At 43.0% G+C, this 144,179-nt stretch overlaps 2 protein-coding genes across 3 annotated transcripts; both read right to left on the minus strand.

The window, feature by feature from the left end:
• Positions 1 to 427: 427 nt before the first annotated feature.
• LOC124797898 lies at positions 428 to 70,871 on the minus strand. 2 transcript variants are annotated; one of them, XM_047261018.1, is made up of 2 exons: positions 70,753 to 70,871; positions 428 to 2,841 (listed from the first exon to the last, which is right to left on the minus strand). In XM_047261018.1, the coding sequence occupies exons 1-2, from the start codon at positions 70,817 to 70,819 to the stop codon at positions 2,204 to 2,206; spliced, it is 705 nt and encodes a 234-aa protein (XP_047116974.1). In that variant the 5' UTR covers positions 70,820 to 70,871; the 3' UTR covers positions 428 to 2,203. The 2 variants fall into 2 exon arrangements, with proteins under 2 accessions (XP_047116974.1, XP_047116983.1); XM_047261027.1 differs by lacking the exon at positions 70,753 to 70,871 and adding an exon at positions 4,318 to 4,366.
• Positions 70,872 to 107,877: 37,006 nt separating this feature from the next.
• Positions 107,878 to 120,049, minus strand: LOC124777717 (fibroin heavy chain-like). Its single transcript, XM_047253217.1, has 2 exons — positions 120,004 to 120,049; positions 107,878 to 111,374 (listed from the first exon to the last, which is right to left on the minus strand). Exons 1-2 carry the CDS (start codon positions 120,047 to 120,049, stop codon positions 107,878 to 107,880), a joined length of 3,543 nt encoding a protein of 1,180 aa, XP_047109173.1.
• Positions 120,050 to 144,179: the final 24,130 nt, after the last annotated feature.

Below are 144,179 nucleotides of genomic sequence, written 5' to 3' on the forward strand. Positions count from 1 at the left end.
CCTTGCAAAGCTAACAGATACCGCCGCAAAACTAAGGTTCAGCAATGTCAACACACTGGGACCTGTGTTTTGATGATGTTGATGTAGCTATCCACAGATGGCAGCACTCTGTAGCTTATAGCCCTTCCCCGTCTTACCCACCTCCCCGTCTTGCCCCACCTTCCTCTAAATAGACTGATATACTATAAGTCAATTACTATAAATCATGTTGTTTACAAAGCTGCTGGTAACAGCTGCTACACTGTACTCACATATTTTTTCTGATTCACTGCACCTTCTTGCACATTTTACTCAAACTTTTCTAGTTTCATGGGATTAATTTGCAAAACTACAATGGCTGTTGTAATAAAAAAAGAATTGTACTCTTCCATTTAGCAAAAGCCATTGGCTGGTTATGGACTATCATAAGGACAGGAGTATACAATCATGACACAGATAAATTACCTTTTATTAATCATAAATAAATAAATAAATAAATATACATCAACCTACTACTTGCAATGAAATTGGCTTGGATTACTACGTAAAAAAGCAACATAAATGGCAAGGATTAGGCACATAATTTGTCATATCTTCATAGCTTACAGTACATGCCTACATTCATTGAATGAAAGGAGGAAGACTGCTCAGAAAGAATTAGCGTTTTATTCTTTTTAAAATAAATTTATAATGGATTTGAGCACATTACATTAAACAAATTCACATCTATTGAACTAGGCAACACCGTGTGAGCAAGAAGTGCTGTAACATTTTGTCAATGGATCAGAATATTGTGTTCCTCAGTATCAAAGGAGGAAACCAATTTAATTTGGAATCCACATTCTTAAAATCAGCGTTCTTTTTTCTATCTCAGACTCTTGCAGAATGGATCCATTCAGCTCAGTTATTAACTGCAGATTTTTATAAGAAACATTTTTCCTTGATACACTAAATTTTGCCTGCAGTGAGCTTATTACAGATTTTCGTCTGAATTTAAACGTACATCAGTTTACTTATGTTGTCTTAGATATAATGTTTTGAAGGTACAAATGTGTTGTTTGTGATGTCTAAAGAGTACATAATGAAGAAATTGTCAACAATGCCGTCATGGGCTAAATGCAGTCATCTAAAATATTCATATGAATGAATAAAGCACTATATTGTTTATTGGGGTCTGACAGACACAGTACTAAAGGATCCACAGTTCATCTCCCCGATCTGAGCAGATTACATTCCTATATAATCTGAAAAACTACTCAAATGTCTCCAAAAATAAGAAATAATAAATTCACTAAGAAACTTACTGCTTAATCAGTAAGAATTAAATTCATCATTGGGTGGTGCTCTTCTTTAGCATTTAAATGTTAAAATCAAATAAATACATTATGTGCTTGACAAAGAATCTATTTACATAGTCATCACTTCCTTTTTAAGTGTAGTCAATGGAGTTGGCACAAAGGCACTTCGATTGGCAATATTACAATTCTGACAGGGTCTCTTAATGTCACATCCTGTCCAGGCACATAAGGCTTAAAACATATTGTTGCTCTTCTCATTGTAAAAGAAAGCAGCCATAAACCACTTTAATTAATAATATGGTTATGTATATTGGGACTGATTTCCTCAGATGTTAAGTCCCTTAGTGCTTAGAGCCATTTTTGTTATGTATATTTCTCTGGAATTATGCATTTACCAAATAAATTGGTGTGGTGGTTAAGAAGTTGATTTCTATAGTATCGATGTTGGCTTGAAATTCTGATCTCTAGTTGTTCAGACACAATTTTCCCTTCATACTCTGGCTAACGTTAGCAAAAAAAAAAAAAAAAAAAAAAAACCTTTGACAAAGTATGTTTGACTCACTCTATCATTTACAACTGGTCTCTCACAGTAGTGAATTCTCAGTCGAAAGACAATTAAATGAGGATTTGAGACATTGTGTAGCAAAAATATATCAAAAGATTCAGGCCAGTTATGAATTTCAATCACAGTGCCTACATCTGATAGATATCTTCTTGCATATTATAGAGACATAGAAAATATGTTGGATATATCTGTTACTTGTGTGGGACCTCTACCAATTGTTTGGTTTGTGACTTTATGAAAGTTCCAGCTCTTGTGAGTCCTAGTCGAGATGCAGTAATATTGACATATGTTTTGAAACCATGGTTTCAGTGTTAAAGCCTTCAATTATGACATTGCACCCATGAAAAATGAAAGGAATAATTCATTTGGCAGACATTGTCGCTTCAGTAGTGGGCATTTCAGCATCTGCTGATCCCTCAAATGCAGGCGAGGTCTGCTCTGCATTATTGCTCTGGCTCTCCTCAGCATCCATCTTGGAAGCATCAAGCATCTCTATTAGTTTATCTGCTCCTATCTCAACCTTGTCAGGGAATGGTTCGAGATTAATGATCTCATGCACTTCTGAATTATCTTCCCCTGCAGGATCACCGACTGCATTATCTGCTTCACTCTGGGCCGATCCATTTATTGATGCAATGGGTGTCCCATGTTCACTGTTTGCTGGTTCTTGTTTACTTGGTTTGTCCTCAGAAGATGGCTGTTTGGTATCTTGTACAGCAGCTGGTACTGTACTTGCTGACTGGCTACTCGTGTTTTCACTTGCAGAGGTGGATCCAGCTTCTGTGCTGCCATTGCTGGTGTTAGGCGACAGAACAGTGGGAGCACCAAATAGTGCATCAGACACTACATCAGCAGGTGGCAAGTTGTCACCAGCAACACGGAAGAGGTCAGCCAGCTCAACTGTGTCCTCTGGAGCAACATCACCATGCTGGATGTACACCGGGATGTACCCAGGAACTGGTGGCAATACCTGGCGTCGAACTGGTGTTGGCGGCAGCCCTGCAACAGTTAAGACATAGCTCAGTATAATGAGTGTGTGACTGCTGCAGGAAAGATGCAAAGACATAGTTAATTTAATATCTGTCAGTCATGTTGAATGTCGTGAAATTACATGTCAAATGTCGTGAATGCCTCCTTTATTTACAGTAGATGCTACATATGTTATCTTTTACTTCTCCTTAACGAAATTAGAACACAAAGTCATGCACAATAAATTAATTTCATAATTTAACAAAAAGTTACAAAGACAAATCATTTGAAAATTGAGTATGTAGTTAGCATAGCAGTGCTGAACAAAACCTACCACTTGCAAATCGGAGACACGGCATTATCTGTGCGTAGCAAAATGTTTTTATGTTTGAAACTGGGATGTGAGTTGCTCATACAAGAAAGAGACCACAGAGTTAGTTTGTCAATTAACCTCGAGTCATTATATAGCGGACAAATTATGATAAGGGGTGATTGACAGAATGGAGGCAGGTCAAATAGGACAGAAAGTGGCAGGTGATTAAATGTTCATTCTGCTATTGTTCGTAGTTCATGCTAAAATTTTGTAACCAGATTCCGCATTGAGTTGGCCATTGATGGGAAGGACTTATTATACAGCAACGACCATATTGCCCTAAGGAACTTGACGCAGTCTGACTGCAGGCCTATTCCATTTACCGTATGTACATTTCCTACTCTGCTTTGAATCGTGTTCTACATTCATACCCTGAAAAACACTGTGAAGTGAACGGCAGACAGTATTTCCTACAGTACCAGTCATGAGGGCTGCTTCCCACTCCATTCACGTATGGAGCATAGGAAGAATGACTGTTAAATGCTTTTGTGTGGGATGTAATTAATCTAATCTTGTCCTCACGATCCCATGGGAGAGAGACAGTGTTGTAGTATAGTCTTAGAACAATCATTTAAGGCTGGTTGTTGAAACTTTGTAAGTAGGCTTTCTCGGGATAATTTGCGTCTGCCTTAAAATGTCAGCCAGTTCAGTTTCTTCAGCATCTCTGTGACTTTCTCCCATGGGTCGAAAAAACCTGTCACAACTCGGGGAGACCTTCTCTGCATATGTTCAATATCCCATCTTATTCTAATGTGGCACGGGATCAACAAACTTAAGCAGTAACCTAGGGCGAGTCGCACGAATGATTTGCAAGCACTCTCATTTGTAGACTAATTGAATTTCCCTAGTATTTTATCCTTACCACGTTTTTGTGTCCTTTAGATGGCAAATTTTGTAAAAAATGCAAACAGTTGAAGCATCCCGCTGCAAATTTGGCATGAACGAAATAAACTGCTAGCTCGGTAGCATGCATTATCACTACTGGCTAATCTGTGTGTTAAAAATAATTAACCTAATTCATAGAGACGATACGATACTCTCCAATGAAATAAAGGACGGAAAAAGATGACAGTTTAAATGAAGCATGAAAACTGTTTCACAAATTCTTTCAAATTTTATTAAAAAAACTGTACCGTATGTGCACAGTATGTTCTGGGGTGGCAACATCCGATAAAATTGAAAGGACGATGATCACATGGTACTGAGAACTACAAGTCCACAAGTGTTCAATACAAAAATAAGACCCAGTATCAAATTCACATTTTCTGGGGTATAGACGGTTGACCTCTCTCGATTCAGTCACGTTAAATTTCCAATTTGGGTTTATGTAAAGCAGTTCAATGGCAACACACCGGCACACACAAAAAAAAAAAAAAACACACATTTAAAAAACCTCTGGTCGCAGTGATATGACCTGTGCAGTATTCAAATGTTTTCGTGTAACGATTAACAACAACGTCCTTCGGATCGCAAAAAAAACCATACCAAATAATCGGTAAGTTAAATTTAGTATTATTGTTTGGTATCAGCACCAGAAAAAAATATTCCTTGAAAACTACGTTTTTTGGCCGCACAAACAGAACATTAGCATTCGTTGATGTGGAATTGCTAATTAGCGGCTCCCAGAAAAATCATACGCTTGCGCGACACTTCGTCTGCCGTAACTTTTATGTTTAGTGAAGTTTTTATTGCTTCAAATAGTTGATGTAACACTGAAATTCCTACAAACTTCCAAGTGTTGCACACACTCACACAGAGAGAGAGAGAGAGAGAGAGAGAGAGAGAGAGAGAGAGAGAGAGAGAGAGAGAGAGAGAGGGAGGGGGGGGGGGGAGGCAATTATCTTTTATTTGTTCCGCCATTTAAAATGTCAGACCGTGTTGGAGCCGTTGCCAGTATTACACTAAAGTACTATACAAACCCAATATAAGACATGTGAAGTGTTACCTTGTAGACCTAACACATTCCCTTCCTACGAAACTTTTGAGTGCCATGTATATGCACAAGTATGAATGACAGTATCTGACTAATACTTTCTGCATACTGTAGCCGTTCGGAAGAACCCATATCTGCGTCAAGTACTTCCAACACTTGATTAGATTAGATTAATACTAGTTCCATGGATCATGAATACGATATTTCGTAATGATGTGGAACGAGTCGAATTTTCTAATACATGACATAATTAGATTAATTTAACAACATACTTAAGTTAATATAACAACTTTATTTTTTTGTGTTTTTTGTTTTTCTTTATTTTTTATTTTATTTTTTAAATATTTTTTTCTTTTTTGTCTTAATTTATATCTAAAAATTCCTCTATGGAGTAGAAGGAGTTGTCATTCAGAAATTCTTTTAATTTCTTCTTAAATACTTGTTGGTTATCTGTCAGACTTTTGATACTATTTGGTAAGTGACCAAAGACTTTAGTGCCAGTATAATTCACCCCTTTCTGTGCCAAAGTTAGATTTAATCTTGAATAGTGAAGATCATCCTTTCTCCTAGTATTGTAGTTATGCACACTGCTATTACTTTTGAATTGGGTTTGGTTGTTAATAACGAATTTCATAAGAGAGTATATATACTGAGAAGCTACTGTGAATATCCCTAGATCCTTAAATAAACGTCTGCAGGATGATCGTGGGTGGACTCCAGCTATTATTCTGATTACACGCTTTTGTGCAATAAATACTTTATTCCTCAGTGATGAATTCCCCCAAAATATGATGCCATATGAAAGCAATGAGTGAAAATAGGCGCAGTAAGCTAATTTACTAAGATGTTTATCACCAAAATTTGCAATGACCCTTATTGCATAAGTAGCTGAACTCAAACGTTTCAGCAGATCATCAATGTGTTTCTTCCAATTTAATCTCTCATCAATGGACACACCTAAAAATTTGGAATATTCTACCTTAGCTATATGCTTCTGATTAAGGTCTATGTTTATTAATGGCGTCATACCATTCCCTGTACGGAACTGTATGTACTGTGTCTTATCAAAATTCAGTGAGAGTCCGTTTACAAGGAACCACTTAGTAATTTTCTGAAAGACAGTATTGATATTGACAATTTCATCAGTTAATTCTTGTTTGTCAGGTGTGATTACTATACTTGTATCATCAGCAAAGAGAACTAACTTTGCCTCTTCATGAATATAGAATGGCAAGTCATTAATATATAATAAGAACAACAAAGGACCCAAGACTGACCCTTGTGGAACCCCATTCTTGATAGTTCCCCAGTTTGAGAAATGTGCTGATCTTTGCATGTTACGAGAACTACTTATTTCAACTTTCTGCACTCTTCCAGTTAGGTATGAATTAAACCATTTCTGCACTGTCCCACTCATGCCACAATACTTGAGCTTGTCTAGCAGAATTTCATGATTTACACAATCAAAAGCCTTTGAGAGATCACAAAAAATCCCAATGGGTGGTGTTCGGTTATTCAGATCATTCAAAATCTGACTGGTGAAAGCATATATGGCATTTTCTGTTGAAAAACCTTTCTGGAAACCAAACTGACATTTTGTTAGTACTTCATTTTTACAGATATGTGAAGCTACTCTTGAATACATTACTTTCTCAAAAATTTTGGATAAAGCTGTTAGAAGGGAGATTGGACGGTAATTGTTGACATCAGATCTATCCCCCTTTTTATGCAAAGGTATAACAATAGCATATTTCAGTCTATCAGGGAAAATGCCCTGTTCCAGAGAGCTATTACACAGGTGGCTGAGAATCTTACTTATCTGTTGAGAACAAGCTTTTAGTATTTTGCTGGAAATGCCATCAATTCCATGTGAGTTTTTGCTTTTAAGCAAGTTTATTATTTTCCTAATTTCAGAGGGAGAAGTGGGTGAGATTTCAGTTGTATCAAATTGCATAGGTATGGCTTCTTCCATTAACAGCCTAGCATCTTCTAATGAACACCTGGATCCTACTATATACACAACATTTAGAAAATGATTATTAAAAATATTTTCAACTTCTGACTTTTTGTTCGTAAAGTTTTCATTCAATTTGATGGTAATACTGTCTTCCTCTGCTCTTGGTTGACCTGTTTCTCTTTTAATAATATTCCAAATTGTTTTAATTTTGTTATCAGAGTTGCTAATTTCAGACATGATACACATACTCCTGGATTTTTAATAACTTTTCTTAATATAACACAGTAGTTTTTATAATTTTTGATAGTTTCTGGGTCACTACTCTTTCTTGCTGTCAGATACATTTCCCTTTTCCGGTTACAAGATATTTTTATACCCTTAGTAAGCCATGGTTTGTTACAAGGTTTCTTACGAGTATATTTAGCTATTTTCTTGGGGAAGCAGTTTTCAAATGGATTTACAAAAATGTCATGAAATAAATTATATTTTAAATTGGCATCAGGTTCACGGTACACCTCATCCCAGTCTAACTGCTGTAGGCTTTCCCTGAAATTTGCAATTGTTAAATCATTGACTGAACGTACTACTTTGGAGGACTGTTTAGTATTGTTGAAAGGAGCTATGTCATATATTGTAACTAGCTGTGCACCATGATCAGAAAGACCATTCTCAACAGGCTGAGCATTTATCTGGTTAAACTTATCTTGGTCTATAAAGAAGTTATCTATCAGTGAGCTGCTATCCTTTACCACCCGAGTAGGAAAATCAATAACGGGTGTCAAATTGAAAGAACCGAGTAATACTTCAAGGTCATTTTTCCTATTACCCTCTTTCAGAGAATCTACATTGAAGTCCCCACAAATAATAATTTGCTTCCCCCTGTCTGACAGATAGCACAACAAGGAGTCCAAATTTTTCAGGAATAGATGAAAATTTCCCGATGGGGACCTATATACAGTTACAATTATAAATGTGTCTTTATTTAATTTAAGCTCACAGGCACATGCTTCTATATGTTTCTCTACACAAAACTTTTTTGTTTCTATACTTTTTGCACAATGATAACTTTTGACATATATGGCAACTCCTCCTTTCTCCATATTTTCTCTCATTACATGTGCTGCCAAACAGGGCTTTAAAGCAGTAGCAGCCATAGTTGTGGCAACAGTTATAATTTACTTTTGTGTAAACTGATATTTATGTTGTAGCAATGTTAACAAATATTGGCATTTGTTATTGTAAAAGGCTATTTCCGATACTATAACAACTTCTGTAGTAAGCAAAATATGTACAGTGTGTCAACTAACGACCATCAGCTTCGGCTGCAGTCCCAGTGACACTGTCAATAGTAGAGGAAGTGGTGGTAATATGGCCCCTACAACAAATATGGCCCCCTTATTAAACATTTAACTGAACTCTAGTGGTGATAGCTGGAACTAGTCTACTAGTATCCTCACTGGCCTATAGGAGCGTTGGAAGCAGGTCAGGACAGTGGTTGAGTGACAGTGAGGTTATATTTTTCAAGCTCCTGTTCAAAACTTTGAGAGATATGTGAATTTCACTTTATTAACCTACAATTATTGGTTAATACTTAGATGTAAGCATCATGTACAACCTAGAAAGTATTGGCAACAGTTTCAAATAGATTAAAAGGTGTGGTATTATTTCGTTTTTAAGTTGTTTACACGAGTTTACAAAGTGTACGTGATTGTAATATGGCCCCCATTGGTGCTTGTAATGAGGACCAGGTGCCTAGGACTAATCTGGCACCTAAACCAACCCCTAAAAGGCAGGTGTGGGATAAAAACAAAATGTGAGAAGCAGTGTCTACTGTTGTAGGCAATATGGTGGGAGTTAAAAAAGCAGTGAAACATTTTGCTGTCCCAAAAACAACTCTACACTGGTATATGTTTTGTTGTTGTTGTGGTCTTCAGTCCTGAGACTGGTTTGATGCAGCTCTCCATGCCACTCTATCCTGTGCAAGCTGCTTCATCTAGTACGTACTGCAGCCTACATCCTTCTGAATCATCTCTAGGTCTCCCTCTACGATTTTTACCCTCCACACTGCCCTCCAATACTAAATTGGTGATTACTTGATGCCTCAGAACATATCCTATCAACCCATCCCTTCTTCTAGTCAAGTTGTGCCACAAACTCCTCTTATCCCCAATTCTATTCAATACCTCCTCATTAGTTACGTGATCTACCCATCTAATCTTCAGCATTCTTCTGTAGCACCACATTTCGAAAGCTTCTATTCTCTTCTTCTCCAAACTATTTATTGTACATGTTTCACTTCCATACGTGGGTACACCCCATACAAATACTTTCAGAAACGACTTCCTGACACTTAAAATCTATACTCGATGTTAACAAATTTCTCTTCTTCAGAAACGCTTTCCTTGCCATTGCCAGTCTACATTTTATATCCTCTCTACTTCGACCATCATCAGTTATTTTGCTCCCCAAATAGCAAAACTCCTTTACAACTTTAAGTGTCTCATTTCCTAATCTAATTCCCTCACCATCACCCGACTTAATTCGACTACATTCCATTATCCTCGTTTTGATTTTGTTGATGTTCATCTTATACCCTCCTTTCAAGACACTGTCCATTCCGTTTAACTGCTCTTCCAAGTCCTTTGCTGTCTCTGACAGAATTACAATTACTTCGGCGAACCTCAAAGTTTTTATTTCTTCTCCATGGATTTTAATACCTACTCCAAATTTTTCCTTTTGTTTCCTTTACTGCTTGCTCAATATACAGATTGAATAACATTGGGGAGAGGCTACAACCCTGTCTCATTCCCTTCCCAACCACTGCTTCCCTTTCATGCCCCTCGACTCTTATAACTGCCATCTGGTTTCTGCACAAATTGTAAATAGCCTTTCGCTCCCTGTATTTTACTCCTGCCACCTTCAGAATTTGAAAGAGAGTATTCCAGTCAACATTGTCAAAACTTTCTCCAAGTCTACAAATGCTATAAACGCAGGTTTGCCTTTTCTTAATCTAGCTTCTTAGATAAGTCGTAAGGTCAGTATTGCCTCACGTGTTCCAATATTTCTACGGAATCCAAACTGATCTTCCCTGAGGTCGGCTTCTACCAGTTTTTCCATTCGTCTTTCCATTCGTCTGTAAAGAATTCGCGTTAGTATTTTGCAGCCTTGACTTATTAAAGTGATAGTTCGGTAATTTTCACATCTGTGAACACCTGCTTTCTTTGGGATTGGAATTATTATATTCTTCTTGAAGTCTGAGGGTATTTCGCCAGTACCATACATTTTGCTCACCAGATGGTAGAGTTTTGTCAGGACAGGCTCTCCCAAGGCTGTCAGTAGTTCTAATGGAATGTTGTCTACTCCCGGGGCCTTGGTATATGTATGAGGCTAATACTTCACAGATGGCAAACGTTGAAACTAAAAAGCTTGGAAGAAAACCAGCTCTGCTAGCGGCCCTAGAAAGTGAACTAGTGGATTACTTACAGTAAATGGAGGCCAAATTCTATGGTTTTACTCCTATGGATGTTCGGAAAATGGCCTACCAACTTGCAGTTAGGAATGGAATTGCAACAAACTTCAGAAATGAAATTGCTGGAAGGGCTTGGCTTGACCATTTTCTTCGACGTCAGCAGGATAAGTTTTCAATTAGAAAGCTAACCGGAATGTCGTATGCTCGAGCAAAAGGCTTTACCCGTGAGAGAGTTAACTCATTCTACGACCTGCTGCGAGCTGCATACCAGAAACATAAATATCGAGAAGATCGTGTATAGAACGTCGATGAAACAGACCTTGGTGTAGTTCAGACTAAGATACAGCAAGTAACTGCAAGCAGAGGAAAACGCCAAATTTGTTCTCTGACGACTGCAGAACGTGGGTCTCTAGTAACGGTCATCTGTTCGATGAGTGCGGGAGATTGTTATGTTCCCTCGATGTTCATATTCCCGAGAACGAATATGGCAGACGTTCTTATGAAAGGTGCTCCTTCAGGGTCAATTGGGAGAGCCCACCCATCTGGTTGGGTTCAAGCAAACCTATTCACAGCCTGTCTGAAACATTTTATTGAAAAAACAAATCCAACAGAGACTTTGCTATTCTACTCGTCCTTGATGGTCACTTCTCCCATCTAAGGAATACTGATGTGATTGATGTGGTAAGAAAAAACGTCACCATTCTGTCACTGCCTTCACACACAACACGCGAACTGCAACCCCCGGATCTTACTTTTATGTGTGCACTTAAGACTCACTACAGTGAGAATAATCGTCAGCAGATGCTCCATTAAAGCAAACCTGTTAGACCCTATGATACACCTCCGGTGTACAACCGGCATTAATGCAGTAAATGGGTTTAGGGTAACAGGAATTTATCCCTTAGAAAGAAATATATTTCAAGATGATGAATTCATCGCTGGGGATGAAGCCCCAATTCCAGCGCCTGCAGACCAACTAAAACAACAGGAACCCGAAAAGAAGTTCAGACTGAAGAGGACCTTGATGCTATTGAAATTTATGTCCATGAGCCTATTAAAATTGCATTTGCTGTGTGTCCGAGGTATATCCTTTCCATACTTGAGAAGATGAAAACATTGTCTGGGGGACGAAAACCATGTGTTGCTAGTCTTGTGACAGGATCTCCATATAAAAACGAATTAGAAGCTTACATGGAAGAGAAAAAAGCTGCAGCTAATCTTCGAGACTGTGGACGCGGACGAGGGAAATTAACAGCTATCAAAAGGAACTTGACTATGAAATATCACAGCCATCTTGTTCTGGAACCCGAACCCAAACTCGTAGAGGGCGTGGTGCATATAGTCGTGGAAGAGGCGTTAGTAAGAATAGTCAACAGTTAAAGAAAATATTGATTAAGCAAGAAGAAGTGGACAGTGATGACTCAGATTGCGTTGATGATGACGTCATGGGCCTCTCAACTGGTTCTGGTGATTCTCCATGTGACCTTTCGGTTGGTGAATTCCAGCCAGATAAAGACGATGCTCTGTGCATATTCTGTGATGGGAAGTTTTCAGATGATGTTCGTGGCAAATTATGGGTGCAATGCCTAATGTGCTCTTTATGGGCTCACAACGAATGTGCGGGGGCTGAGAAAGAGGACTATTTTTGTGACTTCTGTCGCTAGTTCAGTGCTACTTTGTACTTTTATGGTTTTGTATTTCAAAATAAATACGTATTTTAATTAAAAAGCAATTCTTCGTTTTTCTTGCAGCAAAAAATCCTAAAAATATACTGGGGGTCCATATTACAAACACCATGAGGGCCATATTGCCTGCACAACTTGTTCGCAGTCAAATTTATCATCTTTGGGAAACAAAATAATAATAAATATATTCTGACATTTTAAGAAATTTAATCAATACAATGTCTTAGTTAACTCTCAGTATAGTATAACTATATCAATTAAGATACTATTATTCTATTAGTGTACAATATTTTATTGAAAAACAAACTGGGGGTCCATATTACCACCACATCCTCTACTGAATCGGCAGAAGTCAGAGACTTCAACCAGAAATATTTTGTATTTTGTTGCAGCCAAGCTCTCAAGTATGAGCTATCTGTCGCATGGACATGAGACAGCTTCGCACACCGCACGTCTGTGGGCAAATCGCAGCAATCAGTCGCTGATCGCATAGAAACCTCAGGAAATCGGATGAACCGTATGCGATGCTTGGCACAGTGGCCACTTGGCAGCGACTTGTTTGTTTAGTAATTAAGCATGGTTTTTCAGTTTTGTTTCGTTTCACTTTGCCTATGTTGAGTAAGAACTTTACGTTAGAATTTATAATTGTTGAGGGACCACGAACCACTCGGAGAACGGAAGTTGAAACCACAGTTGTTGTTTTTATTAAGAAGCAATTCAAGGTACCCTCTCCAATTTTGCAGTGATTATCATTTTGAAGCCTGTGCTGTAGAATTAGAATTTAATAGCAATAGTCACGATACAATGGACTCCGTCTGACGATTTTGAGTTATTTTTGAAACAACGACATACATTATTAAAGTTTTTAACTTATAAACAGAATGACGTACCGTACCGTAATATTAGGGGGACATTTTAATTCAAATGTTTAGGACAGATCTGTTATATTGCTTTACTCAAAAAGTCCCTTGCCGTTTCACATAATGTAAATCTCCCACAAACGTGACAAAAGTTATGGTAATGAGCAGTGTTGCTTTCGACGTTTCTATAGCCACATCGAGATTTTTTAAGGAAGTGTAAATGTTGCAGTTAAACTATAAGGCTAATAAGTGCAAAAGGAATTGAGCACTAATAGACAAAAAACAGATTGTGTTAGCACATTAGAAAGATGTACACAATCCACGTGGCGTCAGTGAAAAATGCAATATATTCTGTGACGTATCCCACAGTTCCTAAGAAATGCATTTCAAAACAAGTTTAATAAATTACAATCCCTCTTGTTGTAATTTATTTTTTGCAAGCATTCTTGTGTATACGGGGATCAGTTACCGCTCTTACTAAATATTGCATTTCATTTTCAATAGGAGAACTTATAGGCCCGTCCACACGTTACGATCTGTCTGCGCAAATGTCTGCGCACATCACATCTGCGCAGACAGATCGTTGCGTGTGGACAGAAGATTTGCACCAACCTGAGGTGTGTGCAAACCTGGAAGTTGGAGTTGGAGGTTTGAGCGAAACCTCTCAAATCTGTGGGTTCAAACCACATCTGCGCAGACAAGTTGGAGCGTGTGGACAGGAGATCGCCGCAAATCTGGCGCGAAACAGCTGTTTGCTCAGTCTAGTGTTTGCGTGCACAGGGCATTAAATTGTCTGATACTCGTCAGTGTTCTCAAGAGCTTGGAAGTGAATTCATTGAAATATGTAGAAACCACCCATGTTTGTGGAAGATTAAAAGTAAAGAATATAGTGACCGAGACAAAAAGACTGCAGCATACAATGCTCTAATTGAGTTATCCAAAGTTCAGAAATCTAGATCTGGTGTAGGAGTAGATCAAGTATACCAGCCAACGTTATGGTATTTTGATCTGCTTGGCTTTCTTAGTTATCAAGAAACGTCAAGACCAAGCAGGAGTACAATTGAAGATGAAATTGGAGTGTCAATGTTACCGCCAGCCGTTCATGAGGAGAAATTTCCCTTCTCATACAAGTATTTTTTCTCATAATATGAAGGGTTACAAGCTTTAAGAGATAATTATAAGTTTCGACATCCATCCGCAAATAATTTCGCCAGTCGTTAGGTTCGTCCTGCAACTCTCTCAGTAAATTTACGTGAGAAAACTGCTTTCGATTTAGCAGCCACTGTCTACACCATTTTGCCCGCTTTCTCTGTTTACTGCGCTTGGTCTGAATGTTTTTTGCAACACAAGTTGCGAACACAGACCACAACAGAACTTCCTCCATTTCTATATTTCAAAATAACTGAATTAAATGTTTGACGTTTGCGGGGAGCGTAGTCGCTTGCCACTGATATTTCTTTTCTACACCGACAGATGGCGGGCGAGTAGTAGATTGGGGTTTGTGTCGTGTGAACACACCACATTTGCAGCGATCTTCTGCATGTACAGACATCTGCACCGATGTCTGCGCAGACAGATCGTTGCGTGTGGACCGGGCTTATCGACAGAGTGACGCTCGTAATACTGGTTGAAATCGCGAGCATATCGCTCGTGTCGAAGCGAGCGAGCGAGCGAGCGAGCGATCGATCCGTCTCTCGTGTGTGGGGTCATTCAGGAGTAACAGCTGACATCTGACGGTAATGTGTTAGGTTGCCATTGTTGTCTGCTATGTCGTTTTGTTGTATTTCACACTATTTCGTACTGTTTCCTTGCCTTGTGATACGTATACGTAATTGTTACTGTTCAGACCTTTATTAAATATGGTAATACACACCGTCTCCTTCTGCCCTTCCTCGACGTCCGTTACGTGATGGGTGTGCTGCGTCCGTTAACTCCCCCCGTCCCCCTCCCCCTGAAAATAATCCAGTTCGTTAACTATATGTATCCCTTTTGTTTTGTCTTTTAAATCTCTTCCTTAAGTCGCATTTATTATCATTATAGCGGCTTACAATGTTAACTTCGATGATACGCCGGAAATTTGTAGTCGATCCCCGTATATAATTAATTGAGGAGACTATGAAGGCGTCTTCAGTTTGTATTGTTTTGTATTTTTGTTGGTTCTTTAGAATTTAAGTTCTATATTGTATAAGAAATAGTACAGGATGATACAGGACAAGTTAGTGTGGGTAATTTATCGTACTGTAGATAATGGGGAGTGCTATGATGGTTACCTTTAAGAAGTTCCGCACGTTCCTTCACATAATGGGCAATTGGGTATTAAACTAAGAAAAATCCATACTACATAATTCGGAGAATACATAACTAACAGATATTTAAAACAGAAAAATAGTTTAAAGGTACGTTGCTTCCGACAGGAGAAGCCTATTGAAGAGTTCAGAAAATAAACAACTAATTGATATTTTAAAAAAAGAAACACACATAACAGTAACTCGCTAAAGAATATTTGAACTCTGCAGACAGTACCATTATCACATTATTCAGGTAGGTTAAAGGCGCTATGGTTTCCAACCATAAAATATATACTTATTTACCCATTTACAGACATTCACATAGGTAACAGATCAGGAATTATTCCGGTATGCTGTAAAAGCAGCCCTTTATTAGGTGGGGCTCTTAGATTTATTCTAAAATCTCTTAGTTTTAGCCGTATGGTCTAGGGCGTCTTGCCGGCCGCGGTGGCCGTGCGGTTCTGGCGCTGCAGTCCGGAACCGTGCGACTGCTACGGTCGCAGGTTCGAATCCTGCCTCGGGCATGGGTGTGTGTGATGTCCGTAGGTTAGTTAGGTTTAAGAAGTTCTAAGTTCTAGGGAACTTATGACCTAAGATGTTGAGTCCCATAGTGCTCAGAGCCATTTGAACCATTTGCCACGGTTCGTGCGGCTGTCCCCGTCGGAGGTTCGAATCCTCCCTCGGACATGGGTGTGCGTGTGTTGCCTTAGCGTAAGTTAGTTTAACTTAGATTAAGTAGTGTGTAACCGTAGGAACCGATGACCTCAGCAGTTTGGTCCCATAGTAACTTACCACAAATTTTCAAAATTTCTTAGTTTTATTCTCATATATTTAATATCTTTGCGTACAGGTTTTTGAGTGGAGAACCAACCGTAGTGAGTTTTGATCTTGCGTCATGGTAGTGCGAATCTGACTTCCTGTCCTGTTTCATGAAGTTTACCTTTTTACAATTTGGTAGGTTTACATAGTACGTATTGGTAGGGGAAGGGCAATACACTGTTTCTTAAACAATGTTTTACGCGTTTTTTTTCCCTGTTTGGACAGTATTGTTCGACTGCTTTCTCTTGAAGTTTCAACTTCACTGATTGCACTTTGGTCCCAAAAAATAATTCCCTAGCCAAGTATCGAATTGTAGAGAGCATAGGTCATCGATGTCAGGCTAGCGATGTTTTCTACACTTCTTATTGATCTGACCATAAAACATACATTACTGTTTTGCATTGGTTACGTCAATGTAGCGTTTCCATGTGAGTGTGTTAGTGATGGAACCTCTGAGGAATTCGTTTTCATTAACAAATTCTACACGGCTATCATTCATTCAGTCATACGGCAATGGAGTTCTGTTTTAACAGTATGAAAAGCAAGTCCAACTGTTTTTATTTGCATTAAGGAGTAATCCATTTGATTTAAGTCGTCTTGAGACATCGTGTACTATTCACAATTTCCCATTCCCAGTAGTACGCTCAGGATCGCTGTAGTGCTGTAGGATCCTTTTTTAACTTAGTTTTTTTCGTGCCTCAGTCTGTTTATCTCCAGCACATTTAATCTTTTCCATAATTACATCAGTGAAATGCAGGTTTCCGAGTATGGCTGAACCTATGCATCCTGAACAAGACCTCGTTCATCTCTATGTTGAAATGAGGTGTTTGAGATGCAACTCTGTGTTATTCTTGTGCCAGATACAAGTATGTTTATCGCACAAAATAACCTTTTTACGTAGGTACAGTGTGATATCGGTATTGGGTGTAAAACAGCACATCTTGCGGAAGCTTTCTTTAAGGTTCTTAGAATTTTTACAGTTTCCAATACCTTTAACCCTTAATGATTGTTGTTGGTGTTAATAACAATTAATTTCAGCTGATCTGTGATCTACACAGTTACGATATAAGACACGAAAGTAGACTTTGCCTCCTATTCTAAGGTTCAAATGGAGTTATGTACTGTCGTGGGAACAAATCCAACAGGCTCCCGTCTAATACGTATAAATTAAGAAGCTGATAATAACTACAAATTCTAAGGAAAACTGAAAACATCTCTCATCAGGCTCTTTTTCTACAAATTAACTGAACATGGATTCAAATATTGAAACGTTGTGTTACCAGTAGAGCAAGTAGCAGTGTTCTCCTGAAAAGAAGTAATGTGCTGTAAACAGAACTCGGTATCTGCAGATATAGACAACTGTTGTCTTTGAAAAATGCTAATATGCTTGAGTAAATATTAAGCTATTAATAGGAGGTAAACAATAGCTGTTTTCAAAGTAGCAACTTTCTTTTCAGTTCAAAAATGGCTCTGAGCACTATGGGACTTAACATCTGTGGTCATCAGTCCCCTAGAACTTAGAACTACTTAAACCTAACTAACCTAAGGACATCACACACATCCATGCCCGAGGCAGGATTCGAACCTGCGACCGTAGCAGTCGCGCGGTTCCGGACTGAGCGCCTAGAACCGCTAGACTCTTTACAGTTCACTTGATTAAACTTAGCTGGCATGCGCATGACTAGCATTAAGTAGTATAGTATAGTGATAGTTTATTGTTAATGCAAAATACATATTAAGTCTCTATGATTTCTTTGTTAAAGTCTATCTTGACTCGTTCCATATTCCTGAAGATTCTCCCTGTTGAGGGGATCTACGGGACATGATGAGTGAAAGATGCTTCTTTCGATTTGCTTTCCTAATCCGTGCTTTCGTCCTGGCTACCAGCTTGTGTCTTTCGATTAGCTGCGTTTCTTACTTTGCTTACTAATAGCTTTATTTCTTTCCAGATAGTTCTTTAGATAATTATAGACCTTTCATTGTTGCCTTCTTTTTGATTAGCTGCAGAAGAGACCAGTTGTTTCCATTCGTGGGAGACGGCGACTGTTATTTCTTGGATTGTTTGTGTGTCTGAAAAGCGATACTTTGTATCGTACTTAGTAGAGTGGGGTCTTCCGCCAACCTGTGATATTTTTCTAATGGACATGATTAATTACGGGGGTTATTCGGAAGGTAAGGTCCTATCGATCGCGAAATGGAAACTAAGTTGAAAATCCGATAAAACTTTGCATAGATGCGTTGAACCGTGTCTCTATTATTCCCGTCGCTCGTGTCACGCCGTTCTTTTCATTTCTGAGCGCATAGTGAGTAAGTAAAGATGCCCAGAGAATAGTGTCTCCCGCCAAGTATGGATGCCTGTGAGAGATTTCGCCAGATTTCATACAGCCCAGCCAACGTAACTGTCATGCATTTCCACCTTCATGACAATTCTCGACCGCACACTGCAGGGGCAATGATGACGCTCCCGCAACGTTTTCGATGGGAAGTGTTTGGTAACCCACCTTACAACCCGGACGTGGCTCCTGATTTTCAACTCTGCTTACATGAACCGCTGGCTATGAAGACAACATTTTGGCACAGACAAGAAACTGCAGATCAGCGTAGAGAATTGGCAGAAAGCACAGGCGGCTGCCTTCTATGACGAGGGTATTGGATAGCTGGTAGAACGCTACGACAAATGTCTCCGTCGGAGCGGCGATTATGTAGAGAAATATTGGAAGGTGTTGCTAACTGTTGCAAATAAAAACATTTTTTATTTTCGCTGTAGTTTCCATTATGCGGCCGATCAGACCTTACTTTCAGAACAGCCATCGTATGAAGGTGCATGATTATTTTCTTCTTCGGTCTAGTTGTCGCCAAATTCTTAGGACTCCTTTTGTGGCTCAGTTTAACGGGTCCTTCCAGGGATACAGCTCCCGCCGCCATGTCTACCAATTTGTGAATATTTGCTGTGTGAATAGTGTTGGGCATTTGAAACAAACAGTTCCCCGTGACTGCGATTTGTGTGAGGCACTGAATTATCTGTTTTAGCTTTCTGTGACTATTATTGTATTTGAATGTTCAGCCATCGCCGCACGTTGGTAATGGCAGAGCTCTTCATCGTCGAACAAGCTTTGTTGTGGTACACTTTCCATAAATTCACAGGGACAGAGATGCAATGTTTGGAGACCTTATCAAGTAGTCAGGACAACAGATATCTACGTGGACATTCATACTCTGCAAACCACAGTGAAGTGCACGGTAGAGAACACTTTCTACAACACCAGTTACTGGGGCTTCTTCCCGTTCACGTACGGAGAGCAGAAAGAAGGACTGTTTAAATGCCATCACCCGCTGTAATTACACTAATCTTGTCCTCACGATTCCTATAGGAGCGATATGTAGGAGGATCTCGTTTATTCTTAGAACCGTCATTTAAAGCTGTTTCTTGAATTTTGTAAGCAGGCTTGCTTGGGATAGTTCGCGTCTGTCTTCAAGTCTCAGCTGGTTCCCTTCTTCGGCATCTCTGTGATACTCTCCCATGTGCAACACAAACCTGTTACCACTTGTACTGCCATCCTCTGTAGACGTTCAGTATCCCCTGTTCATCTTATTTGTCACCCCACACACTTGAGCAACGTTCTAGGATGGCTCGCACGGGTGATTTGCAAGCAGTCTGTTTTGCAGACTGATTGCGTATCCCTAGTATTCTACCAATTCACCGAAATGTGCTACCTGCTTCACCTACGACTGAGCCAGTGTGGTGGTTCCATTTCATATCTCTGCGAAAGTTACATCCAGGTATTTGTATGAATTGACTTGTTCCATTTGTGACTCGTTGATACTGAAGTCATGAGATACTATCTTTTTTCGTATTGTGAAATGTGCAGTTCTACTGCCTGAATATATACGCAAGTTGCTAGTCTTTACACCAATTTGAAATCTTATCAAGATCCGACAGAATATTCGTGCAACTTGTTTCATACAGTTCTTCATTCTAGAGAACAGCATATATGCGGAAAGTCTGAGGTTACTACACACATCAAAAAAAGTTTTGCTTCACACCAGTTCCCAGAACTCCTGAAGATAGATGTTGACTATGGATATTGTATCACAGACACAGTCCCTCTGACTGTTCAGAGATGTCACTAAACCAGTCCAAAGATGTAAACAAACATGCATGAGCAGTGCCTATTAGACGGAGGGGCCCCGACAGCCGATCAGTTCCAGTCATTCCACCAGGAAGGAGGTACACAGCTCGTGTTGTCTGTAGTTCAACCATGCCTAGAGGGTCAATACCGCGGTTCGATCCCGTCCGCATTGTTACTTTGTGCCAGGAAGGGCTCTCAACAAGGAAGTGTCCAGGCGTCTCGGTGTGAACCAAAGCGATGTTGTTTGGACAGGGAGGAGATACAGAGAGATAGGAAATGTCGATGACATGCCTCGCTCAGGCCGCCCATAGGCTACTACTGCAGTGGGTGACCGCTATCTCCGGATTATGGCTCGGAGGAACCCTGACAGCAACGCCACCATGTTGAATAATGCTTTTCGTGCAGCCACAGGACGTCGTGTTACGACTCAAACTGTGTGCAATAGTCTGCATGATGCTCAACTTCACTTCCGACGTCCATGACGAGGTCCATCTTTGCAACCACGACACCATGCAGCGCGGTACAGATGGGCCCAACAACATGCCAAATGGACCGCTCAGGATTGGCATCACAGTCTCTTCACCGATGAGTGTCGCATATGCCTTCAACCAGACAATAGTCGGAGACGTGTTTGGAAGCCGACGTACGCCGCTAGTGGTCATGGAAGGCGTCGTAACGGCTGTACGATACGTGAATGCCATCCTCCGACCGATAATGCAACCATATCGGCAGCATATTGGCGAGGCATTCGTCTTCATGGGCGACAATTCGCGCCCCCATCATGCACACCTTGTGAATGACTTCCTTCAGGATAACGACATCACTCGACTAGAGTGGCCAGCATGTTCTCCAGACACGAACCCTATCGAACATGCATGGGATAGACTGAAAAGGGCTATTTATGGACGACGTGACCCACCAGTCACTCTGAGGGATCCACGCCGAAACGCCGTTGAAAAATGGGACAATATGGACCAACAGTGCCTTGATGAACTTGTGGATAGCATGCCACGACGAATACAGCATGCATCAATGCAAGAGGACTTACTACTATTAGAGGTACCGGTGTGTGCAGCAATCTGGACCACCACCTCTGAAGATCTCTCTGTATGGTGGTACAACATGCAATGTGTGATTTTCATGAGCAATAAAAAGGTCGGAAATGATGTTTATGTTGATTCTATTCCAATTTTCTGTAAAGGTTCCGGAACTCTCGGAACTGAGGTGATGCAAAACTTTTTTTGATGTGTGTATTAGTATTGTCTGCAAAGTCATTAATGTATAACATGAATGAGAAGGGTTCCAACACACTTCCTCGGGGCACACCGGAAGTGACTTCTACATCTGTCTATATGACATACATCCAGAATAACCTGATGCATTCTCCCTACCAAGAAATCGTCGGTCCACTCACAAATTTCGCTGGGTACTCCATACGATCGTATGGAGTGAAATGCTTTTCGGAAATCTAGTAATACTGTACATTCCTCGTTCTTGTATGTGCAAAATGGTCCATTCCTTCTGAACAATCAAACTTTGGTGCTCTTTTAGTTTGTTGTAGGTTTATACATCTTCGCCTATACTCTGTGAATCACTGTAAATACTGTGGAAGAAGACACTTCTTATTAAACCGTACATTAAACTCTGTTCCCTTTCCATTCGCGGATGGAACGTGTGCACAATGAGTGCTTCTACGTCTCTGTGCGAGCTTTAAATTCTACAATTTTGTCTGCACGATCTATGCGAGGAAGGTACGTTGGGGGCTGAAGAAGATTCGTGGTCTCTATACTGAAATACGGGTCTTGGAGTTTTCCAAGAACCTTCTTGAGAGCTCTATGGCGTACTGCTTCGAGCTGTGCCAGTTAAGGATTTTCAACATTTCTGTTACACTCTCTCGCCAATCAAACAGATCTGTGACCATTCACGTCACCTTTCTCCTATTGACAGTATTGCGAAAACAAATAACCATTTGTTGACACATTGTAGCACTTAAGTTTTTTTAAATACTCTTAAATCTATCAGCTTTCTCAACAGTGGTAAGTTCTGTTAGAGATATCAGAATGACTATCAGTACAGTTCCTAGTAGCGTTAGCTGTGATGGAAACAGAAATATCACTGAAAAACTTAAGTGCTTCATTTTTAAGCTCCTCGTCACAGGCGGTTGATATGAAAAACAGTTTTTAATAGTGAGATGTCGTTCTGTCGGAGTGATTACCAAAACTATCATTGTTTATTTTAACATAGTGGAAGACTTCGCGTGACTGACATTACTGATTTTTTTCCACTTTTTCTTCCCATTTTAATTAGTCATTATTTTTTCTCCTTCCGGGGGCACCTTATCCTAAGAGACTTTGCCACCGTAGTCCTAGCCTAGTACCACTCCTATTACTGCTGGATAGTTTTCTTAAATGTGTTGTGATTACTTTCCTCATGTCCTGTTAGAGTAAACAATATATCGCGGCGTGACGCAGTTCTCATCAATACAGGGGTCTCTGCAGATGCCCATCCCATTGGTTACCATCAGTTTGAGACGAAGCGGGTGGCGAGAAACAGGAATGTATCCGTCTGCAGTCAGCAAATTCTTAGGTAAACTGAGAAATACAGTAAGAGTACGGAGCACTGAGAGCAATCGGAAGGTAAGTTATCAACGAACATCTAATTTCCGCCATTGGGTCGCACCCAAAACATATGCATAAAATGTTTTACGTCTTTCTGCAGATGTATAACATAAATTCTCACAGGCATCTACAGTTCATAAATAAGGAACTCTTCGACAATGCAGTTATATTCATTGTAATTTGATTTTGTAATTCAGACTGTTTATCAATGTTTGTCTGAAGCAGTTTGTGCAGGAGAAGCATTAATTTTATTAATTTTGTAATTACAGGAAAATCGGAGCACAGCAAATTATAAATTATCCTGCAAAATTTCCGTTCCAAGTGAAAAGAATTAATAATGATGGTTCAAATGGCTCTGAGCACTATGGGACTTAACATCTGTGGTCATCAGTCCCCTAGAACTTAGAAGTACTTAAACCTAACTAACCTAAGGACATCACACAACACCCAGTCATCACGAGGCAGAGAAAATCCCTGACCCCGCCGGGAATCGAACCCGGGAACCCGGGCGTGGGAAGCGAGAACGCTACCGCACGACCATGAGTGCGGACAATTAGTAATGACCTTTCAGGTCTAGATCAATAAATATTAACATGATAAGAACCAAGGGAGTGTCAAGCAACTCCTATCGGAGAAGTGCTTCTCAAAACATATACTAGTCATTTTCCATGTACAAATAAAATATTTTTATTAGAATATCTAAGGATTAAGACGAATTTCATAGATTAAGCTATATTTTATATCAGAAAACTTGTTTCTAATTTGCATTATAAACGGAATGAAATGCGATTTCAAATTGTTGTTTCTGCATATGCGTAATACATAAGAAGGGCGAACCTTCGCCATTGTGCCATTGGAGTTCGCATCCTCAGTCCCAGTACAGTGAGCCCAACTTTTCTTGGTTTCTCGTCTCTCTAGTACTGAATTGGTAGAGATCGCTGGAATTCAAGCTGCTAATAATAAGCTGGTTCTTCTCGCTGCCAACTCTGGCGATCAAAAGACACTATGCGCGGTAGGCCTGAGACTGTAGTCATCATTATTTAACGCTTTTTAACAGTAATACTTGTACATGATATGTTACGCCATTGTCTACTCCCTGATCTGGCACAACAGGTGTTAATCGTTCACTCTACGAAGACTCTTGAAGAACAGGCTGGTGGGAGTAGCTGTTTCGACAGAAGTCTAAAGACTGTATACGACTTGGTACTGTTATCGATTTGTCTCCAGGCTCTACTAATCTTAACTGTCAACATTGTTTGCGAAGAGTATTATCACTGAACGTAATACTAAATTTAAACCACTTCAAACTTAAGTCAATACAGCGTTTCTGTGACCTGTAACTTTGCGTGGTATGTCTGTTTTCCTTTACGAGTTCATTGACGCGCTGAACATAGCGTCTTGTTCTTGCTAAAGTCGACTAAATGACACGCATTTCTTTTCGTCAGAATGCCGAAAAAGAGATTTGATTATTTTAATATAGGATGAGGTTTCACTCCACTGATCGACTTTACTAAGTTTTCCATTTTTATTTTTCCTTCTTTTTCGGGTGCAAGGGCCCCCTTACCTCGGGGGCACCGGGTCAATGGCCTGGTTATCCCAGCCTTGTAACGCCCTCGCGTGAAACAGCTTGACAAACATCAGACGCAGGTTTATGAACAAGATGTTTTAAGTGAACTGAGATACCATCGTACATTCACAGCTTGTCTGAAGTATAAGCCATCTGCAGTGTGTTAGTAAAGTTTTTTGCCGCCGCCTCGTAGACTGGTCGAATTTACCCACATTATACGAGGGGGCGTTTTAAAAGTCAGTGCAAAGTCCGAGAGACAGCATCACCGGCGCGTATCGAGGTCATGTTTAGTTAGTAGCATCTTTGGAAAGAATGTACACCAAGTTTCAGCCATATTGGTCTATTTCTTTGTGTTTAGCATTCGTGTAAATCAAGGAAGTCGAGTGATTGTCAAAAAATGGACGAAGAAGAATTCGTGTGGTGATTAAACATTACTTTATGATAGACAAAACGCCTCAGGAGACTGAAGAGAAGCTTGATAAATATTACGGTGACTCTGCACCTTCGATTAAAACAGTTTATAGGTGGTTTCAAAATTTTCGGAGTGGCCATATCGGCAAAAGTGATGCTGAACGTTCTGGACGCGCTGTGGAAGTTACGACTCCAGAAATCATTGATAAAATCAATGATATGGTGATGGATGACGGAAGAGCTAAGGTGCATGAGATTGCTAGTGCTGTGGGCATCTCGAATGAACGGGTACATAATATTTTCCTCAAACATTTGGACATGAGAAAGCTATCCGCAAGATGGGTACCGCGATTGCTCATGCTTGACCAAAAACGGAATCGTGTGAAGTGTTGCAAGGATGGTTTGCAGCTGTACAGGGCGAATCAGCAGGACTTTAAGCGTCGTTTCGTCACTGTGGATGAAACATGGATACATTACTATACTCCTGAGACCCAAGAACAATCTAAACAATGGATTACCAAAGGAGAATCTGCACCAAAAAAGGCGAAAACCAGTCCTTCGGCCGGAAAGGTTATGGCGACTGTCTTTGGAATTCGCAAGTGATAATCCTCATCGACTGTCTGGAAAAGGGTAAAACTATTACAGGTGTATATTATTCATCGTTATTGGACCGTTTGAAAACCGAACTGCAAGAAGAACGCCGGCGATTGGACAGCAAAAAAGTCCTTTTCCATCACGACAATGCACCAGCACACACCTCAGCAGTTGTGGTCGCAAAATTAATGGAAATAGGATTCCAACTCGTTTCAAATCCCTCCTATTCTCCAGACTTGGCTCCCTCGGACTACTATTTGTTCCCCAATTTGAAGAAATGGCTGGCGGAACGAAGATTTTATTCAAACGAGGAGGTGATTGCAGCAACTAATAACTATTTTGCAGACTTGGGACAATTCCTATTTTTCGGAAGAGATCAACACATTAGAACAGCGTTGGACGAAGTGAGCCTAAAAGGAAACTATGTCGAAAAATAAAAAAAAAATTGCCCCAAACACGTAAGTAGTTTTTATTTTTGCACGGACTTTCCAAGCGTCCCTCGTAATGTTAGCAACTTAGGACATAATATATCATTTGATAATAGCATACAAGCTAGATTAATAGCGGAACTTCTGCCAGGTTAAAGCCGTATACCGGCTCGGGATTCGAAACCAGGAGATTTGCCTTTTGCGGGCAAGTGCTCCATCAACAGAGCTATCCAAGCACTACTCACGACCTGTCCTCACATATTTATTTAGGCCAGTACGTCATCATCAACATTCCAAACTTCACAGAAGGTCTGCGAAACTTGCGGGACCTGCACTCTCGGAAGATTGGACATTGTCAGGACATGGCTTAGCCACAACTTTTTTTTTTTTTTCAGAATGAATTTTTCACTTTGCAATGGAGCTTGCGCTGATAGGAAACTTCCTGGCAGATTAAAACTGTGCGCTGGACTGAGACTGGAACCCGGTACCTTTGTCTTTCGTGGGCAAATGTTCTACCAGTTGAGCTGCCCAAGCAGTGAGGTACCTGCGAAAATAAAGCTGTGAGGGCTGGTTGTGAGTCGTGCTTGGGCAGCTCAGTAGGTAGAGCATTTCTCCACGAAAGATAAAGATACCGGGTTCGAGTCCTGTCCAGCACACAGTTTTAATATGTCAGCAAGTTCCACATCAGCGTACACTCCGCTGCAGAGTGAAAAATTCATTCTGGGAGATTAATAGTTTCATAGTATTCCAGTAACAAAATTATTCCACGACAAATCTGGGTGCGGACGTAACTTTCGACACAGTCGTTTCTGGATCAGGGTTCCTTATCTCAAACGGAGGCTGGTGGCGCAATGCCAAGACAATGGTGGGATGCGGTTCGGATCATCGTCCGGCCATCAAGCTGTAAGATTTCTGTGATTTCCCTTAGTCGCTTTGGGCGAATACAGGTGTAGCTCCTTTGAATGGAAACGGGTGATTTCCTTCCTTACCCTTCCGCAGTTCTTGCTTGTGCTCCGTCTCTAATGAACTCTTCGTCGACGGGACGTTAAACTCTTCTTCTTCTTCTTAACTGATACTGCTGTTCCCTATGATCGCTGAAATTTTGTTGTAATCAGTACCATGGAAACATCCTGTCTAGAACAATACGGCACGAGAATACCGCAGTACTTTCATGATGGATGGTCCTTCTAGGCTCCCACTAAATTTCGTAGTTGACTCTTATACAACCTACTGTGTACGTTACGCTGGCAACAGAGAATGTGCCGGCCGTGGTGACCGAGCGGTTCTAGGCGCTTCAGTCTGGAACCGCGCTACTGCTACGGTCGCAGGTTCGAATCCTGCCTCGGGCATGGATGTGTATGATGTCCTTAGATTAGTTAGGTTTAAGTAGTTCTAAGTTCTACGGGACTGATGACCTCAGATGTTAAGTCCCATAGTGCTCAGAGCCGTTTGAAACATTTGAACAGAGATATGTAAATATCTTGCGCTGACACAAAATGAGAAGCATCGGGCATAGTTGCACCTACATAATTTAATTATATGTTTGGCTGGAACGCAAATATGTTATTAATTGTGGTTCTTGAAGTTTCTCCGGCGCAATGAATATTCTGTGAGGTTTCAGGATTGCTGCCGGATCTTGTTGAATTCTTGCCACAATATTTCGACTGGCAACCGTTTAGCCATCTTCAGGTGAGTGTTCGCCACTTAAGACTTCTAGTTTATGGTGTCGACTTTATAGTAAAAACTGGCGCGGAGACGAATGCTCATTGGCGGCCGTCACAGGAACGTCCTCACGCTTTTCGGCCAATAACCATTTTCAGAAAGACGTGAAAGAGATTGACACGAAGTACCTCGTCACTGTTATTGGTACAGATTATAAGTGCAAACTGATCAGTGTATGTTTTGAGAAGCACTTGTCGGAAAAGAGTTACCTGACACTTTCTAGGTTCTTGCCATGTTAATATCTATTGCTCTTGATCTGGTAGGTCATTACTAATATTTTTCACTGTTTGCCCCTCATCTAGCGAAAAGACTATACAGGGTGGTCCATTGATCGTGACCGAGCCAAATATCTCACGAAATAAGCGTCAAACGAAAAAACTACAAAGAACGAAACTTGTCTTGCTTGAAGGGGGAAACCAGATGGCGCTATGGTTGGCCCGCTAGATGGCGCTGCCGTAGCTCAAACGGATATCAACTGCTTTTTTTTTAAAAATAGGAACCCCCATTTTTTATAACATGCTTTTTTTTAAAAATAGGAACCCCCATTTTTTATAACATATTCGTGTAGTACGTAAAGAAATATGAATGTTTTAGTTGAACCACTTTTTTTCGCTTTGTTTTAGATGGCGCTGTAATAGTCACAAACACATGGCTCACAATTTTAGACGAACAGTTGGTAACAGGTAGGTTTTTAAAATTAAGATATAGAACGTAGGTACGTTTGAACATTTTATTTCGGGTGTTCCAATGTGATACAAGTACCGTTGTGAACTTATCATTTCTGAGAACGCATGTTGTTACAGCGTGATTACCTGTAAATACCACATTAATGCAATAAATGCTCAAAATGATGTCCGTCAATCTCAATGCATTTGGCAAAACGTGTAACGACGTTCCTCTCAACAGGAATTATCCTTCCTCCCATAATGCCGCACCATACATTAACCCGCCAAGGTCGCTGATGTTCCACTTGTCGCAACCATCGTGGACTTTCCGTTGCCCAATAGTGCATATTATGCCGATTTACGTTACCGGTGTTGGTGAATGACGCTTCGTCGCTGAACGGAACGCGTGCAAGAAATCTGTCATCGTCCCGTAATTTCTCTTGTGCCCAGTGGCGGAACTGTACGCGACGTTCAAAGTCGTCGCCAAGCAATTCCTGGTGCATAGAAATATGGTACGGGTGCAATCGATGTTGATGTAGCATTCTCAACACCGACGTTTTTGAGATTCCCGATTCTCGCGCAATTTGTCTGCTACTGATGTGCGGATTAGCCGCGACAGCAGCTAAAACACCTACTTGGGCATCATCATTTGTTGCAGGTCGTGGCTGACGTTTCACATGTGGCTGAACACTTCCTGTTTCCTTAAATAACGTAACTACCCGGCGAACGGTCCGGACAATTGGGTGATGTCGTCCAGGATACCGAGCAGCATACATAGCACACGCCCGTTGAACATTTTGATCACGATAGCTATACATCAACACGATATCGACCTTTTCTGCAATTGGTAAACGGTCCATTTTAATACGGGTAATGTATCACGAAGCAAATACCGTCCGCACTGGCGGAATGTTAACGTGATACCAGCTACTTACACGTTTGTGACTATTACAGCGCCATCTATCACAAAGCGAAAAAAGTGGTCCAACTAAAACATTCATATTTCTTTACGTACTACACGAATATGTAATAAAAATGGGGGTTCCTATTAAAAACAAAAAAAAATTGCAGTTGATATCCGTTTGACCTACGGCAGCGTCATCTACCGGGCCACCCATAGCGCCATCTGGTTTCCTCCTTCAAGCTAGATGACTTTCGTTCTTTGTAGTTTTTTCGTTTGATGCTTATTTCGTGAGATATTTGGCCCGGTCACTATCAATTGACCACCCTGTAGAAACATTATTTAGGGCTTTGCCAGCATTTCCTAGCATCGTGATTGGCAAATACGATGACTGTATTAAAATGTAAGAATCAGGTAGACACATTAACATTTTTTCCCCTCGAAGGAAAAAAAAATCCAAACTGAAATTCACACATATCGGAGTGAATCATAAACGTCTGGCCGTATCAGATGAGATATACCCCTCTAAAAGGACGCCTTATAATTTTTTTCTCTGTGTAAGCCAAGAATGTGTGCATCTGGGATCTTACGGCCCAGCGAGCTCAGCGGAAGGCGAAAAAGTGGAGTGGATGAGGAACACAGTGGCGAGGCCGCCCTGTTTCGGTACGCGGCAGTGTTTTTCTAAGCACGACGAGGGCGCCGACCTCGGCTGAGCTCGAAGCCTCGACCTTGGGCCGGACAGACTGGCGCATTGAACCGTTGCGACAGTCGTAGCGGACAGCGGCTGGGCACTCAATGCGCTTTACGTTATTCCCTGGCTCAAGTTTCATAACGGCACGTCCGTCTTGAGCTGTGTAACGTATGTCTGAGTAGATTTTCTCAGTCTTGTGTGTCCACCAGCGTCGATGGAGAACGATTATTGGCAGTTCATTTTATATGTCTTTATCTACATATATGTTGTTGTTGTTGTTGTTGTTGTGGTCTTCAGTCCCGAGACTGGTCTGATGCAGCTCTCCACGCTACTCTATCCTGTGCAAGCTTCTTCATCTCCTAGTACGTACTGGAGCCTACATCCTTCTTAATCTGTTTAGTGTATTCATCTCTTGGTCTCCCTCTACGATTTTTGCCATCCACGCTCCCCTCCAATACTAAATTGGTGATCCCTTGATGCCTCAGAACATGTCCTACCAACCGACCCCTTCTTCTAGTCAAGTTGTGCCACAAACTCCTCTTCTCCCCAATCCTATTCAATACCTCCTCATTAGTTATGTGATCTACTCATCTAATCTTCAGCATTCTTCTGTAGCACCACATTTCGAAAGCTTCTATTCTCTTCTTGTCCAAACTATTTATCGTCCATGTTTCACTTCCATACATGGCTACACTCCATACAAATACTTTCAGAAACGACTTCCTGACACTTAAATCAATACTCGATGTTAACAGAAACGCTTTCCTTGCCCTTGCCAGTCTACATTTTATATCCTCTCTACTTCGACCATCATCAGTTATTTTGCTCCCCAAATAGCAAAACTCATTTACTACTTTAAGTGTCTCATTTCCTAATCTAATTCCCTCAGCGTCAACCGACTTAATTCGACTACATTCCATTATCGTCGTTTTGCTTTTGTTGATGTTCATCTTATATCCTCCTTTAAAGACACTGTCCATTCCGTTCAGCTGCTCTTTCAGGTCCTTTGCTGTTATCGGCGAACCTTAAAGTTTTTATTTCTTCTCCATGGATTTTAATACCTACTCCAAATTTTTCTTTTGTTTCCTTTACTGTTTGCTCAATATACAAATTGAATAACACCGGGGAGAGGCTACAACCCTGTCTCACTCCCTTCCCAACCAATGCTTCCATTTCATGTCCCTCGACTCTTATAACTGCCATTTGCTTTCTGTACAAATTGTAAATAGCCTAGCCGACCTCGGGGAAGATCAGTTTGGATTCCGTAGAAATATGGGAACACGTGAGGCAATACTGACCCTACGACTTATCTTAGAAGCTAGATTGAGAAAAGGCAAACCTACGTTCTAGCATTTGTAGATTTGGAGAAAGCTTTTGACAATGTTGACTGGAATACTCTCTTTCATCTACATATATCGGGTGAATCATAATTAACAGAAATACTGAACGGGTCAAAATATGTGATGATAAATGCAAAAACGCAAAAACATTCGAGCAAGCATGGCCCGCAAACGAGCAGTTTTTCAGATAACTGACTTCTGTATGAGATGTTATCCTATTTAGTACGAATGTATTTGAAATGAAAACTTTCCGATTGAGTCCTCATCCGACTGGACTTTAATTTCACCCATGGAACACGGTTGAGGAATGTGGTATATGGATGGTGGGGCACGAGCAGTTTTTGCTGCTGTGTATAGCATTTGACAATGTGGTTTGGGACAAGCTAGCGACTATAATGAGGGAAAAGAGAGTGGACTGGAAAACCAGAAGACTTATAAATTCATTATATCTTAATCAAAAAGTTTCAGTTAAAGTGAGAGGAGAAAGTACAAACTGGATCAGACTAGGAAAAGGAGTAAGACAAGGATGCTGTTTATCACCTACTCTTTTCAACCTCTACTTGGAAAATATGATTGACCAATGCTCATTAGATGACAAAGGAGTAGAAATTGGAGGAAGAAGAGTAGGGTGTTTGAGATTTGCTGACGACATGGTCCTTCTAGCCACTGGGGAAAAAGAATTACGGGATTTGGTGGACACCATTGCAACTAACGGAAAAAAAATGGAATGAAAATTAACACAAATAAAACAAAAGTATTGGCACTAGGAGGAAATAAGGAAATAAAAATTGTGCTGAACGGAGAAACACTAGAACAGGTGCAAAATTTTAAGTTTCTTGGAAGCAGGATAGACACCGACTGGAAGTGCACCACAGAAATTAAAACAAGGATAGCAATGGCAAAAGAGGCGTTTTATAAGAAAAGGAGAATCTTCTACAGCGGTCTGGACAGAGAACTCAGCATGAGACTCATAAAATGTCTTGTATGGAGTGTTCTTCTATATGGCGCTGAAACATGGACTATGAGGAAAAAAGACAGAGAAAGGCTGGAGGCTTTTGAGATCTGGACATGGCGGAAGATGGAAAGAATAAGTTGGATGGACAAAGTAAAAAATGAAGAGGTACTGAGAAGAGTGGGAGAGAAAAGACAGTTACTAGATGTAATAAAGAAAAGAAAAAGAAATTGGATTGGGCATATATTAAGAAAGAATGACGGACTGATAAAAACAGTTTTAGTAGGTTATGTAGAAGGGAAAAGGAAGCGAGGAAGGAAGAGATTCCAGATACTGGAGGACATGATGGGCGGTACAACATACAGCAGCCCTAAGAAGGAAGCAATGGATCGCAGAAAATGGAGAGGCAAAGGACCTGCTAATATAGCAGATAACTGATGATGATGATGAAGATAGCATCTGAGGCGCTAATACGATCCCATAGGCATAAGTCGTGCCTCCAAGGTCATCCAACGTCAGTCCTCTGGACTTTTCATATTTGGGGTCATATTCAAAGTGAAGTGCGCAGCATTCCCTTTGATACGGTGGAAGAATTGTACTGTCATGTCAAGCTTCACGAGTTGATCCAGAGGTGTCTGAAAGATTCGTAATTCACTGCAGAGACGGAGTGCTGTATTGCATGACACTTTGCAACATCTTTAACAGGTGCCATTGTGTAGTAAATTGTAAAATATGACATACTGAAATTATATTATATCTCTTGTTACACTAGACCATAGATGAAATGTCAACCCAGTTAGATGAGGACGTGATCAAAAATTTTACATTTCAAATACATTTGTACTGACTTCATACGGCGCTACAGTCTGGAACCGCGCGACCACTACGGTCGCAGGTTCGAATCCTGCCTCGGGCATGGATGTGTGTGTTGTCCTTAGGTTAGTTAGGTTTAAGTAGTTCTAAGTTACAGGGGACTTATGACCTCAGCAGTTAAGTCCCATAGTGCTCAGAGCCAGCCACTTCATACGGAAGTCACTGATGGCTCTTAACCATACCTTCGCAGTTACCTCAGAAACGGCTCGTCTGCGGACTCATGTTTCCTAGATCGTTTTTGTTATTGTGCACCCATGTCAGCTTGTTTATTTATTACCAGATAATTCCCTGTATGGGATGCAAAGCCTCATTCAACTGTTTTGTAATTTATTGCAAGTAGATACACATAAATGAAGCAGACCCTTGTATACCATGCGTATTCAGATACAGAGATACGTAAACAGGCAGAATACGGCGCTACGGTCGGCAACGACTGTATAACAACTGACTTGCGCAGTTGTTAAGATTGGTTACTGCTGCTACAATGGCAGCTTATCGAGATTTAAGTGAGTTTGAACGTGGTGCTATAGTCGGCGCACGTGCATTGGGACACATCTCCGAGGTAGCGATGAAGTGGTAATTTTCCGGAACGACCATTTCACGAGTGTACAGGGAATATCGGGTATCCGGTAAAATATCAAATCTCCGACATCGCTGCTGCCGGAAAAAGATCCTGCAAGAACGGGACCAACGACGACTGAAGAGAATCGTTCAACGTGACAGAAGTGCAACCCTTCCGCAAATTTCTGCAGATTTCAGTGCTGGGCCATCAAAAAGTGTCAGCGTGCGAACCATTCAACGAAACATCATCGGTATGAGTTTCGAAGCCGAAGGCCCACTCCTCGATGACTGCACGACACAAAGCTTTACGCCTCGCCTGGGCCCGTCAGCACCGGCACTGGACTGTTGATGACTGTAAACATGTTGCCTGGTCGGACGGGACTCGTTTCAAATTTTATCGAGCGAATGGGCGTGTATGGGCATGGAGACAACGTCATGAATCCATGGACCCTGCATGTCAGCAGGGGACTGTTCAAGCTGGTAGAGACTGTGTAATGCTGTGGGGCGTGTGCAAATGGAGTGATATGGGCCCCCTAATACATCTAGATACGAGTATGACAGGTGACACGTACGTAAGCATCCTGTCTGATCACCTGCATCGATTCATGTCCATTGTGAATTCCGACGGACTTGGGCAATTACAGCAGGGCAATGCGACACCTCACACATCCAGAATTGCTACAGATTGGCTCCAGGGACACTCTTCTGAGTTTAAACACTTCCCCTGGCCACCAAACTCCCCAGGCGTGAACATTCTTGAACATGTGATGTTTAAAGCTTTCCCGGCGTACTGATTGTTCGCCGGCCGGAGTGGCCGAGCGGTTCTAGGCGCTACAGTCTGGAACCGCGCGACCGCTACGGTCGCAGGTTCGAATCCTGCCTCGGGTATGGATGTGTGTGATGCCCTTAGGTTAGTTAGGTTTAAGTAGTTCTAAGTTCTAGGGGACTGATGACCTCAGAAGTTAAGTCCCATAGTGCTCGGAGCCATTTGACCCATTTGTACTGATTATTCCATAAAAACACGGGAGAACTGCCGGATGTCAGTAAAGTCCTGCGACGATATTTCGGCGCAGAGTCTTCTGGCCATCTTCAGGTGAGTGCCACTGCTGTATACTGGGGAGTACGCGCTGAGCTCTGTTATTTAAAGCCATACTGAGGTGACATTGCGCATGCGCTGCTCAGCGTGCGCGTTCATAACAACTCTGTGCGCTGCGCCTCGCGCCCTCCACGGTGAAAGCTTGTCGTATCGATATCAGGTCGATTTTATCTTTATGCATATAACTACGTCGACTACGAAGTTTCTCTATAACAGGACTCCAAGCAGAGTTTATCTGATAACCGCTATCTCGATTGATGAGAGTCTCGTTGTCAGACAATCTTATTTCCACAGATTCATTGATAATCGAGCTCCAAAATTTGATGTATGGGCCAAGATTTTTGTGTCGTTGTAATTCATGGAATGGTTTGTGGAAATACAATGTTCGGCGATTGCGGACTTTGTGGGTTGGAGAAGGCAAGTATGCCATTGGTGTTCCACAATACATTCCTGCACAGTTCGTATTGTTTGCCCTATATATGATTTGAAGCATTCACACGGAATTTTGTAAACACCTGATTTACGGAGGCCCAGGTCGTCTTTAACGGATCCCACCAGTGATGAAATTTTGGAAGGAGGGCGAAAGATGACTCTCACTTGATACTTTCTCAGTATTCTGCCTATTTGTGAAGAAATATTCCCAATAAATGGTAGATAAGCAGTCGACCTGAAGGCCTCTTCCTCTTCCTTGTTCCGTCGTTTGAAGAATGGCTTCTCAACTAGGCAAGTGAACAAAGTGATGCAGACCATTTATCGGGAATATTTAAAAAGCTTCTATTCTCTTCTTGCCTGAACTGTTTAACGTCTTGATTTCCATTCTGTACAAGTATGCAACCAAGACACGTAACTCAACTTCGTCCGAACGGGCCTTGGTAGGCCCAACGGTACCGACCGGCCGCCGTGTCATCCTCAGCCCACAGGCGTCACAGGATGCAAATATGGAGGAGCATGTGGTCAGCACACCACTCTCCCGTCCGTATGTCAGTTTACGATACAGGAAACCAAGACACATACCATTAGAAAATAAATTTGTATTAGGTGTTAACAAATTTCTCTGTTTCAGAAACGTTTTCCTCGCAGTTGCCAGTCTGATTTGCATATCCTCCTTAGTTCACCCACTGTCAGTTACGCGGTTGCACAGATTCAGCGATACCACGACAAATGCATGCTTGAACATAAATGTATATTCCAGCCGTGCTGTTGTATTAGACGAGTAACGGCACCTGTGTAATGTTCTCAATACATTGCAAGTGTCAGTCGTGGTCCGAACAATGTTCTGTGTAGGTGTGAGTGCATTACGTCGTAGCTGAGTGACTTCGGACGTGGGTAAATTGTTGGTGCTCTTATTGTGGGCGCTTCCGTAACCAATGCAGCCAAAATGCCTGGTGTTTCAAGAGGCACCAAATCGAAGATTTATACCGCATACAGGTGGAAAAACATGCGTTAGTTCACGAAGCCGACTACAGTGTGTGTTGAGTATCGTTACAAGCGGTCATAAATAAGGATTGTGTCGGAAAAATAAAGAGGACAACAGCTACAAAAATCTTGCAGAACTGAACGTCACACTTCCGAACCCTCTCAGCACTAAAATAAAATGTTCAGATGTGTGTGAATTTCTAAGGGACCAAACTGCTTACATCATAGGTCCCTAGACTTACACACTACTTAAACTAACTTATAACAATACACACAACCATCGTACAATATGCGTTAGATGAGTATGTGCCAAGCAAGATCGTAAGAGATGGAAAAGAGCCACCGTGGTACAACAACCGAGTTATAAAACTGCTGCGGAAGCAAAGGGAACTTCACAGCAAACATAAACATAGCCAAAGCCTTGCAGACAAACAAAAATTACGCGAAGCGAAATGTAGTGTGAGGAGGGCTACGCGAGAGGCGTTCAGTGAATTCGAAAGTAAAGTTCTGTGTACTGACTTGGCAGAAAATCCTAAGAAATTTTGGTCTTATGTCAAAGCGGTAGGGGGATCAAAACAAAATGTCCAGACACTCTGTGACCAAAATGGTACTGAAACAGAGGACGACAGACTAAAGGCTGAAATACTAAATGTCTTTTTCCAAAGCTGTTTCGCAGAGGAAGGCTGCACTGTAGTTCCTTCTCTAAATTGTCGCACAGATGACAAAATGATAGATATCGAAATAGACGGCAGAGGGATAGAGAAACAATTAAAATCGCTCAAAAGAGGAAAGGCCGCTGGACCTGATGGGATACCAGTTCGATTTTACACAGAGTACTTGAAGGAACTTGGCCCTCTTCTTGCAACGGTGTACCGTAGGTCTCTAGAAGAGCGTAGCGTTCTAAAGGATTGGAAAAGGACACAGGTCATCCCCGTTTTCAAGAAGGGACGTCGAACAGATGTGCATAACTATAGACCTATATCTCTAACGTCGATCGGTTGTAGAATTTTGGAACACGTATTATGTTCAAGTATAATGACTTTTCTGGAGACTAGAAATCTACTCTGTAGGAATCAGCATGGGTTTCGGAAAAGACGGTCGTGTGAAACCCAGCTCGCGCTATTCGTCCACGAGACTCATAGGGCCATAGACACGGGTTCCCAGGTAGATGCCGTGTTTCTTGACTTCCGCAAGGCGTTCGATACAATTCCCCACAGTCGTTTAATGAACAATGTAAGAGCATATGGACTATCAGACCAATTGTGCGATTGGATTGAAGAGTGTCTAGATAACAGAACACAGCATGTCATTCTCAATGGAGAGAACTCTTCCGAAGTAAGAGTGATTTCAGGTGTGCCGCAGGGGAGTGACGTAGGACCGTTGCTATTCACAATATACATAAATGACCTTGTGGATGACATCGGAAGTTCACTGAGGCTTTTTGCGGATGATGCTGTGGTATATCGAGAGGTTGTAACAATGGAAAATTGTACTGAAATGCAGGAGGATCTGCAGCGAATTGACGCATGGTGCAGGGAATGGCAATTGAATCTCAATGTAGACAAGTGTAATGTGCTGCGAATACATAGAAAGATAGATCCTTTGTCATTTAGATACAAAATAGCAGGTCAGCAACTGGAAGCAGTTAATTCCATAAATTATCTGGGAGTAGGCATTAGGAGTGATTGAAAATGGAATGAACACATAAAGTTGATCGTTGGTAAAGCAGATGCCAGACTGAGATTCATTGGAAGAATCCTAAGGAAATGCAATCCGAAAACAAAGGAAATAGGTTACAGTACGCTTGTTCGCCCACTGCTTGAATACTGCTTAGCAGTGTGGGATCCGTACCAGATAGGGTTGATAGAAGAGATAGAGAAGATCCAACGGAGAGCAGCGCGCTTCGTTACAGAATCATTTAGTAATCGCGAAAGCGTTACGGAGATGATAGATAAACTCCAGTGGAAGACTCTGCAGGAGAGACGCTCAGTAGCTCGGTAAGGGCTTTTGTTGAAGTTTCGAGAACATACCTTCACCGAAGAGTCAAGCAGTACATTGCTCCCTCCTACGTATATCTCGCGAAGAGACCATGAGGATAAAATCAGAGAGATTAGAGCCCACACAGAAGCATACCGACAATCCTTCTTTCCACGAACAATACGAGACTGGAATAGAAGGGAGAACCGATAGAGGTACTCAAGGTACGCTCCGCCACACACCGTCAGGTGGCTTGCGGAGTATGGATGTAGATATAGATGTAGACAAGCCCGAGGGAGGACTCGAACCTCCGGCGGGAGGCGCCGCACGGTTTCAGGTGACATGACTCCCCAAACCGCGCGGCCGCTCCGCGCGGCACCATAATAACACGAAGGGAGCTCCATAAACGCTTTATTGCAGGACCAGCTGGAATTCCAACACCAATCATCAGAGATGCAGACGCCCGTAACAAAAACCTGAAATCGAACCCATAAAACCAGAATCCTGTGGCAATGGAAGAACTCATTTGGTCTGGTGAGTCTTGTTGCAAATTGTTTCCAACTTCTGGCCGAGTTTTCGTCCCAAGAATGAAACATGGTGGCTTTTCGGCGATACTTCGGGCGGCCGTATAATGGTCTTTCATGGGAAGCAAGGTTACTCTGCAGAGTGCATTACTGCCAAGGATTACGTGACCATTTCGGCTGATCAGGTCCATTCCATGGGACACTGTTTGTTCTCCAGTGGTGATGCTATGTTCCAAGACGAGAGGACCCCTGTTCACGCCGCTCGGATCGCCCAGTACTAATTTTGTGAGCACGAGAATGATTTGTTGCATCTCTGCAAGCTATCATAGTCACCAGATCTTAATATTATTGAGCTCTTTGTAGTCTACTTTGAAGAGAAGGGTGTGTGATCGCTGTCCACCTCCATCATCATTAGCTGAACTTGCCGCTATTGTTCAGGGAGGATGGTATATGATTCCCTTGAAAACTCTACAGGACCTTTATTTACCCATTCCGAGAAGGCTGGAAGCTTTTTGGGATGCCAATGGTTTTCCTATATCGTATTGGGAATGGTAATTTTTGGTATATCCAAATTTTTGTTCTACCGTTGTACACTGACGGAAAAAATCTCAACACCAAGAAGTAATTGTGTGACATAAACGAAAGTTGGTAGGTGTGTTTCTACATCTGAGAGATGATGTCTATTCCAATTTCGCGTCGATCGCGTAAGAGCGGCACCAGTAGCACTACTACCAAGGATGAGAATCAGGTTTGCTTCAAAAACAGGCTGTGACGGTCGTGAGCGTAATTATCTTTAGGACTGGACTTGGCGCGATGATGATAGTCAAGAATACCTTTGAGGCGGCAAAGACGCTATTATTAACACCTTACTGAGTTTGAACGAGGAAATGTAATAGGACTACGAGAAACTGGAAGTTCCTTCTGCGATATTTCCGAAAGACTGTGCAGGAATATAGCCACTGTAATTGATTGCTGGCAGCGGTGGTCACGAAAATGTACTATCACAAGAAGACTGGGCTCCGGACAGCTACGTGGCACTATCCAGAGGGAAGAACATCGTGTTCGGAGTACCGCTCTTACACATCGTACTGCATCTGCAGCAGCAATTTGAGCAACAGTTGGCATCACAGTGACATAACGAACTGTTACTAATCGTATACTTCAAGGACAGTTCCACTGACCCCAAACCACTGCCAGCGACTTCAGTGGTGTCAAGCGAAGCCGGCCACTGTGGCCGAGCGGTTCTAGGCGCTTCAGTCCGGAACCGCACTGCTGCTACGGTCACAGGATCGAATCCTGCCTCGGGCATGGACGTGTGTGATGTCCTTAGGTTAGTTAGGTTTAAGTAGTTCTAAGTCTAGGGGACTGATGACCTCAGATGTTAAGTCCCATAGTGCTTAGAGCCATTTGAACCAATTGGGGTCAAGCGAGAACTCATTGCAAGGCAGGATGGAGGTCTGTTGTGTTTTCTGATGAAAGCAGTTTCTGCCTTGGTGCCATTGATGGCCATGTGTTGGTTAGAATGAGACCAGTTGAGGGTCCGCAACCAATCTGTCTGCGTGCTAGGCACACTGAACCTACACCTGGAGTTATGGTCTGAGGTGCAATTTCGTATGATGTCAATCAATTTATTCGACCTGCTGTGCTGCCATTCATGAACTGGATTCCAGGGGATGTTTTCCAACAGAATAACGCTCGCCCATATACCGCTGTTGTAGCCCAACAGGCTCTACAGAGTGTCGTCATTTTGCCTTGACCTGCTCGATCACCATATCTTTCTCCAATCGAGCACATATGGAACATCATCGGACGACAACTACAGCGTTATCCACAAACAGCACTAACCACCCCTCTGTTGACCGACCAAGTGCAATAAGCATAGAACTATATCTCACAAACTGACATCAGGCACCTTTACAACACAATGAATGCATGTCTGCATGCTTGTTTGCAACATTCTGGCGGTTACATCCGTTGTTAATCCAGCATTTCACAATAGCGATGACTTAACCTCGCGCTTACATTAACCTGTGAGCTTTCAATGTTAATCACTTAAATATGTTACTTAGACGAATGTCTTCTCAGAATTTCATTACGCTACATTAATTATTTTTTGGTGTTGCAACTTTTTTTCGTCAGTGAATTTTGCCGCTCAAATAGCGAAACTCATTTACTACTTTTATTACCTAATTTTCTAATCTGATTCCCTCCGCATCGCCTCTTTTAATTCTACATTAGATTGTTCATATTGTACTATTGTCAGCTGATCTTCCAAGACGCGACACCTTCTACATCTACATCTACATGGTTACTCTGCAATTCACATTTAAGTGCTTGGCAGAGGGTTCATCGAACCACAATCGTACAATCTCCTTACCATTCCACTACCGAACAGCGCGCGGGAAAAACGAACACCTAAACCTTTCTGTTCGAGCTCTGATTCCTCTTATTTTATTTTGATGATCATTCCTACCTATGTAGGTTGGGCTCAACAAAATATTTTCGCATTCGGAAGAGAAAGTTGGTGACTGAAATTTCGTAGATAGATCTCGCCGCGACGAAAAACGTCTTTGCTTTAATGACTTCCACCCCAATTCGCGTATCATATCTGCCATACTCTCTCCCCTATTACGTGATAATACAAAACGAGCTGCCCTTTTTTGCACCCTTTCGATGTCCTCCGTCAATCCCACCTGGTAAGGATCCCACACCGCGTAGCAATATTCCAACAGAGGACGGACGAGTGTAGTGTAAGCTGTCTCTTTAGTGAACTTGTTGCATCTTCTAAGTATCCTGCCAATGAAACGCAACCTTTGGCTCGCCTTCCCCACAATATTATCTATGTGGTCTTTCCAACTGAAGTTGTTCGTAATTTTAACACCCAGGTACTTAGTTGAACTGACAGTCTTGAGAATTGTACTGTTTATCGAGTAATCGAATTCCAACGGATTTCTTTTGGCACTCATGTGGATCACCTTACACTTTTCGTTATTTAGCGTCAACTGCCACCTGCCACACCATACGGCAATCTTTTCTAAATCGCTTTGCAACTGATAATGGTCTTCAGATGACCTTACTAGACGATAAATTACAGGATCATCTGCGAAAAACATAAGAGAACTGCTCAGATAGTCACCCAGGTCATGTATATAGATCAGGAACAGCAGAGGTCCCAGGACGCTTCCCTGGGGAACACCTGATATCATTTCAGTTTTAGTCGATGATTTGCCGTCTATTACTACGAACTGCGACCTTCCTGACAGGAAATCACGAATCCAGTCGCACAACTGAGACGATACCCCATAGGCCCGCAGCTTGATTAGAAGTCGCTTGTGAGGAACGGTGTGAAAAGTTTTCCAGAAATCTAGAAATACGGAATCAACTTTAGATCCCCTGTCGATAGCGGCCATTACTTCGTGCGAATAAAGAGCTAGGCTGCGTTGCACAAGAACGATGTTTTCTGAAACCATGCTGATTACGTATCAATAGATTGTTCCCTTCGAGGTGATTCATAATGTTTGAGTAAAGTATATGCTCCAAAACCCTACTGCAAACCGGCGTCAATGATATAGGTCTGTAGTTCGATGGATTACTCCTACTACCCTTCTTAAACACTGGTGCGACCTGCCACAGTGCCATGGGCGGAGTAGAGACTTGTTAATACTCCGCAGTAGTCACAGGCTACTGGGCGAAGTGCAGGTTTGGGGAGCGGAACCTCGGAATGCGTGGGCGTCGTTGCTGGCAGGTCGTGCGGCTGCTGGCTGGTCTAACGGGCGGGGCCGGCCGGAGACGACGAGGCGGCGCCAGTAACGGGCCACGGCTCCGCGAAACGGGAAACGGGAAGCGGCCGCGCCGGCCTCAGCTGTGTGGTGGCCGCGTCGAGACCGCTGGCACGAGCGGCAAGGAGCGGACCTGTATCGCTGTAATGGATGAGAGGGGCGTGGTGGCACATCTCGATTCATAGTTCCCTTTTGCCTCTTCCTGAGCGAGGTGGCGGAATGGGCAGGACTCAAGACTCTTCAGGTCTATATCGGTAACATCCTAGTGTTGCAGGATTGTGTAATATTTTTTGTGCTAACACATTAGGGTTATCTGTGAGAGCGATAATCAATAGGCAGTCCGCAGACAGAGATCTGCAGAAACTCAGGTCACTCTGTTCCATCGAGAGGCCCAAAGCGCCGTGGGCAGCGACGCCCACGTTGACGTTGTGTTCCCTGACTTGTTGCTTATTGACCAAAATACGAACTTGCTGAGTGTCGGACCAGTACTTCCTGGCAGCTAGAAGTCAACAAGCCGGTCCAAGATCGACATATGTGATTTCAGGGGAACGACAAAGGACTGTTACCCTGAGGAGACAAAAGTCGTAGGATACCTTCTTATTCGTGTCGGACCTCCTTTTGCCCGGCGTGGTACAGTACCTCGGCGTGCCATGGACTCCACAAGTCATTGGAGGCCCCCTTCAGAAATATTTAGCCATGCCACCTCTGTAGCCATCCATAACTGCGAAAGTGTTGCTGCTGACGGATTTTGTGGACGAACTAACCTCTCGATTATGTCCCACAAACGTTAAAAATGGTTCAAATGGCTCTAAGTACTATGAGACTTAACTTCTGAGGTCATCAGTCCCCTAGAACCTAGAACTACTTAAACCTAACTAACCTAAGGACATCACACACATCCATGTCCGAGGCAGGATTCGAACCTACGACTGTAGCAGCAGCGCGGTTCCGGACTGAAGCGCCTAGAACCGCTCGGCCACAGCGGCCGGCCCATAAACGTTCGATGGGATTTATGTTGGGCAACCTGGGTGGCCAAGTAATTTCCTCGAATCGTCCAGAATGTTCTTCAAACAGTTTGCAAACAATTGTGGCCCAGTGAGAGGGCGCGTTGTCATCCATGAAAATTCCATCGTTGTTTGGGATGGCTGTAGATGGTCTGCAAGTAGCCGAACACAACCATTTCCAGTCAATTATCGATTCAGTTGGACCAGAGGGTCGAGTCCACTCTATGTAAACTTAGCCCACATCATCAGCTTGCATAGTGCCTTGTTGACAAGTTGGGCCCTACTATCTGCTCTTACCAAGTGATTCGGGACTCATCTGACAAGGCCACTGTTTTTCAGTCGTCTCGGGTCCAACCAATATCGTCACGAGCCCAGGACCGGCCGCTGTGATCCAGCGGTTCTAGGCGCTTCAATCCGGAACCACGCGGCTGATATGGTCGCAGTGTGGAGTCCTGCCTCGGGCATGGATGTGTGTGCTGTCCTTAGATTAGTTAGCTTTATGTAGTTCTAAGCCTAGGGGATTGATGACCTTAGGTATTAAGTCCCATAGTGCTTAGATTCATTTGAACCATTTTTGAACGAGCCCACGAAAGAAGCTGCAGGCGACGTCGGGCTGTTACCCTGGGTACTCACGTCGATCTTTTGCTACTATAGCCCATCAACGCCAAATTTCGCCGCCCTTTCGTAACGGATACGTTCGTCGTACGTCGCACATTGATTCTGCAGTATTTCACACATTGTTGTTTGCCTGTTAGCGCTGACAACTCTATGGAAAGGCCGCTGCCCTCGATTGTTAAGTGAAGGCCTTCGCCCACAGCGTTGGCCATGGAAAGAGGTAATGCCCGACATTTGGTATTCTCGGCACAATCTTGACACTGTGGATCTCAGAATATTGAATTCCCTAACGATTCCGAAACGGAGTGTTCCATGCGTGTAGCTCCAACTACCATTCCGCATCCAGAGTCTATAAATTCCCGTCGTGCGGCCCTAGCAACGTCGGACACCTTTTCACATGAATCACATCTACATATACATCTACATCTACATGTATACTCCGCAAGCCACACAACGGTGTGTGGCGGAGGGCACTTTACGTGCCACTGTCATTACCTCCCTTTCCCGTTCCAGTCGCGTATGGTTCGCGGGAAGAACGACTGTCTGAAAGCCTCCGTGCGCGCTCTGATCTCTCTAATTTTACATTCGTGATCTCCTCGGGAGGTATAAGTAGGGGGAAGCAATATATTCGATACCTCATCCAGAAACGCACTCTCTCGAAAAATGGCGAGCAAGCTACACCGCGATGCAGAGCGCCTCTCTTGCAGAGTCTGCCACTTGAGTTTATTAAACATCTCTGTAACACTATCACGGTTACCAAATAACCCTGTGACGAAACGCGCCGCTCCTCTTTGGATCCTCTCTATCTCCTCCGTCAGACCGATCTGGTACGGATCCCACACTGATGAGCAATACTCAAGTATAGGTCGAACGAGTGTTTTGCAAGCCACCTCCTTTGTTGATGGGCTACATCTTCTAAGCACTCTCCCAATGAATCTCAACCTGGTACCCGCCTTACCAACAATTAATTTTATATGATCATTCCACTTCAAATCGTTCCGCACGCATACTCCCAGATATTTTACAGAAGTAACTGCTACCAGTGTTTGTTCCGCTATCATATAATCATACAATAAAGGATCCTTCTTTCTATGTATTCGCAATACATTACATTTGTCTATGTTAAGGGTCAGTTGCCACTCCCTGCACCAAGTGCCTATCCGCTGCAGATCTTCCTGCATTTCGCTACAATTTTCTAATGCTGCAACTTCTCTGTATACTACAGCATCATCCGCGAAAAGCCGCATGGAACTTCCGACACTATCTACTAGGTCATTTATATATATTGTGAAAAGCAATAGTCCCATAACACTCCCCTGTGGCACGCCAGAGGTTACTTTAACGTCTGTAGACGTCTCTCCATTGATAACAACATGCTGTGTTCTGTTTGCTAAAAACTCTTCAATCCAGCCACACAGCTGGTCTGATATTCCGTAGGCTCTTACTTTGTTTATCAGGCGACAGTGCGGAACTGTATCGAACGCCTTCCGGAAGTCACGAAAAATAGCATCTACCTGGGAGCCTGTATCTGATATTTTCTGGGTCTCATGAACAAATAAAGCGAGTTGGGTCTCACACGATCGCTGTTTCCGGAATCCATGTTGATTCCTACATAGTAGATTCTGGGTTTCCAAAAACGACATGATACTCGAGCAAAAAACATGTTCTAAAATTCTACAACAGATCGACGTCAGAGATATAGGTCTATAGTTTCGCGCATCTGCTCGACGACCCTTCTTGAAGACTGGGACTATCTGTGCTCTTTTCCAATCATTTGGAACCCTCCGTTCCTCTAGAGACTTGCGGTACACGGCTGTTAGAAGGGGGGCAAGTTCTTTCGCGTACTCTGTGTAGAATCGAATTGGTATCCCGTCAGGTCCAGTGGACTTTTCTCTATTGAGTGATTCCAGTTGCTTTTCTATTTCTTGGACACTTATTTCGATGTCAGCCATTTTTTCGTTTGTGCGAGGATTTAGAGAAGGAACTGCAGTGCGGTCTTCCTCTGTGAAACAGCTTTGGAAAAAGGTGTTTAGTATTTCAGCTTTACGCGTGTCATCCTCTGTTTCAATGCCATCATCATCCCGTAGTGTCTGGATATGCTGTTTCGAGCCACTTACTGATTTAACGTAAGACCAGAACTTCCTAGGATTTTCTGTCAAGTCGGTACATAGAATTTTACTTTCGAATTCACTGAACGCTTCACGCATAGCCCTCCTTACGCTAACTTTGACATCGTTTAGCTTCTGTTTGTCTGAGAGGTTTTGGCTGCGTTTAAACTTGGAGTGGAGCTCTCTTTGCTTTCGCAGTAGTTTCCTAACTTTGTTGTTGTACCACTGTGGGTTTTTCCCGTCCCTCACAGTTTTACTCGGCACGTACCTGTCTAAAACGCATTTTGCGATTGCCTTGAACTTTTTCCATAAACACTCAACATTGTCAGTGTCGGAACAGAAATTTTCGTTTTGATCTGTTAGGTAGTCTGAAATCTGCCTTCTATTACTCTTGCTAAACAGATAAACCTTCCTCCCTTTTTTTATATTCCTATTAACTTCCATATTCAGGGATGCTGCAACGGCCTTATGATCATTGATTCCCTGTTCTGTACATACGGAGTCGAAAAGTTCGGGTCTGTTTGTTATCAGTAGGTCCAAGATGTTATCTCCACGAGTCGGTTCTCTGTTTAATTGCTCGAGGTAATTTTCGGATAGTGCACGCAGTATAATGTCACTCGATGCTCTGTCCCTACCACCCGTCCTAAACATCTGAGTGTCCCAGTCTATATCTGGTAAATTGAAATCTCCACCTAAGACTATAACATGCTGAGAAAATTTATGTGAAATGTATTCCAAATTTTCTCTCAGTTGTTCTGCCACTAATGCTGCTGAGTCGGGAGGTCGGTAAAAGGAGCCAATTATTAACCTAGTTCGGTTGTTGAGTGTAACCTCCACCCATAATAATTCACAGGAACTATCCACTTCTACTTCACTACAGGATAAACTACTACTAACAGCGACGAACACTCCACCACCGGTTGCATGCAATCTATCCTTTCTAAACACCGTCTGTACCTTTGTAAAAATTTCAGCAGAATTTATCTCTGGCTTAAGCCAGCTTTCTGTGCCTATAACGATTTCAGCTTCGGTGCTTTCTATCAGCGCTTGAAGTTCTGGTACTTTACCAACGCAGCTTCGACAGTTGACAATTACAATACCGATTGCTGCTTGGTCCCCGCATGTCCTGACTTTGCCCCGCACCCGTTGAGGCTGTTGCCCTTTCTGTACTTGCCCAAGGCCATCTAACCTAAAAAACCGCCCAGCCCACGCCACACAACCCCTGCTACCCGTGTAGCCGCTTGTTGCGTGTAGTGGACTCCTTACCTATCCAGCGGAACCCGAAACCCCACCACCCTATGGCGCAAGTCGAGGAATCTGCAGCCCACACGGTCGCAGAAACGTCTCAGCCTCTGATTCAGACCCTCCACTCGGCTCTGTACCAAAGGTCCGCAGTCAGTCCTGTCGACGATGCTGCAGATGGTGAGCTCTGCTTTCATCCCGCTAGCGAGACTGGCGGTCTTCACCAAATCAGATAGCCGCCGGAAGCCAGAGAGGATTTCCTCCGATCCATAGCGACACACATCATTGGTGCCGACATGAGCGACCACCTGCAGATGGGTGCACCCTGTACCCTTCATTGCATCCGGAAGGACACTTTCCACATCTGGAATGACTCCCCCCGGTATGCACACGGAGTGCACATTGGTTTTCTTCCCCTCTCTTGCTGCCATTTCCCTAAGGGGCCCCATTACGCGCCTGAAGTTGGAGCTCCCAACTACCAGTAAGCCCACCCTCTGCGACTGCCCGGATCTTGCACACTGAGGGGCAACCTCTGGAACAGGACAAGCAGCCATGTCAGGCCGAAGATCAGTATCAGCCTGAGACAGAGCCTGAAACCGGTTCATCAGACAAACTGGAGAGGCTTTCCGTTCAGCCCTCCGGAATGTCTTTCGCCCCCTGCCACACCTTGAGACGACCTCCCACTCTACCACAGGTGAGGGATCAGCCTCAATGCGGGCAGTATCCCGGGCAACCACAGTCGTAGTCCGATCAGGGGATGCGTGGGACGAGCTGGCCGTCCCCGACAAACCCCCATCCGGACCCCCACAGTGATGCCCATTGGCAACAGCCTCAAGCTGTGTGACCGAAGCCAACACTGCCTGATGCTGGGAGCGAAGGGATGCCAGCTCAGCCTGCATCCGAACACAGCAGTTGCAGTCCCTATCCATGCTAAAAACTGTTTTGCAAAGAACGTCTGAACTAATCTACAGAGAGCGCAAACAAATCAACAAAATTTAAACGGTTATTAAAATACAAGATTGCCTAGTAAATGCAGTAATGCTGCTACTTGCGCACTGCTGACACTGCTCGGCGGCGGAAGGAGACTACGCGAATTTACACTATTCAGGTACTAAAACGCGATGCTACACTCTCAAATACTATAATACGCCCGAAATTTATGAATTAAACAATGCAAGTACCAAAAACACGCAAAGAAATTAAGACTTAAACTATGTAACAAATGAGTGAGCTAGGAGTATACGACTTGCTGCTCAGCTGCTTATCCAACGGCGGCAGGGAGCACACACCTGAGTATAAATGACAGCTCCGCCAATGCACTGCCCCTTTATACCTCGTGTACGCGATACTACCGCCATCTGTGTATGTGCGTATCACTACCGCATGTCTTTTGTCACCTCAGAGCATAGCGCCGTGACTGTTTACTGTATTCATAAATCAGTGACTCTGTGGGCATGTGCCAAACTATGAAGTTCTGGGGTTCGACTCCTGGTCAGTCCTATTGCTTTTATCAGTCATTTATGACTTTTTTCAGCTCTGGAACTGTGTATTAATGTGAAAAGTGCTGAATTGCATCGTGATTTGGAGTCCACGTTACACTGTAGGTTCCTCTACAAATTTACGTATGATTTGACGATCAACATTTTAAATCGTTTGCCGAATGTGAATTTCATGACATCAGCTTCACCACGAACAGATGTATTACCAATAGTGACATATGAAAATTTCTGCTGGACAGTGTCTGTAACCCACATGTCCTGCTTATCGCGAGTGATAGCCTTAACCACTTAGTTTATCCGTGCACTCTTTCCGGCACGATCCAAACTTTGATATGTCACCGCCCACTTCCTTATATCGTAGTCTTACGTTCGTCTCCCTTTAAGCTCGCAACATTGCTTAATTCCCAGACAGGGAGAATGGCACTACGACAAGGAAACTCTGCTACGGCGGTAATGGTTACCTGGTAGTACTAGGTCTCGCTCCTTGTCATGGAAGTCAGTCAGTCAGTCACAGTCACTCATGTTACTTTCCGAATGTCAGGTGGCACGGATAAGTGATCCCCAGTTCCTTGAGTATTAATCTCAAGGCAATCAACGATTTTGGGCCTACATCTCTCCTGGGCTCGTGACCACGTCGGTTGAACCCTAGACCACTGGAAAACCGTGGCCTGGTGAGATGAGCCCCAATTTCGGTTGGTTAGAGCTGATGATAGGAATCAAATGTGGCGCAGACCCCACGAAGCCATGGACCCAAGTTGTTAACAAGGCACTGTGCAAGCTGGTGGGGGCTACATAATGGCGTGGGCTGTGTTTACATGGAATGCACTGCGTCCTGTGATCCAACTGAAATAATCATTGACTGGCAGTGGTTATGTTCGGCTACTTGGAGAACATTTGTAGCCATCCATGGACTTCATGTTCCCAAACAACGATGTCATCTCACTGCGCAACTGGTTTGAAGCATGTTCTGGAGAAGTCAATCGAATGATTGAGCCACCCAGATCGCCCGACTTGAATCCCATCGAACGTTTATGGGATATAATCGAGAGGTCAGTTCATGCACAACATCCTGCACCGGCAACAATTTCGCATTTATGGACGGCTATAGAGGCAGCATGGCTCAATATTTCTGCAGGGGACTTGCAACGACTTGTTGAGTCCACAGCATTTGAAACTGCTGCACTACGCCAGGAAAAAGGAAGTCCGACACGATATCAGGAGGTGTCCCATAACATTTGTCACCTCAGTGTAAGTGGTCCCATAATGCCAAGTTCTTTGTATTTTTTATTCGATTTTGTAATCACTGATATCAAAACACATACCATCTCAACCCGTGAAGTTCCGTTCTCTTTGTTCCTCCACGTCTAGTTGCTTCAATTTTTTTGTCAACAACTGTAGCATAGTAAGTGATGGTCGCCCCATGATCCCAGAAATAATAGTCCTTCGGCGTTGTATCTAGCGATCGAGGTGGTCATACTACCAACGAATCATTTCCCAAACTGTTTATCAAGTAGTCCCTGACGTAGCGTGTGAAACGTGCTTCGACGCGTCGTCTGGAAACCACGCATATATACGAATTAATAGGAAGCACGGGATGGCATTGAAGTAACGATATATTTATATAGCAACTTGAGGAGCACGGAAGGAAGGTTGGAGTTTATCGTCCCCTCTATATCAGACCATTAGCTTTGATTACACGGGAACGTGTCACGAAACGGGTCATAAACTTGTTCAAGGAAAGCTTCCGAGATCCATCTGAAGTGGGTACAGGAAACCTAAATACGGATAACCCCTCTTAAAAATGCGAATTTTTTGTTTTAACTTACCTCGATACTTAACTGTTCGATTACAAATGGTTCAAATGGCTCTAAGCACTATGAGACTTAACATCTGAGGTCATCTGCCCCCTAGACTTAGAACTACTTAAACCTAACTAACCTAAGGACATCACACACATCCATGCCCGAGGCAGGATTCGAACCTGCGACCGTAGCAGCCGCGTGGTTCCGGACTGAAGCACCTAGCGCCGCTGGACCACAGCGGCCGGCTGTTCGATTACATTTTAGGCATTGCACCCACCTGCTTCTGTGGGCGTGTCACACTTGGAAAACTACAATAATATCCAAAACAATGCCTCTTGCAGTTCTTTTATTGTTACTGATCGATTTTCAGTCGTCAAGGAGGTCATTAGAACAGGAACTGTAGCTCGTTTGGAAATGAAATGGCTCAAGTAAAGTGATGCATGGAAATTATAAATAGCAAGTCCAGATGGAATTTGTTCGTGGATCATCCGAAACGAGAGTTGATGAGTCTTAAGCGCCTAACTTCGCCGCGTAAAAGCAGCTGCGTTCCCTAAGAAAAGTTCATATGGAAGAATGTCACCAATTAAATTTTCGGTTGCTATAGCGAAGATAACTGACAAGAAACCATAGCGCGAGTCCGAACTCCATCCGTGAGAATATCATTTTCTTTCTGCGACTGTGGAGACCGTGTAGCCTTACATTTTTGTTGAACTTGCCGCTTTGCAAGTTTTTACATGGTTAGTGACGCTGAACGATGCAGAGAAACTGGGTAACAGCCACCTGCTGGCACACTTGGGAGAACGCAAGCCTTTCACTCAGGCCCACCTGTTGTTGATGTGTGGTGCGGTGGACCGCTGGTGCCGTCGAAATCGCCGTGCACCAACCCCCCCTCCCCCCCTCCCTCCCACAGATAAATATTTTACGTGACAATTATTAACGCTGATGAACTTTAGCTCAGTCTCTTGAGTTGAATATTAATTTTTTTTCCATTGTTTTCTCATAGTCCGTATGTGACGTCTGCTGCCATAAAGTATATTCTCTAGGTTTATTTATATTTCTTGCTTTCGGTAATGTAGCAGGTTTCATTAATTTGCTGTAGTACTGCGCGCAAGAATTTTTGTTCGGTGGCTGTAGCTACCTTTCCCATGCCCTGTAGCCCATACCCAGTGTCGCAGTGGGCACTTGAAACGATTTCTTCAGTAGCGCTGGCGCACCCCGTTGTAAGTAAAGCATGGAAATGTATCAGAAATTGGGCACTAGAAATATTTTTGCCAACATTAAGTTTCTAATGGGGACGTCCTTGAAACGGACATTTGAGACAGTCTCTGAATGCTATACCTAAAATTTAACAACTTTTGTGTAACAATATGATCTGTGTGACTCTTCAGGCTTCCCCGGCGGATATGTTGTAAATAGTCTTCACGGGTGTGCCGCCGGATGACGTTGTGCAAATCCCACAATATTTCTTCGGAGCAACTGTCCGACATCGTCAGGTGGTTGAACCTCGCTGGTGGCTAGGTACGATTGACAAGATCCGCATGTCGACGCCGCTGTATGCGGATCTTGTCAATCGTACCTAGCCACCAGCGAGGTTCAACCACCTGACGATGTCGGACAGTTGCTCCGAAGAAATATTGTGGGATATGCACAACGTCATCCGGCGGCACACCCGTGAAGACTATTTACAATTTGATCTGTAATTGAGGAACAACAGAAAAATTGTATTGGATTCGAAGACGGCCAAGTGGAGTCGAATGAGTAAAACATACTAGCTATAGAGACTGGCGTACTGAATTTAGTCAATCTGTGTTATGTTTTCAATGATTCCATTTCTCTGTAGCGGTAACTTTTGTTTAGTTTTCTGTTAGTAATGAACTGTAGTTATAAATTTTGTAATTTGTGTAGTACAAGGTAACCTGACAATGCTTCGCAATTGCTAAATACGTATGGGAATCGGATATACTCGTACGTCCAACCTCCTTCTGGCTCTTCTCCCTGCCCATTTTCTGTTTCCCCCTTTCTTTGTCCATCTCCTCTTCATTCTCCCCTCTCTCCCTCCCCATCTCCTCGTCCCTCCTCTCTCCCTCCCCATTTCTGCTACAGTCGCAGGTTCGAATCCTGCCTCGGGCATGGATGTGTGTGATGTCCTTAGGTTAGTTAGGTTTAAGTAGTTCTACGTCTAGGGGACTGATGACCTCAGATGTTAAGTCCCATAGTGCTTAGAGCCATTTGAACCATTTGAACCTCCCCATTTCCTCCTCCCTCCCTGTCTATCTCTTCCTTTCCCCTTTCTGTGCCCATTTATCTCTACCACCCGCCCATGTACACGCCTCTTCCACCCACTCTGAACTTGAGTATTGTTTACCGTTACTGCAAATGAAACCTTGACTGGAAACTGAAGTCGTTTAAAGTGAATGGTTAAATCGCTTGGTATAAGAGAGAGACTTCTCCAGGTGCTGGATCTGTGAGGATAGTAGCTTCAGTAATAGTATTTCACATAGTTTTCATCTACTGACGGGTAGGATTATTAAGTTCGGACGATTCAGATTCCCTAGTAGTATTTTAATCACAGGCCCATAAGGCATGCATACAATTTTGCTGTTAAAAACAACAACATACACTCCTGGAAATGGAAAAAAGAACACATTGACACCGGTGTGTCAGACCCACCATACTTGCTCCAGACACTGCGAGAGGGCTGTACAAGCAATGATTACACGCACGGTACAGCGGACACACCAGGAACCGCGGTGTTGGCCGTCGAATGGCGCTAGCTGCGCAGCATTTGTGCACCGCCGCCGTCAGTGTCAGCCAGTTTGCCGTGGCATACGGAGCTCCATCGCAGTCTTTAACACTGGTAGCATGCCGCGACAGCGTGGACGTGAACCGTATGTGCAGTTGACGGACTTTGAGCGAGGGCGTATAGTGGGTATGCGGGAGGCCGGGTGGACGTACCGCCGAATTGCTCAACACGTGGGGCGTGAGGTCTCCACAGTACATCGATGTTGTCGCCAGTGGTCGGCGGAATGTGCACGTGCCCGTCGACCTGGGACCGGACCGCAGCGACGCACGGATGCACGCCAAGACCGTAGGATCCTACGCAGTGCCGTAGGGGACCGCACCGCCACTTCCCAGCAAATTAGGGACACTGTTGCTCCTGGGGTATCGGCGACGACCATTCGCAACTGTCTCCATGAAGCTGGGCTACGGTCCCGCACACCGTTAGGCCGTCTTCCGCTCACGCCCCAACATCGTGCAGCCCGCCTCCAGTGGTGTCGCGACAGGCGTGAATGGAGGGACGAATGGAGACGTGTCGTCTTCAGCGATGAGAGTCGCTTCTGCCTTGGTGCCAATGATGGTCGTATGCGTGTTTGGCGCCGTGCAGGTGAGCGCCACAATCAGGACTGCATACGACCGAGGCACACAGGGCCAACACCCAGCATCATGGTGTGGGGAGCGATCTCCTACACTGGCCGTACACCACTGGTGATCGTCGAGGGGACACTGAATAGTGCACGGTACATCCAAACCGCCATCGAACCCATCGTTCTACCATTCCTAGACCGGCAAGGGAACTTGCTGTTCCAACAGGACAATGCACGTCCGCATGTATCCCGTGCCACCCAACGTGCTCTAGAAGGTGTAAGTCAACTACCCTGGCCAGCAAGATCTCCGGATCTGTCCCCCATTGAGCATGTTTGGGACTGGATGAAGCGTCGTCTCACGCGGTCTGCACGTCCAGCACGAACGCTGGTCCAACTGAGGCGCCAGGTGGAAATGGCATGGCAAGCCGTTCCACAGGACTACATCCAGCATCTCTACGATCGTCTCCATGGGAGAATAGCAGCCTGCATTGCTGCGAAAGGTGGATATACACTGTACTAGTGCCGACATTGTGCATGCTCTGTTGCCTGTGTCTATGTGCCTGTGGTTCTGTCAGTGTGATCATGTGATGTATCTGACCCCAGGAATGTGTCAATAAAGTTTCCCCTTCCTGGGACAATGAATTCACAGTGTTCTTATTTCAATTTCCAGGAGTGTATTATTGTATATAAGAAGAAAGAATATATATATATATATATATATATATATATATATATATATATATGTGAGAAACAATTTGTCTGATGGTTTAAATGACTTGCTGTTATAGTTAAAACTGACTGCCAGAAAGAAAAACAAATCGCACAGTTGCACAGCACAGCATTTTCTTTATCGCAGTCGATTTTAACGGAAGACCTCTACTTTCTTGTTTATCCGTCAGAATGTTGAACGGAGTATGGTGTAAATCGGCTGAAAATTTTGGGACACTTTCGCTAACAACGTTTCCCATTTATATGTTACATATGAATATATATTATATTTATTAAAAACACATGGCACGTATCTGTCCAAATTGTTATTGTAGCTCCTGAAAAGATTTGGAGTAAAACGTTTCAAGATTTTTGGTAACAACCTTAAACAACTTGTTGTGTTTGTATAGCAATATAGATTCTGCAGTGTAACTTAAGAGTTCAAAATTTTTGAGCCACTGTGCACAGTCCTTCTCAGAAAGCCAAGTTTATGCAGGCAGGCTACACATTCTGTCGGGATTAAGTAAGGGAGAAGTAGTCAGAAAGGTGTTACATTGAGAGTGATACTGATTCCCCGTATTACTCCGTGATGTATGGCTCCGTGATGTGTGTCGCAGTGACATGCATTCACAACCGTAATTTCCATTCAAGGATTGGACTAAGCGGCTTGTACCGTTGTCCATCGTTTTTTGATCTTCCTGGGTCTGTCCTATCGATCGGCTGATATATTTCCCAGCTTTCAAAAAGAGCCGCCTCGGTGATATAGCGTCGAGAAGGTTGCACCAACGCTTCGTGTACTCATTTCCTTCATACATTCCACTGTATATGTTTAATTCTGTCGGTATGTCTTTTATCCTAACTTCGCTACCTCCAAGACATTTCACTCCTGAAGCTCTTTTTTCCTGTCTAAGTTGTTTCACTACCGTACTACGGAGTTAGGTCGACCATTGTTTTGTAGAAATTTATCTTGGTTTCGACTCTCTTTCTCTTCAGAGATATTTATATTGTTTTATGTATTTGATAGGATTTTTTCGCGGGTGTCGCCACTGACTCCTAAACTGCATTTAACATTTTTGGCGCTTGAGACTTGTTCGGGGGGTGGGGATACCTTCGAGCATCGTTTTGCAACGTACTTCGGTTGTAACCTGCAGGACAATTAACTTTTCTCTTGAGGCAATACTAACACATATTATCTACACATTAGGCATAATTTGAATATTTCTTTTTGTATTTTAAATTCTGTGTTGTGATAAAGAACTCTTAACTAAAAGAAACTGCTAATGAAAGGCGTGTGATTGTCCTGGACTTGCCTCGTTCATTAGACGAGGGTTTCCCAAACTGTGTTCCACGGAGCACTGGTGTTCCGCAGTAAGTGCATAAGTGCTCCACGAAAAACGGATAATACTGCAGCGTTTCTCTCGATATTTTGAAGGTACTAGTTATTTTTTATCATTTTATTATGATTTATCTGTTATTAGTTACGATTTAAAATTGGAGTAATCACTGAATAAAACCAGTTTTAAAATTTTGTTAACCTTCAAAATAAAAAAGATGTAACATCAAAGTACCAGGATTCTCAAAGTGTTACGTCAGAGGAAAAGTAATGTGCAAAAGGTGGTGGGTAGGAATTATTGACTCATATCTGTATACCTCTTTCCTTTTTGTAGTAAAAAAAAATCACTTACAAATGTTCAGAACATAACCATATATACAAAATATGAATGTAAAATGACTCGTTGCACATCATTACGATATAGCATGGAACCATCGAACATGTAACTAACTAACTAACCTTGCACTATACATAGTAAAAAAGTCATTTTTTGACCTTAGGCATAGGTGCAATTCTATTAATTTGAAACGACAGTAATTTGAAATATTATTTTCATTAGCTATTCCAAAAAGATCTCATTACCAAGTACTATATTCTGAATCCATGTGCACTTAAGTTGAAGAGACGTCACAATATAGAGTATTACGAAGTGGTGAAATATCGGTCAAGTTTTCTTTTTTGAGCCTCACAAATAATGTATTTTTGAACAGGTTCAAAAATGGTTCAAATGGCTCTGAGCACTATGGGACTTAACTGCTGTGGTCATCAGTCCCCTAGAACTTAGAACTACTTAAACCTAACTAACCTAAGGACATCACACACATCCATGCCCGAGGCGCGGTTCCAGACTGTAGCGCCTAGAACCGCTCGGTCACTCCGGCCGGCTTTTGAACAGGAAGTTAGAGTAATCGACATGTAGCTATGTGTCTCACTTATGTTGGAAAATAGAATGTATTTATCTACTGATGGATAAAACTGCCCGAAACGTTAAGCGTAAATAAAACGGTTTGTCATAAGAATTTTCGGCAAGAAATTATTTAAACATTCGTTAACACCACATAAGGTCTCGGATTCTATGAGTAAGGACGCCGAAAGGAACTTCTTTATTGGTCTTTGTTTCTTCTAAATCATTTTTGTATTAACTTCGTGAGCTATGACGCTATTTATTATCGCTTTGCGATTTATTTAGTCTTTAATCCATATCTTTCGATTCCAAACTTTATAGCCTCTTGCTAACGTTTAATTAATAGTTCACGTAACAAGCAGCGACTGGAGCACGCGGTGGCTGTTGCACACTGAAACTTGTATGCATTGCAGCTTTTGTCTCGGATGCAGTATCGATTTTGCAGCAGTATGGAGATCGTGATGACATTGTACTCCTCTCTCATTATCGAACATATTTTACTGTTTCACTTGACAATAATCTCACGAAGTCGTGACTTCCGCTGCCAAGGACAGGCATTGCGTTTCTGCTTCGTGAGACATGTGCCAGCAGTCGTACATGCTCATGACGTTGTTCCTATTTATAGTAATTAAGTAAAGAGACGAGCTTAAAAGATACCGTACTCTTTAACAAAAAAATAACAGAATTCTATGAAACTAATGCATCGAAACTAAATGGACATCTTATCTGGTACGTGTCCGCCTCCGTAGCGCAGCGGTAGCGTTACCGCGTACCACGCAAGGGGGCCCGGGTTCGAGTCCCTGCAGGGGACTGGGTGTTTTGTGTTTGTCCTTCATCATCATTTCATCATCATTGTCATGCAAGTCGCTGAAGTGGCGTCTACTAAAAAGACTTGCACTAAGGCGGCCGAACCCTGAAAGCGGATACCCCGGCCAGTAAATGCTATTCGATCATTTCATCTGGTACGTGTGTCACTGCATAGGCCAAACTGGAATTTTGTAACCGTGCATATTGTATCTATAAAACTGAATGCGCGATATAATGGCCCTGGCGGATAATTTCAAATCTATCTCTATGGAAAATCTCTGACGAGATTTCAGGAGGATTTATAGGCGCCGGCCGGAGTGGCCGAGCGGTTATAGGCGCTACAGTCTGGATCCGCGCGACCGCTACGGTCGCAGGTTCGAATCCTGCCTCGGGCATGGCTGTGGGTGATGTCCTTAGGTTAGTTAGGTTTAAGTAGTTCTAAGTTCTAGGGGACTGATGACCACTGCAGTTAAGTCCCATAGTGCTCAGAGCCATTTGAACCATTTATAGGCAAGCATGGCTCAAATGGCTCTAAGATCTATGGGACTTAACATCTGAGGTCATTAGTCCCCTAGAACTTAGAACTACTTAAACCTAACTAAACTAAGGACAGCACACACATCCATGCCCGAGGCAGGATTGGAACCTGCGACCGTAGCAGTCGCGCGGTTCCGGACTGAAGCGCCTAGAACTGCTCGGCCATCGCGGCCGGCAGGCATGCATGGTTTTCGGAAAAAGTCAATTCTGTTATCATTATTATTATTATAATCATTATTGCTATTAATAGTAATAGCAGTAGTACGACTTTATTTTCAAATCTGAAGAATGTTGTTTCATAAAATTTCAGGAAAAGTGATAGATGTCCATTAATTGATGATCTTCACTTAGCCCCAAGTGCAGTCGATAGACTGTTCTAGTTCTCAGTGCCCTTTGTGGTGAAGACTCACCATTTCAGTATCAGATCGATCATTCTTTTCCTTTGAGATAGCAGCATCCCTGTTGTATCCTACTAAAAACAGAGAGATCTTGTTAACTGAATACAAATTAAATTTTGTTAGATTTTGGGCTGTTTATCACGTTGTAGATAATACTTTTCCAGGCTATATTTTTGCAAAGGTCAAATTAAATTTATTATTATAAAGAATGCATTCTCTGACTCTCTGTGGAGAATACGCTGCGTTGATCTTAGTAACAAGTTAATCTGAGGTGACAGAAGTCATGGGATATTGACATACCAATATACAGATGACATCAGTATGGCGTACACAAGGTATAAAAGGACAATGCATTGGCGCAGCTATCATTTGTAATCAAGTGATTTGTGTGAAAAGCTGTCCGATGTGATTATGGCCGAACGACGGGAATTAACAGACTTTGAACGTGGATTGGTAGTTGGAGCTAAACGCATGGCACATTCCATTTCGGAAATAGTTAGGGAAGTCAATAGTTCCAGATCCACAGTGCCAAGAGTGCGCTGAGAATACCAGATTGCAGGCATTACCTCTCACCTAGGACAATCCGTTGGCCGACAGCCTTCACTTAACGACCGAGAATTGTCAGTGCTAACAGACAACCAACAAGAAATACCAGCAGAACTCAACGTTGGACGTGCGACGAATGTGTTCATTAGGACAGTACTGCGAAATTTGGCGTTAATGGTGGTATGGCTACAAACGACATACGCGAGTGCCTTTGCTAACAGCACGAAATCGCCTGCGGCGCCTCTCCTGGGCCGGCAAGAGTGGCCGAGCGGTTCTAGGCGCTATAGTCTGGGACCGCTCGACCGCTACGGTCGCAGGTTCGAATCCTACCTCGGGCATGGATGTGTGTGATGTCCTTAGGTTAGTTAGGTTTAAGTAGTTCTAAGTTCTAGGGGGCTTATTACCTCAGCAGTTGACTCCCATAGTGCTCAAAGCCATTTGAACCATTTTTGAGCCTCTCCTGGATTCGTGTTCATACCGTTGGATCCTAGACGACTGGAAAACCGTGGCCTGGTCAGTTGAGTCCCAATTTCAGTTGGTAAGAGCTGATAGTGGGGTTCGAGTGTGGCGCAGACGCCATGGACCCAAGTTGTCAACGAGGCACTTTGCAAGTTGGTGGTGGCCCCGATAATTAACGGGAAATGGTTATGTTCGGCTACTTGTAGACCATCTGCAGCCACTCATGGACGTCGTGATCCTAAACTACAATACATTTTTTGTGGATGACAGTGCGCCACGTCACCGGGCTACATGTATTCTGGACAGTCTGAACGAATGATTTGGCCACCCAGATCGCTTGAACATTTACAGGACGTAATCGAGAGGCCACTTCGTGCACAAAATCACAAAATACTGCATCGGAAACACTTTCGCAATTATGGACAGCTATAGAGGGAACGTGGCTCAATATTTCTGCAGGGGACTTCCAACATGTTGAGTCCATGCCACATCGAGTTGCTGCACTCTGCCGGGCAAAGGATGTCCGATAGGATAATCAGGAGTTATCCCACGAGTTCTACCACCACAGTGTATAACTAAGGTTCAAAAAATGGCTCTGAGCACTATGGGACTTAACATCTGAGGTCATCAGTACCATAGAACTTAGAACTACGGAAACCTAACTAACCTAAGGACATCACACACATCCATGCCCGAGGCAGGATTAGAACTTGCGGCCGTAGCAGTCTCGCGGTTCCGGACTGAAGCGCCTAGAACCGCGCGGCCGGCTATAACTAAGGACTGCATGGGAATGGGAATCTGGATCTCTGCCTTTCGAAGGCAGCCTGGTAACACTTTCGCCATCAGCCCAAGCCTCTCAGATGGACTCAAAAGTTTCAGTGTATAAAGGCCCTCCTAAATTACCTCCGAGGGGAAGTGTGGGGAGGGGAGGGGTAGGGGGGGCGGAGTTGACGTACCTGCAGCCTCAAGATTATTGCTAAAAATGGTCTCAGGCACTGCAGTCATGGACTGTGCGGCTGGTCCCGGCGGAGGTTCGAATCCTCCCTCGGGCATGGGTGTGTGTGTTTGTCCTTAGGATAATTTAGGTTAAGTAGTGTGTAAGCTCAGGGACTGATGACCTTAGCAGTTAAGTCACATAAGATAAAAAAAATTGCTAAAAATGAGTTGTCTTACTCTTTGCACTGTATACGTTGCGATAAGGAGTTTCTTGCCACACATAATGGAGGGAAAGCCTGTAAGAAGTTTAGAAGGAGCCCGTTATAAAGTGGAAGCTTTGAATTTGATCGGTAGGCGTTCTCTGGCAGTAGCGCACTGCCTGCCAGACAAGGACCCTTGTTCGAGTCATGGTGCAACACGTATGCAGTTAGTTTTATTATTGTTTTTTGCTTTTATTGCACTGTCGATTCATACACACTGCTCTCATTAGTCGGTTAATGACGTCTCCACAAAAAATCTCAGTAAACTGATGTACTACACAGCCGAGATTTCTTGCAGATATGATTGAACTTTATTTAATGCCAAGTTCCTAACCTGATCAGTTAATTCTAGTGTCTAATTTGAGTACTGGAAAAAAACTAGGCAACGCTTAGAAACAAAAGCATTATTGCAATATACAAAGAGGTTCGGAGGAAATAACTATAAGTGAATAAGGGACAGAACGTAGGAGTATGAAGGGAAAACGTAATATGGACGTAATATGCTGTTTTATTTCGTGTTCCCAAGACAGAGTGATTCCAAATTTTCATAAACAGTAAGTCAATAGGTGTTAGCAAATTGCCAGATCTCAATTTATAGTGTTTTGTTGCTAGTTTCACATATGAAGCGTTTTTTGAAGTGCCGCCGCCAACTCGATGCATTTTTACAGCTCATGTATATAGATGTTGAGCTGCTAATCAGAACTGGTGTCAAGACTTTAACGCTAATACCTGTTGCATATCTCCACAATCTTTTGAATATCGTATCTCACATTACTCCTGCAACATCATAGTCATAGATGATGTAGTATATTATGGCATTTCTTCAGCATTTAATTGTTGTTTACCTGCGACTGTCGACTGTGTGGGGAGAGGAATGTCTGGGGCGCCTTCCGACGCTACGTACGTGTTAAATCAGATAAAAAATTTTCTCAGATAGTCCACACGGAAAAAAGATAATGATGGCCTTGTGTGTTACGACGAACGTTTTATATCAGATTAGATTCAAAATTTCAGTATGGATGTCACTATTATGCAAATTCTGTGCAGTAGAGCGTTCCGTCGGAAATTGGTGAGCAACTATTTTAACTGTCTTAAACTTAGTCCTTACGATATTTAATCAAAATCGATTTGCTTTTTGTCAGTGGAATGAAAGTTTATTTACAGATGTGTTCTAGCGCTCAGTCTTTAAAGGAAAAGCAGCGTATCTCCTATGGAGCCACGCGGAAAACGACATACGCAAACGTTTTTTGCAGTACTACGAGTGTAAATTCAAATGGTTCCTATTGGGACTGTTGACGTTTTTAAAAATGTCGGTAATTCGATGTATCGATATTTAAAGATATTGCATTACAGACCATCACATATCAGTGTAAGGTATCGATATATCAAAGAAAGAAACACCGAAGTATCGGCCTATGAAAAGATCGGCTGCACATTGTAAATATGCTGCCAGTTTTAGAGTTGTATGTGTAAGTATTGATTTATTATTAGATATTATGTACATCAACAAGCTATTAGCTTGACAACTCCCTTAGAGCAGGAATTAAAAGAAAAACACTTAATTTGCAAATTTGTAAGTTAATAATGGACGTAGTGCAGATGAAAAACTTGTATTACGATACTTTTTTGGTGGACTGTTGTGTTGTTAATTAACAACTGGGTACATGTTGCATTTTTATGTAATATTTCATTCCAGTTAAACCTCACAGCTTATTTTCTCAATTTGTCAGTGACTACATGTCGAAATAAATCCTTTGCCACGCTGATGTAGGAAAATTGCTGATGAAGCTAAGGGCTGCAGTTTCTGTTGGCAGCGCGGATTACGGCAGTATTTCCCCTCATACGTCTCCACCCACCGTAAAGACCAATCTTATCATTTAGATTTTTTTTGTCATTTACAGCTACTGTTTTTGAAGAATGCCGATATGAAGAAATGGCACACTTGTTGCGTTAACTTTTCTTAACGCAGCTCGTGTTCCATTTCTTCACACTGGAAATCTTGTTACTTTGTTCGCACCATCATCCCCCAGTGCAATCGGACTTTGTCTTTTGTGCCACCAATACTTGCTTAACACGGGCAAAGAGAAAGGCTGAACGCGATGAAAGCTCAAAAAGTAGTAAGGCTCCTTCACAAAGTGAAAGTAAAGTTATATTCTACTACAGTTTCTAAAGAAAAATTTGAAATATTTCTGAAAGCTGCGAAAAAAATGCAATATAAAATAAAAATATCGGCACTCGGTGTTGCCCTTTCTATATCGACATATCGATATATCGTGAAGAAACCTTCGTGACACATATCGATACAGTCTGGGAGAAATCTCGATATTTTATCAACGGCCCTAGTTCATGCTCTGAAGGCGACCGCCGCAAAATGGAACGTATTTGTGAAGTTCACAGATTTGCAGCCGGCCCGAGTGGACGAGCGGTTCTAGGCGCTACAGTCTGGAACCGCGCGACCGCTACGGTCGCAGGCTCGAATCCTGCTTCGGGCATGGATGTGTGTGATGTCCTTAGGTTAGTTAGGTTTAAGTAGTTCTAAGTTCTAGGGGACTGATGACCTTAGCAGTTAAGTCCCATAGTGCTCAGAGCCATTTGAACCATTTTGAACAGATTTGCAACATTAGTCTCGTTTCATCTGTGTCAGAGTGTTTGTACGGTATTTTCATTAGGAGCTGAAGAACACGCCAGTAGTAAATCGCACGTCCACTGTTACTGATCGATTTTTCTGAAACTTGTCACAGAGTAAAATACTATTACAAATGAAAAATGCGAGCAGTCTCGTTTCTCTTGTGTCACCGTGGAATACCGTTTCTGTGGTTTCTTTCTTGTTTAACACTTGCGTCGTATCAGTCACAAAAGCAGTGATCAAGAATAAGTAATAGGAAGAAAGGTTACGGTTTGTTTCATCTTCGTTTAGATCCTTAGGGATGGAGCTCTAATTTAGTTGGAGCAGAGTGGGACAAGGAAGTGGCACTGACTTTTATCGAAGCATCCATTCCGACATTAGTTGGAAGTAAGTGAGGAAATACGCGTGAGAACTACATCAGCAGGATCGGACGGGGATTTAAGCAACACTTCTCCCAGCGTCTTCATACTGCACTATCTCGTTTGGTTTTTTTGAAGTAACGGTACAGAACACAAAACTGGACAGCAGCTGGAACTAGCTAACATCGAAGTTATAAGCCAAAATCTAAAATCCTATCCGCAGACATTCAGTTAATTTGCCTCCATATTGGAGAGGTCGACGTTACTACAGAAAGAGTGGAAAGAAAATTGCAATTTAAAGTCGATGTTGAGGTCTTTAGATGTTTGAGTACTAACTCTGTCAGCTACGATATAACAGTAAAGGAGGGGTGATCGTATTGAAGGAATCATCCATACATTGGATAAACTGGTGCTGGAAAAGGAGTCAGTTCTTTCGTATATTCGATGAAAAACTGAACAGCTATCTCATCAAGTCCAGTTGCCACACCTGTGTCGAGACCTGATTTGCTTGTAGATATTTACTGGTCTGATATATCCGTGCCATGCGTCACGTAACTACTTCATTGCGACTGCGGAAGACAAGTGCAAACCGAATCAGCAGACAACCTGACCTCAGGAGGACAACGAGAGCCTACTGGGTGGGTGCCTGGGTGTTTGGCCCAAATGCCGGCCGATATTCCGCGTCTCTCCCATGGACCGCCGACGTTGCCTGTGGTACAGTTTCTGGCATTAGCACCTTGCCTCCTGCTGCCTTGGCTTTGAAAACAGTCTTGAAATATTGTACGATAACATCTGTTCAATCTGAGACTCCTGCCTGCAGCACACGGACGCAGCAGTTTGTAAAAATCTGCACAGATATCACTCAGATCTCGATGATATTTAAAAATGGTGGAAAGATTAGAATCTTGTTTTATATGTACAGAAACGTAAAACTTCGCACTTTACAAAACGAGAAAATGTACGTAGTATCGTATGGCTACAGTATCAATGAGCCACAACCAGAATCAGTCAACTCTGACAAACACTTGGTTGTAACAGGCTTACTAGTGGAAACATTTTGCTACATCTTCATAAAATTTCTTCAACACACAGTATCAAAACATCCCTTAGATTGCTGGTTCCTTCCACAATGTTGAACAAATTTGGACGCTCGAGCCTGTTTGTTGCCAGGACATCTAAGATATTGCCATTAAGGGTAGCTTTTGGTCCCCGGCACGAATCCGCCCGGCGGACTTGTGACGAGGTCCGGTGAGCCGGCCAGTCTGTAGATGGTTTTTAGGAGCTTTCCATCTGCCTCGGCGACTGCGAGCTGGTTCCCCTCATTCCGCCTCAGCTACACTATGTCGGCGATTGCTGCGCAAACAAATTCTCCACGTATGCGTACACCACCATTACTCTACCACGCAAACATAGGGGTTACACATTTCTGGTGTGAGACGTTTCCTGGGGGGTCCACCGGGGACCGAACCGCACCATAACCCTGAAAGAGTTGTTCGATGTAGGGCGGCGGAGGGGCGAAGTGGACTGCGGTAGTCGTCGTGGGGTTCTGGACCACTGCGGCTGCGGCGGTGCGGAGCCTCTCCGCCGTTTATAGGCCCCCAGTTAACATACAATACAATACATGGGTAGCTTTTCTAACCAACTGCGTAGTGTAGTCATAGGAAAATCCGTATGTTGCTGTCCACACTTAAAGCGGTCATCTTCCAGTAATCCTTCCATACTGCCATAGCACAATCGGGATATTACGGTCGGCAGTGTCCATGCTTTCTCGGACACATTCGACTACTTAGATACTAGACACAAGTGGCCAATAGAAGCTCTCAGCTACAATATTTCTGTCGCCATTCACTCCTGCCTTCACCCAAATTATTTCCCATTTGGAATCTGTATTTATTTCATTACTCATGACTGCGTGTTTCACGGTAAAAAAAAAAAAAAAAAAAGTTTCCCCCATTGGCCTCCAACCTATCTTAGCTGTACAGGATAATTCCCTAACGATGTTATGCCTCGGACATGGATGTGTGTGATGTCCTTGGGTTAGTTAGATTTAAGTAGTTCTAAGTTCTAGGGGACTGATGACTTCAGAAGTTAAGTCCCATAGTGCTCAGAGCCATTTGAACCATTTTGAACCTGACGATGTTACAAACTTTCAGGAATGATGGATAAGGGTAAATGTGTCAATCTGAGGTAAGAGACACTGGAAACAACAAAGCCGAAAGTTAAAGCGAAAACTGTTCTGGTACTTCTGACAGAGAACCTTTTCTACTGCAAGCTCTGTGCTTTCCCTATTTTGGGAGGAGGTAGTATGGACCAAAACAAGAAAAAAATTCTAGTAAACATAGTCTCCAAAATGCGTATCTTAAGAGCTATGAACAGTTGTTCATCTTTGTTACTGCGAAACACATCTCTGGTACTGCACGAGTGCTCATAGCTCTTAAGGTACGCATTTTAGAGTCCGTTTTTCCAGTAAACTTTTTTCTCGTTCTGGTCCATATTACCTCCCTCCAAAATACGGAAAGCAAAGAGCTTGCAGTAGAAGGAGTCCACTGCCAGAGGTAACAGAGTGGTTTTCGCTTGTAACTTTCGACTCGGTCGTTTGTGGACCACAGTCCCTTATCTCAAATTGCTACAGTTACCTCCATCGTCGCTGAAAGTTTGTAACATCATCACGGAATCACCGTGTATATTCAGAAATGAAGATTTGGCTGCTACCCATTTCTGGCTCGAACTAGTTTTCCGCCACGTGTATTACATGGAGCCAACGGCCTTACCACAGTGGTAACACCGTTACCATCACTGCACCGAAGATAAGCGCTGTCAGGGCTGTCTAACACTTGTACGGGTCACTGTCCGGGTCTGCCGAGTGCTGTTGGCAAGTGGGTTGCACTCAGCCCTTGTGTGGCCAATTGAGGAGATACTCGATTGAGAACTGGCGGATCCGATCTGGCCTGTCTACGTTATTAATAACATCTGTTTGACTTATAGCCGTCCGCTATGGCCGAACGGTTCTAGGCGCTTCAGTCCGGAACCTCACTGCTGCTACGGTCGCAGGTTCGAATGCTGCCTCGGTCATGGACGTGTGTGATGTCCTTGGGTTAGCTAAGTTTAAGTAGTTCTAAGTCTAGGGGACTGATGACCTCAGATGTTAAGTCCCGTAGTGCTCAGAGCCATTTGAACCATTTGTTTGACTTATAGCGACAAAACGGCTCTGAGCACTATGGGACTTAACATCTGAGGTCATCAGTCCCATAGAACTTAGAACAACTTAAACCTAACTAACCTAAGTACATCACGCACATCCATGCCCGAGGCAGCATTCGAACCGGCGACCGTAGCAGTCGCGCGGTTCCGGACTGAAGCGTCTAGAACCGCTTGGTCACAGCGGCCGGCCTTATAGCGACAATAGTCGGAAGCAGCGTGGAGTACTGTCTGACAGTATCATACCCGACACCATTCTAATCGTATCAATGAACGACTGCAAGACTGTTTTGTTGCGAAAGCATGCTATACCAAAATTCTTTTCCGAAGCAATGTGCCCATTAAGTGAATGACTATGTGTTTATTGTCGACGAAAGCACAACACAGTGGTACTATTCGGTATCAGTTGTAATACCAACTACGTCCAGCATGTTTGACATCACCTTCTGAATTATTGTAGGTGAACCACATCGACACGATCGTCTCCTTGCATCACACTTAAACCACAAACAACATTTAACTGAATTTGAGGTTATCGATTTCTTTACGAAATGAAATTAGATCAGAGCTGTAACAATAACATCTTTCAACAATAGCGCAGTAATTAGAACAAATAATAAAGAATTGCTGCTGGAAACACGTGTCATCGGGGCAAATCTGTACTGAACCACGGTTTTCAGTAAGTGAGTGGTGAAATGTTTCCTAGTCACTGTTTCTCAAAACGATACATAGATCTATGGTGAACATGTCATCAGTACGAAAGTTGTTTTGAACATAACAGAGCTTTAGAACGTTCAAATGGTTCAAATGGCTCTGACCACTATGGGACTTAACTCCTGAGGTCATCAGTCCCCTAGAACTTAGAACTACTTAAGCCTAACTAACCTAAGGACATCGCACACATCCATGCCTGAGGTAGGATTCGAACCTGCAACTGTAACGGTCGCGCGGTTATAGAGTGTAGCGCCCAGAACCGCTCGGCCACTTCGGCCGGCAGCTTTAGAAGGCAAAGTGCGATTGTGGGTGGTGGCGTTCCTTTTATATATATCCTGAGAAATTGCTCACCCATTCATCTACAACGAGATCTATAGTTAAACGCGGAATAAGAATGATTGACGAGCTTTTAATATAACCCCGAACGAAGCGGTTAAGCACTTAGAATTTGGTGTTTAGCCAGCCAGCTGCGCTAGGTGCTCCACAGCGTAAGATTACAGACGCTATTTCTGATGAAAGATGTTCCGGACAAGTGCCCCGGCGAGAGGTAAATGGTGTCGGATAGAGCATAGGGATGGCGGCTACCGCTGTAACAACCGCCTTTCAGTTATATTGGGTCTTTTTCACGCTATTTAACCTGGCTGTTAAAACCGCTCAAAGTAACCCGTTTCTGAAATAACCGATTTTCGGTTACTTTGTTCTTGTTCTTTCCTGTAATAAACGTAGAAATCGTACAAAGATTGAAAAATTTTTGACTCAATTCCAAGATACATAGAATCAAAATATTAAATTAAGCAGACAAATAAAAGAAAACTTAGTCTGTCCACATTTCGCTGCTTTTCTCGAAAAGTGGCAAGCGACGCAGTACTAAAAGAAAAAAAAAAAACAAAAAAACACAGTATTCTCCTATTGATTCGAATTCTTTGAAACTGCTTAAAAATCTTTTTGTAATCGAGGATCAAACCACTGTCTGAGCATTATGAATGGTCAATACTAAAGGGTAAAAACTGAGGTTGAAGCACTCTGTTTTTAGTGTTTGTTAATTTGTCCGTTTCCAAGGGCTGCAAGTAGATAAAGACTTATGCAGACGCAGGTAGCAGTAAGCTACTTTCTGTTTTTTTGTGTTAACTTTTTAATTTATTATAGTTGCCGTAATTACCTTTCTCTTTTATTATTTCATAGAAAAGGCAGACAAATTTTTAATATTTTAAAGCAAATGAAGCATTGTACTTTATTACTAAGTAACTTCCTAAAAATATTTCCAGACTAGGTTCGATGCCATTATGCAATACAACGTATGTCTGGCGACGACAGTGACAAACTGCTTTATAGAGCAGGTGGGGGCCAGTCCTGCACGTTACACGAACTCGTGTACCGTAAGCCACGGCACACAGGAAAACGGACATTATTGTGTCAGCAATACTGTACGAATTCTTATGCATGTGTTTGTAGCTCGTTTCCGTCGACATTGCTATTAAAATAGCACTGATCGCTTTTCTCAGTTTCTATAAAAACGCACTATTTCAAACCAATCCAAATTTTACGTATAAAAATTACTCCTTTTTAAAAATAAGGTTTATATAAAAACGAAACATTTTTATTTATTTATTTTATTTTATTTACATGTCAAGTTCCGTAGGACCAAATTGAGGAGCAAATCTCCAAGGTCATGGAGCGTGTCAGTACATGAACTTACAACATAAAAGTAATAACAGATAAAAATAAATGTTCATGAACCTGAAAAAAAGTCAGTCCATAAGTGTAAGCAAACGTTATCAGCAATACAATGAGAATCAGCTTAATTTTTCAAGGAACTCCTCGACAGAATAGAAGGAGTGACCCATGAGGAAACTCTTCAGTTTCGATTTGCAAGCGCGTGGATTACTGCTAAGATTTTTGAATTCGAGTGGCAACTTATTGAAAATGGATGTAGCAGTATACTGCACACCTTTTTGCACAAGAGTGAAGGAAGTCCGATCCAAATGGAGGTTTGATTTCTGCCGAGTATTAACCGAGTGAAAGCTGCTTATTCTTGGAAATAAACTAATATTGGTAACAAAAAAAGACAATGAGGAATATTCATATTGAGAGGCCAATGTCAAAATACCCAGACTCGTGAACAGAGGTCGACAAGAGGTTCGTGAACTCACACCACTTATTGCCCGAACCGCCCGTTTCTGAGCCAAAAATATCCTTCTAGAATGGGAAGAGTTACCCCAAAACACAATACCATACGACATAAGTGAATGAAAATAAGCAAAGTAGACTAATTTACGTGTCGAAGTATCACTCACTTTTGATATCGTTCGAATAGTGAAAATGGCAGTATTAAGTCTTTGAACAAGATCCTGAACGTGGGCTTTCCACGACAGCTTACTATCTACCTGAACACCTAGGAATTTGAACTGTTCAGTTTCACTAATCATATGCCCATTCTGTGAGATTAAAACGTCAGGTTTTGTTGAATTGTGTGTTAGAAACTGTGAAAACTGAGTCTTACTGTGATTTAACATTAGTTTATTTTCTACAAGCCATGAACTGAGGTCATGTACTGCACTACTTGAAACCGAGCCAATGTTGCACACAACATCTTTGAGTACCAAGCTAGTGTCATCAGCAAACAGAAATATTTTAGAGTTACCCATAATACTAGAGGGCATATCATTTATATAAATAAGGAACAGGAGCGGCCCCAACACTGATCCCTGGGGCACGCCCCCCCCCCCCCCCCCCACCACCACTTGACAGTACCCCACTCAGGGCTCGGTTAATCATAAAAAATAAAAAAAAGCCTGTTATGACCGAGACCTAACAAATACCGAAAGTTGCCGTTTATTCAGAACTGAAATACGGGTATCGGTTTGTTTTTCGCGTCCCTAGCAGAGCACTCACCGTGCGCCGGGCTGGCTGTGAGGAGGGCTGTGGCGATCACTATGAGCGCCGCTGCCGTGGTGGCCATGTCGCCCGCTGTGCTGTGCCGAGCCCGCTACTGCTACTGTGCGACCCCGGCGGGCGCTCGGCGCCACCTTTTATAGAGAGCGGCGGCGCCGGCCGGCTGGTTCAGCGCCCCTGCCCCTGCCCCTACTGCGGCGGCTCGCGCGCGCCGCGCGGTCCTGTTAGCCGACCTCAGCTCAGCATCCTGCAAAACCGAGCCGGCCCGCGCGCGGCGGACCCCCCTGCCTTCCCCTATTACGCCTGTCCTAATTGCTGATTTCCTCTCGCCGAAGCTTCCTTTGTGCCGCCATTTCTTCATAACGTGCCTCACAATGAGGAACGCAGCTGCTGCGAATGGAGGTAGGTCGGGAAACGCGGGAGCAGCTAATAAGTGATGTCTCCGATGGCATTACGCTTAACTGGACAGCCGTAACGTCAGGCATTTCCACATTGTGGTAGAATGTATAGGTGAAATCTGCATTGCGTTGCTGCTGCTGTTGTTGTTGTGGTCTTTAGTGCGAAGACTGGTTTGATGCAGCTCTCCGCGCTTGTCTATGTAATATCTCTTTATATTCGATGAATTATTCTGATACAACTCCACCCTTGAATGACGTTTACTAATTTTCTATCTTCATACTCGCAGAATCCATGCGCAAAGTAGTTTCATACAATAGCTATGCCATGAGCGCATAATTATTCTTTGTAGTACTCTCTCTGGTGGTTGTTAGAAAAAAGGTTCCGAGATTGTCTTCGTGCCGATTAGCCTGAGCATTGTTTGAAGAATCGTAATCTGAATATTGAGATTTATCACAAAAGATAACTGATACGAAATTGTGCCATTAAAAGGGAAATATATATTGCTCCTTCATACAAAAGGTGTGTAACAATTTACATTATTTGTCATTTGAGAATTAATGATATTCATCGATATATTGCGTAGTTGTTAATCAGAAGGGAACTTCCGAAAGACTGGATACGAACCTGCGTTTAATAATCCAAGAGCTCCGTTACTTCTTCGGAAGGTTAAATTTCATCAAAGCCAAATATCCGCTTGATCTGAGGTTTCCCGACTGATTATACAACGCTCCAAAAAATACGAGGCATTTTATTTGTACATATTACCAGACTGCCGCAAAGCACGAGCCTGCAGTGAAGAAGAATCATCGCCTGATTTCATTCTAACGAGTAAAATTTCTGAATCATTTTGAGTGACTGAGTTATGACTGTGCTTCCTATTATGAATGATTGATTGCTCGAACAAATTGAGAACTACATAACTACATAATTACATAGATAGGAGGAAAAAATACATCTATACTGTACAAGCCTCTTCATATCTACATCTACATCAGTGTTCAGCAAGCGACCTGACTGTGTGTGATGTAGGGTACTTCTGGTACCATTATCTGCCCCCCCCCCCATTTCCCTGTAAATTATCTCTTAGTATGTTTCCATTTATTATGAATATTAAATTTAGTTGGGTTGGGTGATCCGGGGGAGGGGACCAAAAAGCGAGATCATTGGTCTACATCTACATCTACATTTATACTCCGCAAGGCACCCAACGGTGTGTGGCGGAGGGCACTTTACGTGCCACGGTCATTACCTCCCTTTTCTGTTCCAGTCGCGTATGGTTCGCGGGAAGAACGACTGTCTGAAAGCCTCCGTACGCGCTCGAATCTCTCTGATTTTACATTCGTGATCTCCTCGGGAGGTATAAGTTGGGGGAAGCAATATATTCGATACCTCACCCAGAAACGCACCCTCTCGAAACATGCCGAGCAAGCTGCACCGCGATGCAGAGCGCCTCTCTTGCAGAGTCTGCCACTTGAGTTTGCTAAACATCTCCGTAACGCTATCACGGTTACCAAATAACCCTGTGACGAAACGCGCCGCTCTTCTTTGGATCTTCTCTATCTCCTCCGTCAACCCGATCTGGTACGGATCCCACACTGATGAGCAATACTCAAGTATAGGTCGAACGAGTGTTTTGCAGGCCACCTTCTTTGTTGATGGACTACATTTTCTAAGGACTCTCCCAATGAATCTCATTCCACTTCAAATCGTTCCGCACGCATACTCCCGGATATTTAACAGAAGTAACTGCTACCAGTGTTTGTTCCGCTATCGTGTAATCATACAATAAAGGATGCTTCTTTCTATGTATTCACAATACATTACATTTGTCTATGTTAAGGGTCAGTTGCCACTCCCTGCACCAAGTGCCTATCCGCTGCAGATCTTCCCGCATATCCCATTGGATAACGGAATGATGGGGAAGGAAGTCGGCCGTTCCCTTTCAAAGGAACCATCCCGGCATTTGCCCGAAGCCATTTAAAGAAATCACCGAAAATGTAAGTCACTACGGTATGACGCCGGTTTGTACTGTCGTCCTTCCCAATGCGAGGCCATAATATTTGATTTATACTGAAGCACCAAAGAAACCGGTGTAGGCATGCGTCATAAATACAGAGATATGTTAACAGGCGGAATACGGACGGCCCTGTGGTCGGCAACGCTTATATAAGGTGGATGTCAGGCTTGTTAGATCGGTTACTGCTGCTACAATGGCAGGTTATCGAGATTTAAATGAGTTTGAACGTCGGCGCACGAACGATGGGACACAGCATCTCAGAGGTAACGAAGAAGTGGGGATTTTCCCGTACGACCGTTTCACGAGTGTACCGTGAATATCAGAAATCCGGTAAAACATCAAACCTCCGACATCGCTCCGTGCGGAAAAGACCCTGCAAGAACGCGACTAACGACGAGTGAAAAGATTCGTTCAACGTGACAGAAGAGCAAGCCTTCTGCGAATTGCTACAGATTTCAATGCTGGGCCGTCAACAAGTGTTAGCGCGCGAACCATTCAACGAAAAATCACCGATATGGGCTTTGGGAGCCGAAGGCCCACTCTTGTACTCACAAAGCTTTATGCCCCGCGTGGCCCCATCAACACCGACATTGGACTGTTGATGACTGGAAACATGTTGCCTGGTCCAACGTGTCTCGTTTCAGATTGTATCGAGCGGATGGACGTGTACTGGGATGGAGACAACCTCATGAATCCATGGACCCTGCATGTCAGCAGGGGACTGTTCAAGCTGTTGGAGACTCTGTAATGGTGTGGGGCGTGTGCAGTTGGAGTACTATTTATGAGACGCCTGATACGTTTAGGTATGAGTCTGATAGGTCACACGTATGTAACCATCCTGTCCGTTCACCTGCATCCATTCATGTCCATTGCGCATTCTGACGGACTTGGGCAATTCCAGTAGGACAATGCGACACCCCACACGTCCACAATTGCTACACAGTGGCTCTTCTGAATTTAAACATTTCCGTTGCCCACCAAACTCCCCAGACATGAATATTACTGAACATATCTGGCAATGCCTTTCAACGTGCTGTTCAGAAGAGATCTCCACCCCCTCGTACTCTTACGGTTTTATGGACAGCCCTGCAGGATTCATGGTGTCAATTCCCTCCAGCACTACTTCAGTCATTAGTCTAGTCCATGCCACGGCGTGTAGCGGCACTTCTGCTTGCTTGCGGGGGCCGTACACGATATTAGGCAAGTGTACCAGTATGGTTCAAATGGGCCTGCCCGGTTGGCAGTGCGGTATAACGCACAGCTTTCCGGGCGGGAAGGAGCGCCTGGTCCCCGGCACGAATCCGCCCGGCGGATTTGTGTCGAGGTCCGGTGAACCGGCAAGTCTGTGGATGGTTTTTAGGCGGTTTTCCATCTGCCTCGGCGAATGCGGGCTGATTCCCCTTATTCCGCCTCAGCTACACTATGTCGGCGATTGCTGCGGAAACAAGTTCTCCACGTACGCGTGCACCACCATTACTCTACCACGCAAACATAGGGGTGACACTCGTCTGTTGTGAGACGTTCCCTGGGGGGGTCCACCGGGGGCCGAACCGCACAATAACCCTGGGTTCGGTGTGGGGTGGCGGAGGGTTGAAGTGGACTGCGGTAGTCGTCGTGGGGTTGTGGACCACTGCGGCTGCGGCGGGGACTGAGCCTCTCCGTCGTTTCTAGGTCCCCAGTTAACATACAATACAATACAATGGTTCAAATGGCTCTGAGTAAGAACTACTTAAACCTAACTAACCTAAGACATCACACACAACCATGCCCAAGGCAGGATTCGAACCTGCGACAGTAGCAGCAGCGCTGTTCTGGACTGAAGCGCCTAGAAACGCTCGGCCACAACGGCCGGCAGTGTGCCAGTTTCTTTGGCTCTTCATTTTAGTTTCCAGTCCAATCTATAATGCTTGAAAGAGTCTCCAGGTGCGTGAGCAGAACCTTTAAACAAAAGGTTGCAGGGAATCCGCAATGTGCAATGCGGGCCCAAACACACCCCTTCACATGGGGCTCTCATAACTGTAGTTCCCAATACCGCTTCTGCGTGGTCTTTTATACACTTCAAAATCGATTCTGGAAATCCGCTTCCAGCCGCCGGTTTTCCAGTTCCGCAATCGATTTTCGCTCCCATGTGAATGCAACCGTTTTTGAAACGTGCTTGGGTTGTCAACTTACATCTTGTTTTCAGAATATTCGGTTAATATGAGCATGCGCAGTGAAGGAGAAGCAGAAATATTAGACTGAGCATGAAGCTGTCTACCTGTAATATTTAAGTGAAGAGAAAATAACGATTGTGTTGGCTGAATCAGAAGCTGGATCAGCTGTTTTGCAGACGCCATATTTAACTGGAATAGCAAATCCACTTCAGACATTAACAGCGAAAAACGGTTTCCGAAATTCGGAATTCGTCTTGCGGAAGATGTGTTGCATGTAAATGTAGTGATAGTGAAGCTGGACAGCTCTCGTAGCGGATATGTGAAATAGCGTCGACCGTGCTGCAGGCTCGCCCACAGCATCCAACTTCCTATAGAATCCATGCTACATGAAAAGCGGCTCCGTGATTAATAAAATGAGAACCATATGGCTCCGGATCGTAGCACCATATACGGGCCCCTGCCTATGGTTACTAGGTGAAACCTGGTCAACGGTTTCTAAGGTGAAAGAGGAATCTGATTCCCAACGGCGGAGGGAGCAGAAGAGCCTAGTGGAGTTATCATGAATTAAAAATCAAATCAAAATCCAAAAGCGACTGTTCTCAAATTGGGCGGTCTTTGGTAAGCGTCTTTCTTCATGTAAGGGGCGGCTGTGAATACTCCTCCGGGGTTAACAACCTCGGTTGTAAAAAAAGGTGGCTCTAGAAGTCAGCCTTAGAACTCAAAGAATTACCAACCCTGGAAAAGTGTGATGTGAAACTAATTACCCCAGGTGGTCAATTCACCGCACATAAGTGCGCAAGTGGACATTCGGATTCTGGGGATTCTGCAACGTCACGCAAAGACGAATCGGAGCGTCTTGGAACCTCAAGCAAAATAAAATACAGGAAAGCAAACTACTTAGCAATTTTTAATGCAAATTCACTTTTGAAAGTGGGGAAACTTAAGACTCTAACGGACACAGTAAATGAACACAGAATCGTCATTACGGCTGTGCAAGAGACCAGGTTCTTAGATGAGGACAGGTTTGAATCGGGAGGATTCAGGATACTTAAGGGGACGATGGGGACACGAGTTATGAGAAATGTTCCCCACCTTGTGACAGGTTTCGTAACTGACAAGAAAGTATTAGGCCCCATAACAAGCTTTGAGTCCCCTCTGAACGGCTATCGACCCTCACGTTTAAGTCGATCAACAAAGTATATACCGTTCTAAATGTTCACGCCCCTATAAACATTGACAAGAAAAAGAATAAGGAGAAGTTGGAACTATTCTGGGACAAAGTAGATGATATGACCCAAAAGATCCCCGAAAAACATAACGTTATCCTTATAGGGGATTTAACGCCCAAGTGGGGAGAGAGATAAATTCACGAATGTAGTGGGGAGATACCCAGCACATAACAGGACGTACCAAAATGGTATCAGGCTCATCGAACTATGCCAGGCGCACAGTTTGGTCCTGAAGTCAACTAGCCTTAAGAAATTGCCAAGAAAGCAGAAGATACGGATTTTTACCTAACCCTCTCCTGGGATAATTCCAGTTAGATCATGTTGCGATAAAGCGGAAATTTCATAAGGAAATCCAAAATGTTAGGGTTCTCACAGGGGCCAACCTCGACTCTGACCACTACTTACCTAAAGTGAAACTGAAGATCATCCGTAAGAGTAACTTTCATATGAAAAACCTTGGAAAAAGGACATATTATGCGGAGAAAATAAAAGAGGAGGAGGAAGAATGGGGCAAGTTAACCAGGGACCCACCAGACCAGGACTGGAAGTGGATGGAGAAGAGTATAACCAAGGCAGAGCAGCTTGGTCCTGTTACCAGGATGAAGAAGCACAGGTGGTGGAACGATGAGTGTGACAGACTACTTGATCTGAGGAAGAAGGCGTGGCACGTCTGGCAAACCAAGAAGGACGAGAGAGTCTGGCAGCACTTGTAGTGTAACGACGTAAGTTTTAAATAAATGATTTTCTTTTGACATATGACCATGTGCAGACTTCGTCACCTACGTCAGTTACAGCACACTTCAAAATTATTTAAACTCTTTTTAAATTGTCTCTGAATGGTTCTTGAACGAAACTGTAATTAAAACATCATCATTTGAGTCGTATGCGCAGAATTACGTCACTCAGCCCCAATTGGTTTGCGCAAACTTTTTCAATTTAGATGTCGTTTGTTTCTCCTCAGAAATTATATTAATGCAAGCTATCTGCTTTAATAGATATTAGAACCACATTGAATAAAATCTCGAGATTCAAACTCGCGATGAACGTTGTCAAAATTAATAATCTTGTCAAATAAATTACTTAACATAATTCTTCATAAATAAATTCTCGGAACACGTATTTAAACTGCAGTAGCATCCACTAGTTTATTATCTTCCTACATACAGACGTGAACCTGAGCCTTGACAGGATAGAACTGAACATTTACACATGATTAAACCTTTCATGACGTCATTGTTGTACAAACATTACGAAATTTTTTTAATTTTTAGAAGCACGACGCAACAACTCGGTTTCAGGATCTTCTGTTGCTCATTGGCTGTCGACCCGCGACGTATAGTGGCCAGCAATTTTCTCTCTGGTCCTGGCAACGAAGATGTTGTCTCCGTTCGTTGCGCCGCCCTCTCCGTACATGAAACATAAAAAATAAATACAAACTTTAGACAATTCACAACCATTACAAATATTACAAAAAATACATAAACAAAAAACTAAATTAAACCTATATTCACCTGCAAACTGGGCTGACACTGGTGGAGGGGTGACGCTTCAATTTCGCGTCCCACTACACACTTTGTGGAAACTAGAAAGATGGTGTCCAGGGATATTAAGAAAGTTAAGAAGGCGTAAGATGACCAACTGCTCAGGAAGATAAATGACGACTTTGCTAAGAACAACATGAGAAACTGTTATCGGATCATCAGGGAGAAGCTAAACAAATACGACCCCCCAACTCTCCAACTTCAGGACGAAAAAGGGAACATGGCGTTTAGTAATAGGGGCAACTGTAGGATAAGAGTAGAATACTTCAAGGAACTTCTAAACTGCGAGGAACCACACCAAAAGATGGCGTTTGATGGTGGACCGAAGTTATCCCCCAACCCAGACTCTAAACCCCCGTCTGTAAGTGAGATCCAGGCAATACTAAATCATAAGGAAAATTTCAAGGCATCGGGGAAAATCAGATAACAGCCCAATTATGGAAATATGCTAGCAAAAGTGCACCTCTCATACTCCAGAAACTTTTTCAAGAGATGTGGAAGAAAGGAATCATTCCAGAGGTATGGAAAATGTCCCTGATATACCCTCTTCACAAACAAGGTCCTAAATCTGATCCCAAGAAGTGTAGAGGGATTTCCCTGGTGGATGTGACCTACAAGATATTGTCCAGAACTTTACTAGAAAAAGCAGAATCTCAGGTGGATTGCCAAATCGGGGAGTATCAAGCAGGGCTTAAGAATGCCCTGAACAGATCTTAAACCTCAGAAACATTTTAGCATATCAGAAGCAGAGGGCCAAACCGTATATAGTGACTTTTGTAGACTTCCAAAAAGCTTAAGATTCCACAGACAGAGAGTCGTTGTTCAATATTTTGGAGGAGTTTGGCTTGGACGGGAAAACTCTAAACTGAACTTACAGTGCTGTGTGTTTCCACCATCAAGGGTGACGTTCTTGATTGATATTGTTTTGTGCGTATTATTTTTAGTGAATTATTATTTTTGTGCCACAACAAGTTTCTCTGACGGACGTGCTCGACTAGAAGCACATTTACCCGCATACGAAATAACAGATACGAAGCGCAAAGGCTATTTCCCTTCTAATGTGGGTGTCGAGGTGTTTACGTTGTGCGTCAAACTGTTTCCGGACTCTCATCCGGAGAACGTTGATTATGAGTCGGTACTTCAAAAGTCAGATGAGCACTTCGGCACTCAGGTGCACGTAGCAGCTGCCAGATAAAAGTTTTTCTGGCTTAAGAAGCAGCCTGATCAGACAAATAAACAGTGGATCACAGAACTAAGATTTCTTACGAGACACTGCAGATTTATGTCTTTATGTGGTATATCCTATAGTGACATCATGCTCCATGATGTATTTACCCAAAGTGTATCAGATGCACACATATGCGGAGCTATTTTGAAATTTCCCAATCCTGATTTAGAAACTTTTATTATTGAGTCTCAGAACATTGCAGATGTAGCAGAAGTAGATTTTGAGGACACGGACGTTTCTGTACTTCAAAACTCAAAATGCACTCGTTCCTCCAGTCATAAGTCAAACGACAGGCAAAGTCAAGTGTTAACAACGGTCTGGCACCACTGTGTGAGGCGACAGTCAAACTCTAGTTCACAGTGTTCCTCGATAGAAGTAACTGTATTGTCACCTGAGTCTGAGCAAGACGCACAACAAACAGAGACTTTGACAAGTTATCCAACGCCAGAGAAATAAACTCTGTATACATTTGTGTGTCAGTTAGATATAGGTGCTTCTGTAACTTTGCTGAACAGAAATGCTTATCATCAAGGTTAAATGGCTCTAATCACTAAGGGAGTTAACATCTAAGGTCATCAGTCCCCTAGACTTAGAACTAGTTAAACCTAACCTAACCTAAGGACAGCACACACATCTATGCCTGAGGCAGGATTCAGAACCTGCGACCGTAGCAGCAGCGCGGTTCCGGACTGAAGCGCCTAGAACCGCTCGGCCACAGAAACCGGCTTCATCAGGGTTATTCGGGAGTGGTATGCACCTAGCAGCTAGTATGACACCATTGTACTGTACGTGGTTGGGCATGGACGCCCAAATTGGACAAATGACATGCCATTTTACACCCTGTGCGGAACATCTGTGAGCTCCACCACATTGGTTTTTCGCCTGGCCAGGACCAACGGGAGCATGGCAACGGTTAGATGTGGATTTTGCCGGACCCTGTTAGAATATGCTATGGTTGCTGGTGGCAGATGCTTATTGCAAATTTCTATTTGTATTTCCAGTAAATGTCACCACAATCACTGGTACAGTGTCGGCTTCAACTCCATTTTCTCCGACAACGGGCCGCAATTTACGTCGGCCGACTTAAGACAATTTTGCCATGACAACGGCATCCAGCATTTCACAATGGCCCTTTTTCTCAACAGCCAAAAGGCGAAGTCAAACGTTTTGTACGTACATTCAAGACAAAGCGCAGAACCTGCGTTCACCTCACACACGGGATCAGACCCCAATGAAATTTTTGTTATCCTACCGCCCCTTGCCTCGCGACGGGAAGTCACCAGTGGAACTATTACATGTTCGAATTACCGTACTCTTGGGCGTCTCCTGTTGTGGATGCAGAAGTCATACTTTCTGACCTTAGAAGGTTTCAGTACCAGGACAGAGTCTTTTTAGAGTTATTGTCAAGTGGAGGCGTTGGGAGCAGGGTGTTGCGAAAGAAATTTTAAGCAGCTCGTAATATACCGTTCAGGATCTGACGGGGCTAGACCAATGACATCAGAACTAAGTGGCGTTGTTGGATTCATGATTCTGTTACAGAGTCCTTGTTCACAGACCCAACGCTCCGCAGGAGTCTGCTGCAGCATTCGTCATGTTTGCCTTTTGGACCAGCTCGGTCGTCGCCTCTTGACGTGGCACCAGTGGGGATGTGGAGCAGCCACCCCCAGTGTCGCCACCTTCCCCACAGTCTGAGCCGATGGGCATCTACCAGAGCATTCCAGAGAAACTTGCAACTACCGTCGACGTCCCACAAGCGTGCACCCTGCATTTGGTTTTTCTGTCTGTGTTCCTGGCCACTCACGCGTCGTGTACTGGCGTGGGTGGGGGGGGGGGGTTCAGGGGGGGCTGGGAGGGGGGGGGTGACAGGGGTTGGGGGTTGGACACATCTGACACGTCTGTATTTAGACTTTTCCCTCGCCTTTGTTACAAGAACCAGCCTTACATGACGACAGTGGAAGGTTTGGGAGGTTGAGGGGGTGGGCGTGGGGGGTGGGGGGGAAATGTGATGTCGGCGATGTTTCGAAATGCAAGCCTCACAGTTGGCACCATCAGTGAGACCACTAGGAGAAAAGTCACTGCCTGCTGGAGCGACCAGACGTGACGCAGCCTACTGCCACATCATCAAGGAAGATTCTACATGCCGACATCACCAGTGAATATTTTCTTCCGTCCACAGAGCTGAGGGGCCAGTTTGTATTTGGTCTCGAGACACATTGCTACAGAGCTTATAGCGAGTGCTGCGAAGCTGTCAACAAGCTACAGTGGACTCAGTACAGTCCTGCTCCACACAGGAGGACTTCGAATATTTCTGAATATTTATTAATGACATAGACACTATTTCCTTTGTACACGGTATCGATGTATGGACCCACTTACGGGCCGCACCCACCCTGGAAGTTAACTCTGTTACAGAATAATTAAGATCGTGCCACCAGTATTCACTGTTTTACTTCTGTCCATTCCTACATCTGAGCTGTGACACAACATACACGTTGCTGTGAAATGTGTTCATATCGATCCGCATTTAGCTTTTTTTTACGCCCAGCCAGGGGACCACATCCTGACTAAGAGAAACTCCTCCGTGCCATAACACCACCATTACGTACTTCAGTGTTGGTACTTCACACGATGGCAGATAATGTTCTCCAGGCATTCTTCAATAACAAACCTTCCACCGGATTGCCACAGGGTATAGTTTGAAACATCACTGCAAATCACTCATTTCCAGTCAACCACTATCTGGTACACCATCTCAAGTGTCGCTTAGCATAGCCTACAAAAATATGTGGCATATGAGAAGCTACTCGGCCATTGTACTCCATTCTTTGCAATCCCCTACACACAGTAATTGTGCTAGTTGGACTACTCGTTGCACTTGGGAACTCACGAGTGATTCCTTCCACTGATTTAATGCGATTTTTTACAATCACTCACTGCAGTGATCTATGGTTCCTGTCCTTCAGTACATGAGGTCAGCCTAGAGGTGACCTCTAAAGAACTATCGAATTGACTGAGCTCCCCTGACAGACCCATGCTGCTGTTAATTCTGTACTGACAACACAATATTCCCCTTGTATACTGATGGGCTTGCCTCTCGAGGCATATAGTGGTCAATTCTGCGTTACATAGTGGTGCCCGAATACTTTTCTTCAGCTGGTGTCTCTACCTAGTGACATGATATTAGATTTCGTTTAATGAACCTTAAAAAATGGGAAAAGAAACGATAGACGTTTGTGATAATTACCTTGACATTCCCCAGCTACACAAAGTTGTTTCCTCTTTACATCATAAATTTTTCAAAAGCGTAAATACGATTTTGGGTCGTTCTGGCATATGATCACCATCAAGTGAACGTGGAAGTATTATTCAGTCATTTCAGTAAATATGCCCATATCACACTCAATTAGACTCAGATATTTCCTTCATGGAACAGGTGGAATTTGTCAGAAGAGCTATCCACATCGGTTTGAAAGCGAATGGTTTGTCACCAACAGTTGGGACATTGTACTCGTTTATAACGGATGCATTATTATGGCTTCTAACCAGTATCAAAAGCACCAACGCTTACAATACAGAGAGTAACTATAAGAACTTAGAAAGACTGTGTTGTGTTACTGGAGGGCTAGGCCAGGAGAAAACAGATGGATGGTTGTGGACAGTCCGTTACAAAAGCCACTGAGGCAGAGCGCGGAAACTACATACGAGCAGCTACCAATCGTGTCAGAAATAGATGACAGTAATGATGATGCGGGACACAACACCGAACTAGCGCATATGTAGGAGGAACGCAAGATTTATGGCATATTGGTTCGAAGCAAAGCGAAGACTTTTTCCCATGTTATTTGACTCTGTGAGGTAGCCTGATTCAGCGCCCGTGTACTACAGTTATCTCCGAGACAATATGAACTAGACTTCTAAGAAAATACTACAATACAATCAATAAACCGCCATACATGACTGCCAAAAGCTTGGTGTTTTGAGATTTATTTCATAAGTGCAGTTATTTTTCTTAAAGTTAAACTATCAATTTAGAAAGAAATTTAAAATATTTCTGGGTAGTGCGTGCCTTCCAATTTCGGCCTACTACGCTGTGAAGAAGACTGGTCTGTTCTAAGATAACCCCTGAACAGTACGGAAGGAAACATTTTCAGCAATAACATGCTTCCCGCGCTGTTTGGAATCATACATCTTCTGTGTAAGATCGGTAATGCTCTTGTCCAAAGCGAGAACCGTTACACTGTGGTTCGTAGCAAATCGGGTGGTTAAATTTTTTTGCTAAAAGGTTGGCCCAATCTTCAGGATGAATTTGGGGGTCGACTGCATGCCAGATTAATTCGACCAAAAACCTGGCAACAATTTTAATGTTTTCCTTAAAGAATAGAAACAAACTGTATCTTTAGTGTATCAGACAGAAGTTGAAAGCTCTATCCCCGGAAATTTAACAACGTAGCAGCAGAATAAATAAGTACCCACTATTAATCACAAATCTTTGGAACAAATAGCAACGACCAACGGAAGCTGCACACCTGGTAAGTCATTGAACGTGTAGCTGAGAGAAGTACGGTTTATGTCCCAGTCTGTCCAGCCCGATTTAAGTTTTTCTTAGTTTCTCTAAATTATTTAAGTCATATGTGATGATAGTTTCTTTGAATGGGACACAGCCGATTTCCTTCCGCGTACTTGTCCATTTCGAGGTTAATCTCCGTCTCTAATGATTTCGTCGTTGATGGATCATCCAGCGCTAATTTTACTTTTTCTTGTCGAACAGTAGTGGTTGTCCGACGACGTTATGGATACAGATAGTGTTACTGGAAAGTTTTAGACCAAGCCATTGTTGCAATAACAGACAGCGAAACTTATTTATCGCGTTTATACTTGCGTGGGACCTGTATATATTATGTGAGTGGGACTTACTGTGTGAAATACACTGCCGGAAAAATTAGTTCTTCCGTTTGGAAGGTTTCCAAGTCACTCAAGATTTATGCAACAGTGCGTATGGAGTACATGAAATGGTTGCATTTACGGGTCAATAGCACAAGTTGTTCGGAGGTAACAGATATCGACCCAGACTTAAACATCCAAATTAATATGTGGTGAAGCTTCCACGGCCTGCAATGCATTCGCTGACTCTGGCATCCAGTCGATTGGACTGATGCCAAATACTGTCCTGGGATCTGTTATTTCACGCCTGCTCGACCTGTTCACGTAGTTCTGTAAGAGTTGTTTGTTGACAAGTCACACGAGTCATTTCTCGCCCAACCATATCCCAAATGTGCTCGATTGGAGACAAGTCCAGAGATCGTGTTGGCTGGGGAAGTTGTTTCACTACTTGCAGAGCAGATTAAGTTTCATGGATCAGTGTGTGGACGAGCGTTATCCTGTTGGAACAACAAATCAAGAACGACAAAAGACCGGGTCTAACAACATTCTGCACATACGGAGAGCTTGTTGGCGTCCCCTCAAGAAACACCAAAGTGGAACGAGAGTTGTGGCTTATCGCACCTCAGAACATAAGGGCTGGGGTGGGGGCAGTGTGTCTTGGACGAACACACTCTACGAAACAGCGCTCACCAGGTCTACATAGTACGCGCAAAACGACCATCACTATAGTTCAATTCTTTTATCTTGGCGGTTCGCGCATGCTCGCCTAGACGCGGGAGATTGCTGCGTTGCCAGTTGTACGCGCCAAGAGAAGCAGCGCCATAGTATAGTTCGCAAACTTACGTTTAGGGGGGAGCGCGCAGTTTATGAAGTAAAGCCACCACGGGCGCATTAACCCTTTCGCTGCTACAGAGACGTGCTCCCCGCAATCGGCGATGTGCGCGATTTTGTCATCATTGCACTGCTCGCCTGTGCAGACACATGGTGTTTCGACTGCTTTGACACACTTTATCATTCGATTTCACAAAAACTATTCGGCCCAAAAATTTTATTTTTACTCATCTTCTTGACTGATACCTTCCCCCCATAAATGACTTAATTTTGTTTCGATGTTCAACGCAGTTATTGTGCAGCATTAGATGTAATAAACCCTTGCACGAAATTTTGAAGAGTTTGGAGAGGTAAAAGTCCATAGCGTATACTTTCCGTATGGTCAATTTTAGTTGCCACTAGAAATTTCAAAAAATTACATTCAAACGAATAAAATTCATGAAGTAAGACGCTTTGATATTGTTTTTAAATAAAGAAAATATTAAGCACCGATCAAGGTTTGAACTCAGAAACTTTCACTTAGCAGCCATACACTTTTCTTTTCTTTTTTTTTTTTTTTTTGCGTTTTGTTCGTTATTGATCATTGCGTTTGGTCGTTGCGGACGTTGGAAGACACCCTGCTCAAGTTCGGTGGTTGATCCTTCCACTCAGTTTTTTATTACAGAGGCCAACCGACTCCCTGACCGAACACACTGAGCTACCGTGCCGGCAACACTTTAACCATTATGCTAACGCAGCTCGTCGTTCAATATATCTCCCGAAGCACTTTAAAATATCACACAAAATACCGACAAACACTGTTGGTATGATTATGAATTACTCACGTTTCGTCGAAGTACAATAGGAAATAAACAATTACCGCTGTTCTTTATTGCGAAAAAGTGGTTATGAGAATGATTCAAACACCTTTCCTTGCTATCGCCTGAATTAGGAGGCTTATTGCTCTGTTAATAGAATATGAAGCAGCTGGTATAAAGAATGCTTTTTCCAAACTTTCTATAAAAGAAAGTCTGCTATCAAGACATTGCTTTTGTTCAATTACTTTATTTATGACTGAACGTTTCTAAAACTGAAGACACTTGTCTGTGCTCTGCACTGCAGTCGAGCTCTGGCAACGTCGTCCTCTGTTCATTGGCTGACTGTGTTTTGTGACGTCAGATGCGCAGAACGAACCTAAACTCGGCCGCCGTCATAAATGGCGCGCACTTTAGCGTGCATGCATCGCTGACGACACGGTGCGCCATGCCATCTTCCAAGTGAACCTCTGTCGGCACCAGTCGAGCCGTGCTCGACTATGCTGTAGCATGAGAGCAAGACGGGCTAGATGTGTGTCTGCCCGAAGTCCCACTGCTAATAACCAGTCCGCAACAGTTCGTGTTGACAAGTCTGGGCTTAAAAGCCGTCCTATCTGTGCTGTGATGACTGTACGATCTGCCACTGCTGCCCTTACAACACGACGATCGTGACGGGCGTCTGTGCTGCGTGGACGTTGTAACTTACCCTTTTTATATTGATTGTTTGTTAATGAATGAAGCTCAGGCTCCGACTAGCTCGCAGTAGAAGGTTTGTGAGGAAAGTCACAAAAAAAGAATAGTCTTGCTGCACTGTATTTACGCCAAGTGCGTGTTAGTTGTAGCTACGGTCGCAGGTTCGAATCCTGCCTCGGGCATGGATGTGTGTGATGTTCTTAGGTTAGTTAGGTTTAAATAGTTCTAAGTTCTAGGGGACTGATGACCACAGTAGTTAAGTCCCATAGTGCTCAGAGCCATTTGAACCATTTTTTTGTTAGTTGTACCGGCTTACTCAGATGAATATTTGCTCCCCGATGTGTACGGGCCAGCTACACGTAAATGCATACAAACTGAGATTATTGCCATAATCATGATTACAGTCTATATACATCCAGAGTTTTCTCTATGAAGGTTTACAATTCGCGTGAGCTAAATAGTCTGAATCAGTGCGATAACTTTCTAGAGCGCCAAAGATTATCTAGGAATGTTGCGCTCTGTTGATAATCTGTATTGTCGTACAGATAAATGTTTCATGAGCACGTAAGAGAAAGAAGAGAGGAAAATACTGAGAAAAATACTAGGTCCCAAAAGAGGTGGAGAGTGGTGGATGCGAAGACCTACGGAAGAACTGTACCGGAACATGAGAACAATATCCGGGGAAATCAGACTCAAAAGGGCAAAGTTTGCTGGGCATGTAGTTAGGATGAGTATGGACAGAATGACGAAGGGAGTGTGGGAAACAACAGGACAAGGGGAAATACAGGAACCAAGTGGATTGTTGAACTTCGGAAGGACTGGTTGGAATTGGGGATCAAGGTCGAAGGAAAGGAAAATTGGAGTAACAAATATACACCGACAAATATGCCGGAGATCAATGACAGAGAAGAATATAGGAAAAGATTAGAATGTCACCAGTGGAGCCGCCAGGAGAAATGGAAACTGAAGATCTCGGAAGGAGAGCGGGAGAGGAGAAGAGAAAGAATGAAGAGTTTCTGGGAGAAGAAGAGGAAAATGCAGTCCATGAAGGGGCTATCCGTGGTCCTACAGAGGCCGTAACGCAAGAAGAAGAAGAATATTAAATGGGTTGAAAGAAATGTCTAACACTGTAAATTCACTTTATGTTGCTTTATTCTAGTCTATGCACATCCTATCAGTGTCTTGAAGAAGTAACCTTCCTTTCAGATCGGTGGAATTAGTTACGTAAATTCAGCCAAAGAGTTTACAGCAAGATGCAGATTACGTTATTTACTATAACGCAGTTTAGGTATATTTCTCACAGTTTACACTATTCATCACTTCTTATCAGTTGAACTATTAATTGTCTATCGCATTGGGTCTAAGTTCAGTTTTTCGTTGATAATAATCAAATTAAGGCAATATATTCCGTTATTTTCCTAGCTTGAATTACTTCAAAGATATTTTCAAAGTTGCTGATTTACCTCTTTCAGTTTTTAATCATTTCTAGCAGATCGCAAATCTTAAAAATGTAAAAAAACCATTTCGTATCGCCTACCAATATTACGTACGAGCGCACAAGTTCAATTACGACACGACAAGGCAAGCGCCAGAAGCACATTAACAATGTGCAACTTTAGATTCTGTATTTCGCAGTGTCCTCAAAGAGTACTCACAAGGAGTATTCTTTGCGGTCACTTGTTATACTCCGTGATCTACAAATCTACTACTTTGCGATCTACTATTATTTTATCTTGAAACTAATGGATTCTATTTATTTATTCTTTTTCGTAACATTAAGTTACTTTGCTACCAAGATTTTTATATTACTTTCTTTTCAGTCTACTTGCTACTGATCATGCAATGTTAGTACAGAGGGACTTTTTCTTTTTATGAAATTTGGATGTTGGGCTTGGTGTTGTATTATTATGTGAGGACTAGGTTTGTATTTTTCGTTTTTGCCTCCAAAGGGTAGCGCCGTTACAACGTTCAGAACCACGTCTGCAGGTGTATGAATGTTCATGTGACCATTGATACCAGCATCGTTGCGCAAATGACGCAACACGTTCTGACAGTTCACCGAAAGGACCATCCTGCTACTCAGAAGGCCACAATTTGACCCTTTTCAGACTCACTCATTTGGCTGTAGGAAGCACGAGTGAATCTCCGTGGCATGGTTGCCTGCTTTCTTCACGTGTTTGCACCACACTGAGCCTTCTGGCTGCGAGAATTCTGTATTGAAGGTTAGACATAGATAGCGACCTGGTAGCTTTGTCGCTACGCTATCTGTTCGCCGACTAACTTGAAGCCATCATCAGTACATCTACTATCCCCCAGGTGGCATATGCCGTCATCGGATCTAAACCGACGTCGTCTTTCCAGGTATTTTTTTTTTTCTGGCCGTGTATTTTGGAGTGAAAAGAAGTATCTGACGAGCAGATAAGAGTAGAGAATAGGAGGTATGGAAGCATTTTAATCGTTTACCTAACCCTATTATGGCTATTATACAAGGGATCACTAAATTGTCTATGTAGAATACGATCAAATTGTTATTTGGTATTTGTCGGTTATGTTACAACAGCAGCCTAGTGCCCTTCAAATTTCCGGTCTTGTAGTTCTTCAGATCACTTACCCATTAACTAACCGGAATTTGGCTGGTGTTATTGATCAGGTTATTAGAGAAGTGGGTACCTTGAGTGGTTTGCATGATAAGATTGTTAGTGAAGGTTTGTCGGATAGACTGAGAAGTAAAATAATTAACAAGCATTATTTTCGGGTACAAGATGAACAAGAAACATTTGTGAATTGTATTGAGAAACTTAAATATACGCAGCGTTGTATGTTGAGATAAGTGAAACTCACGTTGTCGGTAATGTAATTGAAACGATGCGGCCGGAAGACTGTTTGCGTTGGAAGTGTTCTTGGCTTGGATCAAATTGTGCGATGTATTGAAATGTCTTTGTAAGAAACGTTGCTTGATTTATCTTGCTGTCGCATCTCAAGTTGGCACCTTTGATTAACGGTGCACTTCTTAACTTAGGAGGAGATTAAGCAGTGGAATGTATTACTTCAACCATATTTAGTGTTGTAATGGAAACGACATGTGTTATCCATAAGATTAAAACATGTTATGTGTGAATAACTATTATCCAGTATTTCACATGTAACGCGCACCTCTATTTTATATTTGTAACTACAGGTAATTAAATATAAGACCTGCAAGGCATCGCAGAATTTTACTTTACTAATCTTAAACATGATCAGTCCCATTCCATCAGACACATTCACAACCACCTTGAAAAGTATTTTGTGTCGAGGTGTTGTTTGTGGCTCCACTCTATGTAACCTACTCTGCAAGTACCAACAGTTCCTCGAGGGAAGAGATTTATGCAATCTACAAGTTACACAAAGAATTGTGAGAGAATTAGGATAGCTTTGAAGTGACTACAATACTGTTATATGTCTTTACAGTACACTGTAAACGACAGATAGCGTTAAGTTGTCTCATTTATCAATCCAATCGCTTTCACATCAACGCTACTTAGGCCACTGGTAACATCATACTTACAAAATAAAATCTTATTAACCCAATTTTATAGAAACGTATTTTACATATAAACTAACTTAAGAACTGCAAATAAGTACTCTTTTAATAAACAGTAATTAACTCCGGTCTCAATGACTTTAAAGCCGGCCGTTGTGGCCAAGCGGTTCTAAGCGCTTCAGTCTGGAGCCGCGCTGCTGCTACGGCCGCAGGTTCGAATCCTGCCTCGGGCATGGATATGTGTGATGTCCTTAGATTAGTTAGGTTTAAGTAGTTCTAAGTCTAGGGGACTGATGACCATAGATGTTAAGTCCCATAGTGCTCAGAACCATTTGAACCATTTTAACCTCAATGACGTTATTTTGTCTTCTGACAGTAAATGCTGTCGGCAAAGTCGAAATCGAACAATGATCGTGGTGGGGGAAGTCGAGTTTCGCAGAAAAACACTACAAAAGGATGATCTAGATCAGTTTCCTCTCTAGCAGTGTAGAGCACTGTGCAAAGAGTGACTTGACCGAGGGAGGCTGCGCAGTGGTTTACACACTGGTCTCGCATTCCGGAGGACGACGGTTCAAAACCCCGTCCGGACATCCTGATCTAGGTTTTCCGTGATTTCCCTAAATCGTTTCAGGCAAATGCCGGGATGGTTTGTTTGAAAGGGTTCGGCCGTCTTCCTTCTCCATCCTTCCCTAATCCGATGGGACCGATGACCTCGCTGTTTGGTTCCCTCCCCCGAATCAACCGACTAACCAGAGATTTACTTGGATTCGTTTCGTATGCGTTTCTGATGTCAGCATTATTAGTAAGTCATATCTGTATTCCACGTACTGTTAACGCACTTAGTGGAAAATTAAACAGCCCCTGGGCAAAGCTGCGTACCTCATTACCAGTGATTCATTAGCCGCGCTTTGGAGGGTCGGTATAGCTTTGTGAAACACCTTGTAGTTGCTTCCTGTGACGTAGTGGGGTAGATAGAATGTGGAATCACCTTCTCGACCTTCAGTTTTCAGAGCTGTGAAGGAGGGAAGCGCATGGACACAAGCTGGCGACCTACCTTCCGCCATGATTCTGCCCCACACGTCTACCCCCTCCTCTCTGTAACACCTCCCTCCCTCCCTCCCCTCCCCCCCATCCGAAACACAATTTATCCGTTAATATAACTGTACTGCTCTTAGATATAGTACAACCGTTTATTATTTTTTCTTAACCCATGTTATTTTATAATAAACATTAATGTATCCCATTGAAACATTGGTTTTAATAATGTCTTCTTTTCCCTCCCTTGAATACAGTAACTGTGTATCCTTGAGACGAAATGAATAGGACATTTTTTGTACCAGTTTAATTTCATACTAGGACACTTTTTCGGTAGAAGCCGCAGTTTTCGACTTATTCTAGAAAAACATAAAAATGTAACCATCAATAGCCCCTGACTCACTATGACTTCGAGACAAACGAAAAAATCAAGCGGTGGAAATATGTGGCTTTATTGCCGCCGAAGAAAGCGAATATCCAGCCGTAAGCGAACAAGTTGGTGCCAATGTGTGTTGGAACTACCAGTGTGCGGTGATAAATGATTATGCTAGTGTGAGGTAAACAGTCGCAAGCGCATTTTACCGACATCTTCTGATAAGGTTATGGTAGGTTGCCAAGATGAAGCGTGGAGCGGTGCTATCCAAGGGGCTGCTTTAGCTCTACTGCAACGCCTTGTCTCATACTGCACAGTACACACAGAAATGTGACAGTATGTCCCAAACTTTGTGATATTACATAATGTCAGTGAGTTCTGACTTCAATATTTTTTTTCTTTTTCCTTGGGAAAGTTCTGCACTCGCCCTCGGGTAGGAAAGGATGCAATTGTGTATATTTATTTAATTTTCCTTGACCTTGGAGGAATCGGAGACGCAGCTGAAACACGCAGTGCATGTTCCACTCCAGCGCAGATTGCATGTATCAGTAACAGGTTCGATTTCCTACCTCGTCCCCGCCGCAGTTCGATAAGTAATATATATAAATGACCTAGTAGATAGTGTCGGAAGCTCCATGCGGCTTTTCGCGGATGATGCTGTAGTATACAGAGAAGTTGCAGCATTAGAAAATTGCAGCGAAATGCAGGAAGATCTGCAACGGATAGGCAATTGGTGCAGGGAGTAGCAACTGACCCTTAACATAGACAAATGTAGTGTATTGCGAATACATAGAAAGAAGGACCCTTTATCATATGATTATATGGTAGCGGAACAAACACTGGTAGCAGTTATTTCTGTTAAATATCCGAGAGTATGCGTACGGAACGATTTGAAGTGGAATGATAATATAAAATCAATTGTTGGTAAGGTGGGTGCCAGGTTAAGATTCAATGGGAGAGTCCTTAGAAAATGTAGTCCATCAACAAAGGAGATGGCTTACAAAACACTCGTTCGACATATTCTTGAGTACTGCTCATCAATGTGGGAACTGTACCAGGTCGGGTTGACAGAGGAGACAGAGAAGATCCAAAGAAGAGCCGCGCGTTTCGTCACAGGATTATTTGGTAAATGTGACGGCGTTACGGAGATGATTAGCAAACTCAAGTGGCAGACTCTGCAAGAGAGGCGCTCTGCATCGCGGTGTAGCTTGTTGTCCAGGTTTCGAGAGGGTGCGTTTCTGGATGAGGTATCGAATATATTACTTTCCCCTACTTATACCTTCCGAGGAGATCACGAATGTAAAATCAGAGAGATTCGAGCGCGCACGGAGGCTTTCCGGCAGTCGTTCTTCCCGCGAACCGTACGCGACTGGAACAGGAAAGGGAGGTAATGACAGTGGCACTTAAAGTGCCCTCCGTCACACACCGTTGAGTGGCTTACGGAGTACAAGTGTAGATGTAGATGTCCTGACTTGCTGAGCACCAAGACTGTGAACAAAGTATTCTTTAATATGGTACTTTTTATTTAAATTCATATAGGTACAATACAGAGGAGTGTACCATTCACGAATCGAGATTATTCCGTAATTTTGTGTAAATTTGAGATGGTTTGAGGAATTTTGGGAATTATTCTTTGTTCACGGGGAAAACCGTTGGGCTCTGAGTCCACTAAGTAACTATAGGTCTATGTTAATCATAGTAAGCATTCAGATTCTGGTTTTATGAATTAAATTAACGATCGTGTTGTGCCGTGAAATGGCACATTTGTGATGGCCAGTGGCTTTGACGCTTGCCAGTGGCGACGTCCTCGGCGGGACGCCGGAGCTAGAGGCAAAGAGCGGGAGGGTATGTGTGTTGGCAGTAGGAGACGGCTGGTGCTCCCTGGGGACAGTCAGTACGAACTGCGTGCTCATTTGGCTGGTTGAACGATCTCAGTTGGGAGAGATCAATATTTATCCAGATTTCACGGTTGGATATATGTATGAAGACGTCGCGCAACTGTAACCAGAGGCGGAGACTGTTGGATTTTATATGACAGTAGTATCCTGGTTGAACTAGGGACAGCAAAGTATTAAGGCATTACGTCTAATCGTATGCACTACTCCTATACATCTACTGTATAACGTGTGCCTACGTTTCTAGTTACGCAGCCTGTTGTGGATACTAGTGGTGATAAATTAGTATTTTGTTATCGTTTTGCTGTTAACGGTTGTGATTATAGCACACAGTTGACTTTCTTAGCAGGAGTTGTAATTCGTCTGTGAGGTCGAGCTGTTTCTCACTTCTCCATTACCTTCCTAGGCAGACGGATTTGGGATGAGGAATTTCTGTGTGATGTAACCAGAGTGATTTCAAAGGGTCTACATCTACATCTACATCTACATCTACATCTACGTGATTACTCTGCTATTCACAATAAAGTGCCTGGAGGAGGGTTCAATGAACCACCTTCATGCTGTCTCTCTACCGTTCCACTCTCGAACGGCACGCGGGAAAAACGAGCACTTAAATTTTTCCGTGCGAACCCTGATTTCTCTTATTTTATCGTGATGATCATTTCTCCCTATGTAGGTGGGTGCCAACAGAATGTTTTCGCAATCGGTGGAGAAAACTGGTGATTGAAATTTCATGAGAAGATCCCGTCGGAACGAAAAACGCCTATGTTTTAATGATTGCCACTCCAATTCACGTATCATGTCTGTGACACGATCTCCCCTATTTCGCGATTATACAAAACGAGCTGCCCTTCTTTGTACTTTTTCGGTGTCATCCGTCAGTCCCACCTGATGCGGATCCCACGCCGCACAGTAGTACTCCAGAATAGGGCGGACAAGCGTAGTGTAAGCAGTCTCTTTGGTAGACCTGTTGCACCTTCCAAGTGTTCTGCCAATGAATCGCAGTCTTTGGTTTGCTCTACCCACAATATTATCTATGTGATCGTTCCAGTTTAGGTTATTTGTAATTGTAATCCCTAAATATTTAGTTGAATTTACAGCCCTCAGATTTGTGTGACTTATCGCGTAATCGAAATTTAGCTGATTTCTTTTAGTACTCATGTGAATAACTTCGCACTTTTCTTTATTCAGGGTCAATTGCCACTTTTTGCACCATACAGATATCTTATCTAAATCATTTTGCAAGTTGTTTTGGTCATCTGATGACTTTACAACACGGTAAATGGCAGCATCATTTGCAAACAATCTAAGACGGCTACTCAGATTGTCTCCTATGTCGTTAATATAGATCAGGAACAATAGAGGGCCTATAGCACTTCCTTGGGAACGCCGGATATTACTTCTGTTTTATTCGATGACTTTCCGTCTATTACTACGAACTGTGACCTTTCTGACAGGAAATCATGAATCCAGTCGCACAACTGAGGCGATACTCCGTAGGCACGCAGTTTGAATAGAAGACGCTTGTGAGGAACGGTGTCGAAAGCCATCTGGAAATCTAAAAATACGGAATCACTTTGACATCCCCTGTCGATAGCACTTATTACTTCATGAGTATAAAGAGCTAGTTGTGTTTCACAAGAACGATATTTTCTGAATCCGTGCTGACTGTTGTTGTTGTGGTCTTCAGTCCTGAGACTGGTTTGATGCAGCTCTCCATGCTACTCTATCCTGTGCAAGCTTTTTCATCTCCCAGTACCTACTGCAACCTACATCCTTCTGAATCTGCTTAGCGTATTCATCTCTTGGTCTCCCTCTACGATTTTTACCCTCCACGCTGCCCTCCAATACTAAATTGGTGATCCCTTGATGCCTCAGAACATGTCCTACCAACCGATCCCTTCTTCTGGTCAAGTTGTGCCACAAACTTCTCTTCTCCCCAATCCTATTCAATACTTCCTCATTAGTTATGTGATCTACCCATCTAATCTTCAGCATTCTTCTGTAGCACCACATTTCGAAAGCTTCTATTCTCTTCTTGTCCAAACTATTTATCGTCCATGTTTCACTTCCATACATGGCTACACTCCATACGAATACTTTCAGAAATGACTTTCTGACACTTAAATCAATACTGGATGTTAACAAATTTCTCTTCTTCAGAAACGCTTTCCTTGCCATTGCCAGCCTACATTTTATATCCTCTCTACTTCGACCATCATCAGTTATTTTGCTCCCCAAGTAGCAAAACTCTTTTACTACTTTAAGTGCCTCATTTCCTAATCTAATTCTCTCAGCATCACCCGACTTAATTAGACTACATTCCATTATCCTTGTTTTGCTTTTGTTGATGTTCATCTTATATCCTCCTTTCAAGACACTGTCCATTCCATTCAACTGCTCTTGCAAGTCCTTCGCTGTCTCTGACAGAATTACAATGTCATCGGCGAACCTCAAAGTTTTTATTTCTTCTCCATGAATTTTAATACCTACTCCGAATTTTTCTTTTGTTTCCTTTACTGCTTGCTCAATATACAGATTGAACAACATCGGGGAGAGGCTACAACCCTGTCTTACTCCCTTCCCAACCACTGCTTCCATTTCATGTCCCTCGACTCTTATAACTGCCATCTGGTTTCTGTACAAATTGTAAATAGCCTTTCGCTCCCTGTATTTTACCCCTGCCACCTTTAGAATTTGAAGGAGAGTATTCCAGTCAACATTGTCAAAAGCTTTCTCTAAGTCTACAAATGCTAGAAACGTAGGTTTGCCTTTCCTTAATCTTTCTTCTAAGATAAGTCGTAAGGTCAGGATTGCCTCACGTGTTCCAGTGTTTCTACGGAATCCAAACTGATCTTCCCCGAGGTTGGCTTCTACTAGTTTTTCCATTCGTCTGTAAAGAATTCGTGTTAGTATTTTGCAGCTGTGACTTATTAAGCTGATAGTTCGGTAATTTTCACATCTGTCAACACCTGCTTTCTTTGGGATTGGAATTATTATATTCTTCTTGAAGTCTGAGGGTATTTCGCCTGTTTCATACATCTTGCTCACCAGATGGTAGAGTTTTGTCAGGACTGGCTCTCCCATGGCCGTCAGTAGTTCCAATGGAATATTGTCTACTCCGGGGGCCTTGTTTCGACTCAGGTCTTTCAGTGCTCTGTCGAACTCTTCACGCAGTATCATATCTCCCATTTCATCTTCATCTACATCCTCTTCCATTTCCATAATATTGTCCTCAAGTACATCGCCCTTGTATAGATCCTCTATATACTCCTTCCACCTTTCTGCTTTCCCTTCTTTGCTTAGAACTGGGTTTCCATCTGAGCTCTTGATGTTCATACAAGTGGTTCTCTTATCTCCAAAGGTCTCTTTAATTTTCCTGTAGGCGGTATCTATCTTACCCCTAGTGAGATAGGCCTCTACACCTTTACATTTGTCCTCTAGCCATCCCTGCTTAGCCATTTTGCACTTCCTGTCGATCTCATTTTTGAGACGCTTGTATTCCTTTTTGCCTGTTTCACTTACTGCATTTTTATATTTTCTCCTTTCATCAATTAAACTCAATATTTCTTCTGTTACCCAAGGATTTCTACTAGCCCTCGTCTTTTTACCTACTTGATCCTCTGCTGCCTTCACTACTTCATCCCTCAAAGCTACCCATTCTTCTTCTACTGTATTTATTTCCCCCATTCCTGTCAATTGCTCCCTTATGCTCTCCCTGAATCTCTGTACAACCTCTGGTTCTTTTAATTTATCCAGGTCCCATCTCCTTAAATTCACACCTTTTTGCAGTTTCTTCAGTTTTAATCTACAGGTCATAACCAATAGATTGTGGTCAGAGTCCACATCTGCCCCTGGAAATGTCTTACAATTTAAAACCTGGTTCCTAAATCTCTGTCTTACCATTATATAATCTATCTGATACCTTTTAGTATCTCCAGGGTTCTTCCATGTATACAACCTTCTTTCATGATTCTTAAACCAAGTGTTAGTTATGATTAGGTTGTGCTCTGTGCAAAATTCGACCAGGCGGCTTCCTCTTTCATTTCTGTCCCCCAATCCATATTCACCTACTATGTTTCCTTCTCTCCCTTTTCCTACACTCGAATTCCAGTCACCCATGACTATTAAATTTTCGTCTCCCTTCACAATCTGAATAATTTCTTTTATTTCATCATACATTTCTTCAATTTCTTCGTCATCTGCAGAGCTAGTTGGCATATAAACTTGTACTACTGTAGTAGGCGTGGGCTTCGTATCTATCTTGGCCACAATAATGCGTTCACTATGCTGTTTGTAGTAGCTTACCCGCATTCCTATTTTCCTATTCATTATTAAACCTACTCCTGCATTACCCCTATTTGATTTTGTGTTTATAACCCTGTAGTCACCTGACCAGAAGTCTTGTTCCTCCTGCCACCGAACTTCACTAATTCCCACTATATCTAACTTCAACCTATCCATTTCCCTTTTTAAATTTTCTAACCTACCTGCCCGATTAAGGGATCTGACATTCCACGCTCCGATCCGTAGAACGCCAGTTTTCTTTCTCCTGATAACGACATCCTCTTGAGTAGTCCCCGCCCGGAGATCCGAATGGGGGACTATTTTACCTCCGGAATATTTTACCCAAGAGGACGCCATCATCATGTAATCATACAGTAAAGCTGCATGCCCTCGGGAAAAATTACGGCTGTAGTTTCCCCTTGCTTTCAGCCGTTCGCAGTACCAGCACAGCAAGGCCGTTTTGGTTATTGTTACAAGGCCAGATCAGTCAATCATCCAGACTGTTGCCCTTGCAACTACTGAAAAGGCTGCTGCCCCTCTTCAGGAACCACACGTTTGTCTGGCCTCTCAACAGATACCCCTCCGTTGTGGTTGCACCTACGGTACGGCTATCTGTATCGCTGAGGCACGCAAGCCTCCCCACCAACGGCAAGGTCCATGGTTCATGGGGGGCCGTGCTGACTATACGTCAATAAATCGTTTTCTTTGAGTTACTTCATAATGTTCGAATACAGTATATGTTCTAAAACCCTACTACAAATCGACGTTAGTCATATAGGCCTGTAATTCAGCGGCGTACTCCTACTTCCCTTTTTGGGTATTGGTGTGACTTGAGCAATTTTCCAGTCTTTAGGTACGTATCTTTCTGTGAGCGAGTGGGCCGGCCGAAGTGACAGTGCGGTTAAAGGCGCTGCAGTCTGGAACCGCAAGACCGCTACGGTCGCAGGTTCGAATCCTGCCTCGGGCATGGATGTTTGTGATGTCCTTAGGTTAGTTAGGTTTAACTAGTTCTAAGTTCTAGGGGAAGGCAAGCATTCATATATAGTTGTATGACGAAAGTGGTATTTAAGTATCCTGAAGGAGTATCCTTCCACTTAAAGAAAAGACTTGACTGTTTTACTCACGCTGTTAGCGCACGATGCTTGCGCTAATTTTGTTCCAGCGGTACCTGAGGCTTGTGTAAAGATCTACAGCTGTATGACTGATAAAACTATAACGTGTGACCACTATGTTACTCTTCTAAAAAATATTTGGGGGGGGGGGGAGGGGGCTTGTCTCTCAGTGCTGCAACTGAAATTTTCTCGCACTTGGTAAAATCCTGTGGGTGCCTGCCCTTAGTGATATTTGTCTGATAGCGGCTCTGAAGCTACTGGGGCGCCTGGGTTGTCCATCAAGCTACGGGTAAAAGAAATTTACTAATGCTTGTCAAGTGTTGGTAATTTAATGTAACCTTAAGGGTTGTTAATACCACTTCATTTGTGACTGTATGTGAGATGCTTTCATTGCCTGGTGTGCGAGGTGTGGACATAATTTGTAAGAAATTCTTTAATGCTATTTCGAGGTTAGTAGAAAATTGTGCCTGTTGTACTGCGTTGTTTAAATATTTAGTATGGTTTTATTGGTTTTCTGGTCAACCAGTTTCAAGTAAATTTTAATTGTGTAAATGGTCATTATGCTTTTACAGTTTTAGGTTAAGTAATATCAAGTAAATTAAAATTCTAAAAAGAAATATTTCTATTTAGCTGCGATATCCGCGAATTATGTAATAGAAGTTACTTTCCGAATGTACACTGATACATATCAGTCACCAAGATTGTGATTAATTATTTAACAATTTGTAATTACTGGTGAATTTTTAGTTTTACTAAAATTTGAAAGTGTCAGTACGCCTTTCTAACAGCCAGTACCTGCTCCATATTAGTTCTTGGTTCTGTGTTGAATTCAAGTTGAGATATTTAATTACTATTTAGGTTGCGTTTGTGATAGTTTCTCTGACCCTCCGTTACCACGCGTGACTAGAACAAATGTTGGTTCATTTCAACGATGGCGAGTACACAAATTCTACATTGCTAAATGAGATGAATCCGCCGTGTGTTAATTTGAATTACAGTGAAGTCGAGTGTTATTTACATTTCAGGTAATCCCTCGGACCATGAGCCACCGTATGATGCTAAACTAAATGCTGGTTCGTTTCAGTATTGGTAAGTACACAAACTTGCAATGCTAAATGAGATGAACACGCCGATCTTTAATCTAAGTTTTCTTATGGGGGAATTAGGCTTAGGTAGCTGAAGGATAGCTTGGCTAATCACTCCCTTTGTGAGTTTCAATACAATAGAGAGATACTGTTGAATGAGATGACGACCTGCATATATGGTCGGTTCCTGGCCCTGAATGGCGTTTATGTTTTTGTACCATTGCATGTGAAGGTCACCGATTCGGGGGGCACCAGTGCATTCCACCCTCTTGTTCCGTAACGTACTCTATGTGTCACCCAACAGTGCTATATGTTGTATTGACCGCTGAATTAATTGTTGCATGTTTCCTCGAAGTAATTCGCATATATGATTCTACTTTGTGGTATCCATATAAGCCACAAAACTGGAATGCATCTGATGAAATATTGTACAAAGAGTTCTCCTCAAATTTGTATTTCATGTTAGTCAAAAGACTATGTACGTCACAATTCAAGTGCGTAAAGCCACTAGGCAAGTGTGTGAAGCCATAGGGCACATGGCAATAGTTGAGGATCAGATTTAGTATTAACCCAGCATTATAATCAACCCATCTTTAAATGAATTGAATTACGTTACCCAAGTCTCCTCTTCATGTCTCTTAGAAGTAATAGCACACTTTAAGAAAGAGCAGTACTGATTTGAGCTGTAAATACATGAAAGAATGCCCGTTCACATTAGCAGAATTTTTCAGTACATGTTATATTCCAAGTGAGTCCGTATGCATTTCGAGTTTTTTCTCGAGATTTGAAGTCGTTATTTGTTTGCGCCAGGGAAATTCTTGTTTAGAAATTTTATTAGCTACTTCGTGCAGCTAATGCATTAGATGCCATAGCTGTACAACCCCCCAAAGCACGCGTGCGTGAGTCGTACTAGAGCGTTATAACTGGGAATATTCAAGCAAGTACCCCTGATAGTGATATCCCATGTGACAAGCAAGCTCACGTTTAGAGCGGAAGTCTCTCAACACGCAGCTTCTTTGAGCTTAAAAATTTTGTTATTCTGACGTGACACCGATTGAATTCTTTATCTTTCCTCTGATGAAGAAACAACGCTCCAGAACAGCGATGAGGTGATATTCGCTTCCTGAACAGTCAAAATGCAGACTTCTACAACCAAACTCTACCAAATCATCCATCGTTGGTAAAAATGTGTCGCAATGAAGGGCGAATATGTAGAGAAGGGGTAACACCATCACCCTCTTAAGAGAGAATATGCAGTTACCATTTCACATACGTGTAGTTTGTTAATTGAAAATGATAAGTACCTCATTATTATGATACAAAATCATCACAACCATATTAATCTGTAAAGAAATACTTAAAGGATAACTTTCTTACGCCATTCACATAAAATGAACGAAATTTCTGCATAGAATACTTATGATGGACAAGGTCATGTAAACGAAATTTAGCAGAATTCTCAAATCGTGCTCTGCGATTCTCTAAATATCTTGATTTGTGCCAGAGTAACTGATGACAGTGACTGCACAATGGATTCAGTTTTATTTGCGCCCTTTTGGAACAAAGTGTGTCCAGAGTGCAACTCCAGGTTGAATCGGCTCTGATCAGATTTGTATACACTTTCAGCCCCCAAAAACCTCATGTACTCTTTGGCTTGCACTACAGATCGTAAAATGACCTTGTTGAGATCGTTTTTATCGTTTATGTAGTTTCTATTTATAGACTATGTTATTTTCCGAGATACAGTCTCGTGAGCCTTCTTAAAAGTCGATAGCCACTTGGAGCTTGCCTGGAAATTATTTAACTTTACTTCCCTGTTCAGTTACGATGCTCACTTTTGAATATCAGTGTCGTGGTTGATCAGGTAGCGATCTATAGCCTCTAATGCTTTTTTTATGTCCAACAGTGTATTACCTTCATCTTATCACTTTTGAGCAATTATGAAGAGCATACTTTTCCCAGCGATTCACCTGTGCCACTGAAGTAACTTTCCAATATAACTTACGTTTCCCAGAGATTCAGATGTGCTACTAAAGTAACTTTGCGATATTTATGATTAACGGATGAAAACGACCTTTTCCTCCTCTCTGCTTTTCCAGAATTCAACGGCAGATTTCATATATTCGAAATTTAATCCGGTTTCTGAAGAAAGGACTTCGTTTGGTATAATGGGCTCGTCATGACTTTTGGCACACAATCATCTTCAGTGATTGCTGTTCCACCTTGGAGCTCCAACCAATCAAACCATAACCCACGATCTTGTTCCATACTAGTCGATTGTCCATCCATGCTGTCACAAATCAATGCTACAATGGTGTTCTTCAGTTCCATTTGCTGCGACTTAACAGAACCATCAGGGGATTCCATATTGCTGAACTAATCAATTAGCGTTTGGCTAATATTAATTGGATTAACGTTTGGCGCTTTCCATTTTTGCAAATTGATGTATTTGAAACACAATATAAAGTCTCAGACCGGCAACAAGTTTATTTAGCAACACAAGTATAGTGAATACTGAAGAGTACAGGCAGTCCAAAGAATAATCCGGAGAGGAGTCCGTATTGATAGCCAGTCTAGAAATCAGTGGAATGCATAGCAATCCAAAGAGCATTCATTGGAAGTGAGATCGTGAAGAGTGTAATGACATCCAGAAGTAGTGCGGCGTTGTACAGTTCCGTAGTAGTAGCAAGCGGCGGACGAGACATCTGCAGAGCTTTTTTATCCACTATAAGGAGTGAAGTGAGCTGTTCGAGACCAGGCCCATTAAACTGTCGCGATTGTGTTCAGCCAATTATCAGACAAAATGATAGTGGGGCAGATGGGAGATCCCAATTGAGAATAAATAAATGAGAGGGCTTACAGTTTCGGCATTTACCTTACAACCAAAGGAAACCTCCCTGAACCCTAGGTCAGATCTGGAGGATTTGAACTTTATTAATTTATTTCTGGGACATCAGCCTTCGTTGAGAACGTAGTCCCAGCCATAAATTGAAAAGCTCTTTATTTGTAAAAAAGGTTGGCCATCATCGGTGGACAGCTAGCTGCAGCCCACAGTGTCTCTTGGTTGTGACTAAAGAGAAGTGGTGCCCGACAGGTCTGAGCACTGGAAATGGCAACAAGGCATGTTGCACACAATGCAATCCTTTTATAATCTTCAGATAATAGTCGTTGGAACAGCTAATGAGGCCGGCCGCTGGTGGACCAGCGGTTCTAGGCGCTTCAGTCTGGAACCGCGCGACCGCTACGCTCGCAGGTTCGAATCCTGCCTCGGGCATGGATGTGTGTGATGTCCTTAGGTTAGTTAGGTTTAAAGTTCTAGGGGACTGATGACCTCAGATGTTAAGTCCCATAGTGCTCAGAGCCATTTGAACCATTTTTTTGAACAGCTAATGATATACGAAACAAATGCTTAAAATCGCCGTCGTCGTGTCGTGAAGAACTGGTCGCAGTGATTGTTCTCAGCGGATAGCACTCCGAACAGTACGTACTCGAACATATCGTTCCAATACACCGACCTATATTGATGACATGTACGCTGTTTGACTGCTCGCGAGATCGCCTTCATGAGAGCTTACGAAGACGTGCCGCGAAGAGAACTTCACTTACATAACAGACAGTGCAGTCTTTGCAGCTGGCAAACTGTTTAGCCCCTTTGTCATAAGAAACTAATGAACAGTTTGGACCGAGAATTCGAGAATTTCTTTTCAGAGACCCAAATGTTCTTGTAATAGCATCGACATCTGATCACATCAAAAAATATTTGATAGACTCGTTCTTTCACAGCGCGGGGGGAAAATCTGTATTATGGATGGATTCTTGAGGTGTTCATTGTGAAAAAACCATTTTGAGTGTCACGCATGACAAGGAACTTCTTCATCTGGTGCTCCCAAAATGACTCGAAGGGACTGCTGTCAGATGTATACAGCTTTCGATGTTGGAAGAACTTTATGAAAAGATTGAGCCACGCTGCGGCTCGCGTTGGTGCTGTTTGTAGGTTTCCGTCCTCTGTTGGAGGCCAGACGTTATCGTTTAGTTGGCATGATTACAGTTGTTTGTCTGTTTGTCTTCTTCTCGTGTTGACTGGCGCCACTCGGTTTCGCAAGCACTGGCTGTCCGCTAGTGGCAGCAGTGGCGGTTGCCCTATCTTTGGGGCCACGTCGTTGTTTTTTTCCGGGTCGTGTGAGAGGGCCCTTCGGTTGAGGACTCAGGAGGAGCCAGGTCCGCGCAGTGCCAGAACACGCCCGGACCGCTGGCGGCACACATAGACTGCCGGTTGGAAGGGCTGTGGTCACGAGGGTGCACGACCTCGTCGTAAACCGGATCCAGAAAGCTTTAAGATGAGTGCATTTCAATCCAAGTAGAGAAACCTCCACCATTGTGATATCTTGCGGTTCTCTAGTGACTTGGGTTCGTGTTGCTGCTCCTAGTGTCGCCGAGGCGAAGAGCAGCGAGGGGAGTGCTTGGGGAAGGCGGATCTGATTAGCTTTCCTCGACTTCTTATTACTATTTACTGCGTTAAACTTGTTACAATTTATGAAGTTCAACCAGTTAACGCCCCAGTTACCTGCCCTGTGGGTTAGTGGATGTAACGGCAGTGTATGTTGCCTCTCCGCTGCTTTCCCTAAGGCGTGTAGTTTTGACAGCTTTCTTGATTGTAGGCCGGATGGCGATTCTTCTTCTCTGGTGGTAGTGATTCCTTTCTCGTTCCAGGCACTCTAAGCACAATATTCTGAGGACGTAGTGCAGACCGCCGGTTTCGGCTTTGGCGTGTTGTTCCATCGTTGCATTTGGTTAATCGGACGCCAGGTAGCTTCAGCAAGATTATCATTAGTCATTCGTTATGCTGCCACTAGTCTGAGTTACCATCTTGTGAAGTGAATGCAACTCTTGGCTGCCTGTCTCATCCCTCGCGAACATGTTTGTTGCCGGCCCTTCTCAGAAGTCGATTCCTGGGGCACCGTCTGTGGTCCCTTGGTTCTTGTAAGAGATGAGTGTTCTAAAAGGCGGTCTGGTGGCCAGTAGTTCAGTGTAACGCTCCTTCAGCCCTCGCCTTCTACGGGTATAATCTGCCTCTGTACCCTTTAGGGAACTTATGTACGGGTCCTTGGCTTTTATTATTGTATTATTTATTACAATACCTTGCAATGCCTGCATAAAGGTTATATATGTCTAGTTAATAGTTCTGGTCGCCTTCTTGAATAAATCTAGCAGTGTAGCGTTCAGTGGATGTTAAGGGTTGTGTTACAAAGTTTACCATCATCTTATTTCACCCGTTTGGTGATCAGTTGCTTGTTTTTTAATTAACCTTTGCTATTGTATTTTCTGTTTTACAGCAGGTTTCTAATTTTTTTATATTATTGCCGTTCCTGGTGTATAAGGCCTTCAGGTGTGATTGTGGTCATTTGCCTTAAAATTCTAATTCGGTATTTGTATTTTCGCAGTAAGCCTTAGAACCTTATTTACTGCCACTCCTGCCCTCTGATGCCTTCTGCTGTGTTTGCGGCCACTTGCCTTTAATATTTCAGTAACTGAAAACACTATTATTTACACAGTTGTTTATTCCTTCATTATTAGCGTGTGGTATTTTTATTTATTGTTGAGTCTGCAATTACTGGTTTAAAATAAATTGTGTGTAAGGGTAAGAGGCAACCAGTAGTAACTGATCACGGCCCCGTCCACAATCGTAACCGAATCCTGCCTTCCCTTGACTGCCAGGTTTCAACGATTTTCATATCTAGTTCTGCTGGATGCTTATGATGTCAGTCTCCACTTGAGAAGCAATATAATCAAGCTGCAGTTACCAGTACATAATCATTTCTCTTTGTCCAGGTTTTCCATTCTGCTGAAATATCCCTGATACAATTCAAGATATTTAGAGTATCACCTGTCACACCTTGAGATTCTTGCTGAATTTTGTTTACATTGTGTTGACCGTTGTGTTTAATATGTGAAGTAATTCGCTCATGTTGTATGCATAGGGCAAATAAAGTTATGTTTTAAGCATTTCCCTGGCCACGCGGTTTGAGGCGTCATATCACATACTGCGCGGACCCTCCCAGCGGAGGTTGGAGTCTTCCCTCGCGCATGGGTGTGTGTGTTGTTCTTAGCATAAGTTCGTATAAGTAGTGTGTAAATCTAGGGACTGATGACCTAAGCAGTTTGGTCCCTTAGGAATTCACACACATTTGAACATTTTTTTAAGCATTTCCTTACAGATTACCATTATTGTAATAATTATGTATCATACTAATGACTTAATTATTATTCTCAGTTAACAAAATGCAGTTAACTGAAATAGTAAACCAAAAAAACCATAAATTTAAAAATTAAAGAAACAGTTACTGAACTAAAACACAAATAGGTAATAAAAATAATTATAATAATAATGAACGTTTAGATATTTAATAGGGTATGTCGAAATTACTCAAAAAACACATTGTTTATTACACTTGGATAGACGTGGCGTGGAAGCTTCTTTGATTTAAGTTGTAAAGAAAGTTTTCATTGTACGAAATTAATTAATGTTTGTGAGCTATTTTGTAAAATTTGAAATTATTAAAAAAGTTGAGTGTACAGTTTTCAAAAATGTTAGTTACATTTCAACTAATATATGAAACACATATTTTTCATTTTTTGGTTTCCAACATATTCCATGTAAATCTAATATGCCAGATAACCTTATGGGGTGTGTTTTAGCTCTTGAAATAGGGAAAAAACAATGAAAGACCGATTGCATTATTTTAACAGCTCTGCATATCCATCAAATTATATCAAATCGTTTATTCACACCGTTGTAAGTCACAAGGTGGACGGAAGTGTGTGTTGAGTGACTGTAACAAACGGGCATTGAAGAGAATTGTGACGAAAAGTAAGACAACGACAGCTGCAAAAGCCACTGCAGAACTGAATGACGCACAAGCGGAACAAGTCACCACTAAAAGAACATTAAGGTAGTTCGATAAGTAGGGAATTGCAGGGCTGCTGGAATTCCAAAACCACTCGTCAGTAATGCAAATGCCCACAACAGGAAAACATGGGGCCGAACTTATAAAAAGTGGACTGCGGTGCGATGGAATTAAGTCATTTTGTGGAATGAGTCATGTATCACTCTGTTTCCACATTCTGGCCGAGTTTACGTTCATGACTGGAAGGTGGCGGGGGTTTGGTGATGAATTGCGCAGCCACATAGTGATATTCCATGAGCTCCATGGTTACCCATGGATTATCAATGTTCGTACCCCAATGACGATGCTGTGTTCAAAGACAACAGGGCCCCTGTTCAAATAGCTCACGTCATCCACAACAGGTTTTGTGAGCACGAGAATGTATTGACGAGTTTCCTTTGGACACCACAGCCACCAGATCTCACTAGCCTTTTTGGTCTATTTTGGAGAGAAGAGTGTGTGCTCTCTATCCACCTCTATCATCGTTACCTGAACACCCCGCTACATTGCAAGAAAAATGGTGTATTATTGCCTTGAAAGCCATACAGGACATGTATTTATCCACTCAGAGACGACTGGACACTGTTTTCAATGCCATTAGGTTTCCTACACCACATTAGAAGCAGTAATGTGTTGTGTTTTTGTTGTTTCAATATTTTTTTCCACCCCCAGTATTTAGTTTGAATCATAAAAAAGTGGTTGATAAAGCTGAAACTATGATTGGCAGTCGTAAATTTTAATTAACACCTCGGAAAATAATTTATGCAATTATTGTCACGTTTTTTATCGTATGCCAAGATTCAGGCATTAACCTGCAAATATATAAAAAAAAGTGAATAGCTCTATTTTTTCGAGCTGATAATTAAACATTTGTGACTAATTATCGTAAATGCGGATAATAATGTTCACATTAATAATTGTAGCTCCTTCATCCTGGTTGTTTAATACATTTATTCGTGAAATTATGTGAATCTACATAAAAAATCGAAACAGATATGTCAAGTTTAATGTTCAGTCATAGGTTTCACAAAGCACACAGTCGTCGCCTTCTGTCAAAACATTTATTTACCGTCAGTTACACTGATCACGAGAGTCTCCATCGAGCTCAGAGTATTCCAAGCAGTCCAGTACCTAATCCAACCGACGAAGCTCCTGCATTAGATGCACTCACTCCACCGTAGCTCCCACCTGAAGCAGCAGCTTGTGACGATGAGAGAGAAGCACCAACGCCAAGACCAAGGAGGCCGCCACCTAGTCCCACCGATGACGATTTAGACTGGGCGGAGCTTAGTGCAGTGCCACCACCACTTGTTCCCACAGCTCCTGCTGAAGAACGGCTTGTAGAGAGTCCAAGCCCCAGCCCAAGGCCACCTAACCCGGCACCCAGACCAACTGACGAAGACTGCGCTTCAGAGGTGCTGAATCCACTACCACCTCCGCCAACTCCCACAGACCCTGCTGAAGCTTGGCTCTCAGAACCACCAAAACCTCCAAATCCTGATGATTTTGCTGCTGCTGTGGTACCACTTAAGCTGCCTCCGTCTCCACCCACTCCAACAGCCTGTGAAGAGGAGCTGCTTTTTGAGACACCGAGGCCTAAACCAAGAAGACCGGCGCCCAGTCCTAATGATGAAGACTCTGCATTAGATGAGCTAAACCCACTACCACCACGGCCTACACCAACAGATCCTGCTGAAGCTTGACTCTGGGAGCCAGCCAGTCCACCTCCAAGAAGACCAGCGCCAATTCCTGCAGATGATGCCTCTGCACTTGAGCCACTGAAGCTGCCGTCACCTCTACCCACTCCGAGAGCTTGTGATGAGGAGTGGCTTGTGGAACCACCAACGCCTAAGCCCAGAAGTCCAGCGCCCAGTCCTACTGATGAAGACTCTGCATTAGAAGCACTAAACCCACCATCACCACGGCCTACACCAACAGATCCTGCTGAAGCTTGACTCTGGGAACCAGCCAGTCCACCTCCAAGGAGACCAGCGCCAAATCCTGTAGATGATGCCTCTGCACTTGAGCCACTGAAGCTGCCGTCACCTCTACCCACTCCGAGAGCTTGTGATGAGGAGTGGCTTGTGGAACCACCAACGCCTAAGCCCAGAAGTCCTGCTCCCAGTCCTACTGATGAAGACTCTGCATTAGAAGCACTAAACCCACCATCACCGCGGCCTACACCAACAGATCCTGCTGAAGCTTGACTCTGGGAACCAGCCAGTCCACCTCCAAGGAGACCAGCGCCAAATCCTGTAGATGATGCCTCTGCACTTGAGCCACTGAAGCTGCCGTCACCTCTACCCACTCCGAGAGCTTGTGATGAGGAGTGGCTTGTGGAACCACCAACGCCTAAGCCCAGAAGTCCTGCTCCCAGTCCTACTGATGAAGACTCTGCATTAGAAGCACTAAACCCACCATCACCACGGCCTACACCAACAGATCCTGCTGAAGCTTGACTCTGGGAACCAGCCAGTCCACCTCCAAGGAGACCAGCGCCAAATCCTGTAGATGATGCCTCTGCACTTGAGCCACTGAAGCTGCCGTCACCTCTACCCACTCCGAGAGCTTGTGATGAGGAGTGGCTTGTGGAACCACCAACGCCTAAGCCCAGAAGTCCTGCTCCCAGTCCTACTGATGAAGACTCTGCATTAGAAGCACTAAACCCACCATCACCGCGGCCTACACCAACAGATCCTGCTGAAGCTTGACTCTGGGAACCAGCCAGTCCACCTCCAAGGAGACCAGCGCCAAATCCTGTAGATGATGCCTCTGCACTTGAGCCACTGAAGCTGCCGTCACCTCTACCCACTCCGAGAGCTTGTGATGAGGAGTGGCTTGTGGAACCACCAACGCCTAAGCCCAGAAGTCCTGCTCCCAGTCCTACTGATGAAGACTCTGCATTAGAAGCACTAAACCCACCATCACCGCGGCCTACACCAACAGATCCTGCTGAAGCTTGACTCTGGGAACCAGCCAGTCCACCTCCAAGGAGACCAGCGCCAAATCCTGTAGATGATGCCTCTGCACTTGAGCCACTGAAGCTGCCGTCACCTCTACCCACTCCGAGAGCTTGTGATGAGGAGTGGCTTGTGGAACCACCAACGCCTAAGCCCAGAAGTCCTGCTCCCAGTCCTACTGATGAAGACTCTGCATTAGAAGCACTAAACCCACCATCACCGCGGCCTACACCAACAGATCCTGCTGAAGCTTGACTCTGGGAACCAGCCAGTCCACCTCCAAGGAGACCAGCGCCAAATCCTGTAGATGATGCCTCTGCACTTGAGCCACTGAAGCTGCCGTCACCTCTACCCACTCCGAGAGCTTGTGATGAGGAGTGGCTTGTGGAACCACCAACGCCTAAGCCCAGAAGTCCTGCTCCCAGTCCTACTGATGAAGACTCTGCACTAGAAGCACTAAACCCACCATCACTGCGGCCTACACCAACAGATCCTGCTGAAGCTTGACTCTGGGAACCAGCCAGTCCACCTCCAAGGAGACCAGCTCCAAATCCTGTAGATGATGCCTCTGCACTTGAGCCACTGAAGCTGCCGTCACCTCTACCCACTCCGAGAGCTTGTGATGAGGAGTGGCTTGTGGAACCACCAACGCCTAAGCCCAGAAGTCCAGCTCCCAGTCCTACTGATGAAGACTCTGCATTAGAAGCACTAAACCCACCATCACCGCGGCCTACACCAACAGATCCTGCTGAAGCTTGACTCTGGGAACCAGCCAGTCCACCTCCAAGGAGACCAGCGCCAAATCCTGTAGATGATGCCTCTGCACTTGAGCCACTGAAGCTGCCGTCACCTCTACCCACTCCGAGAGCTTGTGATGAGGAGTGGCTCGTGGAACCACCAACGCCTAAGCCCAGAAGTCCAGCTCCCAGTCCTACTGATGAAGACTCTGCATTAGAAGCACTAAACCCACCATCACCACGGCCTACTCCAACAGATCTTGCTGAGGCCTGACTCTGGGAACCAGTCAGTCCTGCACCAAGAAGTCCAACACCCATTCCTGTAGATGATGCCTCTGCACTTGAGCCAGTGAAGCCTGTGTCACTCCTACCAACTCCAACAGCCTTAGATGATGTGTGGCTTAGAGAACCACCGATGCCAAGACCGAGCAGTCCAGCTCCCACACCTACTGATGATGCCTTAGATTCAGAGGCGCTTAATCCACCCTCACTCCTTCCCACACCAACTGCACCAGCTGATGACTTTCCTCTGGTTGTACCAATATTGAGGTTCACTCCTATGCCGCCTATACCAACGTTCAGTCCTACGGATGATGCTCCTGATTTGGATGCACTGAGACCACTGTCACTTCTCCCCATTCCAGTGGCTTTAGACGAGGAATGGCTCAGAGAACCACCAATATTGAGACCCAGGAGACCAGCACCGACTCCTGCAGATGATGATCGTGCTTCGGAGCTACTGATGCCATCGCTGCTTCGGCCCACTCCAACGGATTCTGCCGAGGCGTGGCTTGTGGAAGCACCGAGTCCAAGGCCCAGCAGTCCAGCACCCACGCCTGTTGATGATGCCTCCGCTTGGGAGGCGCTGATAGCGCCACCATCAGCTCTGTGTCTCAGGCCGAAAGCTGGAAACAAATACCCACTGGGCTTGAGTGTCACTTAAACATATGAATTATAGCATATTTTATTTTGAATTAGGTAGCTGCAGACGTTTATCCATTCCTTTTCATTTTTTGTTGTGAATGCAGTTTTGTAAAAAAAAGAGACATATTGTCAATTGAAATTGTGACTTAGCGATTTTCTTCTTTAATTTTCTTTGACAACAATTACATAACTATTTTACGTAACCGTTTTGACCAGCCAGTCGTCATCGTCAAATAAAGCACATGCTGCAAGCCGTGACGTAATGTTGCCGCTGCATTGTTAATATAAGTTACGTACTGCAAAATGAAATGCTTTTATGATTGTTGTCGAAGAAAATGAAAGAAGGCGAACGTCACTGCAGCACGATTTTCTGTAAGAGCGTTAGTTCCGGGACATTTGTCCTTTACTCTGACCAGGAATCACAGGCTTCACTAGAGTCCACTGTTTTGTTGTATAATAAAGGGAGCTCATAAAGTTTCCGTTCGAAGGCCGTACAGTCCAGAATCGGTATGCAATGAGACAATCATCCAACCGACGCATTAGGTTGAGGACACCCGCTTAGTAAAACGCCGTGTCCTGCTGCATGAAGAAGTCCGTTAAGTGTCTGTTGCACTCTCTCGTCCGACAGTAATCGTCGACTGTTCAAGACCATAAAGGAAAAGAAGGCGTACGATTGCATGGGGAGAGATTAGGACTAAAGGGCGGCTGCACCCACTTCAGCTGGCGTAACTTCCGCATTGCGACATTTGCGATATGGGGACATGCGTTATCATAAAGTAGCAGCACCACTTGGCGAACCGTTGCACAATCGTGGTTTTTAGAGACATGCTGCCCATACGTATTCTTCATTTTCCAACGGATGTCCATCGATGTTTATCCTTCAACAGACAAGAAAATAATAACAGCACTTTGGTCCTGTTTGCACCCAATTGGTGAGAACGTCGCCTTCGTTCGCGTTTTCACATGTGACCCGCGCACGTCGGAGGAGACACGGATAGCTACACTGATCCCTCGCCTTCATGTCGGTTCTGGAGTACCCACATCGGAGTCGCGCTACGTTGCATACACGCTGTAGCGGCGCGCTCGGACGGAAACTCTTTGATTGTCACTTACGCACTGTGATTCCTATTCCAACTGTTCCATTCAAGCAAGAGCAGTCAAATAGTGAATCTCTAACAAAGAACCGCTTCGTAAGGGTTTCCTACCACAGCAAATCTAAAAAGATATGACTGAAGCATTTTCTGTAGCAGAGTTTGTTAAGTTCATACGTTCCTTTGTCAGCAGAGTACGTTATAGATATGGTCAGGACTTAGCTAATATTATGCAAAAACATAGTGACCTTCTCGTGTAGTAGTAGCGCGATAGTTTGCAAATCAGGGAAGTGGGCTAGATCCGGATCGAAACCACGTGGCGGATAACCGTGGGCTGATACAGCACCAGCCTGAGTGTGGTTTCCAGCTGTCCCCGGCTCCTTCAGGTTCCCGATACGCAAACAATTACACTACTGGCCATTAAAATTGCTACACCACAAAGATGACGTGCTAAAGACGCGAATTTTAACCGACAGGAAGAAGATGCTGTGATATGCAAGTGATTAGCTTTTCAGAGCATTCACACAAGTTTGGCGCCGGTGGCGACACCTACAACGTGCTGACATGAGGAAAGTTTCCATCCGATTTCTCGTACACAAACAGCAGTTGACCGGCGTTGCCTGGTGAAACGTTAATGTGATGCCTCGTGTAAGGAGGAGAAATGCGTACCATCACGATTCCGACGTTGATAAAGGTCGGATTGTAGCCTACCGCGATTGAGGTTTATCGTATCGCGACATTGCTGCTCGCGTTGGTCGAGATCCAATGATTGTTAGGAGCATATGGAATCGGTGGGTTCAGGAGGGTAATATGGAACGTCGTGCTGGATCCCAACGTCCTCGTATCACTAGCAGTCGAGATGACAGTCATCTTACATCTATCCCTGAGTCAACAGATGGGGACGTTTGCAAGACAACAACCATCTGCACGAACAGTTCGACGACGTTTGTAGCCGCATGGACTATCAGCTCGGAGACCCTGGCTGCGGTTACCCTTGACGCTGCGTCACAGACGGGAGCGCCTGCGATGGTGTACTCAACGACGAATCTGGGTGCACGAATGGCAAAACGTCCTTTTTTCGGATGAATCCAGGTTCTGTTTACAGCATCATGATGGTCGCATCCGTGTTTGGCGACATTGCGGTGAACGCACGTTGGAACCGTGTGTTCGTCATCGCGATACTGGCGTATCACCCGGCGTGATGGTATGGGGTGCCATTGGTTACACGTCTCGGTCACCTCTTGTTCGAATTGACGGCGCTTTGAACAGTGGACGTTACATTTCAGATGTGTTACGACCCGTGGCTCTACCCTTCATTCGATCCCTGCGAAACCCTACATTTCAGCAGGATAAGGCACGACTGCATGTTGCAGGTCCTGTACAGGCCTTTCTGGACACAGAAAATGTTCGACTGCTGCCAAGACCAGCACATTCTCCAGATCTCTCACCAACTGAAAACGTGTGGTCAATGGTGGTCGAGCAACTGGCTCGTCACAATACGCCAGTCACCACTCTTCATGAACTGTGGTATCGTGTTGAAGCTGCTTGGGCAGCTGTACCTGTACACGCCGTCCAAGCTCTGTTTGACTCAATTCTCGGGCGTATCAAGGCCGTTATTTCGGCCAGAGGTGGTTGTTCTGGGTACTGATTTCTCAGGATATATGTACCCAAATTGCGTGAAAATGTAATCACATGTCAGTTCTAGTATAATACACTCCTGGAAATCGAAAAAAGAACACATTGACACCGGTGTGTCAGACCCACCATACTTGCTCCGGACACTGCGAGAGGGCTGTACAAGCAATGATCACACGCACGGCACAGCGGACACACCAGGAACCGCGGTGTTGGCCGTCGAATGGCGCTAGCTGCGCAGCATTTGTGCACCGCCGCCGTCAGTATCAGCCAGTTTGCCGTGGCATACGGAGCTCCATCGCAGTCTTTAACACTGGTAGCATGCCGCGACAGCGTGGACGTGAACCGTATGTGCAGTTGACGGACGTTGAGCGAGGGCGTATAGTGGGCATGCGGGAGGCCGGGTGGACGTACCGCCGAATTGCTCAACACGTGGGGCGTGAGGTCTCCACAGTACATCGATGTTGTCGCCAGTGGTCGGCGGAAGGTGCACGTGCCCGTCGACCTGGGACCGGACCGCAGCGACGCACGGATGCACCCCAAGACCGTAGGATCCTACGCAGTGCCGTAAGGGACCGCACCGCCACTTCCCAGCAAATTAGGGACACTGTTGCTCCTGGGGTATCGGTGAGGACCATTCGCAACCGTCTCCATGAAGCTGGGCTACGGTCCCGCACACCGTTAGGCCGTCTTCCGCTCACGCCCCAACATCGTGCAGCCCGCCTCCAGTGGTGTCGCGACAGGCGTGAATGGAGGGACGAATGGAGACGTGTCGTGTTCAGCGATGAGAGTCGCTTCTGCCTTGGTGCCAATGATGGTCGTATGCGTGTTTGGCGCCGTGCAGGTGAGCGCCACAATCAGGACTGCATACGACCGAGGCACACAGGGCCAACACCCGGCATCATGGTGTGGGGAGCGATCTCCTACACTGGCCGTACACCACTGGTGATCGTCGAGGGGACACTGAATAGTGCACGGTACATCCAAACCGTCATCGAACCCATCGTTCTACCATTCCTAGACCGGCAAGGGAACTTGCTGTTCCAACAGGACAATGCACGTCCGCATGTATCCCGTGCCACCCAACGTGCTCTAGAAGGTGTAAGTCAACTACCCTGGCCAGCAAGATCTCCGGATCTGTCCCCCATTGAGCATGTTTGGGACTGGATGAAGCGTCGTCTCACGCGGTCTGCACGTCCAGCACGAACGCTGGTCCAACTGAGGCGCCAGGTGGAAATGGCATGGCAAGCCGTTCCACAAGACTACATCCAGCATCTCTACGATCGTCTCCATGGGAGAATAGCAGCCTGCATTGCTGCGAAAGGTGGATATACACTGTACTAGTGTCGACATTGTGCATGCTCTGTTGCCTGTGTCTATGTGCCTGTGGTTCTGTCAGTGTGATCATGTGATGTATCTGACCCCAGGAATGTGTCAATAAAGTTTCCCCTTCCTGGGACAATGAATTCACGGTGTTCTTATTTCAGTTTCCAGGAGTGTATATTTGACCAATGAATACCCGTTTATCATCTGCTGTTCTTCTTGCTGTAGCAATTTTAATGGTCAGTAGTGTAAAATGCTATAACTCACAGAACAGAGTTTACACACGATGCATAAACAGATTTGCGCCAAAGACTTCTCTCCCTTAGATTACCTTGATGACCGTGGAGTCAGGAAGGGCATCCGGCCAGAGAGTTAAATAATAAAAGTAAAATCTGCCAAATCCCCTTACTCGACAGGAAAAACGCTAGGGAAAAGAAAGATGTAGAAACATACCCTCATGCTTCGATATTGCAGTGCCTGTGTTATTCAGAATTACGCAGCAACATGCGTTCGTGTCCGAAGGAACAGGCTCTGCGGTGATTCCAGCTGTTATGAAGTACGTGAAATGTATTCGCAGTTGCGAACATAGACAACCGTCAGCTGTGTAATGGAATGACTACAGTGAAAATTTGTGCCGGACTGAGATTTGAACACTTATTTCCCGCTTATTGAGAGCGGTCGCGCTGCATCTGGTATCCGTGCACGACTCAGGCTAGACCCAAACTTCCGTACGTCGTCAACCATGTGTCGACAGCCTGAACTCGTACATCCATTACGTATATTCCCGTGCAGGGCAGGCATTTTACTTGAAAGTCGCTTGCCCGGTGTGGGCTGATAAATACGATATTGCAGTGCCTCTGTTATTCTGATTTACGAGCAAAGTTCCTTCGCACATGCATGGGATAAGCGCGAAATCCGGATCTGAGTCCCGGTCTGGCATAAATTTTCTTTGTCATATTCACAACTGCGAATACATTTCACGTACTCCCACACAAAATGAAAAAAAAACCGCTCATGATTTTTTTATCTTGATTTTATTAGGTGTCATTGCAATGAATGAAACTACCTCTTTGTCATTAGGGAAGTAGTATCTGTAACCGCCATGGTTCCAACGAAAACTGCATATTCATATACTCCGGTGCATGTACTCTCTACATCAACATAAAAACTGTAAATCTTGTTAACACCTACATTCCACCAAAACTTAAGTTTTAAGAAGTATATGCATTTCAAGTTGTTATCAACAGTATACCCTAAGTACTTCTCGCGAATCATTCCAAAAACTGCTAAACGAATTTTGCATTGGACTAAGACAAAATTACTGCACGCATAACAGACAATATTTTAGTTCTTTGAACTAAGAAAACTTAAGATAAACTCATATTTCAAATAAGTTGGATTTACAAAACAGCCTATTTCGTTTCTCTTTAGAAACTAAATATGTTGTGTAAATACTCTTTTTAACAGTTGCTTCCTCACGCCACAGCGCTCCTTTCTAAACAGGTCAGGATACGTCAGAATGTCAATTTTGTGTCAAACGTAACGTTTCATTATCCGTTCCCACAAGTCCATCTTAAACGACACCTATATCATAGTAGACTCTAAAGAACATTAAAAAAGTACTGACGGCACAAAAGCAGAGCCTGATGATATGCCATGAAACACGGCCTAATGCCCATAAAACAAAAATCAGCAAGGACGGAACTACCGTCCGTAAGGGCCCGCATTGTATAACGGCTTCACAGGGAGGACGTCTCAGGTAATGTTAAAATTTCGGAAGGCACACGGATGCAGAGACACCTTCAGTCGACAACACCGAATATTTTGGGGGTAAAGAAAAATTTCATTTCCGCAGCTGCGTGTCAAATCTAAGATCGCGCAGTCAGTGATGCTCCGAGAGCGCAACCATCACACGCGACGCGACCTGGTGCGGTGAACTGTAAGTTAATGGAGATACACATTTTCCTCAGTATTGTGTCGTGTTGTGATGTATGTGAAAAGATCGATAGTTTAACTACCGAGCCATGATTTACATTCTACGATGTCAGTTAATAAAGAATGGTTCAAATGGCTCTGAGCACTAGGGGACTTAAAACATCTGAGGTCATCAGTCCCCTAGAACTTAGAACTACTTAAACCTAACTAACCTAAGGACATCACACACATCCATGCCCGAGGCAGGATTCGAACCTGCGACCGTAGCGGTCGCGCGGTTCTAGACTGAAGCGCGTAGAACCGCTCGGCCACACTGGTCGGCGTCAGTTAATAAACAGAACGAGAAATTGAGCAGTTTGCAGAAGAAGAGAGTAATTTTTCTACCTTCAGATCTGGGTCATACTTGTTGATAAGGTTCTGTCTAAGAATCGTATAGACGAGATGACGAAAGGAGAATACCATGCCGTTGCAGTTTCTAGAATACCAATGGAACACATTGTTGCTAATATCGGAGCTAGAATCCGTTTTGAAATAAGTAAGGATATTGTTTAAGAGCAAACCACCTAACAGTAACTTAACGAAATATGATATAAAAACTCGCCGAGATTTAAATTGTAACAAAGAAATTCTAATTTTCCAGCAGATGAGGGCTATGCTACTGTGGTAATGATGAAAGAAGACTATCACAATAAAATTGGAGTCATATTAGAACCAGGAAAGGCAAGAATTGTGCCTTGCATCACCACCTAATGCATATAAAACAAAAACTCTTACTAAATTTCCTCTTAAATTTTTTTGTGTTCTACGTAATTGTCCCAGAGCTATTCGTAATAACTTTAATATCACACCAGTGGAAAACAACATAGGTGCGCCGGAGAAATATATCGTCGCATTTGGACGAGGCAGTCCTAGATTAGGAAAAATGGTTCAAATGGCTCTCAGTACTATGGGACTTAACATCTGAGGTCATCAGTCCCCTAGAACTTAGAACTACTTAAACCTAACTAACCTAAGGACATCACACACATCCATGCTCAAGGCAGGACTCGAACCTGCGACCGTATCGGTCGCGCAGTTCTAGACTGTAGCGCCTAGAACCGCTCGGTCACCCTGGCCGGCCTAGATTAGGAAAAAAAATAAAACTTAGACAAAACATATAATACAAAAACATTTTATTCGTCGAAGAAAACCTGTGATGTAATTTCTTTATTTCACTTTGAAGATTGAGATCTACCAGGCTGTGGCGTTTGTTAACAGCGCGTTACTGAATCGTGTGTCGGAGTTGTTTGCAGATATTCGGATCATAACGGGCAGAATTGTGGTGACTTTCTGTCGCAATGCTTTTATCGCTCATTCAACAGTTCCATGTTGACGTTCGTAGGCCTTATCTTTCTGGTCCTGCAAGAGAAAAAATACGATCAAATCTGTTATTCGAATGACTAAAAGGGATTCGATAGGAAACACAGTAATAGCGATCACCACTTTGTTTCTAAAAGGCTTCAAAAACTGCATCATACGTGCTTTTTCTTAGCAAAAGACCTAATATCCACTGTAATTCATACTGCGGGCTTTAAATTTACAAATAAGAACCGGAAAAGTTAACGTTATAGTTTCCATAAATCGCTTAACACAACACGAGGATCAGCGGGGTGATTATAATTAAACTTCCGCTTCTTAAGAGAACCCCCATGAAAAACGAGTGGTCGTGGGACTAAGGAATCCCGCGCAAACTTTTTTTTTTTAGGACACGCGTAAGAGAAATAACGAATCAACCATCCACATGAGAGGATAACATTTGTTAACTGCGTACCATGTTTACATTAAGGTTACAAATGTTGCTCAGTGTGAGGACTGTCCGCATCCACGAGAGCCTGGAACCGAATTAGAAACACCATTTCACAATTAAAGACACGCGCAGGTAAATGGGCTAACCCTAAAATGTAAAAGCTTAGAGGTAGGTGTTGTCATCTGTTGTTTGGTACGGGAACTACCTAAGTGACATTTAGGGGTGAGACCAATGTCAATTTTGATAGTTCCCGAACCCACCAACAGATGGCAACACTTACACAATGTGATCAGAAGTATCCGGAGACCTCGGGTCTTTTGGTCGAACTCATTTTTTACATGCAATGTGTGATTTTCAAAATTTTAGGAAACAATGAGGTACAATTTAAAAAAAAAATGTGCTTGTTCCCCTCTATCTGGCACTAACGCATGTGGGTACTTGTCGTCTCGGGTCATTTTGACCCGTAAGTTGTAGAGGAAATGTTAAGACGTTGTACAATAGCTGCCTTAAAAACTTCCGTTGCAAAATTCTGCAGAGGCTCGCTCTTTCTCTCACGCGTTTTTTTCACGGGCCAGGTTGAAACAATTCGCGGGCCGGATTCGGCCGCTGGCTGCCGGTTCCCTACCCACTATCTAAACCGTAAGGGCGGAGAAAGAGTCTCGGTAAAGGCTATCAGTTACAAATGCAATGGAACAAGAAATGTAGGGACACCATACAAGAGATGCAGTACCATAAGAGGCAATTTGCCTAATACATGAAATGAAGAAGAAGAAAAAGAAGGGAACGTCAACTACCTCAGTGTTTGTTGACGTAAGCAAACGCTTGCATCGTGTGCCTTACCTTGTGCGCTGGCAGCTACCGCCAGAAGGAGCAGGACGGACTGCATGGCTCTTGGCTGGGGGTTGGCAAGACAGCAGTGTGGCTTTTATACCTCGAAACTGTCGGAGCAGCTGTTGCCCTTGTACGGACACAAACACCACGGTGACATTTTGAGAAGATGCTGTCGTTAAAGATGACTTAAGACAGAGATAAGCAGACGAATGTTATGTGACAGCTCGTCTCGTCCTCGATACGGTGTTCGTCTTATCAACATGCTTTTACAAATTGTCCGATTTTTTGCGAGTACGTTGCAGCGCTCTCAATATTACAGCAAAAGTGGCTTCAGTCATAATATGATGCAATTCTGAGGCTATTTACTAACTCATTTAGTGTTTTTTCTCTACATGGCATTTTTAAAGGTCTTCAGGAGTGTGCTTCTGTAATGATTGTTTCGTATTAACACCCAACATTACCTTACGACCTGATAAAGGTATCAGGACTGCAACACAGAAGCAGAATCTCTATATAAAAGACATTACAGAATTGTTACAAGACATTTACGTTTGGCTTAGTGCTATTTGGTTATACCATACACTCCAGACTCCAAATCCGAAGGATCTGGCTTCAATCACCGGTTGACCATAGGACTTCTTAAGCCATTCACTATGTCTTTCGCTACTTGGAATGCTTTGGGCAAGAGAAAAATCCGTTCAGCATCTCGTTCGAACTCCACGTTTAGCTACGGATCTTTTTATTATAGGTTAGGTAATCCAGTTCGCTTCTCTAATAGAACTCTGATATTTAATATACCTTTGGGTTAGTGACCGATTTATAATGGTTGTCACGAGGGAAAAGCAAACTTATAACTTTGGGAGGATGGTTCAAATTAAGGTGCATAAGGCACGACAACAAGCACCCGCCCGGATAGCCGTGAATGTTAAAGCACTACTTACGGGGTGAGGCAATGCGCTGGCGACTTCGCCAAGCAGATTAATGACGAGGATCGGTGTGCCGTCCAGTCTGTGGTGTTTATGCGGTTTTCCTCATCCCAGTAGATGAGTACCGGGCTGGTAGCCAAGTCCTTTAGTTACACGACTTGCAGACGTTTAGAAGACAGTTGGGATAATCATATTCCGTTCCAGGTGTTATGGGATAGCGACAGGAATGGCATTCAGTTACTTCTTAAAGTAAATAGGGCAAAAGAAAAAATGAAATGAGCGTATGGCATCACTGGCCGGGAGGCCCCTAGTCGGGGAAGTTCGGCCGCTAAGTGCAAGTCTTATTTCATTCGACGCCACATTGGGCGACATGCGCACCGGTGATGAGGATGAAATGATGATGAGGACAGCACAACACCCAGTCCCCGAGTGGAGAAAATCTCCATCCCGGCTGGAAATCGAACCCGGGCCCACTTGCATAGGATACGAGCACGTTACCACCCAGCTAAGCAGGCGGACTAAATAGGGCAAATCCGTTTATAATCACGCCGACCCTGCGTCGATGCGGGACAGAGGCACAAGAAATAGAAGAGAGCACGACTAAAATTATAATCATTAGTCATAGTGTCAGTAGAAAGACTCTATTTGTAGTACTGCATTTATGACATTTGTTGGGCCTTACACAGACGCCAATTATGTAGTGCTGTAATTTTTCATCAAGATTGTATTTATGAAGTATTATACAATTTGTATATAACGAAATAATAACCAGCCAGTCCCATAAATGGAATTTAATTTCTTCACCGGTTTCGGACACTTTGTGCCCTTTATCAGAAGGCTGTACAGGAAAATACACCACAAATAACTAAAAGTCAGATAAGAATATTAAAATTAGGGATGAAAAGTTTAAAAATTTAAAAAATTTAAAGATAAAAAATATCATTATCTGCGAGTTGTCAACAATAAGATGCACAGAGCAAAATGCCATGGCCCTAAAAATATACGGGAGCAATAAGTAATACTATACTGAATCCATTAATACAAAACAGCTCGTAGATGTTTACATGTGGTTCATAGTGTCTCTGCAAAATTTATATACAGAAGCGAAGCAACAAGTGCAGACATCATACGAGAACAGGAGCTAATCAGCTAATGATATGCATATGTTGAAATTGGTCTCAGGGTGCTGATGAAAGTACGATGTTGTTGTTGTTGTGGTCTTCAGTCCTGAGACTGGTTTGATGCAGCTCTCCATGCTACACTATCCTGTGCAAGCTTCTTCATCTCCCAGTAACTACTGCAACCTACATCCTTCTGAATCTGCTAAGTGTATTCATCTCTTGGTCTCCCTCTACGATTTTTACCCTCCACTCTGCCCTCCAATACTAAATTGGTGATCCCTTGATGCCTCAGAACATGTCCTACCAACCGATCCCTTCTTCTAGTCAAGTTGTGCCACAAATTTCTCTTCTCCCCAATCCTATTCAATACCTCATCATTAGTTATGTGATCTACCCATCTAATCTTCAGCATTCTTCTGTAGCACCACATTTCAAAAGCTTCGATTCTCTTCTTGTACAAACGGTTTATCGTCCATGTTTCACTTCCATACATGGCTACACTCCATACAAATACTTTCAGAAAAGACTTCCTGACACTTAAATCAATACTCGATGTTAACAAATTTCTCTTCTTCAGAAACGCTTTCCTTGTCATTGCCAGTCTACATTTTATATCCTCTCTACTTCGACCATCATCAGTTATTTTGCTCCCCAAATAGCAAAACTCATTTACTAATTTAAGTGTCTCATTTTCTAATCTAATTCCTTCAGCATCATCTGACTTACTTAGACTACATTCCATCATCCTCGTTTTTCTTTTGTTGATGTTCATCTTATATCTTCCTTTCAAGACACTACCCATTGCGTTCAACTGCTCTTCCAAGTCCTTTGCTGTCTCTGACAGAATTACAATGTCATCGGCGAACCTCAAAGTTTTTATTTCTACTCCATGGATTTTAATACCTACTCCGAATTTTTCTTTTGTTTCCTTCATTGCTTGCTCAATATACAGATTGAATAACATCGGGGAGAGGCTACAACCCTGTCTCACTCCCTTCCCAACCACTGCTTCCCTTTCGAGTCCCTCGACTCTTATAACTGCCATCTGGTTTCTGTACAAATTGTAAGTAGCCTTTCGCTCCCCGTATTTTACCCCTGCCACCTTCAGAATTTGAAAGAGAGTATTCCCGTCAACATTGCCAAAAGCTTTCTCGAAGTCTTTAAGTCTACAAATGCTAGAAACGTAGGTTTGCCTTTCCTTAATCTAGCTTCTAAGATAAGTCGTAGGGTCAGTATTGCCTCACGTGTTCCAGTATTTCTACGGAATCCAAACTGATCTTCCCCGAGGTCGGCTTCTACTAGTTTTTCCATTTGTCTCTAAAGAATTCACGTCAGTATTATGCAGCCGTGACTTATTAAACTGATAGTTCGGTGATTTTCGCATCTGTCAACACCTGCTTTCTTTGGGATTGGAATTATTATATTCTTCTAGAAGTCTGAGTGTATTTCGCCTGTCTCATATATCTTGCTCACCAGATGGTAGAGTTTTGTCAGGACTGGCTCTTCCAAGTCTGTCAGTAGTTCTAATGGAATGTTGGCTACTCCTGGGGCCTTGTTTCGACTCAGGTCTTTCAGTGCTCTGTCAAACTCTTCACGCAGTATCTTATCTCCCATTTCATCTTCATCTACATCCTCTTCCATTTCCATAATATTGTCCTCAAGTACATCGCCCTTGTATAGACCCTCTGTATACTCCTCCCACCTTTCTGCTTTCCCTTCTTTGCCTAGAACTGGGTTTCCATCTGAGCTCTTGATATTCATGCAAGTGGTTCTCTTTTCTCCAAAGGTCTCTTTAATTTTCATGTAGGCAGTATCTGTACTGCCCGTCTTGAGATAAGCCTCTACATCCTTACTTTTGTCCTCTAGCCATCCCTGCTTAGCCATTTTGCACTTCCTATCGATCTCATTTTTGAGACGCTTGTATTCCTTTTTGCCTGCTTCATTTACTGCATTTTTATATTTTCTCCTTTCATCAATTAAGTTGAATATTTCTTCTGTTACCCAAGGATTTCTAGCAGCCCTCGTCTTTTTACCTACTGTAGCCTCTGCTGCCTTCACTACTTCATCCCTCAAAGCTACCCATTCTTCTTCTAATGTATTTTTTCCCCCATTCCTGTCAATTGTTCCCTTATGCTCTCCTTGAAACTCTGTACAACCTCTGGTTCTTTCAGTTTATCCAGTTCCCATCTTCTTAAATTCCCACCTTTTTGCAGTTTCTTCAGCTTTAATCGACGAAAGTACGATAAAATAATAAAATAAAAGAAGTAAGTTGTCATAAGTCATAAACAAAAATGTAAGTGTATGTAAGGAGCCTAGAAAGTAATATAAAAACCTAACGATAAATAAAATACTTTACTATCGATGACAAGTGGGGCTCTGATGGGAAATTTGGGAACTAATCTCCAAACAGCTGTCAGGTCAGTAGCATGCTTGTAGGAAACTGCGAATAAAAGGAAAGTGCGAAGCGCGTCACTGGGCTGGAGCTTGTGGCTGGAGAGACTGTTCTCAATCATTAGCGAATATTAAGTATCGGAAAGTGACTGTAGTGGGAAAGAATTGTGAACACAATTATATAATAATTATTATTTCTTTATATACGACTACAGTTGCTGAAGATGAATAAAATACTAAATACAACTTGTACTTGAAAGGAGCATTTGCTGAATAATGTTAATGAAAGGATCAGGTACAACGGCGGCCAGACTGTAAAAGATTAGGTAACGAAAATTTATTTTCACAATAAAGCATTTTTGAAAGGCGGTATTAGCTTTGGTTATCCTTTTAAAATCACTGTTGAAAATAATTCTACATTTACATTCACTCCGCAGTTAGTTTATGATGTGTGGTCGACGGCATTTTCGGTACCACTACATTTCACAGTTTCCTGTTTCAGTTACGAATGGTGCTTGGGAAGAATGAGTTTCGGTAAGCTCACTGACTTTCTCATCATATCCAGTCCGTGAGAGACATGTGGGAGTAAGTAATATGATTTCCAGGTCTTCTTGGAATATTGTTGCTGTTGTGGTCTTCAGTCCTGAGACTGGTTTGATGCAGCTCTCCATGCTACTCTATCCTGTGCGAGCTTCTTCATCTCCCAGTACCTACTGCAACCTACATCCTTCTGAATCTGCTTAGTGTATTCATCTCTTGGTCTCCATCTAAGATTTTTACCCTCCACGCTGCCCTCCAATGCTAAATTTGTGATCCCTTGATGCCTTAGAATATGCCCTACCAACCGGTCCCTTCTTCTTGTCAAGTTGTGCCACAAACTCCTTTTCTCCCTTATTATATTCAATACATCCTCATTAGTTACGTGATCTACCCACCTAATCTTCAGCATTCTTCTGTAGCACCACATTTCGATAGCTTCTAATCTCTTCTTGTCCAAACTATTTATCGTCCATGGTTCACTTCCATACATGGCTATGCTCCATACATATACTTTCAGAAACGACTTCCTGACACTTAAATCTATACTCGAGGTTAACAAATTTCTCTTCTTCAGAAACACTTTCCTTGCCATTACAAGTCTATATTTTATATCCTCTCTACTTCGACCATCATCAGTTATTTTGCTCCCCAAACAGCAAAACTCCTTCACTAATTTATCTGTCTCATTTCCTAATCTAATTCCCTCAGCATCACCCTACTTAATTTGACTACATTCCATTATCCTCGTTTTGCTTTTGTTGATGTTCATCTTATATCCTCCTTTCAAGACACTGTCGATTCCGTTCAACTGCACTTCCAAATCCTTTGCTGTCTCTGACAGAATTACAGTGTATCGGCGAACCTCAAAGTTTTTATTTCTTCTCCATGGATTTTAATACCTACTCCGAATTTTTCTTTTGTTTCCTTCATTGCTTGCTCAATATACTGATTGAATAACGTCGGGGAGAGGCTACAACCCTGTCTCACTCCCTTCCCAACCACTGCTTCCATTTCGTGTCCCACGACTCTTATAACTGCCATCTGGTTTCTGTACAAATTGTAAATAGCCTTTCGCTCCCTGTATTTTACCCCTGCCATCTTCAGAATTTGAAAGAGAGTATTCCAGTCAACATTGTCAAAATCTTTCTCTAAGTCTACAAATGCTAGAAACGTAGGTTTGCCTTTCCTTAATCTAGCTTCTAAGATAAGGCGTAAGGTCAGTATTGCCTCACGTGTTCCAACATTTCTACGGAATCCAAACTGATCTTCCCCGAGGTCGGCTTCTACCAGTTTTTCCATTCGTATGTAAAGAATTCGTGTTAGTATTTTGCAACTGTGACTTTTTAAACTGATGGTTCGGTAATTTTCACATCTGTCAACACCTGCTTTCTTTGGGATTGGAATTATTATATTCTTCTTGAAGGCTGAGGGTATTTCGCCCGTCTCGTACATCTTGCTCACCAGATGGTAGAGTTTTGTCAGCACTGGCTCTCCCAAGGCCGTCAGTAGTTCTAATGGAATGTTGTCTACTCCTGGGGCCTTGTTTCGACTCAGGTCTTTCAGTGCTCTGTCAAACTCTTCACGCAGTATCGTATCTCCCATTTCATCTTCATCTACATCATCTTCCATTTCCATAATATTGTCCTCAAGTACATCGCCCTTGTATAGACCCTCTATATACTCCTCCCACCTTTCTGCTTTCCCTTCTTTGCTTAGAACTGGGTTTCCATCTGAGCTCTTGATATTTATACAAGTGGTTCTCTTATCTTCAAAGGTCTCTTTAATTTTCCTGTAGGCAGTATCTATCTTACCCCTGGTGAGATAAGCCTCTACATCCTTACATTTGTCCTCTAGCCACCCCTGCTTAACAGTTTTGCACTTCCTGTCGACCTCATTTTTGAGACGTTTGTATTCTTGGAAAATACGCTCTTGAAATTTTAACAGTAAAATTCCGCAACGTCTCTCTTGCAACGTCTGCTTCTCTAGTTTGTAGTGCATTTCCGCAAAGCTCTCGCGTCGACTAAATGATCCCATATGAGCAATAAGTTATATTTACTTACATACAAGCTGAACTGCCAGACCCTTCAGTTTCATTGATCCTCCGCAGGTCTTTCTGTACTTCACTGCTCTCGCAACCGTACTAAAGACAACAGCGTCGTCCACGTTCAGTCTCACGGAGTTGTCGACATTATCTCCTAGATTGCTAAAATAAACTGTAAACCGTAACGGTCCTATAAGATTTCCTTCGGATACTTCTGAAATTACCTTTACATCTGTCAGTTTTGTGCTGTACAGTATATTTGGTTCGACTGGAATGGAAGTGGTGTTTTGAAAATACCTACAGGTGCTATTGCAGAGTGTATCCGTGTTTTGAATCAAGCGTGCAGTGATGAAGAGTCTGTAATAGCTGGAAATATGTTTTCGAGTGGAAGAGAACATTATCAGTTCTTGAAGTGAGTCATCGAAACAAAAATCCTGGCGGCTGCATGCGAGTTCCCACATGCTGCCGCACTCGGACCCTCTTGTAAATAAGTAACATTCATAGTTATCAAGTTACAATAGTGACGTCACATATGTCACCAACATTAATTTTGACTTTTCATACTAGCTTTTGCGCTTCTATGTGGTCCAACAGGAAGCAGTTTCATCAAAAACAACATTCGTCGTTACATAAAAAAAATGTCTCTGAGCACTATGGGACTTAATTGCTGAGGTCATCAGTCCCCTAGAACTTAGAACTACTCACACTTAACTAACCTAAGGATATCACACACATCCATTCCCGAGGCAGGATTCGAACCTGCGACCTTAGTGGTCGCTCTGTTCCAGACTGTAGCGCCTAGAACCGCTCGGCCACTCCGGCCGGCTTCGTTACATAGGCACAACTTTTACGGTATTTCATTTTTTTGATCTAGGCGTACTTTTACGTTTTCACGATAAAGTATGTGTTGCATACATTAATAAACTTTGGGTATGTACAGACTTGCACTTTAAATATGTTAGTGCTTTTGACTTTTTCCACAGGACGAAGTAAAACATTATTTTTCTTGAAAATTTCTTGTAGTGTTAGTTTTCACATTTTTCGTTATGGCTGGCAAAAATTTTCTTTTGGAAACTGCTCTGTCATATTGTAGACTGAAATTAGGGATCTATAATATTTTTCCAAAAATTTTGATGACCTTTATCTGCTTAATTTCGTGACGACTATTATAACTAGTCGAACTGTTTTAAATAGCATTGGGTAGCAGCTTAGAGAGAGCCGTGCAGTGAAAAATAGAACTGTTGCGGCATTAATTTTTACTTATTAAGAAAGACAATGTTCTTTAGCACGTTCATATGAAGGCGACACATTACTACTCGCAGTGCTTTTGGAACTCTTCATGTCCGAAGTTTTCTGTTTCTTTGCGATGGACGGTAATAAGCTGGAGTGGACAACAGGGGTGCCCGAAGAATGGCATATGGATATGTTCTACTTGAAAGAAGACACGTGTATCCAAATCTCATATATCGACATGGAGCAGGGGTAGTAAGAACGTTTACGCAGTTGTGCGCGGTAGAGACAAATTGCGAAATTAAACTAAAAACAGAAAATTTTTCACCAATTTCGACACGCTGTCTGATCTTAAAGCGTTGTAGCGAAGATGTGTATGGAAATGGGCACTGATTATTCAAGCTAGACAGTAAAGGGTTAACAATAAATTTTTGGTCCATAGTCTTGTATCGGTGATAGAAGCATTGGTCACTTATTACGTCTTCGAAGCCTGCATCCACATCTACACTGTGCAACCCACTGTGAAGTATTTGGCAGAGAGTACTTTCTATTGTCCCATTAATTAGGACTCGTTCCCGCCCCATTCACATACAGAGCGCTGGAGGCATGGCTGCTTAAACTTCTCTGAGCGCATTGTAATTAGTCCGCTCATGCCTTTGTGGTCCCTAGGAGAGAGCGATACGTAGGGAGCTTAAATTCACCACCTGAAAGTGATTTTTTGAATGTGAATCAAAGGAAACGTAGACAACAGCTGTTAGTGACACTGAAATAAATCAATGGGAAAAATTGAAAATTTGTGCAGGATTGGGACTCGAACCCGGATGGACTGTTTCTCAGGAGCAGTTGCCTTAACTGTTTTTTTTATCTCATTTTGTTCTATATTGTTCACTGAATTTGTTCGGGGCGGACGTCCTGTGATACCATTTCAGGTTCTTCGTTGATCCGTTCACTCAGTTTTTTTTATTACAGAGCGTAGCTGACCCTCTGACTGAACACGCTGAGCTACCGTGCCACCGGACACTGCCCGTAACCGACGCAAATTTCCAACTTATCCTCACACTACTGACGTAGTGTCCCCGCCCATAACGCTTCTATACTAGCAGCATTCGCTGGTTCTCGTACGAATTCGAGCGCATCTGCACAGAAGGGATTATTGGGGCCGTCTTCGGCATATATGAATTCTTGAAACGTTGTAAGTAGTCTTTCACAGAATTGGTTGCGTCTATCTTCAAGAGCCTGCCAGTTCAATTCTTCCAGCATCTCCATTACGCCTTCCCATGGAAACTGTGACCATTCGTGCTGCCCTTCTTTGCATACGTTCAATATGGCCCATTAATCATGCTTGGTACGAGTCCCACACACTAGGACAATGTTGTATAATAGGTCGCACGAGTGTTTTATATGAAATCATCCTTTGTAAACTGATTGGATTTCCCTAGTATTCTATAAGTGAACAGCGGTCTACCATGTGCTTTACTTAACGAGTGAACCTAAGTGATCGTTCCATTTCACATCCACATGTTACATTCGCGTATTTGTGTTATTCGACCAGTTTTAATTGTGAGTCTCTGATATTCTAGTCGTAGCATACAACGTTTTTTTCCTTTTACGAAGTACGAAATTTTACCCTTATGAACGTTTAAAGCAAGTTGCCAATCTTGGCACCACGCTGAAATATTATCAAGATTTGATTGAATACATAGGGCTGCGACATAAAAATTGTTTAAAATTTATTAAGTGATTTTTATAGTTTTTTCAACGCTGATTTCGGGAAAAATTTCGAAAAAATTCCATCACGCACAGTTATGTCACAAACTGCTTGTCTAGTTTTAGCTTTTTTCGATATTTCAGCACTGTAGTGAGTTTGAATTTTGGTTTTTAGGATCTCCATAAACTGTTATTTACCCGTTTTTATACTAGATATACGTAAAATAAAGAGTAAGTATGAGAAACCAGCAGTATTTTCATGTCAGTGCCGGACTGTCGCGCTGCCCCTTCCCCCGCCATCACCAAGCAGTGAACTTCTGCTATTGTCCTTCAGTTCACAGTACCTCTTCACTCTGTGCTGTTCACGTGTTGTTGCTACTAGTCCATTAAAGCAGTGACTATTTTCTTGGGTTGTGAAGCTGATTTATGGGCAATGGACAATGGCTACCAGAGGATGTATAAACTCGCCAGATTGCTTCTGCTACATTCGCGGTAACTATATTGTCAAAAAGCAACAAAGAAACATTTCCGATTTTGATGAAAAAGTATATTTCGCCTATTTTGGTATAAAGTTAGGAGATCAAGATAAGCCTTGGGCCCCACACAAAGTTTTTTCAGTGTGTGTTGAAGAACTGAGGCAATGGTTACAAAGTAAAAAGCAGTCCTTACGTTTTGGAATACCAATGATTTGGAGGGAGCCCAAAAATCATAGTGATGACTGCTATTTTTGTTCTTGCAACGTACGAGGTTTCAATTTGAAAAACAAAAAGGATGTTTCTTACCCTAACATTCAATGAGCCATTCGCCCTGTTCCTCATGGACCTGAAGTACCAATACCCTCTCCTCCAGATTCTTTGGATGATACAGATGATCACGAGCCATTGGCTCAGCAAGGTGATAGTGAAGAAGACAGAGATTGATACGATCCTGGCACAACCGATCCCATTCCATTCTCACAATCTGAACTGAACGATTTAGTTAGAAACCTAGGCCTTTCTAAAGAATCGACAGAGGTTTTAGGATCTAGATCGAAAGATAAACATATGTTGGCTCCGGGTATATCCTTTTCTTGGTATCGTTCGAGGGAAAACAAGTTTGTATCTTTCTTCTCTCAAGAAGGTGACCTGGTGTTTTGCACTGATGTTCCTGGACTTACGGCACGTTTCAAATTAGAATATGTTCCTGATGAGTGGAGACTTTTTATCGATTCTTCAAAAAGAAGCCTTAAAGCAGTACTTCTACAAAATGGCAATAAGTATGCTTCTATACCAGTTGGACACTGGGTTCACTTAAAAGAATGTTACGAAAACATTGAACCAGTTTTAAGCAAACTCTGCTATTCAAACGACAAATGGGAACTATGTGGCGATTTAAATGTGATTTCAATGCTGCTTCGTCAACAAAGTGGCTATACTAAGTTCCCTTGCTTTCTCTGTGAATGGAACTGTAGAGGCAGAAAGCAACACTACATAAAAACAGCTTGGCCCTTGAGAAAAAAACCTTACAGGTAGGGGTTAAAATGTTGAGAGGAAAGTTCTTGTGGATTCCAAAAAGGTGTTACTTCCACCACTTCACATTAAGTTGGGGCTGATGATACAATTTCTTAAGGCATTACCAAAAGAAGGGGAGTGTTTAAGATATCTTTGTGGACAGTTTCCTGGTTTATCCGAGGCAAAGCTGAAGGAAGGAATCTTTGTCGGAACAGACATTAGAAAACTAATGACAGATCCCAACTTTGTGGACAAAATGGAAACAAATAAAAGGCAGCATGGACACTTTAAAAGTAGTTGCTACCGGTTTGCTAGGAGACAAAAGAGATCCAAAGTGCAAGACAATCGTCGCAGACATGCTCGACAACTTTAAGAAGCTGGGCTGTAACATGAGCATTAAAGTTCATTTTCTCCACTCACATCTTGACTACTTCCCTGCAAACCTTGGTGATGTAAGTGAAGAGCAGAGCGAAAGATTCCACCAAGACATCAAAGAAATGGAAAGAAGATATCAAGGTGGATGGAACGTCAAAATGAGAGCGGACTACTGCTGGATGATAAAAAGAGATGATCCTCAACGAATCCACAGCCGGAAAAGCGATAAAAGAAGCTTCGACAGAAAGAGAAAGCGTTGTTATAAGGACTTATGAGCTTAAAGAGAACTGGAAGTGTACTGCAAATATAGTTTAGAACATGATTTATAAATAAAATTTTATAACGTTGGAAAAAAGTGATAAATTGCTTAAATTTTCTTTTGTGGTTGTGGTCTTCAGTCCAGAGACTGGTTTGATGCAGCTCTCCATGCTACTCCATCCTGCACAAGCTTCTTCATGTCCCAGTACCTACTGCAGCCTACATCCTTCTGAATCTGTTTAGTGTATTTATCTCTTGGTCTCCCTCTACGATTTTTACCCTCCACGCTGCCCTCCAATACTAAATTGGTGATGCCTTGATGCCTCAGAATATGTCTTACCAATCGATCCCTTCTTATAGTCAAGTTGTGCCACAAATTTTTCTTCTCCCCAATTCTATTCAGTACCTCCTCATTAGTGACACTTAAATCTATACTCGATGTTAACAAATTTCTCTTCTTCAGAAACGTTTTCCTTGCCATTGTCAGTCTACATTTTATATACTCTCTACTTCGACCATCATTAGTTATTTTGCTCCCCAAATAGCAAAACTCATTTACTACTTTAAGCGTCTCATTTCCTAATCTAATACCCTCAGCATCACCCGATTTAATTCGACTACATTCCATTATCCTCGTTTTGCTTTTGTTGATGTTCATCTTATATCATCCTTTCAAGACACTACCTACTCCGTTCAACTGCTCTTCCAGGTCCTTTGCTGTCTCTGACAGAATTACAATGTCATCGGCGAACCTCAAAGTTTTTATTTCTTCTCCATGGATTTTAATTCCTATTCCGAATATTTCTTTTGTTCCTTTACTGCTCGCTCAATATACAGATTGAATAACATCGAGGAGAGGCTGCAACCCTGTCTCAATCCCTTCCCAACCACTGCTTCCCTTTCATGTCCCTCGACTCTTATAACTGCCATCTGGTTTCTGTACAAATTGTAAATGGCCTGTCGTTCCCTGTATTTTACTCCTGCCACCTTCAGAATTTGAGAGTTTTCCAATCAACATTGTCAAAAGCTTTCTCTAAGTCTACAAATGCTAGAAACGTAGGTTTGCCTTTCCTTAATCTATTTTCTTAGATATAAATTTTGTTATTGAACCCAAAAATACTCCCTTTTTTGTGAGAACGCGTGACGTGATAGAAAAAAAATGGATTACATTTTTTAAATCAGCGCTGTAAAGTTCATAAAAGTCAGTTATCAAATTTCAAAGAACTTTCAAACAACATTTTTTGCAGTCCTACGATATTTATGGAGATTTTTCAAAAAGTAGAGGGGTGGTTATGATTAAACTTTTGCTACCTGTGCCAGTATACACGGAAAACTAAAATTGTTCACCGTGTGGGTACCCGACTTTATAGGAACGATGTTCAGACTGAGGGCTGCATGATTTTCGTTGTCAGTAATGTTAGTACCAGAACTAGCGATACGCGGCGACGTAGAGTTCAAACAGAAGCATCAGTGTGCAGTACAGTTGCAGACACTCAACATGGGTCTGGATAAGGTGAGCAGGGCTTCACTCGTAAAGCTATTTTATCAACACTAAAGCAACAGTGCTGCTACTCTTCGTGAGTGTCCACGCAGAGAGATTCTCTTTCCGCTCCGAGTTTGAAGAACATTATTTGGACGTTCGAATTAAGTGGCGATTTGGGAATTTCTCCTGGGAGAGGCCGACGACCAATCGCGCCACAAATTGTAGAAGAAGTTACTGTTGCCATGGCCGGTATCGCGGTACTCGGAATTGGGAGTTTTGTTAAATTCTATATATGCAGTGATTAACCCAAAAAAAAGCATACGTACGGACATCGGCTATTCCGAAGCACGAAATAATATTTTATACACAGCGCGCGACTAACCGCCTTCTAACAGATAGTTCGTGTGAGCTCTGCTATTATGTAGAGAAAATGTACGTGCTTTTGCGCAAACTGTAATGATTAATTTGGTTAGAGGTATTTTTTATGCTGATTAAAAGGAATATTTTTCTGCGTTTATTATTCGTAGTCCGCAAGGCTAAAACTGAGGAGAATCTCATCTGCCGTTAAGCGGCCAATCTTAAACATACTGAACTCATTCAGTACGAAGTCATTAATGAATGTCTTTACTTTACTAGCTTTGAAACTATTAAAAGATCAAAATAGAGAAGTCTCCCGCATTTACATTTAATATTGAAGACTGAATTTCTATTTAAAAAAATATCACCAGCGTAATGGCCAACCAAATGCTGCTAGGGAAAGAGAGCTCCCGGCAACACGAAGTTCTGAAATAGAGTTATTAATTACAATTAATGGTGGCTATTATGGGTGGTGCTCACTAAAACAATAACCAACACTTTCCAATCACAATTGGACTTATGTTCTGATAACTTACAGACAGACTTACATTAAATATCAGACTGTGATACAATGACCGCCTTCCGCTAGACGTAACAAGCTAGGAAAGAAAAAGTCAAACCAAAAAAATTATCTCTGTTCTTCTTCATCTACATTACACAGATACTATAAAAAAAGGCTATTTATAAAACGCGTCGCTGTTTGCGAGCTTTACAGATAATAAACTACACTTTTTATTATTTGACATTCATGGCGCACATGGACGCAGTCTTTCAATAATTTATAGCTCGCACGTCACTGTTTTTTGACACACAAAAAACCATTTTAATTTTTCTCGAAATGTCAATTTATGTGACGTTCCGTCACACTGGGACTGCTGGACGGAATATGCTATCTTCAAGCAGTGCATGAGCTGTCACGACAGCTGACCATTCCACGGTCCACCGTTCGAGAAGTGCTGCGAGCTACTGTGAAATGGTATCTCTAGTGCGGTTCCAGGCTGTCGTCGATGCCGTCGGTCGACACACTGAGCACCGTTTGTAACCTGGAGATTATAAATGGTACACAGTTAAGAAATGTTACTCACTCTCTTGTCGAAACGAAAATGTTTTTCTTTCAATGGTTTATTCATTATTTCTCTGCTGCATTTCCTTACAAATGTTTCCAAATAGTTACATTGTCTTTCGCTCACTTGCTTTTGATGAGGGCCTTCTGAAGTAGCGGAAGTTTAATTATAACCACCCTCTACGTTACAGATAAGTTCATCATCTGCAAAAAGTCTTAGTTTTTTATTACTTTTTTTAATAAGCCTAGATGTGGTACTAAGTCGAATGCTTTTCCGAAATTGAGCTGCATTGATCCAAAGCTTTCAGGATGTCATGTGAGGAACGCGCGAGCTGAGTTTCACACATAGATGTTTCCGGAATCCAAGCTGGTTGACATGGAGCTGGTCAGTCTGTTCGAGATGCTCATTAAATTTGAGGTCAAATTACATGCTAAGATGTACAACGAATCGATGACGAAGATATTGGACGGTAGTTTCTGTCGATCACTTCTACTGTCCTTCTTCTAGACAGATGTGACCTCTGCTTTCTTCCAACCGCTGGGCACAGCATTTTGTTCGCGACGTCTACAGGATATTAATGGTACGAGAGGTCCTAAATCAGCTGCAGATTCGCTACAGAATCTGAGAGGGATTCCTTAGTGCTCTGGAGCTCTGCTCAATTTGAAATCTTTCAGCCATTTCTGAATGCCACTGACACGAATGACTGTGTGACTCATATTTGTAGTAGTAAGAGAATTAAATTAAGGCATTACTTCTGGGCTCACCCTTGTATAAAAATATTTGACATCGAATTTGAGTTGCTGCTTTTGTTTTGCTATCATCAATTTCACTTCCTGTCTCGTGCATACCTGTCTAGACACTACCTTTGGTGCCAGTGACAGCCTTTACATATTACCACAGTTTCTTAGGGTGTTGCGAGAGGTGTTCCGATTATGATCTGCTACGGTAGTCGTAGCAGTCAAACGCGTTAGTTCAGCATCTCTCTGTCTGTAGCCTTACACTTTCTTTTCATATCTATTGTACAACAGTATCTGTTTTTAGGAAGTTTCTTTAGAGAAGCTGTATATCACGTAGGACCCCTTCCGTCATTAACTGCTGTGCTGGATACATATGTGTCCAGAACATGACCAAATATTCTTTTAAACTTGAGCCATAGTTCCCGATCTCAGTTAAATGTTTCAAATTCATCACTGAGATGACACTGATGTTTCTTTACGTAACTTATTGAACATGTAACTCTTTCTACTTCATTTAATTGCTCGTAGTACTTCGGTAATCATTGTTGTTACAACTGCCACATGGTCACAGAAAACAGTTGCAATGTGGACATCTCCAAACAGGTCAGGTCTATTGTTGCAATTAGCCAATAAATTTTCATCTTGAGGTGGGTAATGAGCTATCTGTTCCAGGTAGTTTTCAGAGAAGGATTTAGTAACGTTATGCGGGATGTCCTGATTACAGTATGATTTGGGAATTTACGTTCAGCCGAACTGAGGTTGTCTCTAAAGTTTTCGGTTATATCAGGAGGCGAGTCTGGTGGTCGAAGGAAGTATGCAGTTATAAGTTTATGCCCACTCGTGTTACTGAGCTCCGCCAAACAATCTCATGTGCGGCTTCCGTTTTTATCTTCATGAATTTGAGTTTCTTGTCGATTGAAACAAATACACTACTTCTACTTTCCTTTCGATATACGCTTAAAATTTTCCCTGAAATCTCACTGCTGTCAGTATCCAGGTTTATCGAGCTATCTCTACCTAGCGTTATGTGGGATTCAGTGCTTTTTAGGAGTGCTCCAAACTACGGCCCTTTGTTGCGAATACTTCTTCTGTTAGAATTTTAACACTATTCCCTGCTTGGGATCTTACACTGGTGCTTCCGGATCTCTTACAGCTGCCTGAAGAGTCACCTAGTCTGCACCCACCGTCAACTACCTGGGTCGCAGCCTCTGATGTGTTTTGTACACCCCGCCAATTTACAATGACCTTATAGTTCTCAACTCTATGACGTAAGCCTAGGATCTCGCAGACTAAGTAATACAGAACCTTCACAGTGTTTGGTTCACTCCATTGACTCAGAACCAGGGGCCACGATCAGTTTTTGGAACAATGTTGCAGATTGTGAGCTTTGATGAAACTCCGTGAGCATGGATGGTGTTCTAAGTTTCTCTGCCAGTCGCGGGAAAGATCCAAGAATGAACCTGAAGCCCAGATGACAGGCATCGTCTGTACCAATGTATGCCACAGTCTGCAGTTGGCTGCATCCTCTTTCCTCAGTGGCTGCCGGAATATCCTCCCTAACATGTTAAATGAGGTGCCAGGCATACACATTGAATGCACCTGATGTTCCTTCTCATCTTTTGCTGCCATTTCCTTAGGGGGTGCTATTAGTTGCCGCACGTTTGAACTGCCGTCGATTAATAGAGTGTAACCCTTTTAAAAAGCATTTGGCTGCCCTTGATACGGGGCACAGCAAGTTTCCTGATAGGTGGAGTGGGTCTCAGTGGCTCAGTTCCAGTTTCAGTGGAAGGTAGCACCTCGAACTTGTTAATTAGGAAGATGGGTGTAACACATTGACCTCTTCCTACTAACTTTAAACTACGTTTGCTGATTATCTTTTGATTTACGGTGCGATGTGCTACAACTATTACCACTTGCCCTTAACAACAGAAGCGATTAACAACTGAAACGAAACATCTGTTACAACAGAAAAACTGATATGTAAAAACATACTACAAATTTTTATAAACGAAGTAATGTACTAAATATATATTTTATCACGAATGCCGCACAAAACGAAAAATTAACAAAGAAAATCACTGCCTCCACAAAACTCTTTGGAGATACCAACGGCCACACTCTTTGGTTTGTTTATATTTTGTAAAGTATGTGGGAGTCACCATCGGTGGAAAAGTGCCTGTTTCACTTGACATTTAACGATACTGGAAAGCAAGGCATACATTTAACAATACTGGAAAGCATACATTATGTTTTCCAGAGCATTGCTTGCCACAAGAATAAAAACAGTGAGAAATACCATCAAATTAATCTTACAGTCTTAATATTCTTCCCACATAAAGTGCTCACTTTTTCTTCGCTATATTTGCCACAGATGCACCCTCCCAACAATACTCCAAACTAAATTGTACCATCTGATGATGAATCGCCAGGCGATTGGAAACCGGTCATGAATAAATAAAAATTGAAGAAAAAACGGCAGTAATTCCTGAAACCTGTAAAATTTACTGTTTCTCTGAAAATATTTTCATTTTATGGTCATTAACAAATGCGAAAATACGTTAACTTACATTTTTATTCCAAGAGAAAATTAATGCCACACGATAAGCTAGATATTTTCAGTGACTGTACGTTACAAGAGCCGATTTATTACGAAATAAATCATGCACAACGTTCACAACTTTTTAAAATTCTCAAAACTATCGATATATGTTTATTAACTTAGATATGCAGTGAAATTAGGTAACGACTGTTTTTGAACGAGGATTCTGTTGCCAAAAGTTTTTAAAAAGCGCAAATTATGTTTATAATGAAAATATAGTATGAGTGTTTTGCAATACTTACAAATATTCGAAAATACTCAGTATATCTACATCTACATCTACATGGATACTCTGCAAATCACATTTAAGTACCTGGCAGAGGATTCATCGAACCGCCTCCACAATTCTCTATTATTCCAACCTCGTATAGCGCGCGGAAAGAATGAACACGTGTATCTTTCCGTACGAGATCTGATTTCCCTTATTTTATCGTGGTAGTCGTTCCTCCCTATGTAGATCGGTGTCAACAAAATATTTTCACATTCGGAGGAGAAAGTTGATGATTGGAATTTCGTGAGAAGATACCGTCGCAACGAAAAACGCCTTTCTTTTAATGATGTCCAGCCCAAATCCTGTATCATTGCTGTGACACTCTCTTCCATATTTCGCGATAATACAAAACGTGCTGCCTTTCTTTGAACTTTTTCGATCTACACCGTCAGTTCTAACTGGTAAGGATCCCGTACCGCGCAGCAGTGTTCTGAACGAGGGCGGACAAGCGTAGTGTAGGCACTCTCCTTAGTAGGTCTGTTACATTTTCTATGTGTCCTGCCGACAAAACGCAGTCTTTGATTATCCTTACCCACAACATTTTCTATGTGTGCCTTCCAATTTAAGTTGTTCGTAATTGTAATACCTAGGTATTTAGTTGAATTTACGGCTTTTAGATTAGACTGATTTATCGTGTAACCGAAGTTTAACGAGTTCCTCACACTTATCGTTATTTATGGTCAACTGCCACTTTTCGCATTCAGATATCTTTTCTAAATCGTTTTGCAGTTTGTTTTGGTCTTCTAATGACTTTGTTAGTCGATAAACGACAGCGTCATCTGCAAACAAACGAAGACGGCTGCTCAGATTGTCTCCCAAATCGTTTATAGAGATAAGGAACAGCAAAGCGCCTATAACCCTACCTTGGGGAACACCAGAAATCACTTCTGTTTTACTCGATGACTTTCCGTCCATTACTACGAACTGTGACGTCTCTGACAGGAAATCACAAATCCAGTCACATAACTGACACGATATTCCATAAGCACGCGTATCCCAATGCACAAGACCATTAACAAATGAAAATTTATGTGAACAAATGAAAACTTTTTGTGAAAATGACACGAACAACAAAATATTGGAATCTAGTATTCCGATTGGGATCTATTTGGGACACGCAGTCTCACAGAAGGGCAAGTTCGGAAGTCGGTTTATACATGTAAAGATACGTGCGAATTATATCGATTTTTTACTTAGCTGAATTTACACTACTGGCCATTAAAATTGCTACACCAAAAAGAAATGCAGATGATAAACGGGTATTCATTGGACAAATATATTGTACTAGAACTGACATGTGATTACATTTTCACGCAATTTGGGTGCATAGATCCTGAGAAATCAGTACCCAGAACAACCACCTCTGGCCGTAATAACGGCCTTGATACGCCTGAGCATTGAGTCAAAGAGAGCTTGGATGACGTGTACAGGTACAGCTGCCCATGCAGCTTCAACACGATACCACAGTTCATCAAGAGTTGTGACTGGCGTATTGTGACGAGCCAGTTGCTCGGCCACCATTCACCAGACGTTATCAATTGGTGAGAGATCTGGAGAAAGTGCTGGCCAGAAAGGCCCGTACAGGACCTGCAACATGCGGTCGTGCATTATCCTGCTGATAGGTAGGGTTTCGCAGGGATCGAATGAAGGGTAGAGCCACGGGTCGTAACACATCTGAAATGTAACGTCCACTGTTCAAAGTGCCGTCAATGCGAACAAGAGGTGACCGAGACGTGTAACCAATGGCACCCCATACCATCACGCCGGGTGATACGACAGCATGAAGATGACGAATACACGCTTGCAATGTGCGTTCACCGCGATGTCGCCAAACACCGCGACCATCATGATGCTGTAAACAGAACCTGGATTCATCCGAAAAAAGGACGATTTGCCATTCGTGCACCCAGGTTCGTCGTTGAGTACACCATCGGAGGCACTCCTGTCTGTGATGCAGCATCAAGGGTAACCACAGCCATGGTCTCCGAGCTGATAGTCCATGCTACTGCAAACGTCGTCGAACTGTTCGTGCAGATGGTTGTTGTCTTGCAAACGTCCCCATCTGTTGACTCAGGGATCGAGACATGGCTGCACGATCCGTTACAGCCATGCGGATAAGATACCTGCCATCTCGACTGCTAGTGATACGAGGCCTTTGGGATCCAGCACGGCGTTCCATATTACCCTCCAGAACCCATCGATTCCATGTTCTGCTAACAGTTATTGGATCTCGACCAACGCGAGCAGCAATTTCGCGATACGATAAACCGTAACGGCGATAGGCTACAATCCGACCTTTATCAAAGTCGTTAGCGTGATGGTACGCATTTCTCCTCCTCATATGAGGCATCACAACAACGTTTCACCAGGCAACACTGCTCAACTGCTGTTTGTGTATGAGAAATCGGTTGGAAACTTTCCTTATGTCAACAGGTTGTAGGTGTCGCCACCGGCGCCAACCATGTGCGAATGCTCTGAAAAGCTAATCATTTGCATATCACAGCATCTTCTTCCTGTAGGTTAAATTTCGCGTCTGTAGCACGTCATCTTCGTGGTGTAGCAATTTTAATGGCCAGTAGTGTATAACACCTTCTGCGCTGTAGTTCTAGATATGAACACTACATCGTCAGTTTATCGCAGTCAAAAATATGCAAATTGTGGAGCAGAAATGAAGCACGTCTTCTGCTGGGGGTGGTATATCCGCAGGAAGTCGACCGTTCTTCTTAACAGCACGGGCGCAGTAGTATCCTATTCACCCGCCTATGCATGAACGAGGGAGCACTGCATCGTTCCTCTTAACAATACAGGCACTGCAGTGTCCTATTTATCCGCCGATGCGTGCGAGAGTACAGGCTGTGACGGATGAACGATGACAAATGGAAGTTTGGGTCTGGCGGAGAGTCGTGCACGGAAAGCCAAAGTGGTTAACGCAATTGCTGGCATAAAGCGGGAAAATCGTGTTCGACTCCGGGTCCGGCACGGGTAATTGTTCGTATTTGCAACTGCGAATGCGTTTCATTTATGCCATTACTGTCTTACAGAATGCATCTTAACATACAAGATATTGGTATCGACTGATAGCCTTCTTTCACTCATTGGTCTCCACGCCTAAGCACGATGGTGGGCAAGACTCAGTTTACAGGGTAACAAGATTTGGAGATAAGGGCAACCAACGAATGTTCTCAGGTGACCGAGAGACGTGGGGCGACCAGTTCTTAGATTTTTGTACGGGGAGGTGGAATGATCACGCTCGATTACACTCCAGGGAGTGGCAGTAGCTACTATCTTCGAAGAAAACTGTATTCGCCACCAAAGTGTGGAGCAGGGTCCCATCGCAACCGCTTTTGCGAACTGCGTGACGTGGGGGCCCATTTCGCTTCTCTTGAGCCTCTGTGTCTCATCTCCTGTGCTCAAGGCAGACCACGCGATGAGCACATGGGCCCACTTGTTTCTTGACGAAGTAGTCTGAAGCCTTCTTCCTAAGACAGCAAGTCAAGTACTATCCTCAAAAATAGTCAAGAAGCGAGCAGCAAAATAAAATGGTTCAAATGGCTCTCAGCAGTATGGGACTTAACTTCTGAGGTCATCAGTCCCCTAGAACTCAGAACTATTTAAACCTAACTAACCTAAGGACATAACACACTTCCATGCCCGAGGCAGGATTCGAACCTGCGACTGTAGCGGTCACGCGGTTCCGGACTGTAGCGCCTAGAACTGCTCGAAAAGGAGATCATCTACTTGAATGAGAACTGGCACATTCAGAAGTTTAACTCAGTCCCATAACATTTCTCCATGTTTCAGACATTGATTTACGAGTGAGTTTACAGTTGCGGGTCACACAGGCCTTTGCCGTGATTGGCATCGCCTCATAGTTACGGCACGGCCGCTAGGTGTCATCACATTTCCCTGTGCTTTATTAGGCGGTTAAATGGTGTAATATTAGAGATCTTTATATTACTTCGAAAAAAGGCATAAAAATTAAAGTGTACAAAGTTCAGGTCGTTACTACCTCACTCTGATTAATGTCGTGTGAAATAGGAAAGTAGACAATTAAACTGTAGGAAAATATTGTACTAATTCTAAACACTATCTTTATTGCCCCATATGAGTTGACAATTTTTTTTAAAAAAATTACAGAACTGATTGATAAGGTTAATAATGTGAACATTTAGTGAATGGAACAAAAACCTGAGTATGCACTTGCGCGTTTAGATCTTCAATATCTTCCTACTTAAAGGCTTGCAATAAAGTTACTTTGCACGAAGATGCTTCTCTGTTACTCTTCTTCCAACATTATCCAAAAATGGGTTCAGCAATTTAGTTAACAAAACAAGACAGAGTCTGTCATTGTCGCATTTAGAACATTTCAGCTCATTTGTCAACCTCGTTTTACAGTAGAGCTCAAGCGATGCTCTCATTTTTATAGGCAGAAATGGTATAGGCCTAGCGCTTGTGCAGAAATCCACGACACAAGTGAGGCGAATGAAGGCTTCGTATATCGTAGCCCACGACGATCCTGTTTCTTATTAACGTTTTCAGTGCCGAACAATTATTAACATGTCTGAACAGTTATTACACGTCGTTTTTTCTTCTGCAGCTCGTACGAGATACCCATATCCAAAGGTGACAGATGCTGTCTTCTCTGTCACACGGCAAGCTGAAATGAAAAACTGGAGGAAAAAAGTGTACCACAAAGTGGAAGACATAATTAAGCAATATGTTCGTGACAAATTTAGTATTAAAACTAAATACCACAGTTATAGTAATCTGCAAATAATTTCCTCCTGTATCGGGATTAGACAATGATTTTTCTCTTCACGATTCTAAAATATTGGAAACTATGTAAAAAGTATGGAAAATACAATGGTCGGTTAAGTATTTCCAGCACAGAATCGGGCAACTGCAACTCCAATATCGGTGCTGAATGTGACATCGTGTGAAGCATTTTTTTACAAGAATGATTGGTATTGGTTTCAACATTCGCATGCTTAGATGCACGTAAGGCACCAGTTTTAACTGAGGTCTCTATTGCATGCACACAGGATTATGTCTGAAGTGAATAAAAAAACTCATGTCATTACTAGAAAAATTCCTCGTCAACACATAATGGAATTCAGTTTTCAATAGGTATCGTAAGCCTGCTACTGTCGACTCTGTTCTGATGAAAATGACATTATACTAAAAACCTCTTGTCTTCTTCGTTCAGATTCCTATATTTTCTTCATGTAAAGCCCGCATCTCGTGGTCGTGCGGTAGCGTTCTCGCTTCCCACGCCCGGGGTCCCGGGTTCGATTCCCGGCGGGGTCAGGGATTTTCTCTGCCTCGTGATGGCTGGGTGTTGTGTGCTGTCCTTAGGTTAGTTAGGTTTAACTAGTTCTAAGTTCTAGGGGACTGATGACCATAGATGTTAAGTCCCATAGTGCTCAGAGCCATTTGAACCATTTCTTCATGTAAGGAAGAATCGTTTCGATGAGCGACGACGTTCGGTCATCACTTACTGCAAAGAAGTGCAGTTTGTCGTGGTTGTGTGAAGTATATGCATATGTAGTATTGCATATACCATGGATGTCATACCATTTGTGTATTATTTTCAGG

This window comes from Schistocerca piceifrons, chromosome 1 (genome assembly GCF_021461385.2).
Source record: "Schistocerca piceifrons isolate TAMUIC-IGC-003096 chromosome 1, iqSchPice1.1, whole genome shotgun sequence".
NCBI classification, from domain to species: Eukaryota; Metazoa; Arthropoda; class Insecta; order Orthoptera; family Acrididae; genus Schistocerca; species Schistocerca piceifrons.

Coding starts and splice junctions, on each gene's coding strand:
- LOC124797898 (XM_047261018.1), bottom strand. CDS start 70,819: ATGGCCACCACGGCAGCGGCGCTCATAGTGATCGCCACAGCCCTCCTC. Junction 2,842..70,752: donor CACAGCCAGCCCGGCGCACG/GTGAGTGCTCTG, acceptor TAACTGTTGCAG/GGCTGCCGCCAACACCAGTT.
- LOC124777717 (XM_047253217.1), bottom strand. CDS start 120,049: ATGCAGTCCGTCCTGCTCCTTCTGGCGGTAGCTGCCAGCGCACAAG. Junction 111,375..120,003: donor GGTAGCTGCCAGCGCACAAG/GTAAGGCACACG, acceptor ATTTGTTTCCAG/CTTTCGGCCTGAGACACAGA.